The 144,179-nt window shown below is 41.8% G+C and overlaps 3 protein-coding genes across 7 annotated transcripts; all 3 read left to right on the top strand.

The window, feature by feature from the left end:
- The first annotated feature begins 27,294 nt into the window (after nucleotides 1–27,294).
- LOC139409321 (transcription factor Jun-like) lies at nucleotides 27,295–29,420 on the top strand. Its single transcript, XM_071154281.1, has one exon. The coding sequence runs from the start codon at nucleotides 27,728–27,730 to the stop codon at nucleotides 28,709–28,711; it is 984 nt and encodes a 327-aa protein (XP_071010382.1). The 5' UTR covers nucleotides 27,295–27,727; the 3' UTR covers nucleotides 28,712–29,420.
- A 4,678-nt stretch (nucleotides 29,421–34,098) lies between these two features.
- Nucleotides 34,099–59,229, top strand: LOC139409320 (uncharacterized). 5 transcript variants are annotated; one of them, XM_071154280.1, is made up of 6 exons: nucleotides 34,132–34,418; nucleotides 43,962–44,002; nucleotides 44,107–44,181; nucleotides 44,328–44,517; nucleotides 44,848–44,957; nucleotides 59,098–59,227. In XM_071154280.1, the coding sequence occupies exons 1-6, from the start codon at nucleotides 34,352–34,354 to the stop codon at nucleotides 59,161–59,163; spliced, it is 549 nt and encodes a 182-aa protein (XP_071010381.1). In that variant the 5' UTR covers nucleotides 34,132–34,351; the 3' UTR covers nucleotides 59,164–59,227. The 5 variants fall into 5 exon arrangements, with proteins under 5 accessions (XP_071010379.1, XP_071010377.1, XP_071010381.1 ...); XM_071154279.1 differs by having other exon boundaries at nucleotides 34,146–34,418; nucleotides 44,821–44,957; nucleotides 59,098–59,229; XM_071154278.1 differs by lacking the exon at nucleotides 59,098–59,227 and having other exon boundaries at nucleotides 34,099–34,418; nucleotides 44,848–45,573.
- Nucleotides 59,230–75,493: 16,264 nt separating this feature from the next.
- Nucleotides 75,494–77,686, top strand: LOC139410196 (Fas ligand (TNF superfamily, member 6)). Its single transcript, XM_071155660.1, has 3 exons — nucleotides 75,494–75,781; nucleotides 76,972–77,080; nucleotides 77,271–77,686. Exons 1-3 carry the CDS (start codon nucleotides 75,494–75,496, stop codon nucleotides 77,684–77,686), a joined length of 813 nt encoding a protein of 270 aa, XP_071011761.1.
- Nucleotides 77,687–144,179: the final 66,493 nt, after the last annotated feature.

Here is a 144,179-nt window from a genome sequence, read left to right as displayed (position 1 = left end):
TTGTCACTGTCACTAGCACAGCTATTTTCAGGTCTTTCCAGAGATGTTCGATCAGGTTCAAGTCCGTGCCCTGGCGAGGCCACTCAAGGACATTCAGAGACTTGACCCGAAGCCACTCCTGCGTCGTCTTGGATGTGTGCTTAGGGTCGTTGTCCTGTTGTAAGGTGAACCTTCACCCCAGTCTGAGGTCCTGAGTGCTCTGGAGCAGGATTTCATCAAGGATCTTTTTGTACTTTATTCTGTTCATCTTTGCCTCGATCCTGACTAGTCTCCCAGTACCTGTCGCTGAAAAAACCTCCCCACAGCATGATGCTGCCACCTCCATGCTTCACCTTAGGGATGGTGCCAGGTTTCCTCCAGACGTGACGCTTGGCATTCAGGCCAAAAAGTTCAATCTTGGTTTCATCCGAACAGAGAATCTTTGTTTTTCATGGTCTGAGAGTCTTTAGCTGCCTCATAGCAGGCTGTCATGTGCTTTTTACTGAGGAGTGGCTCCCATCTGGCCACTCTACCATAAATTAATAATAAAGTGCTGCAGAGATGGTTGACCTTCTGGGAGGTTATCCTATCTCCACAGAGGAGCTCTGTCAGAATGACCATTGGGTTCTTGGTCACCTCCCTGACCAAGACCCTTCTCCCCCGATTGCTCAGTTTGACAGGGCGGCCAGCTTTAGGAAGTCTTGGTGGTTCCAAATTTCTTTAATTTAAGAATGATGGAGGCCATGGATTCCTGAGTGGCACAGTGGTCTAAGGCACTGCATCGCAATGCTAGAGGCGTCACTACAGACCCGGGTTCGTTCCTGGGCTGTATCTCAACCGGCCATGATCGGGAGTCCCATAAGGCGGCACACAATTGGCCCAGCATCAACCGGGTTAGGGGGCTTTACTTGGCTCATCACGCTTTAGTGTCTCCTTGTGGTGGGCCAGGCGCCTGCAGGCTGACCTTGGTCGTCTGATGAACTGTGTTCCCTCGACACATTTGAGAGTTGCAGCGATGAGAAAATATCTAAATTAGGGGTAAAAAATGAAGTATGATGGAGGCCACTGTATTCTTGGGGACCTTCAATACTGTGGAAATGTTTTGGCATCCTTCCCCACAGATCTGTTCCTCGACACCATCCTGTCTCAGAGCTCTATGGAGAATTCTTTTGACCTCATGACTTGGTTTTTGCTCTGACATCCACTGTCAACTGTGGGACCTTATATAGTCAGGTGCAAATCATGTCCAATCAATTGAATTTACCACAGGTGGACTCCAATCAAGTTGTACAAGCATCTCAAGGATGATCAATGGAAACAGGATGCACCTGAGCTCCATTTCGAGTCTCATAACAAAGGGTCTGAATACTTGTGTAAATAAGGCATTTCTTATATTTTGTTCTTAATGAATTTGCAAACATTTACAAAAACCTGCTTTCACAATGTAATTTGGGGTATTGTGTGTAGATTTCTGAGTCAAGGGGTCTGAATACTTACCGAAGGCACTGTATATACTGTATATATTATTTTACTTTTAGATTTATGTGTATTTTTGAGTATTGTTAGATATTGCTGCACTGTTGGAGCAAGGAACACAAGTATTTCACCAAACCCACAATAACATCTGCTAAACATGTGTATGAGACCACCAAAATTTGATTTGATTTGATGTGGAGTTTCGTTGCATTGTGAAACACAGTCTTCCATACACAGCGACAGCTCTTCTCAGGCAGACACAGCTTAGAGATCAAACGACTGTCACTCAACTATGCTGATTCCTCTTCCTCTGCCTCGCCTCTCCACACACACACACACACAACCAGCACATGCACACACACGCATAAGCACAGCATGTGCACAAATAACAGGCTGTAATATCTGGTGTAGTACTGGCATGCTGTGTGTGAGTGGAGTGATCAGGCTGCTTTGGCTGATCTCTCTGGGTCCACACACACACACACACACACACACACACACAGGGCCAAGTATTAAACCCCCTAACCAACCCTACTCCCCCCTAAGACCTCTAAGCATTGATCTGTGGTCGGGTTTCATTGCTGCCATGCCGAGGGGGGATGGAGGGGAGGAGTGTTAAATCTTTATCTAGCTACACAGACCGAGCTACACAGTCTTTATTGCACACACCAACACAAGGCTCTAGGTACCAGCCAAACGAATGCTAGCTCACGCAAATAGCTTCATGAATAATTGACAAAATCAATAGAAGCCCCTCTCTCTCCGCTGAGGGCTAACAACTTAGACTAGTTCTGATCACTCAATAACTAATGCAGGGAGGTACATCTGAGTGCTCAAAGAGAGGCCTGATCACAAAGTATGATTCCTCTAAGATTGTATTGTACTGTTTTACTCTCTCCCAAATCACAGAGCCTTTGTAGTCCCTTACAGCTGTGGTAGGATGTCATATAGAATCCCTGTGATGCTCCACACACACCCTCTACCTCCATCCAGATAAAACAGCCTCAACTCTCCTTCTCTCCCCTCTTTCTTCCTCCCCCATCTCTCTATGCACACTCCCTCTCTCCTCACAGATGACAGAAAACAACTGGTCAGCTTAAAACAAGAGCCAAGTCCTGCTGTCACACTCTATTTCCCTCCCTCACTCCACCACCCCTCCTCTTCTCCCCTCGGCCTCCTCTTTTTACCCCCCCCCCCTTATCCCTCGTGTTTTATTGCCTCTGAAAAGTCAGTCTAGCATAACCACAGAATATAAACACTAGCAGACAACCCCAACCCTTGACAACCCTTGACAACTCCCTCTCCCCCTATCCGACACCAGAGGTAAATGGGGTGGATCAGGTTAGAGCGTCGGCCATCTTGTTTCCCACCTGTATAAACACAGAGCTCCATCTGGGTTCAGGAACCAGCGGTTTAATAGCTATAGATCATTATGCCCAGCAACACACACACACAAACATACACACGCCGGCTTGTTACTTGTTACATGTCAGGCAGTGTGCTGAGGCTTTCCATACCTACTACAGAGCATCAAGGAGGCCTTTCACACCTCAGGCAGGCCACCTGTTCACCTGCTGTATGAGTGTGTCAGAGGAAGCTGGTGGGAGGAGTTATAGGAGGACAGGCTCATTGTAATGGCTGGAATGGAATAAATGGAACAGTATTAAACACATCAAACATATGGAAACCACGTTTGACTCCATTACAATTAACCCATCCTCCGTTAGCGTCTCACAAAGACATGGCGGTTGGAACAAAACATTTCAAATTTCCACTGGTCTAATGTCCATTGCTCGTGTTTTTGGCCCAAGAAAGTCTCTTCTTATTATTGGTGTCACGACGACTGAGGAAGTCCCTCTCCTTGTACATGTGGCGTTCGGCGGTCAACGTCACCGGTCTTCTAGCCATCGCTGATCCATCTTTCATTTTCCATTGGTTTTGTCTTTATTTTCTACACACCTGGTTTTCATTATCCATTTACATGTTCATGTATTTAACCCTCTTTTTTGACAGGTGCTGTGTTCACCCGTGCGTTACATTTACAGTTGGGATTTTGGTCAAGTGTATTTGTTTACCTTGTGCTTTTATTTTTAGAGTAAAGTACGTTGCTCACTCATTTTGCTCTCCTGCGCTGGACTTCATGCACCAGCTACACTCACCTTCTGACAATTGGTGTCCTTTACTAGTGGTTTCTTTGCAGCAACTTGACCATGAAGGCCTGATTCACAGTCTCCTCTGAACAATTGATGTTGAGATGTGTCTGTTACTTGAACTCTGTGAAGCATTTATTAGGGGCTGCAATTTCTGAGGCTGGTAACTCTAATGAACTTATCCTCAGCAGCAGAGGTAACTCTGGGTCTTCTATTCCTGTGTGTTGGACATCATTAGATTCGGTTTCATCTTAGCGCTTGATGGGTTTGCTACTACAAAAGTTATTGAAATGTTCTGTATTGACTGACCTTCATGTCTTAGAGTAATGATGGACTGTCGTTTCTCGTTGCTTATTTGAGCTGTTCTTGCCATAATATGGGCTACCTTCTGTATACCCCTCTACCTTCTCACAACACAGCTGATTGGCTCAAATGCATTAAGAAGGAAAGAAATTCCACAAATTAACTTTTAAGAAGTCACACCTGTTAACTGAAATGCATTCCAGGTGACTACCTCATGAAGCTGGTTGAGAGAATGCCAAGAGTGTGCAAAGCTGTCATCAAGGAAAAGGGTGGCTATTTGAAGAATCTCAAATATATTATGTTTTTAACACTTTTTTGATTACTACATGATCCCATATGTTATTTCATAGTTTTGATGTCTTCACTATTATTCTACAATGTAGTAAAAATAAAGAAAAAAACTTAAATGGGTATGTGTTCTAAACCTTTTGACCGGTAGTGTACACTATATAAACAAAAGTGTGTGGACACCCCTTCAAATGAGTGGATTCTGCTATTTCAGCCACACCCATTGCTGACAGGTGTATAAAATCGAGCACACAGCCATGCAATCTCCAAGACAAATATTGTCTGTAAAATGGTCTTACTGAAGAGCATAGTGACTTTCAGCGTGGCACCGTCATAGGATGCCACCTTTCCAACAAATCAGTTCGTCAAATATCTGCCCTGCTAGAGCTGTCAGCTGGAGTTGTGTGAAGCTTGCCACCATTGGACAGTGGAAACACATTTTCTGAAGTGATAAATCACGCTTCACCATCTGGCAGTCCAACAGACGAATCTGGGTTTGGCGGATGCCAGGAGAACACTACCTTCCCAAATGCATAGTGCCAACTGTAAAGTTTGGTGGAGGAGGTATAATGGTCTGGGGCTGTTTTTCATAGTTCAGGCTAGGCCCCTTAGTTCCAGTGAAAGGAAATCTTAACATTACAGCATACAATGACATTCTAGATGATTGTGGCAACAGTTTGGGGAAGGCCCTTTCTTGTTTCAGCATGACAATTCTCCCGTGCACAAAGCAAGTTCTATACAGAAATGGTTTGTCGAGATCGGTGTGGAAGAACTTGACTGGACTGCACAGAGCCTTGACCTCAACCCCACTTAACACCTTTGAGATTAATTGGAACGCCGACTGCAAGCCAGGCCTAATCGCCCAACATCAGTGCCCAACCTCACTAATGCTCTTGTGGCTGAATGGAAACAAGTCCCCGCAACAATGTCTCAACATCTAGAGGGAAGCCTTCCCAGGAGAGAGGAGGCTGTTATAGCAGCAAAGGGGGGACCAACTCCAAATCAGGATGATCCACACTTCTTCGAAAACATTTATACCAATTTATTGAACTTACAGGCAACAAATGATCTAATCATTATGGTAGGAGACTATAACACAGTATTAAGTACCTCAATGGACCGTAAAGGTAATCACTCTACCAACTATCATCACTGTGCCCTTAAGGAAATCACAAATATTATGGACACATTAGAAATAGTGGATATTTGGAAACTAAAAAAACCTGACCTAGTGAGATATACATGGAGGAGACTTAATCAAGCTAGTCATCTTGACTATTTTCTTGTCTCTTTCTCTCTTGCATCAAAGGTTAAACAAGTTTTAATAGGAGACAGAATGCGATCGGATCATCATCTAATTGGCATTCATATAACTCTTATAGATTTTCCACGTGGACGGGGATATTGGAAATTTAATCAAAGTTTACTGGAGGGCAACTTATTTTTAACTAAGACAAAATAATTTATAACTGAATTTTTCCAGTATAATATAGGTTCAGCAAATCCCCTGATTGTTTGGGATACCTTTAAATGTACCTTCAGAGGTCATTCAATTCAATATTCATCAATAATAAAAAAGCAGTTTCTGGCTAAAGAAACAAGACTAACAAGGGAAATCCATGAACTAATAGTACAGGTAGATAGCAATAAAAACGATACTACAGAGATACAAAATAAGTTAGAGGAAAAACAAAAAAGAACTTGAGGAACTTATTCAAGAACGATCTAATGTAATCTATTGCAAAAATAAAGCAAACTGGATGGAGAAAAATGTACAACATCCTTCCTGAATCTCCGATACAGGAACACTAACAAAAATAATTTGCAGAAACTCGTTACTGAAGACGGAGGCATCTTTGATTCTCCGAATGATATTTTAAAAGAGGAAGCTAATTATTTTAGGCAGATGTTCTCTTTTCCGTCTCATCCTCTCCCACTGAATGAAGATTACGGAAAGGAATTCTTTCCAAATAATATAAAAAATGGAAAATGAACAAATGTACAGAAAGACCAGTGTGAAGGCCAAATTACAGAGGAACTTTTTGAGGCTGTTAAATCCTTTCATTCTGGAAAAACCCCAGAGCTTGATGGCATACCGGTAGAGGTATATCAAGTATTTTTTGATACACTAAAAGCTCCATTGTTATATTGTTTTAACTACTCCTATAGAAATGGTAGTCTGTCAGGAACTCAGCAGGAAGGTCTGATTTCTCTATTATTAAAACAAGACCCAGATGGCAAATATAAAGACCCGGTCTATCTAAAAAAAAACGCTATCACTTCAATGTTGTGATGCAAAAATACTAGCAAAATGCATAGCACTCAGAATTAAAAGGGTTTTACCAGGTATTGTTCATCCTGATCATACAGGTTTTTTTGGACGATACATTGGAGATAATATACGACAACTACTAGAAATAATAGAACATCATGAAACATATATCTAGCCAGGAATGGTATTTATAGCGAATTTTGAAAAGGCATTTGATAAAGTAAGACTGGATTTTATTTAAAAATGCCTGGATTTTTTAAATTTCGGTAATTCTCTTATAAAATGGGTAAAAATTATGTATAGCAACCCCAGGTGTAATATAGTAAATAACGGCTACTTCTGAGAGAGTTTGGAATTGTCAAGAGGAGTTAAACAAGGGTGTCCGCTGTCACCATATCTATTCGTTATGGCCATCGAAATGCTAGCTATTAAAATCAGATCCAATAACAACATTAGAGGATTAGAAATCCAAGGCTTAAAAACAAAGGTGTCCATGTATGCCGAGGACTCAAGTTTTATGTTAAGTACACAAGCTAGATCACTGCAATGTCTCATTAAGGATCTATATAACTTGTCTGTACTCTCTGGACTAAAACCTAATTATGATAAGTGTACAATATTACGTATTGGATCCTTAAAAAATAAAACTTTTACATTAGCTTTCAGCTTACCTATGAAATGGGCAGATGGTGAAGTAGACATACTCAGTATTCATATCACAAAATATATAAATAAGCTCTCCACAATGAATTTCAATAGAACATTTGTAAAAATAGACAAGACCCTGCAACCATGGAGAGGTAAATACCTGTCTATTTATGGAAAAATTGCCCTGATTAACTCCTTAGTCATATCTCGGTTTACTCACTTACTTATGGTGCTGCCTACTCCTGATGATTCGTTTTTAAAATCATATGAGCAAAAAATATTTTCCTTTATCTGGGAAGCTAAACCTGACAAAATAAAACGAGCCTATCCATATAATGAATATGAATTGGGTGGGTTGAGATTATTAAATATAAAAGCACTAAGCCTAAACCTAAAAGCTTCTCTCATTCAAAAGTTTTATTTGAACCCTAAATGGTTCTCAAGTAATCAAATCATATCAAATGTATTTGTCACATACACATGGTTAGCAGATGTTAATGCGAGTGTAGCAAAATGCTTGTGCTTCTAGTTCCGACAATGCAGTAATAACCAACGAGTAATCCAACCTAACAATTCCAAAACTACTACCTTATACACACAAGTGTAAAGGGATAAAGAATATGTACATAAAGATATATGAATGAGTGATGGTACAGAACGGCATAGGCAAGATGCAGTAGATGGTATCGAGTACAGTATATTCATATAAGATAAGTAATGTAAGGTATGTAAACAAAGTGGCATAGTTTAAAGTGGCTAGTGATACATGTATTACATAACGATGCAGTAGACGATATAGAGTACAGTATATACATATACATATGAGATGAATAATGTAGGGTATGTAAACATTATATTAAGTAGCATTGTTTAAAGTGGCTAGTGATATATTTTACATCAATTTCCATCAATTCCCATTATTAAAGTGGCTGGAGTTAAGTCAGTGTGTTGGCAACAGCCACTCAATGTTAGTGGTGGCTGTTTAACAGTCTGATGGCTTTGAGATAGAAGCTGTTTTTCAGTCTCTCGGTCCCTGCTTTGATGCACCTGTACTGACCTCGCCTTCTGGATGATAGCTGGGTGAACAGGCAGTGGCTCGGGTGGTTGTTGTCCTTGATGATCTTTATGGCCTTCCTGTGACATCGGGTGGTGTAGGTGTCCTTGAGGGCAGGTAGTTTGCACCCAGTTATGCGTTGTGCAGACCTCACTACCCTCTGGAGAGCCTTACGGTTGTGGGCGGAGCAGTTAACGTACCAGGCGGTGATACAGCCCGACAGGATGCTCTCGATTGTGCATCTGTAGAAGTTTGTGAGTGCTCTTGGTGACAAGCCGAATTTCTTTAGCCTCCTGAGGTTGAAGAGGCGCTGCTGCGCCTTCTTCACGATGCTGTCTGTGTGGGTGGACCAATTCAGTTTGTCTGTGATGTGTACGACGAGGAACTTAAAACTTACTACCCTCTCCACTACTGTCCCATCGATGTGGATAGGGGGGTGCTCCTTCTGCTGTTTCCTGAAGTCCACAATCATCTCCTTAGTTTTGTTGACGTTGAGTGTGAGGTTACTTTCCTGACACCACACTCCAAGGGCCCTCACCTCCTCCCTGTAGGCCGTCTCGTCGTTGTTGGTAATCAAGCCTACCACTGTAGTGTCGTCCGCAAACTTGATGATTGAGTTGGAGGCGTGCATTGCCACTCAGTCGTGGGTGAACAGGGAGTACAGGAGAGGGCTCAGAACGCACCCTTGTGGGGGCCCAGTGTTGAGGATCAGCGGGGTGGAGATGTTGTTACCTACCCTCACCACCTGGGGGCGGCCCATCAGGAAGTCCAGTACCCAGTTGCACAGGGCGGGGTCGAGACCCAGGGTCTCGAGCTTGATGACGAGTTTGGAGGGTATTATGGTGTTAAATGCTGAGCTGTAGTCGATGAACAGCATTCTCACATAGGTATTCCTCTTGTCCAGATGGGTTAGGGCAGTGTGCAGTGTGGTTGAGATTGCATCGTCTGTGGACCTATTTGGGCGGTAAGCAAATTGGAGTGGGTCTAGGGTGTCAGGTAGGGTGGAGGTGATATGGTCCTTGACTAGTCTCTCAAAGCACTTCATGATGACGGAAGTGAGTGCTAGGTGGGTCTACGGTTTCTGGGATAATTGTGTTGATATGGGCCATGACCAGCCTTTCAACACAGGTTTTCCCTTGAATACCTTCACACACATCACATGTGAGCAGGGCCATTCTCATATTCTGTAGGATAGTTACCTCTTAGTCGTTTACCTTAGTTACCTTAGCTTTCTTGGGAACAGGAACAATGGTGGCCCTCTTGAAGCATGTGGGAACAGCAGACTGGGATAAGGATTGATTGAATGTGTCCGTAAACACACCAGCCAGCTGGTCTGCGCATGCTGGCGCGGCTGGGGATGCCGTCTGGGCCTGCAGCCTTGCGAGGGTTAACACGTTTAAATTTTTTACTCACGTTGGCTGCAGTGAAGGAGAGTCCGCATGTTTTGGTTGCGGGCCATGTCAGTGGCACTGTATTGTCCTCAAAGCGGGCAAAAAAAGTTATTTAGTCTGCCTGGGAGCAAGACATCCTGGCCCGTGACGGGGCTGGTTTTCTTTTTGTAATCCGTGATTGACTGTAGACCCTGCCACATAACAGGGTCTACATAATAAGAAAAGCTCATCCATTGTTTAAAAATTGCCTTTTTGCCTTTATGCAGATTGCCATGTCTCATTTTCGATTAATTGAAAATTATATTTTTTTATAAGTATCTGTCTTTTTCAAACAAGCATTGCAGAGCTGGCTACAATTTCAATTTCATCCCCCTGAAAAGATAGGACAAATATTACAACAAATATTATGGCTGAACTCAAATGTGCTGGTTGATAAAATACCTGTATTTACGGGAAAGATGTTTGAAAAGGGTATTTTGTTCTTAAATTATATTGTAAATTGTAATGGTAGAGTTATGTCCTTCATGGAGTTATCAGAATTGTACGGGAAGGTCTGCTCAATCCAAGAGTACAACCAATTGATTACAGCATTGCCCCAAAAATGGAGGAGGCGGGTGGCAGCGGGAGGAGGTAGGGAACTGGTCTGTCTGCCCAATATAAAGGATCAAAACTGGTGGAGGAATAAAAATAGCATAAATAGGAAAGTATACCAGCTTCATTTGAGGACCAGGATGTTGACAACTGTGCCATACAGATTGCAAAATAGTTGGGAAGAGATTTTTGATGTACCAATTCCATGTTACAGGGTGCATGAGTTGATATATAAAACAACGCAAGATTCAAGACTTCGTGCTTTTCAGCTAAAATTATTATATAGAATTCTTGCCACCAACAAAATGTTGAATATTTGTGGCATAGAACCATCGAAGCTCTGCAGATTTTGTTGTGAGGATACAGAATCAATAGATCATTTATTTTGGTATTGCCTTCAAGTAGCCTGTTTCTGGTCTCAGGTTAAGGAATGGCTGAAAATGCATGGCATTGATCTAAAATTGACCCTAGAAATAGTACCGTTAGGAGATCTGGAGAGACCAGGTCAGTCAATTACTAATATACTAATACTCTTAGTAAAAGTATCTTCAACACGCAATCTGTAGATTCTGTTCGGTTAGATAGATTGAAATTGTTTGTTAAACATCATAGCATAGTTGAAGAGATGTGTTGCGTAGAAACACAAAGTGGGTGGCCAGCAGAGATAGATGGGATGGACTGAGGGAAGCTGGGGGTTGGTCTGTGGAATTGGAGACAAGTGGGAGTGGAGTTGCTGTGTGTGAGAGAATGATGGTCAAAAGATAAAGGGAAAAAAAGTCTAAATAAAACATAATAAAAGTACATTTGAATGTACTTGATATCCTTTGTTTTAAATGTATTATTATTATTAAAATGCATTGGTGTTTGCTGTCTTTTCCTTTTTTTATCTTTAGTTCATTCTCTTGGTTGTTGGTGCATTGGTGCGTTCTTGGGGGTGGGGAATGAAATTAATTTTATTTTAATTTTTTTTTATTCCGTGGTGGGGGGACTTTGGAAGGGGTCTCAAATGGTTGAGAGACAGCTATTGGGGAACTGTGGGGGGATCTTGGAGGGTTCGGGTGTGCGACTCAATCTACAGAGGAGTTTTTTCTCTCTAACAGCTGAAACAACAACTGCTGTCACAGTGTGTGTGTGTGTGTGTGTGTGTGTGTGTGTGTGTGTGTGTGTGTGTGTGTGTGTGTGTGTGTGTGTGTGTGTGTGTGTGTAATTGGTCATCATTTTGACTCTCAGCCAAAGAAAATAGATTGTTCAGTATGTCAGAAAGACGATCTCAAAACACAGAGTAAGCGCCCTCTCTCTCTCTCTCGCTCTCTCATACTTAAGATAAAAGTGAGGGTAAAGTAGTAGTTCTGCTTTCAGCTCAACAACCTCAGTGATTCTTAAGCATACCCAATATAAAGTGTTTGCAACTTCCCTAACAAAGAGAGAATAAATCAAATGTTATGTCACATGCGTTGAATGCAACAGGTGTAGGTAGACCTTACAGTTAAATGCTTACTTACAAGCCCTTAACCAACAATGCAGTTTTAAGTAGAAATAACAGTAGCGAGGCTATATACAGGGAGTACCGGTACAGAGTCAATGTGTGGGGGCACAGGTTAGTCGAAGTAATTGAGGTAATATGTACATGTAGGTAAAGTTAAAGTGACTATGCATAGGTAATAACCAGAGAGTAGCAGTAGAGTAAAAGGGGGGGTACAATACAAATAGTCTCGGTAACCATTTGATTAGCTGTTCAGGAGTCTTATGGCTTGGGGGTAGAAGCTGTTAAGAAGCCTTTTGGACCTAGACTTGATGATCCAGTTCTGCTTGCCGTGCGAGGAGCAGAGAAAACAGTCTATGACTGGGGTGGCTGGAGTCTTTGACAATTTATAGGGCCTTCCTCTGACACCGCCTGGTATAGAGGTCTCCAATGGCAGGAAGCTAGGCCCCAGTAATGTACTGGGCCGTACGCATTACCCTCTGTAATGCCTTGCGGTCGGAGGCCGAGCAGTTGGCATACCAGGCAGTGATGCAACCAGTGCTCTCGATGGTGCAGCTGTATAACTTTTTGAGGATCTGAGGACCCATGCCAAATCTTTTCAGTTGCCTGAGGGAGAATAAGCTTTGTTGTGCCTTCATCACGACTGCCTTGGTGTGTTTGGACCATGATAGTTTGTTGGTGGTGATGTGAACACTACAGAACTTGAAGCTCTCAACCTGCTCCACTATAGCCCTGTTGTTGAGAATGGGGGTGTGCTCGGTCCTCCTTTTCCTGTAGTCCACAATCATCTCCTTTGTCTTGGTCACGTTGAGGGAGAGAATGTTATCCTGGCACCACATGGCCAGGTCTCTGACTTCCTCCCTATAGACTGTCTCATCGTTGTCGGTGATCAGGCCTACCACTGTTGTGTCGTAATAATGGTGTTGGGGTCGTGCCTGGCAATGCAGTCATGGGTGAACAGGGAGTAGAGGAGGGTACTGAGCACACACCCCTGAAGGGCCCCCGTGTTCAGGATCAGCGTGGCAGATGTGTTGTTACCTACCTTTACCACCTGGGGGCGGCTAGTCAGGAAGTCCAGGATCCAGTAGCAGAGGGAATTGTTAAGTCCCAGGATCCTTAGCTTAGTGATGAGCTTTGAGGGCACTATGGTGTTGAACGTTGAGCTGTAGTCAATGGATAGCGTTCTCACGTAGGTGTTCCTTTTGTCCAGGTGGGAAAGGACAGTGTGCAATAGAGATTGCATCATCTGTGGATCTGTTGTATGCAAATTAGGTGGGTCTAGGGTTTCTGGGATAATTGTGTTGATATGGGCCATGACCAGCCTTTCAACACAGGTTTTCCCTTGAATACCTTCACACACATCACATGTGAGCAGGGCCATTCTCATATTCGGTAGGATAGTTACCTCTTAATCACATCCTGCTTCATATGTTATAGTATGTATAATGTGCAAGTGAGAAAGTGTGTGAATGTACTGTATGAGCGTTCACAGGTTTATGTATATTTCTTTCTGTTCCTCATTGTGTGTGTGCTCTCTGCCCCATGCAGCCTTTGAGCACAGGAAGAGAACTACTTAGCTCACGTGTGAGTGTGTGGAACAGAATTACCAACACAATAGAGTTTCCGTTGCAGAGGAAATCCTGCCTGCAGCGGCACTGATAGGAAGAAAGAGAGACAAAGAGAAGATAGAGAGACAAAGAAATGGAAGGAGCGTGACATGCTGACCACACCGCTTGCGTCACATGTGCGAGCGTTGCAAAATTAATGTACACATACATGTTATTCAATCATTGCACCCACACTGCTCGCGCACTAACTAGCATCTGGGTTGCCAAGTACTAAAATATAAGTCAGTTCTTTTTGTGACGCTCAATGTGCTGCAAGTCCTGCCTCTCCCATCTTCTCATTGGTTTATAGAAGCATATACCTACGTGCCATCTCCTCATTGGTTATACCCACGTGGGTGATTGAAAGATGAACTGAGGTCAGTCGGTCAGTTGTGGTAATACACCTTATTATGAAAATTAGATGCCAATCGCCATATAAAGTCCAAAGAAGAAAAAGTCTGGAAGGAGGAGAGATAACTAGAAACGATTCGGTTGAACGTTTGTGTGGATTAATTGTCGGAGAAGAGGACCTCAACGTTTAAATCCCAGGACAAATTAACTAGCAACAGCAAGCTAGCTAAATAGGACATATTAGCTAAATCAAATCAAATCAAATGTATTTATATAGCCCTTCGTACATCAGCTGATATCTCAAAGTGCTGTACAGAAACCCAGCCTAAAACCCCAAACAGCAAGCAATGCTAGCAACTACAAGCTAGCTAGCTAAATTGACATAAATGTTTAATGCTTTTCAACCTGTCCCCGTCCTAATATTATTGGTTCAGAATTTGTTTTTATACAGTGGAATCCAAAATTACTGGCACCCCTGACTGGCAATGCACAAACAATACTTAAAAAATATAAACAATATAATTAGAGAGACAAACTCAAAATACCAACGTGAAAAATACTGTTCTTTATTAATGTTTCAATGGAACCCACCAAAATAATTCAATGTCCTCCAAATCAAGGTTTCACAATTATTGGCACCCTTAAATGTTATTGTAAATAACATCTACCAAAATTAAACAATGAATTAAATTCCACTTATTTAAGTTTATCTAAGTGTTGAAGAACTATATTGAGCCAATACATCAGTTCCTTTTTCACTAGATTATAAAAATGAGGTAACACGCATGCAATATCCCTTTGTCATCTAACACCATGAAGAAAAGAAAAGAACTGGCAGTTCAAAAGGGACAGATGGTCGTAGACCTTCATAAATCTGGTAATGGCTACAAGAAGATCCATAAACGATTGACTATGCCACTGAGCACTGTCAGGGCAATTATTTTAAAAAATCAAAAGATACGGAACAGTCGAAAACCTCACAGGTAGAGGACGCAAATGCATTTTGCCCCCCAAGATAGAGAGGAGGATCGTGAGAGAAGCAACAAAATCCCCAAGAATCACTGTGAAATAATTGCAGGCCTTAGTGGCGTCTTGGGGTCACCAGGTTTAAAAAAGCACCATCAGACGCCACCTCCACAACCACAGGCTCTTTGGAAGGATTGCCAGAAGAAAGCCCTTTCTGACCCCAAGACACAGACGCAAGCACATCGAGTTTTCAAAACGTAATTTAAATTATGACTGGAAGAAGGTGCTCTGTTCAGATGAGACCAGAATTGAAAGTTTTGGTCAGATACAGCATCGGCAAGTTTTGCGTCGAAACAGAGATGCATACAAGGAGAGGCACCTCGTGCCCACGGTGAAATATGGTGGTGGGTCAGTGATGTTTTAATTCCAGAGGTCCAGGGGCACTGGTTAAGATTGATGGCATAATGAATTCCACCAAGTATCAGGAAATTATGGCTGACAATCTGGTTGCCTCTGCCAGAAGGCTGAGACTTGGCCGTATGTGGACTTTCCAACAAGACAATGACCCAAAACATACCTCAAGATCCACACAGAAATGGTTCTGGGACAACAAAATCAATGTTCTGCCATGGCCCTCTCAGTCGCCGGACCTCAATCCAATCGAAAACCTGTGGGCTGAGTGGAAGAGGGCAGTTGATAAGTGCAAACCCAAGAATGTGAAGGATCTTGAAAGGATCTGCATAGAGGAATGGTCCAAAATCCCTCCAAATGTGTTCTTTAACCTTGTCAAACATTACAGGAAAAGACTCCATGATGTTAGCCTTGCCAGAGGTGGTGGCACAAAGTACTAAATGAGGAGTACCAATAATTATGAAACCTTGATTTTGGTGAAATGTATTTTGTATTAAATAATTGTATTATTTTGGTGGGTTCCATTGAAACATTAATAAAGTACAGTATTTCTCACATGTTGGTATTTTGAGTTTATCTCCATAATTATAATTGTTTATATTTTTTTAAGTATTGTTTGTGCATTGCCAGTCAGGGGTGCCAGTAATTTTGGAGCCCACTGTATTTCAACCTGCGTGTCGTGATCGCGTTTGGTGTGGGGGAACAAAGAGGTGGAATGGGAGATGGAAAGGTGGATGCAATGAGAGACAGATGAAGGAAGAGGTGGAGGGAGAGCTGGAGGAAGGGAGAAATGCTAGGGGTAAGAGAGATTTGTTGTTTTGTACTTATTTGGTATTTATTATGATCCTCATTAGCTGCTGAAAAAGCTACTCCTCCTGGGGTCTGCATGAAACATGACAAAATACACAGAACAGAACATTATTAGTCAAGACTTAAATAGATAAATGTCAAATGTCACACACAGCCTACATATTAGTACATACACACAATAGCATGTTTTGTGTTGTACCTATGAGTGTCCGAACAGTGTGACAACTGTTTGAACAGACAGTTCGGTATCTTCAACACATCAATACCTCGTACAAAGACCATTAATGATGCAGTCAAGTTCTCCTCACTTTGAGCCAGGAGAGACTGACATGCATGTTATGGGTAATTTCCCTCCGTGTACATCTAAGTGCGATACGCGCTGCTTTGTTCTGGACCAACTGCAATTTACCTATGTCCTTCTTTGCCTCACACAGCTGTGCAGTAGTCCAGGTGAGACAAAACTAGGGGTCTGTAGGACCTATCTGGTCAACTGTGATGTCAAGAAGGCTAAGCAAAGCCCTATCATGGACAGACCTCTTCCCATTTTAGCAACCATTGAGTCTATATGTTTGACCATGACAGCTTGCTATTTAGGGTTACACCCATAAGTTTAGTCTCATCAACTTGCTCAATAGCCACATTATTCAAAAATAGAGTTAAGTGAAGTTAAGCGCTGAGCAAGTGATTTGCCCCAAAAATTATACTTGTATTTATTTTTTTATATTTAGCACCAGCCTATTGCTAGTTACCCATTCTAAAACTGACTGGAGCTCTATGTTAAGTTATCGATTTTACTGTTGCAGCCGACATGTATACTGTTCAGTTGTCCTCGTACATAGACACACAGACTTTATTCAAGGTCAGTGGAGGGTCATTTGTAAAAACAGAAAACAATAATGGCCCTAGTCGACTGCCCTGCGGTTCACCACTCAACTGAATTTGCATGAGAGAGGCTTCCATTAACGAAAACCCTCTGTGTTCTATTAGATAGGTAACTCTGAATCCATAATAAGGCAAAGGATGCAAATCCATAACACCTACGTTTTTTCAGCAATTTTGATCAATGACATCAAAAGCTGCACTGAAGTCTAACAAAACAGCTTTCACAATCTTCTTACTATCAATTTATTTCAGCCAATCATCCGTCATTTGTATCAGTGCTGAGTATGTTGAACGTCTGTTGTTAATTTGTTTTCTGTACAATAACTTTGTATTTGATCAAACATCACTTTTTCCAAAAGTTTGCTAAGCACTTGTAACAGGCTAATTGGTCGGCTGCTTGAACCATTAAAGGGTGCTCTGCATTTCTTGGGTAGTGGAATGACCTTTGCCTCCCTCAATGTTTGAGGTCACACCTGTCTTCTAGGCTTAAATTGAAGATGTGGCAAACAGGAGTCACAAAGTATTCCGCAACCAACGTCAGCATTTTACAATCCAGGTTGTCGATACCAGGTGGTTTGTCCTTATTTATTGATAGCAAAAAATAATGACCTCTTCCACAAAGTAGGTGTGGAACTCAAAACTACAGTGATTTTCTTTCATTATTTGGTCCATTATGCATGAATATGAAGACTCAGCATTTGTTGTTTGCATGTCATACCTAAATTAGCTAATCTTGTCAACAAAAATTACAATTACAATTGTTGGTAATATCAAAGGGTTTTGTTATTAACAAGACACCTGCCTCAATGAAGGCTGGAGCTGAGTTCGCTTTTTGCCTAGAATTTCATTTAAAGTATCCCAGAGATTTTTACAATCGTTCTTTATGTCATTTATCTTTGTTCCATAATATAGTTTCTTCTTTTTTTTGTTTAGTTTAGTTACGTTATTTCCCAATTTACTGTATGTTTGCTTGTCCGCTGTGTTGTCAGACCTATTTGCATTTCCCGTTGCCTCATCCCTCTCAGCCATACAGTTTTTCAATTCATCATCTATCCATGGGGATTTGGCAGTTTTAACAGTCAGTTTCTTGATTGGGGCATGCCTATCAGTAACTGGAAGAAGCAGTTTCATTAATGCAGCATCTGGATGTTTCTCATTACACACATCAGACACACAAATATGCTATGCGAACATACAGTTGAAGTCGGATGTTTACATACACCTTAGCCAAATACATTCAAACTCAGTTTTTCACAATTCCTGACATTTCATCCTAATCAAAATTCCCTGTCTTAGGTCAGTTAGGATCACGACTTTATTTTAAGAATGTGAAATGTCAGAATAATAGTAGAGAGAATGATTTATTTCAGCTTTTATTTCTTTCATCACATTCCCTGTGGGTCAGAAGTTTACATACACTCAATTAGTATTTGGTAGCATTGCCTTTAAATTGTTTAACTTGGGTCAAACGTTTCGGGTAGCCTTCCACAAGCTACCCACAATAAGTTGGATGAATTTTGGCCCATTCCTCCTGACAGAGCTGGTGTAACTGAGTTTTAGGCCTCCTTGCTCGCACACAATTTTACAGTTCTGCCCACAAATGTTCTATAGGATTGAAGTCAGGATTTCTTCAGATTTTCCCATGATGTCAAGCAAAGAGGCACAGAGTTTGAAGGTAGGCCTTGAAATACATCCACAGGTACACCTCCAATTGACTCAAAGGATGTCAATTAGCCTATCAGAAGCTTATAAAGCCATGACATACATTTTGGAAATTTTCCAAACTGTTTAAAGGCACAGTCAACTTAGTGTATGTAAACTTCTGCCCCACTGGAATTGTGATACAGTGAATTATAAGTGAAATAATCTGTCTGTAAACAATTGTTGGAAAAATGACTTGTGTCCTGCACAAAGTATATGTCCTAACTGACTTGCCAAAAGTATAGTTTGTTAACAAGAAATTTGTGGAGTAGTTAATACACTTAAGTCATTAAAACTAGTTTATGTAAACGTCCGACTTCTTTGAAACGTAGTTTTTTCGAGATATGGCTATTATATTATGATCACTGCATCCGATGGGTGTGGATACTGCTTTAGAGCAGATTTCTGCAACATTAGTAAAGCTGTGATGAATACACATGGATGAGTTAGTTCCTGTTCTGTTTGTAAATACCCTGGTATGTTGACTGATGACCTGAACCAGATTGTAGGCACTGGTTACAGCTTGGAACTTATTTTTGAGTGGAGGATGGAGGAAGGGTAAGTGAAGAGAGAAGGAGCAGAATTTCCAATACCTTCAGTCAGGAAAAAGCTGACATTGAGCAACACTGAATACAAACATCTAAAATGCACTTCATTGGGGAAATAGTCCTTAGAAAGAGGGGTTTTGTTCAAACATGAGTCTAGAGATAAAGAAAGACTTATGAAGCTTATAACCCAGTGCCTCCAGTCTATAGACGTGGGACAACCACGAGCCCTGAGCATTCTGAAACACCAAACATTACTTGAAGATGATATTTTCACTCAAAGCAAAACTGCTTTCATGGGATCAAAGACAATTGTATAATAAAACCAGAAAGATTAACGTGCAAACAGACACACACACTAGCTCCTCTACAAAGATAGCATGGCTAAATACAATACTTCAGAATGCTGAATCATAAACTGAATGCCCTGTGACTGTCTGTCTGTGGCCAGGGAGTTTATTGGACCAGAGGTGGTGCTAGGTTTGGCTGCTGATTTGGCTGATGCCAGCTCAGCTGTGGGTGTCCGTGAATCGTGGTACTGTGGTGTTGACTTAGTCTCTCATGAAGAAGGTTAATAAATACCCCCCCCCCCCCCCCCCCCCCACCCCACACACACACACACACACACACACACACACACACAAGGGGTGGCAGTTAGCCTAGCGGTTAAGAGCGTTGGGCCAGTAACCGAAAGAGCCAGTATTCGAATCCCCAAGCCAGCAAAGTGGAAAAATCTGCCGTTCTGCCATTGATCAAGGCACAACAACTGTTTCCTGGGCGCTGATTATGTCAAGGCAACCCCCTGCACCTCTCTGATTCAGAGGGGTCTGGTTAAATGAGGTCCGGAAGACACATTCCAGTTGAATGCATTCAGTTGTGCTACTGACTAGGTATCCTCTTTACACACACACACATGCTTTTCACCCGCTGGCTACCACATGTCTGACCATGAGGTTGTACATTTGTGTATTTTCTAAACAGACTCCCCTTTTCTAAACATCATCAGTTACTGCTACAGTATGAGGTCCAAGACAGGCTGTATAGGGAGAACGGGGACTAGACTCTATAACGTCACAGTCTGAGAGTGGGGACTAGAACCCAACCGGAGAATGGTGGATTGGGGATAGAACCCAACATCACAGTTTTTCACACATAGCCACTGCTCTCTCTCTCAAGCCATACTTTATTGCGTAAAGTTGTCCCCAGTCTCTGTTACGAGGACAAGGGAGTGACTGAGAATGCCTTGTTGTTTATGAATGAGGATGTGTACTGTAGTGTGCCCATTTGGACAACGTTATGATTATTTAATGTGATTTAATTCAAAAACAGCACAATTCTGAATGGAATGGATGTGTTTTAAGGACACAGTACACATGGATTATTGAGGATGCCTTGTTACATATTAAATTAATGGGAAGGTAGACAGTAGTTTGGCAATTGGACCTCCTTAAGAACCACCTTATCATTAATTAATGTGTTTTAAATCAGAAGAAAAGAAGCCATGAACAGATGAATGAAGGAAACAAGATACATTTTTCAGAGAATTTCAGTGAAGTATTTAAGTATTTCAAACACAAGCCTCTAAACAACATTGGGTTTGTCTCTGGTCTTTTCCTGGAGCAAGAGTTACAGTATGACCGATCAGAAAATGAATGGGAGAAAGACAGAGAGAGAAAGAAAGAGAGACCAGCCGAGCCCCCCTTCTCATGCATCTCAAAGACTTTGTCCATGGTTCAACATCATCACCGTCATCAAAAACACACTGAGACCAGGTGAAAGCATTGCACTGACCTCCAGTCAACTACTGATGACATCAAACAGTTTAATCACACTGATCAGACAGACCATTATCATTACCATCCCCAACAGACGCCACAGAGAAATAAAATGACAACACAAATCACTGAAACAGAGCTTTTATGGAGCATTAAACTAGTTGAGACCTCACTAACCTAAACCCTTGCCAGGAATACCACATGCCTTGGAAGGAAGGTGTTGGGACATGAATCAAACAAACTCCATCAACAATAGTTCCTCTCTTCCTCTTTCTCTCCATAAAGGAAGACAAAGATAGTATAAGATGATACTTTATTGATCCCTGCAGGGTGATGTTATTTCAGCAGACAGTATATCAGACACACTCAGTACATAAAGACAACATCAGGAGTTGTAAAGAGTCAGTCTTTCTTTTTTATGTCCCTGGTCATCCTTCTCAGGTCTAATGCTGGGGGACTGATTTAAATGTTGCACCGGGGGACTGATTTACTTTTGGCGCCAGGGACTGATTTAGGCTTGGCACGCTGGAGACAGTAGGTAGTAAAGATGGTGGGGTAGATAGTGACCCAGGCAGTGAGAGAGGTGTGTGTGTGTGTGTGTGTGTGTGTGTGTGTGTGTGTGTGTGTGTGTGTGTGTGTGTGTGTGTGTGTGTGTGTGTGTGTGTATTTGGTCATCAAGGAGCTACGTCATTAAAGCAGCAGTGATTTCTGTCCAGAGGTTAGGGGAAGATGTGGTCTAAACTCCACTAATTACTTACACGCACACAAACACACACACACACACACACACTGACACACACACACTGACACACAGAGCTAGAGGTACATTGGGACTTTATGAGAGATAGCAGTACAAGATGGTATAGTTATAAGGATAAAATACATTCTGTGTCATGTTTAATGCAATGACACTGGGCATACAAAAGGATTTTATGAGAATAGATAGACTCTAGTTTTATTGTTGCAGTATAGTTGAGTGGGATGGGTTACAGACAGTTATTTTAAAATACACTAACTATTTGGTCTGAAAGGGTGGTGCTGTTTATTGTGAATATGTAAACATTTTAACCCAAATCAGGAATAAGAAATCAAAGTTGTTCATCTTTCATCAGTTTAATCTAAATATAGACATAGCCAAGTGTCCCAGTGCCCCAGATACACAGTAAGACCACAACACTGTCCTCTGTGTGTGGCACCATTGAAGAGAAGACCACCCAGATGTAGTGTTTGAGCTCTTCTACCATGGGCATCTATGGCAGGTGGGTCGTGACTAATTATTTTGGGCTGCCTACTTTAGTCAGGCTAAAGACCCTGGCCGTCGCCACTTGGTGGGTCCTGAGAAAACTCCTAAATCTTTAGGTGGGCCATACGGTATAGTTCAAATCAAATCAAATCAAATTTATTTATATAGCCCTTCGTACATCAGCTGATATCTCAAAGTGCTGTACAGAAACCCAGCCTAAAACCCCAAACAGCAAGCAATGCAGGTGTAGAAGCACGGTGGCTAGGAAAAACTGCCTAGAAAGGCCAAAACCTAGGAAGAAACCTAGAGAGGAACCAGGCTATGTGGGGTGGCCAGTCCTCTTCTGGCTGTGCCGGGTGGAGATTATAACAAAACATGGTCAAGATGTTCAAATGTTCATAAATGACCAGCATGGTCGAATTATAATAAGGCAGAATAGTTGAAACTGGAGCAGCAGCACAGTCAGGTGGACTGGGGACAGCAAGGAGTCATCATGTCAGGTATTCCTGGGGCATGGTCCTATGGCTCAGGTCAGTTGAAACTGGAGCAGCAGCACAGCCAGGTGGACTGGGGACAGCAAGGAGTCATCATGTCAGGTAGTCCTGGGGCATGGTCCTAGGGCTCAGGTCCTCCGAGAGAGAGAAAGAGAGAAGGAGAGAATTAGAGAACGCACACTTAGATTCACACAGGACACCGAATAGGACAGGAGAAGTACTCCAGATATAACAAACTGACCCTAGCCCCCCGACACATAAACTACTGCAGCATAAATACTGGAGGCTGAGACAGGAGGGGTCAGGAGACACTGTGGCCCCATCCGAGGACACCCCCGGACAGGGCCAAACAGGAAGGATATAACCCCACCCACTTTGCCAAAGCACAGCCCCCACAACACTAGAGGGATATCTTCAACCACCAACTTACCATCCTGAGACAAGGCTGAGTATAGCCCACAAAGACCTCCGCCACGGCACAACCCAAGGGGGGGGGGGGGCGCCAACCCAGACAGGATGACCACATCAGTGACTCAACCCACTCAGGTGACGCACCCCCTCCAGGGACGGCATGAGAGAGCCCCAGTAAAGCCAGTGACTCAGCCCCTGTAATAGGGTTAGAGGCAGAGAATCCCAGTGGAAAGAGGGGAACCGGCCAGGCAGAGACAGCAAGGGCGGTTCGTTGCTCCAGAGCCTTTCCGTTCACCCTCCCACTCCTGGGCCAGACTACACTCAATCATATGACCCACTGAAGAGATGAGTCTTCAGTAGAGACTTAAAGGTTGAGACCGAGTTTGCGTCTCTGACATGGGTAGGCAGACCGTTCCATAAAAATGGAGCTCTATAGGAGAAAGCCCTGCCTCCAGCTGTTTGCTTAAAAATTCTAGGGACAATTAGGAGGCCTGCGTCTTGTGACCGTAGCGTACGTGTAGGTATGTACGGCAGGACCAAATCAGAGAGATAGGTAGGAGCAAGCCCATGTAATGCTTTGTAGGTTAGCAGTAAAACCTTGAAATCAGCCCTTGCTTTGACAGGAAGCCAGTGTAGAGAGGCTAGCACTGGAGTAATATGATCAAATTTTTTGGTTCTAGTCAGGATTCTAGCAGCCGTATTTAGCACTAACTGAAGTTTATTTAGTGCTTTATCCGGGTAGCCGGAAAGTAGAGCATTGCAGTAGTCTAACCTGGAAGTGACAAAAGCATGGATTAATTTTTCTGCATCATTTTTGGACAGAAAGTTTCTGATTTTTGCAATGTTACGTAGATGGAAAAAAGCTGTCCTTGAAATGGTCTTGATATGTTCTTCAAAAGAGAGATCAGGGTCCAGAGTAACGCCGAGGTCCTTCACAGTTTTATTTGAGACGACTGTACAACCATTAAGATTAATTGTCAGATTCAACAGAAGATCTCTTTGTTTCTTGGGACCTAGAACAAGCGTCTCTGTTTTGTCCGAGTTTAAAAGTAGAAAGTTTGCAGCCATCCACTTCCTTATGTCTGAAACACATTCTTCTAGCAAGGGCAATTTTGGGGCTTCACCATGTTTAATTGAAATGTACAGCTGTGTGTCATCCGCATAGCAGTGAAAGTTAACATTATGTTTTCGAATGACATCCCCAAGAGGTAAAATATATAGTGAAAACAATAGTGGTCCTAAAACAGAACCTTGAGGAACACCGAAATTTACAGTTGATTTGTCAGAGGACAAACCATTCACAGAGACAAACTGATATCTTTCCGACAGATAAGATCTAAACCAGGCCAGAACTTGTCCGTGTAGACCAATTTGGGTTTCCAATCTCTCCAAAAGAATGTGGTGATCGATGGTATCAAAAGCAGCACTAAGGTCTAGGAGCACGAGGACAGATGCAGAGCCTCGGTCCGATGCCATTAAAATGTCATTTACCACCTTCACAAGTGCCGTCTCAGTGCTATGATGGGGTCTAAAACCAGACTGAAGCATTTCGTATACATTGTTTGTCTTCAGGAAGGCAGTGAGTTGTTGCGCAACAGCCTTTTCTAAAATTTTTGAGAGGAATGGAAGATTCGATATAGGCCGATAGTTTTTTATATTTTCTGGGTCAAGGTTTGGCTTTTTCAAGAGAGGCTTTATTACTGCCACTTTTAGTGAGTTTGGTACACATCCGGTGGATAGAGAGCCGTTTATTATGTTCAACATAGGAGGGCCAAGCACAGGAAGCAGCTCTTTCAGTAGTTTAGTTGGAATAGGGTCCAGTATGCAGCTTGAAGGTTTAGAGGCCATGATTATTTTCATCATTGTGTCAAGAGATATAGTACTAAAACACTTGAGCGTCTCTCTTGATCCTAGGTCCTGGCAGAGTTGTGCAGACTCAGGACAACTGAGCTTTGAAGGAATACACAGATTTAAGGAGGAGTCCGTAATTTGCTTTCTAATAATCAAAATCTTTTCCTCAAAGAAGTTCATGAATTTATCACTGCTAAAGTGAAAGTCATCCTCTCTTGGGGAATGCTGCTTTTTAGTTAGCTTTGCGACAGTATCAAAAAGGAATTTCGGATTGTTCTTATTTTCCTCAATTAAGTTAGAAAAATAGGATGATCGAGCAGCAGTAAGGGCTCTTCGGTACTGCACAGTACTGTCTTTCCAAGCTAGTCGGAAGACTTCCAGTTTGGTGTGGCGCCATTTCCGTTCCAATTTTCTGGAAGCTTGCTTCAGAGCTCGGATATTTTCTGTGTACCAGGGAGCTAGTTTCTTATGAGAAATGTTTTTAGTTTTTAGGGGTGCAACTGCATCAAGGGTATTGCGCAAGGTTAAGTTGAGTTCCTCAGTTAGGTGGTTAACTGATTTTTGTCCTCTGGCGTCCTTGGGTAGACAGAGGGAATCTGGAAGGACATCAAGGAATCTTTGTGTTGTCTGTGAATTTATAGCACGACTTTTGATGATCCTTGGTTGGGGTCTGAGCAGATTATTTGTTGCAATTGCAAACGTAATAAAATGGTGGTCCGATAGTCCAGGATTATGAGGAAAAACATTAAGATCCACAACATTTATTCCATGGGACAAAACTAGGTCCAGCGTATGACTGTGACAGTGAGTGGGTCCAGTTAATTAGTTAGTTAGTTAAATTGTTTGGGAACCACAGGCTAATATAATCACAGTGTTTTACTGGGTGTCCAGGTAAATAAAAGTCTGTGTTTGTGGCCAACTACAAGAAACGTCTGACCTCTGTGATTGCCAACAAGGGTTTTGCCACCAAGTACTAAGTCATGTTTTGTAGAGGGGTCAAATACTTATTTCGCTCATTAAAATGCATTAAAATGTTTTTTTTTTTTGTTATTCTGTCTCTCACTGTTCAAATAAACCTAGCATTAAAATTATAGACTGATAATTTCTTTGTCAGTGGGCAAACATACAAAATCAGCAGAGGATCAAATACTTTTTTCCCCAAATACTTTTCCCTCACTGTAGATACTTTTGTACCGGTTTCCTCCAGTATCTTCACAGGGTCCTTTGCTGTTGTTCTGGGATTGATTTGCACTTTTGGCACCAAATTAAGTTCATCTCTAGGAGACAGAACACGTCTCCTTCCTGAGCGGTATGACGGCTGCGTGGTCCCATGGTGTTTATACTTGCATACTATTGTTTGTACAAATGAACATGGTACCTTCAGGCATTTGTAAATTGCTCCCAAGGATGAACCAGACTTGTGGAGGTCTACAAAAAAAAAAAAATCTTTTTTCCCCCCCGTGATGTCAAGCAAAGAGGCACTGAGTTTGAAGGTAGGCCTTGAAATACATCCACAGGTACACCTCCAATTAGCCTACCAGAAGCTTCTAAAGCCATGAAATCATTTTCAAGCTGTTTAAAGACACAGTCAACTTAGTGTATGTAAACTTCTGACCCACTGGAATTGTGATACAGTGAATTATAAGTGAAATACTCTGTCTGTAAACAACTGTTGGAAGAATTACTTGTGTCATGCACAAAGTAGATGTCCTAACCGACTTGCCAAAACTATAGCTTGTTAACATTACATTTGTGAAGTGGTTGAAAAACAAGTTTTAATGACTCCAACCTAAGTGTATGTAAACTTCCAACTTCAACCGTATCATGTCATCTGCAGGTTAATGTTTTCATGGATCCCAGGACTCCTTAAAAAACAGCGGTGCTTATTGCTGAATGGACTATCCTGGTTAAATAAAGGCCTGCCCTGGGCCAATACATAAACACAGTAGTGAATGGATATCATTTATCTCATTGTCCTCAAACAGACACACAGATACAGATAAAACGTCTAATAACTGATGTCCTGTATAACTTCATAAGCAAATGTTAGTCTATTATTCATTCAATCAAACAACGACATTCATCAAGACAATTATTCAAACACATCATTATTTGCATCATGGATAATAAAACAGTAACACATTACCTCAGGGCTGATCATGCAAAGTTTCTGGAAGCAGAGGAAGTCTGTCTGGCAGAAAATCATTTGAATCTCTATAAAAACGTATGGGGAGTATATTTTCTGTGGAATAATACATAATGCAGAATAGACCTATATATTGGATAACATACATCTATGAACTGTACATATCAAGGGAATTTTCCAAATACACACTGTCTATCCCGCTATTACTCTCTGTGAGCGCTAAGCCGCGGGTAACCAGATATTCAAAAACCACACGTCATTCCACAATGCACCGCGCCCCTTCACTTGCATTACCTCATCCCATCAGCCAACGCGAGACCGAGAATCTTCTGGGTGGTCGTCTAGGCAACGCGCCTTATCTGGCAACAGGGAACGCCCCGCAAACGCCTGCAGCCAATGGAAGACTCCAGAGGTGACATCATGTGTATTTTTAGAGAGGCAGTGGCTGCAGATAAGCTTTGCCTCCACGCTGGAAGAGTCAGTATACACACAGAGAGCTAGAAAGGCGCGCTTTGAGCAGGAATGCTGTTGAACTATAAGAACGTATAGCACTTACCGCGTCTCATTCGAAGACTGTCAAAAAACTGTGGACAGACGCGAAAGAACGAGTTTGAAGAATTTATACAGTGTTCTGAGTCAGACTATCAGTGAAGCTGAACAGAATACTTTTTCTCGGGACAAGGAGTGCGCTTACAAATTAGAAGTGTGTGTACGGGACACGATTTTATTCCAGACTCTTGGCTCGGCTTCGGAGGTTGAAAGCATTGTCTGACACAGTATGACACTTTTCTCCGAGTTTTACAACGGAAAGAACGAGAGAGAGTTAACCGAAACACACATATCTTATGTTTGAGTAGCCTACTAGAGACATTTCAAACTGAGTGTTTGGTTTATATTCTATGTCTACCAAGATGGAAACTACTTTCTACGACGACTCGCATAACGCTTTCTCCCAGCATCAGAACGCGGGCTACGGATACAACCCCAAAGCTCTGAAACACGGCATGACACTGAACCTGGCTGACCCAACCATCACACTCAAACCTCACCTCCAGGCTAAAGCCAGCGATATCCTCACCTCTCCGGATGTGCAGCTCCTCAAACTTGCCTCCCCAGAGTTGGAGCGACTCATCATTCAGTCCAGCAACGGCCTGATCACCACCACACCTACCCCGACGCAGTTCCTCTGTCCGAGGAACGTGACTGATGAGCAGGAGGGCTTTGCCGAGGGGTTCGTTAGAGCTCTGGCGGAGCTCCATCATCAACACGTCTTGCCCAACGCACCTGGGGTCCCAGTCACCTCCACCGGGCAGACAAGAATCAACAACTCGACCACACTCCCACCTGTTTGCTCCGTGGCTGGGAGCACTGTTTATAACAACGTAGCCATGCGCTCTGAGTCACCTGTCTACGAAAACTTGAACACTTTCACCCCGGCTGTCACCACCAACTCAGCCCCGGGTTACACCACCTCAGTGCCGACTATGAGCTTCCCCTCTGCCCCGCCTCAGCTCCCCATCTATGGGCAGCAGTCTCACCCCCACCCCAGGCTCACAGCCCTGAAAGAGGAGCCCCAGACGGTACCTGAGATGCTCGGGGAGACCCCTCCACTCTCTCCCATCGACATGGAGAATCAGGAGAGGATCAAAGCCGAGAGGAAGCGCATGAGGAACCGCGTCGCCGCTTCCAAGTGCAGGAAGCGGAAGCTAGAGCGCATCTCCCGGTTGGAGGACAAGGTGAAGAACCTGAAGACTCAGAACTCCGACCTGGCTTCCACAGCCAACATGCTGAGGGAACAGGTAGCCCAGCTCAAACAGAAGGTGATGAACCATGTTAACAGCGGCTGTCAACTCATGCTCACGCAGCAGCTCCAGACCTTCTGAAGAGGAGATGACACTTGGGGAAGAATAGAGAGTTTGAACGAAAAGGACAGATCGTTTATAAGTGACTGGATGGCTGTTCCGTGGCTCCGTGGCATTGTGACAGGTAGAATGGGACAGTAACAGCACGAGAATGGTGGGAGGGAACCGTGACTGGCTGGCTGCCCCTAACCGGGTGCTTCGCGCGCCACGGTTGCGCACAGGAGTTGGGGCTCCGGACAGAGCAGAGCGTGTGAAGGAAAAGAAACAGCAACAAACAGGACAAACTGATGTTTTGTTTCGTGTTGTTTTTATTGACTGGCCATTTGTTGGCGTTGACCAAGATGTGCTTTTATGAATGGACCTTCGTGATGATTCAGTATTATAAAAAACAAAGACAGTAGATTTGAAAACTTCCTGGCGCTTAAGGAGAAGGCGTGTAGCCTAGTCTAAACAGATGAAACCGTTTAACAAAAGCTGCCTAACTTTTGAGTTACAATGTATTGTTTATTCTTAATTGTATTGAATTAAGTTAGAAAAAAGCTTAGTTACTTGTTTTTTTCTGAAGTTGTTTAATGGGGTTCCACTCATTGTTATTAGTTGTATATAAGATCGACTTGGAGTACTTACATTTACAATTTGTAATAAGAAACAATATAATTTTGTATGTTCATTTTCTGAGCACTTCAGAAACAAATCAATATTTAAGAAATGTAATAAAACATATGTGAACTGAATACAATGCCTCTGTGTGTGTTGTGAAAGGGTGTGTATTGTGTGTGTACACTGAAACATGTTGCAACATGTTATGAGAGCAGCAAGTTATCTGTACCATGAATGCCTTATTGATCCTGAGGTTAGTGATGTTTCACAGTCAATGACCCTTTTATCTCTCTACAGCACACTAGTTAGACATTGCTGTGGGACTGAGTAATCTGGTCCTAGACCTGTGGTTATAGGTACAACCTCTACAGCAGGGATGTAGGCCAGGAATGCCTTATTGATCCTGAGGTTAGTGATTGAGTTTCAGTCAATGACCCTTCTATCTCTCTAGTGTAGATTCGAGTGCAACATGAGTGGACCACCTAACACCTCAGCTCCACTTGAGTCTCACCATCTAACAAGGTTTAAGGAACACAGATACTCTGTATGTTGTGAAGTGGTCTACATTCACAGGCCTCCAAGGCAAATGCTTCTGACACACTACTATGGTTGAGGGACCTATAAAGTAAATCATGATTATAACTTCAATTACTCAATCATAATACGTTTTCAATCATTTCTAAAGTTATTTTTAATGCATTGCAGCCAAAGTGTTTAGTAAATTCATAGCACAGCTGAATTGTGTGTAGTGTTGACATGTTCTGTCCCTATATTGTATCCTAAACTTAACTTCCTGTTGCCCTGGTCAACATGACTATAGGGTTGCTCACGCAGCATCACAAGCAGGATCACTGTAAACAACAATAACACCAGAGGAATAAGCGACAGGAAGAAACATGGTGGTAACTAATGTAAACAAACATATTTACAAACAAAACATTTGAGTATAGGCCTATGGTTACATTGTATCTAGTAGACATGTTATATTGAGGGGTGGGCACTGGGCAAAGTCATACAATTGTAATAAATAAGAGCATAATCATAACGTTTTAATAATAACTATCCAGCTAGATGGCAGATGAGCACCTGCTAATACAGAAACAGTAAAGAAAACATACATATATACTGTATGAGCAGAAAGTCTGATTTCCTGTAGGACTCTGAAATATTCACAGGAGGGCGACATTGCCGATGAGATGAGCACAGTTTTAAAAATTCTGGGTATTTTCTCCAGGGCCAAGGCAAAAGGTTAACTTTTAAATGATTGGAATGAATTATCCAAAGAGAGTATAAAGAAGTATAAATCATGTTTATATTACAACAGTACTCATAGAGGAAAATATTCTGATGTTCAAGAAACAAGTAGTTGTTCACTACACAAATACATTTTCCCTATAATTAAAAATAGGAATATCTAGAAGTATCTAGAAGACGTAATATCTACACAATGTACTACAAATATACAAACTACAAAGTAGGTCAAACTAAGATTTAAAATCCCATGAAAAAAATACATAGTCAGCCCAGAAGGAGCCTAACCAGAGAGCTCCTTTAAATATGTAACATGTAAATGTACAAATATTTGTAAGTGTTTTTAATTGAGTTTTTTTATCAGCTGTTTTGTTTTTGATGACATTGAGTTTATTGCATATTTCTGGTGGTTTTGACCCACAGATTTGCAGATGGACTGGCAGATCAACTATTTTGTCTATTTAGCTGGCTAATTGTTTTTGTTCAAATGATGGATCTGGATACTATACCAGCTTTTTTGTTTCACCTGGCTGCTAGCTCCTGATCTTTTGAAATCATATCATATCGACACAATATCTGTTAGCAAAGGTGTCAGCTAGAGATGACGTGCAGGAGCTTGCAAGGATTTGTAGTTTTGCATGATGTCTAGTTTGATGGAAATTAGCATTTTCGAATCAGAGAGAAAGTAGAGCCAAATATATTGATAAAAGTAACTTTGTCCAAGAGAGATTTACATTGTTATCAAAACATCACGCCAGGATAAACACACAAGAAACACAGCCCTTATTTGAAGTGTTTCTAAAATTCCCTATGGGAAAAATAAATGGTGGAAAAACGATTGGAACCATTTCCCTGTTTGACCGTAAGGTTTGTTGGGTATTATGACACCTCCACTGTGAGGCTCTATGGGAGATGCAGTACTAAGAGAGAGGGCTCATAGAGAGGATGACTGACTACTAGTCTGAACTGTGTGTGGTGTCCTTTATGGCACCCAAAGCTGCTGATGCATCACTCAAGTGGGTGTCATATTGTTAAGGAAGTCCAGTAGATGCACGACTCAGGCCTCTACATGATCGTCACCAGACTCTTCATCAACCATCTCCCTGACCACCTTCCTATGATAAAGCCATGAACTGTACCTCTCCATCTTTGGAAGATGCATGCACTCAAAGACTTGGCCTCTATTGGTTGATCTAACTATAGCTAGGCTACTCATGATGATGAATATTGCTTGTTTATTATTTGCTTTTGAAGCGCTTTGAGATTGTTATGAAAAGCGCTATAGAAATTATTATTACTGTTCAGGTTTTATTCTGTAGGCTACTTATAAGACCTAATTGAGAAAGTATAACTAATAACAGTCTTATAGAAGAACATTGAGCCTGTATTTTAAGTCCGACAAACAGACATAATAATTTACACAATATTCGAGTGGGTCAGAGTCTCAAACTGATTTTTATCAGTCTGCTCTAATTTGATTACCCTAACTTGGCGAAATATGACGTCATATTGGAACACATGGGGAATTTACCTGACCATGGGTGTGTTTGTAAATTCACTCTGGAGTGCCAGACTGCACTATGGGCTTTCGTAATTTCAGAGCATTTTCAAATTGTAGCTCTCAGAGCACACTGGACGCTCTGACAGGGGAGTAGGATTGATCTGAGCGTTCTGACCTCACAACAGCAGTCAAGCACCCTAGCTAACTGGCTAAAGTTGTCTAGCTTTAGCTTACATCTCATTCGGACCATTTTACTCCCATAGCAGAGTTGGTTTGGCTCTTTTAATGTTATCTAGCGCGTTGGTGCTTGTCACTGTGCTGTTGGCAACAACTGAATTACGATTTTTTTGCCGATGTGCTCACATTCAACGGGTGTTGCCTTTTCATAAATTAATCAGTTATTTTATGCTCTGGCAAACTCAGATGAGTGCTCTTAAATCGGATTAGATAGCCAGAGGGAATTTACGAACGCACCCCGTATGATATGACAGCGTACGGTCGGAAGACCTACGTCACCCCGCCAGATAAGCACACATGCCGCGTTCATGTCCTAGTCAGAACTAGGAAACTCGTACATTTCAGATTTGTTAAATTGTTGTAGTTATACACGTGCTGCGTTCAACTAGTTAGCAAGTCGAAACATTTTTAAACACAAGAGCTTCTAAACCCAGATGCGCAACATCGTGACAGTTCTGGGAAAGCTTGCGAAACAGACAAAGCAGACCAGGCCGGGTTTGAGATGTCAGTGAGAGAAGTGAACAATTCTTCCTTAGTTGTTAATTTTCTCGAAATCGAAAGACACAACCAATATCCGAGCCAATGTCTTAAGTAGTTGAACATGTTATTACTCCAACCTCGTGAAAGTGACAAACTGACACATTTTAATTATTGTAAAAAAAAAGTTATATTGGTGGAGTGGCTTTGATTTTAACGGCATGCACATGCGCAGTTTGGCGCAAGACGAACGTTAGACCCGATGACGTGTTTCTGAGCATGAGTTTAGATAGCCAAAGTCGCCATGACATCGCCTATAGGCGTTATCGGGTATTTCTATTGGAGAACCAGTTTCATCCCATCTTCATAGGAAGTATGCGTGTTTCACTGGAAGTGGAGATCACTCTCTAATCTTGGCGCGGGACAGACCAAAGCATCCTGCGTTGCACTTGAATGAGCGTTCACTGCACGTTGTTTTACAAGCAGGTTGTTTGTTTGTTCAAAGGCAAATAACTAAAGACATAACCTTTATTTAACCAAGCAAGTCAGTTAAGAACAAATTCTAATTAACAATGACGGCCTACACGGGCCAAACCCTAACCCAGACGATGCTAGGCCAATTGTGCGACTCCCAATCACGACCGGTTGTGATACAGCCTGGACGCCTCTAGCACTGAGATGCAGTGCCTTAGACCGCTGTGCCACTCGGGAGCCAAATACATGGTGAAATTATATAATCCAATGTTACGCAGAATAACATTTTTAAAAGTTAGTAATTTAAGAATAGGCCAATCAATTATTCTATTTCTAAATTAACCCTTGCAAAGATGAGGTTTATTAATTGGCCACAAAAGGTTGTTTAAAAAGGATGACATTTCTGATGTTTATGAAGCTTATAACAGCTTATAACAGTTTTCAGGATGGTCACAAACTGTAGCATAGTGTCGTCTATAAGTATGCATAGCAGCCATCTATTTTGTTTTTCAATTTCACAGACACTATGAGAGACAAATGTGGATTGTTCAATAACAAGGTGGGTTTCATAGCCTATATTAACCTTAAATTAATCTAACGTTTTCAGTACTGTATTCCTTAGCGTGCAAAGACGTTGAATATGAATATGAAGTTTACTATTACTGCTGCCTCCCCGATTTTTTAACTAATATATACATATATAGTTACATTTGTTTTATTTAAACAACAATACAATAAAATGCAAAGTCAATAAGAATGGCCGCTCCCACCAGGGAGTACTCTGGTTCGTGGTTGTTCATTTTTAACATCTGAGATGCACAGTGCGGCTAGAACACAGACAACCTGGAACGAGTCCGTCCATCGTGTCACATGACTTGGCTAGACAATTATGTGACATTTTGTTGATGTGTTGCTGGTAAGGTTTCGAATGACAGAGGAGTGGGAATATATATACTTATATATTTAGTAGTTTATGTTCCCTGTAGTGTAATTTACTTTCCTTTAGTTCATTGTTTAACCCCCACCCAATTGGTGACGACAATACACTTTTTTGTGTGTAACGTTCGCCAATATACCCAAAGAAGAAGAATGTCGCTGGTAAATTAGCGTGTCCCTCCCAAATGGCTAGAAACGAGGAGAAACAACTGGGGAAATTGAACAGATTATGGCTTCAAAAAGAAAGAGATGGCAAGTGGCAATCAATCGTCTTTCAGTAGATTAAGTATTCCGTTTGTATTTTTAGCTACACGTTAATTATGGCTCTTTGCAGTGCTAGCAAACATTGTTAGTATTATCTAGCTAACTAGTTAGACTTCCTATCAAGTTAATTTCGCTCTGGCAAGCTTGCTACTAGCCTATAGCTAGAAACACACTGCCTTAGCTATCAGCGAGCTAGCCTGTTCTTAACAAGCTAGCTAGTTACATTATATATCTGATCCACGATGATATGTTCGATTTGAGTCTTTTTCAACGCCATGCAGCTTTCCATTAATCGCTCCAAAAATTATATTCTCACCGATTTGATCAATAGTGTGCCACTGCAGCCCGCAATTCGAGCATTCCTGCCTTTGGGCAACTGCAGGAATGCCCCTCCACGTCATAAATTGACAGATTGAGGGAGTTTGCTAGTAGGAACTAGGAAACTAGGACATTTCCAACTTGCTAATTGGTTGTAGGTAATCACGTGCTGCGTTCAACAATTAGCACATTGGAACTGTATGAGTTTTCTAGTTCTAGCACAAGAACGTGGCATTATCTTGCCTGGCCTTGTTAGTGTCTGAAAGTTGATTACATTCGATTTAGAACCAGACTGACTCCCGGGCATGAGCCATGTGACGTAATTAAGCATGAGTGGTAATTAGTAGGATTCTGTGTTTTCCCATGCAAAAGTGATTGCTTTTGATAAAAACGCTTTATCTAGTTAAAAAATTCTAACATGTATGTAGGGAAATAAGTGGAATTAGAGTATGGGCATCTGTGGCAGGGAGAAGCGTCCATCCATGATTTATACAGGTAAAGTAGTCTAGCTAGCAACATTTTCAGATATGACACTTTTCTAATTTTGACAAAGTCGTTTTAATTTCAAGTTGAAGTGTACTGTTAGCTAGCTAATGTTACGTGTATGATCTTATTATTTGTATCTCAGAGCCATTTGCTTTGCTAGTTATAGCCTAATGTTAGCTAGCTAACATTGAACCTGGTTGGTTAGCTACCAGATTCATGCATGGTAGTAAAGTCATGAGTTGGGATTATGGTTCATTGTTTAGCTAGCTAGCTACCTACGTGTCTTAACAAAAGACTCCACTATGTAAGTATCCATTTCAAGAATGTCACTGTGACAACTGTTGACAGATGTAGCTGGTAAATTCTGTCTGGCTATCTACCCTGATTTCAGAGCACTCTCGTCTGTGCCAGAGCGCAGAACAAATGAGGAATTTAGGAACGCTCAACACCCGTTGAATATGGCCGGTGTCAGTAAACGTTGGCAGAAAAGCGTAAATTGTTTCCAACGCTCTGGAGTTGCAGTCACCAACACTCCGGATAACATAATAACAGCCTAACCAGCTCTGCTAGGATGAGTAAAATGGTCAGTGAGCTGTTCTCTCATATGTGTCTGGAAGTAGCCAGTTAGCTTGGGTACTTGAATGCCGTTGTTAGAACAGAACCCTCGGATCATCCCTTAAAGAGATGGGTGGGGCTAAAGCTTAAGAGGGTGTGAACAATGCTGAATGGGTGTAGACAAAGAGGAGCTCTCCAGTAGGTACCAAACCATTCAAAGGGCATTTTCTGAAAAGTGAGGTTACAAATGTATCAACTTTCAAAGCAAAATTACTTTTCCATTGTTCCTCAAATGCAGTACACGATATATCATTTTGTAGATCTGTCTCTCTGCTTTTATCCAATGTAAAACACACAATTTCAAAATGTGATGCATAAGACTGAATCAAGGCGGTCGGTCACCATTTTAAATGGTCATCCAAATCAGAATTCCAAGTCAGAAACTCAGGCATCTTTCTAGAACTCTGACTTTCCGACCTGAAGATCACCGACGTTATGATTTGACCTCATTATTTCCAGAGTTTGCAGTTGTTTTAAAAACACCATGACACACATTTTTACCACCAAACTAGCTCTGGTCCATGCATATGTGTTGTCAGCTCGTAGTACAGGTTAAAGGCCTTCACAGGTCCAAAACGTTGGACCTGTTCGGAAATGGATCTGTGGCTTTCCCATCCGTACCTGATATGCATGAATAACAATATAGAGACCCGTTCCGAACGGACCCCAGGACAACTAGACAGACCCATTCCATATAGACCTGGTCGGCGCAGAGTGAGAGAAGCAGCAGAAAAATCAAATTTTTAGCTACTTTTAAGAGTGAGGTAGACCGAAGTGGCGCTCTAGCAGCTTTGGGTTGTGTCTGTAGGCTACTGTGAGTTTGAGCGAGTGACACTGGCAACAGGGAGGAGGGAGGGAGAGACAGAAACCAACCAAGCTGACTCGCGTTATAGTAGTTATAGTAGACTGCCATAGCTTGCTTATGTATCATCCAATATGATTACCTAGAACCGGTCTTGACTACATCAAACCGGGAGAAGCTAGCTAGGCTAATGGAGGCATGCACTTACTCGTCCCACACAGTAAAAAAAAAATCTGCGCCGACTACAACAGGTTCACCTTACAGTGAAATGCTTACTTACAAGCCCTTAACCAACAATGCAGTTTTAAGAAAAAAGTGTTAAAGTATTTACTAAAATAAACTGAAGTAAAAAATATATTTTTAAAAATAACAAATAATTAAGGAGCAAACCATAAAATGACAGTAGAGAGGCTATATACAGGGGGTACCGGTACAGAGTCATTGTGCGGGGGTCACCGGTTTTTCGAGGTAATTGAGGTAATATGTACATGTAGGTAGAGGTAAAGTATACATGGAAGAAGACTATACATGGAAAGTAGCAGCAGCATAAAAATGGGGAGTGGGGTAGGAAGACCTAGATGGATGTATCTGCCATTAGAATGAATCTGATTTAAAAGGAATATTTTTCACCAGACTTTTCTATCCTCTCCAGATGGCCCCTTTGCATTCGGAAAGTATTCAGACCCCCTTCCATTTTTCCACATTTTGTGACTTTACAGACTTATTTAAACATATATTAAACGTTTGTTTTTTTAAATACTCACCAATCTACAGACAATACACCATAATAACGGAGCGAAAACAGTTTTTTCTTTTCTTTTTTTCTTCTTGCAAAAGTATATATATTTTTTACATACCTTATTTACAGAAGTATCCAGGCGCTTTGCTTTGAGACATGAAATTGAGATCAGGTGCATCCTGTTTCCGTTGATCATCCTTGATGTTTTAACAACTTGGGGCGGCAGGGTAGCCTAGTGGTTAGAGCGTTGGACTAGTAACCGGAAGGTTGCAAGTTCAAAACCCAGAGCTGACAAGGTACAAATCTGTCGTTCTGCCCCTGAACAGGCAGTTTTGGTCACCACCCTGACCAAGGCCCTTCTCCCCAGATTGCTCAGTTTGGCTGGGCGGTGGTTCCAAACTTCTTCCATTTAAGAATGATGGAGGCCACTGTGTTCTTGGGGACCTTCAATGCTGCAGAAATGATTTGGTACCGTTCCCCAGACATGTGCCTAGACACAATTCTGTCGCGGAGCTCTACAATTCCTTCGACCTCATGGCTTGCTTTTTGCTCTGACATGCACTGTCAACCTAAGGCAAGTCAGTTAAGAACAAATTCTTATTTGGCCGTTATTGAAAATAAGAATTTGTTCTTAACTGACTTGCCTAGTTAAATAAAGGTTAGGTTGACAGTGCATGTCAGCGCAAAAAGCAAGCCATGAGGTCGAAGGAATTGTAGAGCTCCGCGACAGGATTGTGTCTAGGCACATGTCTGGGGAACGGTACCAAATCATTTCTGCAGCATTGAAGGTCCCCAAGAACACAGTGGCCTCCATCATTCTTAAATGGAAGAAGTTTGGAACCACCGCCCAGCCAAACTGAGCAATCTGGGGAGAAGGGCCTTGGTCAGGGTGGTGACCAAAACCAGGTGGTCACTATGCACTCTGACAGAGAGGTCCTCTATGGAGATGGGAGCCTACAGACACAACCCGACATCCATCTCTGCAGCACTTAACCAGCCAGCCGGAAGCCACTCTTGGAGTTTGCCAAAAGGCACCTAAAGGGCTCTCAAACCATGAGAAACAAAATGATCTTGTCTGATGAAAGCAAGATTGAACTCTTTGGCCTGAATGCCAAGCATTACGTCTGGAGGAAAGCTGGCACAATCCCTACGGTGAAGCATGGTGGTGGCAGCATCATGCTGTGGGGATGTTTTTCAGCGGCAGGAACTGGGACACTAGTCAGGATCGAGGGAAAGATGAACGAATGTACACAGAAATCCTTGATGAAAACCTGCTCCATAGCGCTCAGGACCTCAGACTGGGGCGAAGGTTCACCTTCCAACAGGACAATGACATTATACACACAGCCAAGACAACGCAGGAGTTGCTTTGGGACAAGCCTCTGAATGTCCATGAGTGGCCCAGCCAGAGCACGGACTTTAACCCGATCTCTGGAGAGACCTGGAAATAGCTGTGCAGCAACGCTACCCATTTAACCTGGCAGAGTTTGAGAGTATCTGCAGAGAAGAATGGTAGAAACTCCCCAAATACAGGTGTGCCAAGCTTGTAGCGTCATACCCAAGAAGACGAGAGGCTATAATCGCTGCCGAAGGTGCTTCAACAAAGTACTGAGTAAAGGGTCTGAATACTTATGTAAATGTAATATTTCAGTATTTATATATATATAGATAGATATAGATATATAGAGATATAGATATATAGATATATATATAGATTTTGCACAAATATCAAAAAGTTTTCTCTTTGTCATTATGGGGTATTGTGTGTAGATTGAGGAACATTTGTAATTTAATACATTTTAGAATGAGGCTGTAACCTAACAAAATGTGGAAAAAGTCAAGGGGTCTGGCTACTTTCCAAATGCCATCCATGTATGTCCTATAAGAATGGACCCCATGGCTATTTGTACTCAGTGTCATCGGGAACAGGCCCTCACTTACTTTAATTGAGCACAGCTCAATCTTTGTGAAAAATTATCTTTGTGGCCTGCAAATGCATTCTCCTTCACTGGGTAAAAGACCAGCCAACAAAAATAAACCAGTGGTATTGTGAGATCTTTAATGTGTTAACACTGGAGAGAATGAGTGCTATATTCAGGAACAAGTAATGAGATTTCTATACAATATGAGACACCCTTTTGCCATCACTTCCCCCTAATCTTTCAGATAACCTAAGAAGTTTCAATATAACAATTATATGAATGTGTGTCAATTTGACGCTGGTCACGTTCTTGTATAGAATAATTATTTTGTCGCTACAGCCTCACATTTTGCGACAGTCAAATTAATTCAGGCATGTAAGGAAAATTATTAATATGAGAAATGAAAAATTAAGAGCAGGGAACTGAAAGGGAATGTATAATTCTATTGTTTTAGTATGCTTTTGTTTTGGTGTATGTTGGTTATGCAATGTTTTATGTTACCTTGTTTCATTTTGGAATTCAAATATATGTACAGTCAAAAGTCAAAATATATTTACCAGTCGAAAGTTTGGACACACCTACTCATTCCAGGGTTTCTCTTTATTTTACCTATTTTCTACATTATAGAATAATTGTGAAGACATCAAAACTATTAAATAACACATGGAATCATGTAGTAAACCAAGTGAGATTCTTCAAAGTAGCCATCCTTTGATGACAGCTTTGCACACTCTTGGCATTCTCTCAACCAACTCCATGAGGTAGTCACCTGGAATGCACTTCAATTAACAGGTGTGCCTTGTTAAAAGTTCACTTGTGGAATTTCTTTCCTTAATGCGTTTGAGCTAATCAGTTGTGTTGTGACAAGGCAGGGGTGGTATACAGAAGATAGCCCGATTTGGTAAAAGACCAAGTCCATATTATGGCAAGAACAGCTCAAATAAGCGAAGAGAAACGACAGTACATCATTACTTTAAGACATGAAGGTCAGTCAATATGGAACATTTAAAGAACTTTGAAAGTTTCAATTGCAGTCGCAACAACCATCAAGCGCTATGATGAAGCTGGTTCTCATGAGGATCTCCATAGGAAAGGAAGACCCAGAGTTACCTCTGCTGCAGAGGATAAGGTCATTGGAGTTAACTGCACCTCAGATTTCAGCCCAAATAAATGCTTCAGAGAGTAACAGCCATATCTCAACATCAACTGTTCAAAGGAGACTGCGTGAATCAGGCCTTCATGTTCAAATTGCTGCAAAGAAACCACTACTAAAGGACACCAATAAGAAGAAGAGACCTGCTTGGGCCAAGAAACACGAGCAATAGACATTAGACCGGTGGAAATCTGTCCTTTGGTCTGATGAGTCCAAATTAGAGATTTTTGGTTCCAACCGCCATGTCTTTGTGAGATGCAGAGTAGGTGAATGGATGATCTCTGCATGTGTGGTTCCCACCATGACTCATAGAGGAGGAGATGTGATGGTGTGGGGGTGCCTTCTGGTGACCCTGTCAGTGATTTATTAAACATTCAAGGCACACTTAACCTGCATGGCTACCACAGCATTCTGCAGCGATACACCATCCCATCTGGTTTGCGCTTAGTCCCACTATCATTTGTTTTTCAACAGGACAATGACCCAAAACACACTTCCAGGCTGTGTAAGGGCTATTTGACCAAGGATAGTGATGGAGTGCTGCATCAGATGACTTGGCCTCCACAATCACCCGACCTCAACCCAATTGAGATAGTTTGGGATGAGTTGGACCGCAGAGTGAAGGAAAAGCAGCCAACAAGTGCTCAGCATATGTGGGAACTCCTTCCAAACTGTTGGAAAAGCTTTCTTCATGAAGCTTGTTGAGAATGCCAAGAGTATACAAAGCTGTCATCAAGGCAAAGGGTGGCTACTTTGAATAATAACACTTTTTTGCTTACAACATGATTCCATTTGTGTTGTTTCATAGTTTTGATGTCTTCACTATTATTCTACAATGTAGAAAATAGTAAAAATAAAGAAACTCTTGAATGACGGGGTGCCCGAACTTTTGACTGCTACTGTATGTAAAATCTGTCCACAATGTTGACCTGAAATAAGGAAAATGATATAATAATAATAATAAATTATGTATCTAAAAATATACAATACTCAAAAAAATTAAGGGAACACTAAAATAACACATCCTAGATCTGAATGAATGAAATATTCTTATTAAATACTTTCTTTACATAGTTGAATGTGCTGACAACACAATCACACAAAAATTATCAATGGAAATCAAATTTATCAACCCATGGAGGTCTGGATTTGGAGTCACACTCAAAATTAAAGTGGAAAACCACACTACAGGCTGATCCAACTTTGATGTAATGTCCTTAAAACAAGTCAAAATGAGGCTCAGTAGTGTGGGTGGCCTCCACCTGCCTGTATGACTTCCCTACAACGCCTGGGCATGCTCCTGATGAGGTGGCAGATGGTCTCCTGAGGGATCTCCTCCCAGACCTGGACTAAAGCATCCGCCAAGTCCTGGACAGTTTGTGGTGCAACGTGGCGTTGGTGGATGGAGCGAGACATGATGTGCTCAATTGGATTCAGGTCTGGGAAACGGGCGGGCCAGTCCATAGCATCAATGCCTTCCTCTTGCAGGAACTGCTGACACACTCCAGCCACATGAGGTCTAGCATTGTCTTGCATTAAGGAACCCATTAATTGTCTTGCATTGAGGAACCCAGGGCCAACCGCACCAGCATATGGTCTCACAAGGGGTCTGAGGATCTCATCTCGGTACCTAATGGCAGTCAGGCTACCTCTGGCGAGCACATGGAGGGCTGTTCGGCCCCCCAAAGAAATGCCACCCCACACCATGACTCACCCACCGCCAAACCGGTCATGCTGGAGGATGTTGCAGGCAGCAGAACGTTCTCCACGGCGTCTCCAGACTGTCACGTCTGTCACATGTGCTCGGTGTGAACCTGCTTTCATGTGTGAAGAGCACAGGGCACCAGTGGCAAATTTGCCAATCTTTGTGTTCTCTGGCAAATGCCAAACCTCCTGCACGGTGTTGGGCTGTAAGCACAACCCCCACCTGTGGATGTCGGGCCCTCACCACCCTCATGGAGTCTGTTTCTGACCGTTTGAGCAGACACATGCACATTTGTGGCCTGCTGGAGGTCATTTTGCAGGGCTCTGGTAGTGCTCCTCCTGCTCCTCCTTGCACAAAGGCGGAGGTAGCGGTCCTGCTGCTGGGTTGTTGCCCTCCTACGGCCTCCTCCACGTCTCCTGATGTACTGGCCTGTCTCCTGGTAGTGCCTCCATGCTCTGGACACTACGCTGACAGACACAGCAAACCTTCTTGCCACAGCTCGCATTGATGTGCCATCCTGGATGAGCTGCACTACCTGAGCCACTTGTGTGGGTTGTAGACTCCATCTCATGCTACCACTGGAGTGAAAGCACCGCCAGCATTCAAAAGTGACCAAAACATCAGCCAGGAATCATAGGAACTGAGAAGTGGTCTGTGGTTATCACCTGCAGAACCACTCCTTTATTGGGGGTGTCTTGCTAATTGCCTATAATTTCCACCTGTTGTCTATTCCATTTGCACAACAGCATGTGAAATTTATTGTCAATCAGTGTTGCTTCCTAAGTGGACAGTTTGATTTCACAGAAGTGTGATTGACTTGGAGTTACATTGTGTTGTTTAAGTGTTCCCTTTTATTTTTTTGAGCATTGTATATTTGACCTTGAGCGAATCAATGTAGTCGGAACTGAATTCCACATAGCCTGGTCCCTGCTCAACTCCGTTGTTTGAGTTCATCAGACAATTCCTTCACCATGGAGTTTAGTCAGCTATATGAAGAGTTACATGTGAAGATGCAGCAGGGCGTTGAAGAAGGCTTAAGCTGCAAGTAACGCCTTGGACCAGAGCTAGCTACAGATCGATCTTGGGTGGAGAGACTTTTGTTACAGCTGTTCTGAACAAACAGAGTAAAAACTCACGGACAACTAGAAAAAGCTCAAACCAAGTTTGTTCACCCCACTGGGTCATACAGCTGTAAAAGACTAAGCATGATTACACAAGCACATATATTTATTACCTCCAACTATTCGGGGTCAACTCCTTATACATCTAGACAGCCAATACATCTCTGTTGTTAGGCAGGAACTTAATTAGATATTTTCACTGGTGTAGTCATGGCCCTGCCTGATGTTAGAACCTTTGTGGAAGTGTATGCGTATGAAATTGGACTGTTTCTTCTCACTTCATCTGACCTGACCTCGGGCCGAATTCCTCTCTCCTCCCTAATCCGCCACTGTCCTACCTTATCAGTGACGGAAACCAGACAGTTCTTCTTTTACCTCCCTTTTTTAGGAGCCTTGATCTTCAGCAATGTGACGTTCCATACACCACGTTCCTATACATCCTTCATTGACCCCAACCTATACCTTCCTTATACATGTAAAGTAATCTATAAGTTCTAGTATGGTAACATGAATAAGTATATTTAAAGCTAGAACCCAACACGTTTCAACTTATTCAGATCTGGGTGATCAGTTGAATCCAGTGTGTTATGCAGGGCTTGAATAAAAGCCAGTGTTGAACATTACTGTAATGTGTAGCTAAATGTAATTCCTTCTCTGTGCCCTGAAACAGAAGGCCGTATCAAAGATGTTCATGAACCTAGACCCAAACTGGTGAGTTCTACACATTTAATCTAATTGACAGTAATTCACACATGCTTTATTGGGGATAAATATGATTTGCACTTTCGAACTGTTATGTTCTTTTTCTTCCACAGTCAACACTCAATTCAGCCTCATCCATTAAAAAGTGGATCCCAAGCATCAAGACTGAAATCGAGTATTATCTGCAGGTAGGCTTGTGAAGTGATGAGAGACAGTAATAATGCTGTTGTTTATTGACTTGTGTGTGTTTATGGGTGTGAAGAAAGGATACCCACACTGAAGTTTCATGTTAAAATGAGTATGGCACACTTTATTTTTTTCTCCTCTCTCTCAGCAGTCCCAGTTGTCTCACTACCCTGAGAGGAAGATAGCAGAGTTCCAGCTGAGCATCCAGGGGCTGGAGAAAGAGTATAAACGCTTCATCTGTAAACTGCAAGCCCTGGACCCGACCTGTAAACACCAGCCCTGGTCACCTAGAGCATACACCAAGAGGAGTGCAGACACACACATCTCCCCCAACACCGGTCAGTTTAACAGGGTTTGGCTCTGTTGTCTAGTTCTGACCAGTTTTGTTGTCTTACCTCTAGCATAAACAATCAGCTTTCATATGCTATATGTGTTGTATTCTATTAAGAAGAGAGGTTCCCAATTTAGTTTTTTAATATGACCATAGTCATAACCAACGTAAAATACATTGTGGCCCATAAAAAATACCAAACCTATTTTATTCAGGTTCCCGTCTTTAGCCTTGATCCCAAATATATCAGGCATGACTAACATTTTGAGAAACTCTGGTCTAGAGAAAGGAAATACTTTTTTTTTTAAAGGTAATTCCTGGTTTCTCTCATCTGTAGCCAAGAAACCACGCGGTCTCCAGTCATGTGATCTGAGCAGGCCGGTGGGTGGAGCACAGAGTAACTGGGTCGTTAAAAGAAGTGATGCAACCTCAGCCTCTGAGAACAAGGTACACTTTCACCAATCAGGGACTTTCCTCAGCACATTTCCAGTTGACCTGACTAATCCCAGCCCAGAGTCCACCAATCCAGATCAGGACCAGCCCCTGAACTTTGATCGCACCCGTCTGGCGGTGGTTCTAGCTGGGTCCAGAGGCCCATTACAACCAGGGTCGTCTCACACTCAGAGCCTGGCCAGGGTGCTGCTCTCTGGGCTACCCAACCTCCACAGCTCCCCACTGGGAAGGGCCATTGCTGCACAGGACAGAGACAATACAGGGGGAGAGAGACGAGACAGCACAGGGGCAGGAGGAGCCCATAGCACCGTTAATGATGAAAAGAGCTCAGGGCATGTACTGGGACTAGGCTGCTACTCATCCTCAGACGATGAAGCCGACACATGACATGGCTCTGTTATTAACACTGGATCCCTGATCACTACTCAGAACTCAATCTGCCATTCATGGACATCCCATGCTTCAGTACTTGTCCAGTTTGCCCTGAACTCCAATCAGCTGTTGTGAACCACAGGTTCTTTCTTTTCCTATTGTACATTATGTAAATACACAATAAAAAGGGAAATGATACAAAATACTTCAAGGGCTTTTCTTTTTCTTGAGAAAAAAAATGTGACCCGACAGACAGACCCTTCTGAAATTGTGGTGCTGAATTCTACTTTAGAAGTAATATAAGAACCAATAATAATTAGTGGGACAGACATTCACTCCATTCTGATTGTTTGATTAGAACACGAAACAATAAGTGTAACAGATGACCTGCTAAGGCGATGACGAGAATAGGATGTCTATATTTCAGGGTAACATATTAGCTGGCACTCTCAGGTTGCAGCTCTGTCTCTGTTGCATAATCAGTCTCCTCCAATACCAGCCAGTTTAACAGGGTTTGGCTCTGTTGTCTAGTTCCAACCAGTTTTGGTGTCTTACCTCTAACATAAACAATCAGCTTTCATATGCTATATGTGTTGTCTTCTATTAAGAAGAGAGGTTCCCAATTAGTTTTGTAATATGACCATAGTCATAACCAAACTAAATGTATTGTGGCCCACAAAACCAAACCAATATTACAGCCAGGTTCCTGTCTTTAGCCTTGGCTCCAAAAATATCAGGCATGACTAACATTTTGTGAAACCCAGGTCTAGAGAAAGGGCAAATATACAATTCTTGGTTTCAGTCTTATGTCAGGGGAGTTTCTCACTTATGACGTGTACTGTATCTCTCGTCTGTATCCAAATAAACACGCAGTCTCCAGTCATGTGATCTGAGCAGTCCGTTGGGTAGAGTAGAGAGTAACTGGGTTGTTGAAAGAACAGGAAGTGATGCAACCTCAGCCTCTGAGAACTATGGACACCTTCACCAACCAGGGACCTTCAGCTCATTTCCAGTTGAGCTGACCAACCCCAGCCTAGCAGTCTCAGTCCACTAATCCGGATCAAGACCAGCCTCTGACCTTTAATCGTACACGTCTGGCAGTGGCTCTAGCTTGACCCAGAGGTCCAGTACAACCAGAGTCATCTCACACTCAGAGCCAGGGGCGTAGGCACAGGTGGGCCTGGGTGGGTGGATGCAGTCCCACCCACTGGGGAGCCAGGCCCACCCAATCAGATTGAGCAAACGGGACATTTTTAATTTTACCTAAGCACAGTACTTGATTTCTTTAGGAGCTAACTGGAAATGATTACTTTACTTTACTTTAGTTCCTGCACCTCCTGTAGAATATTTGCTCGGGAGTTCCTGCACTTCAATATAAACATACTGGCACCCAAAATGAGTACCAGAACCAATGTCAGTCCAAGCACAGCACTGTCAAGCACTGCAAAAATGTATACTGAACCAAAATATAAACGCAATGATTTTACTGAGTTACAGTTCATATAGGGAAGTCAGTGAATTGAAATAAACAAATTAGTCCCTAATCTATGGATTTCATTTGACTGGGCAATGGGACAGGCCTGGTAGGGCATAGGCCCACGCACTTGGGATCCAGGCCCACCCACTGAGGAACCAGGCCCAGCCAAACATAATTTGTTTTTCCCCACAAAGGGGCTTTTCTCCTCAGTTTCATCAGATGGTCGGTCTCAGACGATCATGCAGGTGAAGAAGCCGGATGTGGAGGTCCTGGGCTGGCGTGGTTACACATGGTCTGTGGTTGTGAGGCTGGTTGGGTATACATCCAAATTCTCGATGACGTTGGAGGCAGTTTATGGTAGAGAATTGAACATTAAATGATCTGGTAGCAGCTCTGGTGGACATTCCTGCAGTCAGCATGCCAAGTACACGCTCACTCAACTTGAGACATCTGTGGAGTTGTGTTGTGTGACAAAACTGCACAATTTAGTGGCCTTTTATTGTCCCCAGCACAAGATGCACCTGTGTAATGATCATGCTGTTTAATCAGATTCTTGATATGCCACACCTGTCAAGTGGATGGATTATCTTGGCAAAGGAGAAATGCTCTCTAACAGGGTGTAAACAAATTTGTGCACAACATTTGAGAGACATTTCTGGGATCTTTTATTTCAGCTCATGATTTATGCAAAGCTGTCATCAAGGCAAAGAGTGGCTACTTTGAAGAATCTAAAATATATTTTGATTTGTTTAACACTTTTTTTTTGGTTACTACATGATTCCATGTGTTATTTCATAGGTTTGATGTCTTCACTATTATTCTACAATGTAGAAAATAGTAAAAAAGAAAGAAAGAAAAACCCTTGAATGAGTAGGTGTTAACAAGCTTTTGACTGTTACTGTATATTTCAAATCAAATGTTATTGGTCACACATGGTTAGCAGATGTTAATGCGAGTGTAGCGAAATGCCTGTGCTTGTAGTTCCAACCGTGCAGTAATATCTAACAAGTAATCTAACAATTTCACAACAACTACCTTATATACACAAGTGTAAAGGAATGAATAGGAATATGTACATATAAATATATGGATGAGCGATGGCCGTGCAGCATAGGCAAGATGCAGTAGATGGTATAGAGTACAGTGTATACATATGAGACGAGTAGTGTAGGGTATGTAAACATGATATAAAGTGGCATTGTTTAAAGTGACAAGTGATACATTTATTACATCCAATTTTTAATTATTAAAGTAGCTAGAGATTTGAGTCAATATGTTGGCAGCAGCCACTCAATGTTAGTGATGGCTGGAAGGATATTGACCTCATCCCGTCAGTTGAGGATGACTGGTCATTCTTTAAAAGTAACTTCCTCACCATCTTAGATAAGCATGCTCCGTTCAAAATAATGCAGAAATAAGAACAGATATAGCCCCTGGTTCACCCCAGACCTGACTGCCCTCGACCAGCACAAAAACATTCTGTGGCGGACTGCAATAGCATCGAATAGTCCCCGCGATATGCAACTGTTCAGGAACCAATACACTCAGTCAGTCAGGAAAGCAAAGGCCAGCTTTTTCAAGCAGAAATTGCAGACTTATATCCATCCTGCCCTGCCTATCTAAGGTCTTCGAAAGCCAAGTCAACAAACAGATCACTGACCATCTCGAATCCCACCGTACCTTCTCCGCTGTGCAATCTGGTTTCCGAGCCGGTCACGGGTGCACCTCAGCCACGCTCAAGGTACTAAATGATATCATAACCGCCATCGATAAAAGACAGTACTGTGCAGCCGTCTTCATCGACCTGGCCAAGGCTTTCGACTCTGTCAATCACCATATTCTTATCGGCAGACTCAGTAGCCTCGGTTTTTCTAATGACTGGCTTGCCTGGTTCACCAACTACTTTGCAGACAGAGTTCAGTGTGTCAAATCGGAGGGCATGTTGTCCGGTCCTCTGGCAGTCTCTATGGGGGTGCCACAGGGTTCAATTCTCGGGCCGACTCATTTCTCTGTATATATCAGTGATGTTGCTCTTGCTGCAGGCGATTTCCATGATCCACCTCTACGCAGACGAAACCATTCCGTATACTTCTGGCCCTTCCTTGGACACTGTGCTATCTAACCTCCAAACGAGCTTCAATGCCATACAACACTCCTTCCGTGGCCTCCAACTGCTCTTAAACGCTAGTAAAACCAAATGCATGCTTTTCAACCGTTCGCTGCCTGCACCCGCATGCACGACTAGCATCACCACCCTGGATGGTTCCGACCTAGAATATGTGGACATCTATAAGTACCTAGGTGTCTGGCTAGACTGTAAACTCTCCTTCCAGACTCATATCAAACATCTCCAATCCAAAATCAAATCTAGAATCGGCTTTCTATTTCGCAACAAATCCTCCTTCACTCACGCTGCCAAACTTACCCTAGTAAAACTGACTATCCTACCGATCCTCGACTTCGGCGATGTCATCTACAAAATAGCTTCTAATACTCTACTCAGCAAACTGGATGCAGTTTATCACAGTGCCATCCACTTTGTTACTAAAGCACCTTATACCACCCACCACTGCGACCTGTATGCTCTAGTCGGCTGGCCCTCGCTACATATTCGTCGCCAGACCCACTGGCTCCAGGTCATCTACAAGTCCATGCTAGGTAAAGCTCTGCCTTATTTCAGTTCACTGGTCACGATGGCAACACCCACCCGTAGCACGCGCTCCAGCAGGTGTATCTCACTGATCTTCCCTAAAGCCAACACCTCATTTGGCCACCATCCAGTTCTCTGCTGCCTGTGACTGGAATGAATTGCAAAAATCGCTGAAGTTGGAGACTTATCTCCCTCACCAACTTTAAACATCTGCTATCTGAGCAGCTAACCGATCGCTGCAGCTGTACATAGTCCATCGGTAAATAGCCACCCAATTTACCTACCTCATCCCCATACTGTTTTTATTTATTTACTTTTCTGCTCTTTTGCACACCATTATCTCTATCTGCACATGACCATCTGATAATTTATCACTCCAGTGTTAATCTGCTAAATTGTAATTATTGGCCAGGTCGCAGTTGTAAATGAGAACTTGTTCTCAACTAGCCCACCTGGTTAAATAAAGGTGAAATAAAAATACAAAAATGGCTGTTTAACAGTCTGATGGCCTTGAGATAGAAGCTGTTTTTCAGTCTCTCGGTCCCAGCTTTGATGCACTTTGATTCACGGATTACAAAAAGAAAACAAGCCCCGTCGAGGGGAGGACAATACAGTGCCACTGACAAGGCCTGCTACCAAAACCTGCGGGCTCTCCTTCACCGCAGCCAACGTGAGTAAAACATTTAAATGTGTTAACCCTCGCAAGGCTGCCGGCCCAGACGGCATCCATAGCCGCGTCCTCAGAGCATGCATACCAGCTGGCTGGTGTGTTTACAGACATATTCAATCAATCCCTATCCCAGTAACTGAGGTAACTGAGCTAAACGACTATCACCCGTAGCACTCACTTCCGTCATCATGAAGTGCTTTGAGAGACTAGTCAAGGAACATATCACCTCCACTCTACCTGACACCCTAGACCCACTCCAATTTGCTTACCGCCCCAATAGGTCCACAGACGACGCAATCACACTGCACAGTCCCCTAACCCATCTGGACAAGAGGAATACCTACGTAAGAATGCTGTTCATCAATTACAGCTCAGCATTTAACACCATAGTACCTTCCAAAATCGTCATTAAGCTCGAGACCCTGGGTCTCGAACCCGCCCTGTGCAACTGGGTCCTAGACTTTCTGACTGGCCACCCCCAGGTGGTGTGGGTAGGAAACAACATCTCCACCCCGCTGATCCTAAACATTGGGGCCCCACAAGGGTGCGTTCTCAGCCCTCTCCTGTACTCCCTGTTCACCCATGACTGCGTGGCCATGCACGCCTCCAACTCAATCATCAAGTTTGCAGACGACACTCGTGGACTCATGATCGTGGACTTCAGGAAACAGCAGAGGGAGCACCCCCCTATCCACATCGACGGGACAGTTTGGAGAAGGTGGAACGTTTTAAGTTCCTCGGCGTACACATCACGGACAAACTGAAATGGTCCACCCACACAGACAGCTTGGTGAAGAAGGCGCAACAGCGCCTCTTCAACCTCAGGAGCCTGAAGAAATTTGTCTCGTCAACGAAAACACTCACAAACTTCTACAGATCGAGAGCATCTTGTCGGGCTGTATCACCGCCTGGTACGGCAACTGCTCCGCCCACAATTGTAAGGCTCTCCAGAGGATAGTGAGGTCTGCACAACGCATCACCGGGAGCAAACTACCTGCCCTCCAGGACACCTACACCACCCGATGTCACAGGAAGGCCAAAAAGATCATCAATGACAACAACCACCCGAGCTGGGCAATAAGGCACGAGGGTGTGTGATATATGGCCAATATACCACGGCTAAGGGCTGTTCTAATGCATGTTGCCTGGAGTGCCTGGACACATGTATATTGGCCATATACCACAAACCCCTGAGGTGCCTTATTGCTATTATAAACTAGTTACAAATATATGTTCCATTGCCATACTGACCGGCAACGTTCTTATCCGTTGCTTGCTAGCTTGCCAACTACAGCTAACTTATTGTCACGTCAAAAAGTGCAGCCAAATTAACAGCAAAGTAGACGCATTTGCATTTTTTAAAGCTGTTTTCTAGTTAAATTTATTTGGATACATCCATAACAATGAGCTAATGAGGCGCAATTTCACCTGGCATAGATCATTTGCTCACTCATTAGGGCACTGTTGTTCGGAGGAGCTATCCATCAACACAGCTAACACAATCACTTCAAACTAAAGCTGGAAAGACTGCAAACTATCTTCACTTCGTTTCGTTTGACCTTTTTTCAATTGTCCTGAATGCCAAGCATCACGTCTGGAGGAGACCCGAGCACCATCCCTACGTTGAAGCATGGTGGTGGCAGCGTCATGCTGTGGGGAGGTTTTTCAGAGGCAGGGACTGGGACACTAGTCAGGATCGAGGGAAAGATGAACGGAGCAAAGTACAGAGAGATCCTTGATCCTTGCTCTACTTTCCGGCTACCCGGATAAAGCACTAAATAAACTTCAGTTAGTGCTAAATATGACTGCTAGAATCCTGACTAGAACCAAAAAATGTGATCATATTACTCCAGTGCTAGCCTCCCTACACTGGCTTCCTGTCAAAGCAAGGGTTGATTTCAAGGTTTTACTGCTAACCTACAAAGCATTACATGGGCTTGCTCCTACCTATCTCTCTGATTGGTCCTGCCGTACATACCTACACGTACGCTACGGTCACAAGACGCAAGCCTCCTAATTGTCCCTAGAATTTCTAAGCAAACAGCTGGAGGCAGGGTTTTCTCCTATAGAGCTCCATTTTTATGGAACGGTCTGCCTACCCATGTCAGAGACGCAAACTCGGTCTCAACCTTTAAGTCTACTGAAGACTCATCTCTTCAGTGGGTCATATGATTGAGTGTAGTCTGGCCCAGGAGTGGGAAGGTGAACGGAAAGGCTCTGGAGCAACGAATTGCCCTTGCTGTCTCTGCCTGGCCGGTGCCCCTCTTTCCACTGGGATTCTCTGCCTCTAACCCTATTACAGGGGCTGAGTCACTGGCTTACTGGGGCTCTCTCATACCGTCCCTGGGAGGGATGCGTCACCTGAGTGGTTTGAGTCACTGATGTGATCATCCTGTCTGGGTTGGCGCCCCCCCCCCCTTGGGTTGTGCCGTTGCGGAGATCTTTGTGGGCTATACTCAGCCTTGTCTCAGGATGGTAAGTTGGTGGTTGAAGATATCCCTCTAGTGGTGTGTGGGCTGTGCTTTGGCAAAGTGGGTGGGGTTATATCCTTCCTGTTTGGCCCTGTCCGGGGTGTCCTCGGATGGGGCCACAGTGTCTCCTGACCCCTCCTGACTCAGCCTCCAGTATTTATGCTGCAGTAGTGTCGGGGAGCTAGGGTCAGTTTGTTATATCTGGAGTACTTCTCCTGTCCTATTCGGTGTCCTGTGTGAATTTAAGTGTGCTCTCTCTAATTCTCTCTTTCTTTCTCTCTCTCGGAGGACCTGAGCCCTAGGACCATGCCTCAGGACTACCTGACATGATGACTCCTTGCTGTCCCCAGTCCACCTGGCTGTGCTGCTGCTCCAGTTTCAACTGTTCTGCCTTATTATTATTGGACCATGCTGGTCATTTATGAACATTTGAACATCTTGGCCATGTTCTGTTATAATCTCCACCCGCACAGCCAGAAGTGGACTGGCCACCCCACATAGCCTGGTTCCTCTCTAGGTTTCTTCCTAGGTTTTGGCCTTTCTAGGGAGTTTTTCCTAGCCACTGTGCTTCTACACCTGCATTGCTTGCTGTTTGGGGTTATAGGCTGGGTTTCTGTACAGCACTTTGAGATATCAGCTGATGTACGAAGGGCTATATAAATAAATTTGATTTGATTAAAACCTGCTCCAGAGCGCTCAGGACCTCAGACTGGACATTTGTTTATACATTTGCAAAAATGTTTGTTTTTTTAAACTGATTTTGCTTTGTCACTATGAGGTATTGTGTGTTGATTGATGAAAAAATATATATGTTTAATCCATTTTAGAATAAGGCTGTAATGTAACAAAATGTGGAAAAGGTCATGGGGTCTGATTACTTTCTGAATGCATTGTATCGCCATAAAAATGGCGCCTGCCTGTCTGTCTTGTCTGTCTTGTCCTGACTCCTGACACGTTCATTACTATGGGACCGCTGGAGATCGAATTTGAATATTGAAACAATGTTGCAAATGCCCTAGACAGACAGCAAGGTTTATAAAAATCTCCACTGTTGAAAACTAAATGTTAGTCTAAAAGAAATGTGAGATAATGTCTAGATGCTTTTTATAGTGGAGATCAAGTTTATAAATTGCTTGGCTGGGCTGATGAGACACTGGATTGCGCAGTCAGATAGGCATTTTAACTTAATAGATTTAGCCAGTGGTAACTTGTGGAATAGACACCGTCTGGAATGCGTTTTTAACCAGTCCGAGTTCTGGATTAGACCCACTCTTTCTATAAATATATTTTTACCATGGCATTGTTGAATACTCCTTTCTGATTGGCTTGAAGGGCACTGTATAGTTGCACTGTAGAATTCAATGGCTATAGTACATTTTTACATGTTTTGTTTGAGCTGCTTTTGAAAGCAAAAGTCCAATTGATAACAGTATTGGTATTGTTGAATTAGATTTTCAGAATAGCAAGCTAGGACGTATGGTTTGGTTAGCTAAACTAGCAAGTCTGTTTGTTTGGTTAAAACAGCAACTACTGTAGATATCCTGTAAGATTACTATCTACTTCAGTGGCCGTTGAACACATTTCTACCAGCAAATAAACACATTTCTACTGGCAATGGTATAAAAGGGATAATCAACTCAAGGCTCTGTGTTCTCTGGAAAATAATGAAATTCTGTGAAAGGTCAGTTCCACTCCTCTAGCGCGTCGTGCAACACACCTTCCACGTCATTCATTATTTTCCATAGAACACATAGCCCCTTGTTGATTATCCCTTACATATACCCAGTGAAAGCAAATAACCTTGAGGGTTCTATCCCTACCCCAGAGTGTAATGGAGATTTTAGAAATCAATAGCTAACAAAAGTTAGCCCAGTCACATCAAACTCTAAAATGACAGCTAACATTCCCTTTTAATTTGTTTTAGCTGTTACATGTATATCCATATCATGCTGCTGCATGATTTCTCCTGTTCAGAAAAATGGCTAGCTGACGTCTGACACTGTTCGCTCTATGGCATGAGGAAGATCTAATTAATATTTTCCAACATTGTTGCAGAGGTCTGAGTGGCAAACAGCTAGGTTCATACAAACCTGTGCTGTTGCAAACTAAATGCTCCATGGAAGCAAGAGTAAAGAATGGCTTTAATAAAAGCATACACTTGGCATTCAGGCCAAAGAGTTCAATCTTGGTTTCATCAGACCAGAGAATTTTGTTTCTCATGGTCTGAGAGTCTTTAGGTGCCTTTTGGCAAATTCCAAGCGAGCTGTCATGTGCCTTTTACTGAGGAGTGTCTTGCATCTGACCACTCTACCATAAAGGCCTGATTGGTAGAGAACTGCAGAGATGGGACAACCTTCCAGAAGGACAACCATCTAAACAGGAATTATGGAGCTCTATCAGAGTCACCATTGGGTTCTTGGTCACCTCCCTAACCAAGGCCCTTCTCCCCCGATTTCTCAGTTTGGCCGGGAGGCCAGCTCTAGGAAGAGTCTTGGTGGTTCCTAACTTCTTCCATTTAAAAATGATTTGAGGCCACATCGTTCTTGGGGACCTTCAATGCCGCAGACATGTTTTGGTACCCTTCCCCAGATCTGTGCCTCGACAAAATCCTGTCTCGGAGCTCTACAGACAATTCCTTCGACCTCATGGCTAGTTTTTTTTCTTCTCTGACATGCACTGTCAACTGTGGGACCTTATATAGACAGGTGTGTGCCTTTCCAAATCATGTCCAAACAATTAAATGTACGACTGGAGGACTCAAATCAAGTAGTAGAAGGATGATCAATGGAAACAGGATGCACCCGATCTCAATTTCGAGTCTCAAAGCAAAGGGTCTAGGTATTTATGTTTTTTATTTTTAATACATTTGCAAATATTTCAAAAAATCTGTTTCCGCTTCGTCATTAGGGGGCATTGTGTGTAGATTGATGAGGAAAAACATGTATTTAATCCATTTTAGAATAAGGCTGTAAAGTAACAAAATGTGGAAAAAGTCAAGGGGACTGAATACTTTCCAAATTAACTGTATATAGAACCTTTTGGATCTCTCAATTCAAAATGATAACTGCCATTCCGATTCAAAAACCAACTGCCAATCCATTCCAGCATGACAACACGAGGAAGGTCAGTCAATCCAGAAAATGTCAAGAACCGCTACAATGAAACTGACTCATGAGGACCGCCACAGGAAAGGAAGACCCATAGTTTCCTCTGCTGCAGAGAATAAGTTCATTAGAGTTACAGTAATTACAGTAAGATTTCAGCCTAAATAAATGCTTCACAGAGTTCAAGTAACAGACACATCGCAACATCAACTGTTCAGAGGAGACTGCGTGAATCGGGCCTTCATGGTCGAATTGCTGCAAAGAAACCACTACTAGGACACCAATAATAAGAAGAGACTTGCTTGGGCCAAGAAACACGAGCAATAGACATTAGACCGGTGGAAATCTGTCCTTTGGTCTGATGAGTCCAAATTTGAGATTTTTGGTTCCAACCGCTGTGTCTTTGTGAGACGCAGTGTAGGTGAACGAATGGTCTCCGCATGTATAGTTCCCACCGTGAAGTATGGAAGCGGAGGTGGGATGGTGTGGGGATGCTTTGCTGGTGACACTGTCAGTGATTTATTTAGGCACACAACCAGCATGGCTACCACAGCATTTTGCAGCAATACACCATCCCATCTGGTTTGCGCTAAGTGGGACTATCATTTGCTTTTCAACAGGACAATGACCCAACACACCTCCAGGCTGTGGTAGCCATGCTCACTAGAAGGAGAGAGATGGTGCTGCATTAGATGACCTGGCTTCCACAATCAAATCAAATTTATTTATATAGCCCTTCGTACATCAGCTAATATCTCAAAGTGATGTATAGAAACCTGGCCCTAAAACCACAAACAGCAAGCAATGCAGGTGTAGAAGCACGGTGGCTAGGAAAAACTCCCTAGAAAGGCCAAAACCTAGGAAGAAACCTAGAGAGGAACCAGGCTATGAGGGGTGGCCAGTCCTCTTCTGGCTGTGCAGGGTGGAGATTATAACAGAACATGGCCAAGATGTTCAAATGTTCATAAATGACCAGCATGGTCAAATAATAATAATCACTGTAGTTGTCGAGGGTGCAGCAAGTCAGCACCTCAGGAGTAAATGTCAGTTGGCTTTTCATAGCCGATCATGAAGAGTTTCTCTACCACTCCTGCTGTCTCTAGAGAGTTGAAAACAGCAGGTCTGGGACAGGTAGCACGTCAGGATTCCATAGCCGTAGGCAGAACAGTTGAAACTGGAGCAGCAGCACGGCCAGTTGGACTGGGGACAGCAAGCAGTCCTCATGCCAGGTAGTCCTGAGGCATGGTCCTAGGGCTCAGCTCCTCCGAGAGAGAGAAAGAAAGAGAGAATTAGAGAGAGCATACTTAAATTCACACAGGACACCGGATAAGACAGGAGAAGTACCCCAGATATAACAAACTGACCCTAGCCCCCCGACACAAACTACTGCAGCATAAATACTGGAGGCTGAGTCAGGAGGGGTCAGGAGACACTGTGGCCCCATCCGATGATACCCCCAGACAGAGCCAAACAGGAAGGATATAACCCCACCCACTTTGCCAAAGCACAGCCCCCACAACCCCACGAGAGGGATATCTTCAACCACCAATTTACCATCCTGAGGCAAGGCCGAGTATAGCCCACAAAGATCTCCGCCACGGCACAACCCAAGGGAGGGGGGGGGGCGCCAACCCAGACAGGATGATCACATCAGTGACTCAACCCACTCAAGTGACACACCCCTCCTAGGGACGGCATGAAAGAGCACCAGTAAGCCAGTGACTCAGCCCCTGTAATAGGGTTAGAGGCAGAGAATCCCAGTGGAAAGAGGGGAACCGGCCAGGCAGAGACAGCAAGGGTGGTTCATTGCTCCAGAGCCTTTCCGTTCACCTTCACACTCCTGGGCCAGACTACACTCAATTATATGACCCACTGAAGAGATGAGTCTTCAGTAAAGACTTAAAGGTTGAGACCGAGTCTGCGTCTCTCACATGGGTAGGCAGACCATTCCATAAAAATTGAGCTCTATAGGAGAAAGCCCTGCCTCCAGCTGTTTGCTTAGAAATTCTAGGGACATTTAGGAGGCCTGCGTTTTGTGACCGTAGCGTACGTGTAGGTATGTACGGCAGGACCAAATCAGAGAGATAGGTAGGAGCAAGCCCATGTAATGCTTTGTAGGTTAGCAGTAAAACCTTGAAATCAGCCCTTGCTTTAACAGGATGCCAGTGTAGGGAGGCTAGGACTGGAGTAATATGATCACATTTTTTGGTTCTAGTCAGGATTCTAGCAGCCGTATTTAGCACTAACTGAAGATTATTTAGTGCTTTGTCCAGGTAGCCGGAAAGTAGAGCATTGCAGTAGTCTAACCTAGAAGTAACAAAAGCATGGATTAATTTTTTGCAACGTTACGTAGATGGAAAAAAGCTGTCCTTGAAACAGTCTTGATATGTTCGTCCAAAGAGAGATCAGGGTCCAGAGTAACGCCATGGTCCTTCACAGTTTTATTTGAGATGACAGGACAACCATTAAGATTAATTGTCAGATTCAACAGAAGATCTCTTTGTTTCTTGGTACCTAGAACAAGCATCTCTGTTTTGTCCGAGTTTAAAAGTAGAACGTTTGCAGCCATCCACTTCCTTCTAGCGAGGGCAATTTTGGGGCTTCACCAATTTTCATTGAAATGTACAGCTGTGTGTCATCCGCATAGCAGTGAAAGTTAACATTATCTTTTCGAATGACATCCCCAAGAGGTAAAATATATAGTGAAAACAATAGTGGTCCTAAAACGGAACCTTGAGGAACACCGAAATTTACAGTTGATTTGTCAGAGGACAAACCATTCACAGAGACAAACTGATATCTTTCCGACAGATAAGATCTAAGCCAGGCCAGTACTTGTAGACCAATTTGGGTTTCCAATCTCTCCAAAAGAATATGGTAATCGATGGTATCAAGAGCAGCACTAAGGTCTAGGAGCACGAGGACAGATGCAGAGCCTCGGTCTGATGCCATTAAAAGGTAATTTACCACCTTCACAAGTGCAGTCTCAGTGCTATGATGGGGTCTAAAACCAGACTGAAGCATTTCGTATACATTGTTTGTCTTCAGGAAGGCAGTGAGTTGCTGCGCAACAGCCTTTTCTAAATTTTTTGAGAGGAATGGAAGATTCAATATCGGCCGATAGTTTTTTATATTTTCTGGGTCAAGGTTTGACTTTTTCAAGAGAAGCTTTATTACTGCCACTTTTAGTGAGTTTGGTACACATCCGGTGGATAGAGAGACGTTAATTATGTTCAACATAGGAGGGCCAAGCACAGGAAGCAGCTCTTTCCGTAGTTTAGTTGGAATAGGGTCCAGTATGCAGCTTGAAGGTTTAGAGGCCATTATTATTTTCATTATTGTGTCAAGAGATATAGTACTAAAACACTTGAGTGTCTCTCTTGATCCTAGGTCCTGGCAGAGTTGTGCAGACTCAGGACAACGGAGCAGCCAACAAGTGCTCAGCATTCCAGGTGATGCTGGTTGAGAGAATGCCAAGAGTGTGCTAAGGTGTCAAGAAAAAGGGTGGCTACTTTGAAGAATCAAAAATATAAAATATATTTTGATTTGTTTAACACTTTTTTTGGTTACTATATGATTCCATATGTGTTATTTAATAGTTTTGATGTCTTCACTATTACTCTACAATGTAGAAAATAGTAAACAAATAAATAAAAACCCTTCAATGAGTACGTGTGTCCAAACTTGACTGGTACTGTAAATTACCGAAAATACACATCAAAATATAAGCAGAAAGAAAACACTGCCATGAAAAGCAAACACAGTAATAAGGTCCTCAATCAGCTTTCGGAATTACCCTAGAGGCACCACAACATCAAATTTAACATTTTGAACACCAAAAGCTGATTTACCTAAGTCAGTTCATGATTGTCCAGAGTTAGCCATCCTTGTGACTGGTGTGGTAACTCGTATGTCTAAAGTTTAGTAATGATGTTAGGTTCAGTGGGACTTTTTGTTAAAGGGCCTTATAAATGAAAACATAGCAATGTATCAACCTACTTGACATCAAAGAGGGCCAACCAACTTTCTGGTAGAGAATACAGTAATTACTAAAATTGTAGCCCGTAATAAAGTGCAGTGTGCTATGATAAACTGCATCTAATGGCTTTAATGAAGTGGCAGCTGTGTTCGTTTAGATGATGTCGCCATAGTCCGATAGGAACTTCGACAGAATAATCCGCTTTCTACTATTTAGCGAGAGTTTAATTAGGTTATTAAGTTAGTTTGAACCAACTTGCAAGTAGGCTACCAATAAGTACATTATTTTAAGTGTATTAAGGTAAGCAATGTTGATTATTTAATTCAAATATATGAAGCTAAAGTCATATGAAACTGTAGGCTAGATAAATCAAGTTTAAACGTTATTACAATTTTAGCTAGCTAACTCAACTATCTAAACAGAAAAATCTAGGCTAGCCAGCTAACTCTTTCAAATAAACATCATTGTTTTATTATGGGGTATGCCAAATAAAGCTAAAGACCCAGCCTGACATTTGCAATTCTAATTGTTTATTTTATTTCAGTGTGGAGTAAATTGAGGGGACTAGCTTGTGTTTCATGAAGCCATTCGAAGACTGTTGCGGACTGAGAGGAGGCATCTACTGTATAAATTATTTATAATAAATGATGTATAATAAGTATTGGTGATTCATAAGCCTAGTTAATCATTACATGACTTTAACACATTATGTTTTGCTCAACAGAGGATCTCTTTCAGCTGCTGCTGACAACACAACTGCATGTAAGTTGTTCTTCTACATCATAATAATTTATACAGTATGTCTTCATTTTGGCAGATTAACTCATGCTTTTTCTGAGGTTTAACTCGTGTTTTTCCTCCTTTTTTTCTTCTTATCTGGAACCAGTCAAGCAGGTAGCTCAGCGGCTAAGGAGTTGGACCTGTGGCCAAAAGATGGCCGGTTCGAATCTTGAGCTGGGCACTGGATGAAAAGCAAGGCCCTTAACCCCTCAACATGCTCTCCATCCAGGGGTACTGCATTCAGCTTGAACCTGTGCCTGCTGTTTGAGAACAAAGCAGAAGACATATTTTTATTGTTCACTGTAACTAATGGACAAAGTAAATTGTATTTTATTGTAAAGAAGTCAGAGTTGATGTGGGCCATCATTCAAACAAAAAGATGCCTCCCTGGCCACCAGTGCATATTTCCAAACTATGTTCGCATATGATGACAATCTATTTAACTTCTTTAGCATACTGGTTATTGTTCGGAATTTTGGATGACTGACGTGCCCAAAGTAAACTGCCTGTTACTCAGGCCCAGAAGCTAGGATATGCATATATGCATTGGTAGCATTAGATAGAAAACACTCTGAAGTTTCTAAAACTGTTAAACTAGTGTCTGTGAGTATAACAGAACTGATATGGCAGGCGAAAACCAGAGGAAAATCCATCTGGATATTTTTTTTTTTAGGTCACAGGCCATTTCAATGCTAGCCTACGGGATATACAAATACAGTGGTGCAAAAAAGTATTTAGTCAGCCACCAATTGTGCAAGTTCTCCCACTTAAAAAGATGAGAGAGACCTGTAATTTTCATCATAGGTACACTTCAGCTATGACAGACAAAATTAGAAAAAAAATCCAGAAAATCACATTGTAGGATTTTTAATGAATTTATTTGCAAATTATGGTGGAAAATAAGTATTTGGTCAATAACAAAAGTTTATCTCAATACTTTGTTATATACCCTTTGTTGGCAATGACAGAGGTCAAACGTTTTCTGTAAGTCTTCACAAGGTTTTCACACACTGTTGCTGGTATTTTGGCCCATTCCTCCATGCAGATCTTCTCTAGAGCAGTGATGTTTTGGGGCAGTTGCTGGGCAACACGGACTTTCAACTCCCTCCAAAGATTTTCTATGGGGTTGAGATCTGGAGACTGGCTAGGCCACTCCAGGACCTTGAAATGCTTCTTACGAAGCCACTCCTTTGTTGCCCGGGCGGTGTGTTTGGAATCATTATCATGCTGAAAGACCCAGCCACGTTTCATCTTCAATGCCCTTGCTGATGGTAGGCTTTGTTACTTTGGTCCCAGCTCTCTGCAGGTCATTCACTAGGTCCCCCCGTGTGGTTCTGGGATTTTTGCTCACCGTTCTTGTGATCATTTTGACCCTATGGGGTGAGATCTTGCGTGGAGCCCCAGATCGAGGGAGATTATCAGTGGTCTTGTATGTCTTCCATTTCCTAATAATTGCTCCCACAGTTGATTTCTTCAAACCAAGCTGCTTACCTATTGCAGATTCAGTCTTCCCAGCCTGATGCAGGTCTACAATTTTGTTTCTGGTGTCCTTTGACAGCTCTTTGGTCTTGGCCATAGTGGAGTTTGAAGTGTGACTGTTTGAGGTTGTGGACAGGTGTCTTTTATACTGATAACAAGTTCAAACAGGTGACATTAATACAGGTAACGAGTGGAGGACAGAGGAGCCTCTTAAAGAAGTTACAGGTCTGTGAGAGCCAGAAATCTTGCTTGTTTGTAGGTGACCAAATACTTATTTTCCACCTTAATTTGCAAATAAATTCATTAAAAATCCTACAATGTTATTTTCTGGATTTCTTTTCTTATTTTGTCTGTCATAGTTGAAGTGTACCTATGATGAAAATTACAGGCCTCTCTCATCTTTTTAAGTGGGAGAACTTGCACAATTGGTGGCTGACTAAATACTTTTTTGCCCCACTGTAGGTAGGACCCAGATTGCAGTTCTTATGGCTTCCACTAGATGTCAACAGTCTTTAGAAAAGTTTTCAGGCTTGTTTTTTGAAAAATAAGCAAGTAGTTGTAGTTTTTCCAAGGTGTCTTTCATTAGAAAAGTAGTCTTGTTGGCGCGTGAATGAGGTGCGCGCTTTTCGTTATTTATCTTCCCTATTGAACATACCATCTTAAATATGATCATTTATTTGGATATTAGCGTGTCTGAGGATTAATTAGAAACATCGTTTTACTTGTTTGGACAAACTTTACCAGTAACATTTTGCATTTGTTTGTATGCATGTTGAACGATTGGATTACTGAGATCATTGGCGCCAACTAAACAAACTTTTTGGGATATAAAGAAGGACTTTATAAAACAAAACGACCATTCAATGTGTAGCTGGGACCCTTGTGATTGCAAACAGAGGAAGATCTTCAAAGGTAAGTGATTTATTTCATCGCTATTTGTGATTTTATGATGCCTGTGCTGGTTGAAAAAGTATTTTGATGTGGGGTGCTGTCCTCAGATAATTGCATGGTATGCTTTCGCCGGAAAGCCTTTTTGAAATCTGACAACGCGGTTGGATTAACTAGAAGTTAAGCTTTTAAATGATGTATGACACTTGTATTTTCATGAATGTTTAACATTACGATTTTTGTATTTTGAATTTCGCGCTCTGCAATTTCACCGGATGTTGTCGTAGGTGTCCCGCAAGTAGTTCATGCGCCCAAACACGTCTATTTAAAAAAGAATGCTGATATTCTTTTGTCCATTATTTAATTGTTTAAAAAAATTATATTCTTACCTCAAAGTATTACTATTTAATAGTAGTAGCCATAATTCATGAATGGCACCATGCAGGGTTCCATATGGAACCATTTTGGTTCAGTTAAGAAGAACCTCTGAGATTCTGATCAAAGAGCCCTACAATTCTATATATAAAGAAAGCGATAGAACCCTTTTTTGGTCTATAAAGTACCTTTTTTTCTAACACGGAACCCAAACCGGATGTGCACCTGCGTCATCGTGCATTAGCTTGCACTTTCTAGCTAATTTGTCCTATTTAGCTAGCTTGCTGTTGCTAGCTAATTTGTCCTGGGATATAAACATTGAGTTGTTATTTTACCTGAAATGCACAAGGTCCTCTACTCAGCCAATTAATCCACACATAAAACGGTCTACCGAATCGTTTCTAGTCATCTCTCTTCCTTCCAGGCTTTTTCTTCTCTTGACTTTATATTGCGATAGGCAACTTTCATAAATTAGGTGTATTACTGCACTGACCTCATTCGTCTTTCCCACCCACGTGGGTATAACCAATGAGGAGATGGCACTTGTGTACCTGCTTCTATAAACCAATGAGGAGATGAGAGGCAGGACTTGCAGCGCGATCTGCGTCAGAAATAGAACTGATTTCTATTTTAGCCCGTGGCAACTCAGATGCAATAATTGAATAACATAGGTTTCTAAATGTATTTTGCAACACTCGCGCACACGACGCGAGCAGTGTAGTCAGCCTGTAAGAGTGAATGGCCTATGGTTTATTATGTGTGGGTCTATGTGAGTCGCATGTTAAATGCAAGAGTCATGGATTTATGTACTGTAGGCCTGAAAGATGATTTGGTCTGTAATGTGAAATCACATGTTAGATGGGTTGTTGTGTGTGATCGATTACAGTAGGGTATAGGGTAGGCTATGGTTTTATGATAATTTAATGATGATTTGAGTGCCCAAATTTTGGCCCAACTACATTTTTGCTGGCCCTGCCATCAACTTATTTCTGCCCACTGCTCAGAGCCTGGCCAGGGTGCTGCTCTCTGGGCAACCCAACCTTCACAAGACAAAGACAATACAGGGGGAGAGAGACAAGACAGCACAGGGGCAGGAGGAGCCCATAGCACCGTTAATGATGAAAAGAGCACAGGGCATGTACTGGGACTAGGCTGCTACTCCTCATCAGACGAAGAAGCCGACACATGATATGGCTCTGTTATTAGTGATCCCTGATCACTACTCAGAACTCAATCTGCCATTCCAGTACTTGTCCAGTTTGCCCTGAACTCCAATCAGCTGTTGTGAACCACAGGTTCTTTCTTTTCCTATTGTACATTATGTAAATACACAATAAAAAGGGAAATGATACAATGTACTTCAAGGGCTTTTCTTTTTCTAGAGAAAACAAATGTGACCTGACAGACCCTTCTGAGATTATGGTGCTGAATTCTACTTTGGAAATAATATAAGAACCACTAATAATTAGTAGGACAGACTTTCACTCCATTCTGATTGTTTGATTAGAACATGAAACAATAAGTGCAACAGATGACCTGCTAAGGCGATGATGAGAATAGGATGTCTATATTTCAGGGTGACATATTAGCTGTCACTCTCAGGTTGCAGCTTCTGTCTCTGTTGTTGCATAATCAGGCTCCACCACTTCCAGCAGCTTTATGCAACAGACACCTCGCTGTGAAGACATGCTGACTCAATGTTAGCCAGACTGCTTATTCATATAAAAACTCACAGCCCTGACGATGCAAAGCCCACGGCCGACCCTAACCCCCCCCCCCCCCCCCATTTCTGTGGGGACCTCTATCAGCATGGCACTTCTGGGAAACAGGCGTGTTATATACCCAGAGAGAGTAGGAACTAGGAAACCAGAACAGTGTCTCTGGTTGGGCTGACGTGGTGGTGGTGAGGTGCCCTTTTAGTCAGAGCACAGTTACTGCAGAACCTGTTACCTGCAGATTTGTGCTGTTATTATATGGGGGAGGGGGGGGGTAGTTTAGTGTTAGCACACAGTTACGCAACATACTCTACCAGGATAAACTTCCACACTTCATCCCGCAGCTGACACCACCAACCGGGTCAAGGACTGTCCCTGCCAGGAAGCCTTGATAACTACATCAGGTGCTGCCAAACTCAGTGAGGAAAATAGTGGAAGAGGATGTTATGTTGGAATCTGAAAGCGTGTTGAGTGGAGATGAGTGTGAGAAGAATTGGATTACAGTGGTGAATGCAAAAGGAAATGAGAAGTAAAGCGGTAGTGGAATTTCGTAAATCCAAGGCTAGTTTTGACAATATTTTGGTCGAAGTAAGGGTTTTGGAACTGGGAGATCCGTTTGAAGTGTCTATACAAATTGTGGATGCGCTGGATGAGGTAGTGTTGATGAGAGTAACAAGAAGTGGGCTTATTCTAATTTTTGTTGTGTATCTATGGAACAGGAGGAACATACTCTGCGCCTAAAGAAGATATCAGAGTGGAATGTGTGGTGTGTGGATCTTCGAAGCAGGGTGCACATCAAAGGTGTTATCTCTGGGGTGGCGGTAGAAGGAAATGCAAAGAATATACAGTACCAGTCAAAAGTTTGGACACACCTGCTCATTCAAGGGGTTTCATTTTTACTATTTTAGACATTGCAGAATAATCGTGAAGATGTCAAAACTATGAAATAACACATATGGAATCATGTAGTAACCAAAAAAGTGTTTTATATGTGAGATTCTTCAAAGTAGCCACCCTTTGCCTTGATGACAGCTTTGCACACTCTTGGCATTCTCTCAACCAGCTTCATGAGGAATGCTTTTCCAACAGTCTGGAATGTGATAGGTGGTATGGGATGAGAGTGGCTGAGGGTTGGAATTAAATAGCTTATGTTTTGTAATGTATTATTGTTATGTGATTGCTTTATATAAAAGTACCATGTTGCAAAATGTGTATAAAATGTACAGTTGCTTGTGAAAGTATTCAACACCCTTGGCATTTTTTGTTGCCTTACAACCTGGAATTAAAATAGATTTTTGGGGGGTTTGTATCATTTGATTTACACGACATGTCTACCAGATGCTAAATATTTCTTATTGTGAAACAAACATGCATAACTATTCCCCCCCCCCCCCAAAGTCAATACTTTGTAGAGCCACCTTTTGCAGCAATTACAGCTGCAAGTCTCTTGGGCTATGTCTCTATAAGCTTGACACATCTAGCCACTTGCATTTTAAACTGCTCCAGCTCCTTCAAGTTGGATAGGTTTCGCTGGTGTACCACAATCTTTAAGTCATACCACAGATTCTCAATTGGATTGAGGTCTAGGCTTTGAATAGGCCGTTCCAAGACAGGTACATTTCAGAAATGCTGGAGGTTGAAATAGCAGAGGAGTTTAACAAGTTAGACGTTGCAGTGATGTTTTGGGAGAAGTGGAGTGAGTTTTTGCCGCCGGTTCTGGTGTATAGCAGTCAGGAGGAAGAAGTCTTGTTGGAAAGGGTGTGGCTAGAACAGGAGATGGCACTGCTGAAACAGCAGAATAATTAAAGACTGCAAGACTGCATGTTGTGTTGCCAGTCAGTCAGACAGTCTTGTCACTAAACCAGTTTCCCGCCAGTGATCAGTGATGAGCTAGTTTCCTCAAATGATCTGGTTTGTGAAACGTCAGGTGTAATCGGGGCCCGGAGTCTCAAGGAGAGTTTTGAGGTGAGGTATCCCCAGTTTGTGAAATTACTCACATTCAGAAAAGTGCTGATGGCAAACCAGATGAGGAAGGAGGAGGATTTGTGTGGGAAACATTCCTTGGCCAAACTAGACAGTGGTTCCTAGGAAATGGTTCTCCCTTGTGAGGAAGGTGATTAATTGTGTGTCTCTAGCTGAGACCTGGGCAGAGTTATGATGTAGTGTGCCCTCTGCAGGTTGAGGATGAGGTTGATTCAGGTGTCAATTTGAGGACACGTTCTTTGCCATGGTAGAGGAGATTGGTTGTTGATCATTGCTGACCATGAGGTTGTTTGGGTGTCAGGTATTGATTTAGCTGACACGCTTCTTACTGAGCTGTGGAAAGGAGATACTTTCCAGTCATGTTGTGAGGATTTTCTGGAAGACGCAGTCTGTGTTTTGCAGGGTAACATGGCTGCCTAGCGATGAGAATCAGGAGCTTGAAGAATTGAGTTTGATGGAAAAGCCAGATCCACCAGTATTGTCACTCTCAGTAGGTTGTTTGATGAGTGAGGAGGATATGAGGAAAAAAACAGTTCCCCTCCAGTGAGTGCTCGGGGCTGGAGAAAAGGGTTGTTTGGGAAGATGGATGGTGTGAGTTGGCTGAAGTTGTAGTCGATGTTCACTTTTCCCTGGTGGTGTTTGCTCCAAGTCTTTTAACGCTGGCTACATATCAGATGGAGCTTGTTGCTTGTGACCATGGGCCTAGTGAAGGAAGTTGGTCTCTCAATTTAGAACCAGATGGGTCACAGCGGTCCCTTTGTTTGTTCAAGTTAGACTATTTGGCAGGAAGACATTTCCTGTGCAGAGCAGTGAATTTTATGGTTTGTCTGGTTTTCTAGAATGTCTATTTCAGACTTAAGGTTTTCTGTAGTCAGTTAGTTAGGCAACACTACCAGGATACACTTCCACACTCCATCCCTGAGGTGGCAACACCAACCGGGTCAAAGGCTGTGCTCTGCCAGGAAGCCTTGATAAGCACATCAGGTGCTGTCAATAAGGGTTCAGCATGGCGAGCCATGAGGCTGTTGGTTTGTTTGCTGACCATGTTTTGGTTTTGAAAATTTCATTTGGGCGTGCCTGTGTGTGGTTTCTTTTTTGAATATATTTATTTCCCACACCACCAACTGAACAACAGTAATCCATTTGTGCTGGCTGACCATGACGTCAAGAGAGCAAGAGCTGGCCCTGGACCAAGGTAAGGTTGCTATCTCCTGGGTACATACACTTACTTATAATATTAATACACACATCAAATCAGGTTACAGACCAGTTAACTAGACCTAAGACCCCTAGACTTAGCGATTGCAAAAATATTAGCAGGCTAGTTGTTGGTTTAGTAAGTGTCAGTGAGCAAAAAGTTGGTTTGGTTACTGGGAGATATGAGACATACTGTACTGCCTGTTTTATACTGAGATTTTCTTTGTATTGCAACACACAGTGTATACATTCACATTATCACAGTCAATACAATGTTGCCATGTTACTTAATCTACAGTGCCATCAGAACATTTTCCTCTCTGACTTATTCCACATTTTATGTTACAACGTGAATTCAACATGTCTACACATTATTATTTTCAACATTCTCCAAACTCTGTCAAATTGGTTGCCGATCATTGCTGAACATCCATTTTCAGGTCTTGCCGTAGATTTAAGTCAACTGTAACTCGGCCACTCGGGAATAGTCACGGTCTTCCTGTTTAGCAACTCCAGTGTAGATTTGGCCCTGTGTTTTAGGTTATTGTCCTGCTGAAAGGTGAATTCATCTCCCAGTGTCTGGTCAAAAGTAGACTGAACCAGGTTTCCCTCTAGGATTTGCCTGTGCTTATCGCCATCCCAGTTATTTTTCATCCCAGTCCTTAAAGATTACAAACGTACCCAAAACATGATGCAGCCACTACTATGCTTGAAAATATGGAGAGTGGTACTCAGAAATGTGTTGTATTAGATTTGCCCCAAACACACTTTTGTCCTGTATTCTTGCTTTGCCACAATTTTTGTTTTGGAATATATTTATTCTGTACAAGCTTCCAACATTTAACTACAATGTTGTTGGGCCATAATCAGTTTTCTCCTGTCACAGCCATTAAATGAACTGTTTTATTAAAGTCACCATTGGCCTCATGGTGAAATACTAGAATGGTTTCCTTCCTCTCCGGCAACAGTTAAGGACGCCTGTACATTTGTAGTGAATGGGTGTACTGATACACCATTCAATGTGTAATTAATAACTTCACCATGCTCAAAGGGATATTCAATGTCTGCTTTTTTTTATTTTTACCCATCTACCAATAGGTGCCCTTTGCGAGGCATTGGAAAATCTCCCTGTGTTTGAAATTTACTGTTCGACTGAGTGACCTTAGTCACTGGGTACAGAGATGAGGTAGGCATTCAAAATCATGTTAAACACACAGTCCATGCAACTTGTTAAGCACATCTTTACTCCTGAATTTATTTAGGCTTGCCATAACAAAGGGGTTGAATACTTATTGACTCAATACATTTTAGCTTTTAATTTTTTATTAATTTAATATTTTTTTGTATTTTCTTAAATTGTATTAATAATTCCACTTTTACGTTATGGGGTATTGTGTGTAGGCATTTGACAACAAAAAAAATCACAATTGAATCCATCTCCAATTCAGGCTGTAACAACTAAATGTGGAAAAAGTCAAGGGGTGTGAATACTTTCTGAAGGCATCGTGTGTGTGTGTGTGTGTGTGTGTGTGTGTGTGTGTGTGTGTGTGTGTGTGTGTGTGTGTGTGTGTGTGTGTGTGTGTGTGTGTGTGTGTGTGTGTGTGTGTGTGTGTGTGTGTGTGTGTGTGTGTGTGTGTGTTACTTTCCTGCCACTAACTGCACATTTACTGAGGTTCTCGCTTGCAGTTTTACTGGTGTGTAGGAGTGCCACCATCGTAACCATTTATCATAATTTCAGTTGATTTTAATCTGGTCAACCGAACTGTGAGGATTGTGATGCCCTTTCAGTTTAACCACTGCCTGACTGTTTCAGTGTAACCACTATTACTCATTCCTTCACTGGAATCAGGCCCTCCCTGAGATCTGACATTGATGTTCAGACCCTCCCTGAGCACTGACATGCAGTCTCAGGGAAACCTCCAGAACCACAGTAGAGAAGAGATTAGGGCATTGTTTTATCCAGAAGTTATAATGATCAAAGAGTTTGTGATGTCTAAGATTTATACTATGGATGTTGTTTTGAGTACCATCACAAACATGTGTACTATAAACCAATTCCATGTGCCGTGAAGGGGAACTGGAGAATGACCATTTAAATGAAAATTACTGAAAGGAATAAGTAATTTATCTTAGCTTCATATGCTAAATCTATATATTTGAACATTTTCAGTAAAGTTGCTTGATGCAGAACATGTCAGATAATCGTTTGATGGCAGGAATCACAGAGTAGAGATGAGATGAGGATTTTATTACATAAAGAGACATAACAATTGATAATTAATTAATTAATACTTACAAATGAATGTATTGCGCAGAGCCAGAAGTTTACATACACTTAGGTTGGAGTCATGAAAACTCGTTTTTCAACCACTCCACCAATTTCTTGTTAACAAACTATAGTTTTGGCAAGTCGGTTAGGACATCTACTTTGTGCATGACACAAGTAATTTTTCCAACAATTGTTTACAGACAGATTATTTCACTTTATCACAATTCCAGTGGGTCAGAAGTTTACATACACTAAGTTGACTGTGCCTTTAAACAGCTTGGAAAATTCCATAAAATGATGTCATGGCTTTAGAAGCTTCTGAAAGTCTAATTGACATCATTTGAGTCAGTTGGCGGTGTACCTGTGGATGTATTTCAAGGCCTACCTTCAAACTCAGTGCCTCTTTGCTTGACATCATGGGAAAATCAAAAGAAATCAGCCTAGACCTCAGTAAACAATTGTAGACCTTTTTTTTTAATAACCTGCCCAGGGACTGCGGTTGAAAGTTAGCCGGCTGGCTAAAACCGGCACTTTTACTGAAACGTTGATTAATGTGCACTGTCCCTGTAAAAATAAAAATAAACTCAAACTCAAACTCAAACCTCCACAAGTCTGGTTCATCCTTGGGAGCAATTTCCAAACTTCTGAAGGTACCACGTTCATCTGTACAAACAATAGTACGCAAGTATAAACACCATGGGACCATGCAGCCGTCATTCCGCTGTCACGACGTTGCCCTCTTTGGGTACAGCAAGCCCCATCCCCCTCTCCCTCTCTTCTACACCCAGGCTGCTGTGGTCAGAGAGAGGTCGTAAATTCCTGGAGGAGATTATCTCCTCATGGCCACAGTATAGAGACAGTGAATTTTCATAGAGAACAAAGGAATTTATTCCACCTCACAGAACTTGAGGTATGAACAGCATTTATGTTCTGGAGAAGGTATGAAAGATCGGTGAAGAATCCAGCTACGAACTGGTCCGTTTGGTACCATTTTGTGACACTCATGGGAGACAATATGACCACATTACCATAACGCTGTTTATATAATAGCCTCAGATATGAGGTTTACGTCTAATTGTTGTATAAGATGAATGAGTGAGGATGATACTGTTTGTAAAATTGTGTAATGTGATTTTGGACTGTTTAATGAAGGAAACTCCAATTCCCTTTTGAGTTTAACTAAATCAGAGGACCGCCCATGAGCCCAGTTAGGGTTGGGCATCTTGGGACAGGCCCTTTTCTGCAACTCCTGAATAAAACCCCCACTTTGAAAATTTCTCAACAGACCATGTTTCCCTCAATTACGAGAGGACAAAGGTTGCAGACCAGCTTACCTCGATAACGAGAGGGCCAAGGTTTGAGTAGATGGCTGAATCTTTTAACCATACCACGTGGTTAAACTCTTAGACTAACGATACCGACAGAATAAGAACAAGTCTTTGATATTAATTACTAGTCTGCAGCTAGGAATTCAGTATCATTGAACGGGAAGAAACATCTCTCCATAACGACATGAATGAATGTCACTCTGAACTATCCATTCTAACCACGACAGAGAGGACGGACAAACTCTCCAACAGAAACAAACTTTTCAACAGAGACCCCCACTTCCCTTTTGTCTAACAAGCTGCCATGCCGGTTTAGCCCACTAGGGCACATTCCCCTATCATTTCTTGTAACCATATTTACCTTGTTTGTGCACTTCTGTGATTTTTTAGTTAGTTAACTTGTTATGGCTGCAATCCCGCAAATGGGATCGATATGACAACTACCAGTGAAAATAGAGGGTGCCAAATTCCAACCACAGAAATCTCATAATTACAATTCCTAAAACATACATGTCTTATATCATTTTAAAGTTAATCTTGTTGTTAATCCCACCAAAGTGTCCGATTTCAAATATCCTTTTCAGCAAAAGCACTACAAACGATTATGTTAGGTCTCCACCAAACCACAGCCATTTTCCAGCGAAATATGGCATTCACAAAAAGCAGAAATAGAGAAAATTAATCACTAACCTTTAATTATCTTCATCAGATGACACTCATAAGACTTCATGTTACACAATACATGCATGTTTTGTTTGATACAGTTCATATTTATATAAAAAAATATTGAGTTTACATTGACGTATTAGATTCACTAGTTCCAAAAACATCAAGTGATTTTGCATAGCCACATCGTTTCAACAGAAATACTCATCATAAATGTAGATTATAATACAAGTTATACACATGGAATTATAGATATACCTCTCCTTAATACAACCGCTGTGTCAGATTTCAAAAAAGGTTTACGGAAAAAGAAACCCATGCAATAATCTGAGACGGAGCTCAGAACAGTAGCCAAATTAGCCTCCATGTTGAAGTCAACAGAAACCAGAAAATACATGATACATTTTTCCTTACCTTTGATGAACTTCATCAGAATGCAGTCCTGGAATCCCAGGTCCACAATAAATGCTTGATTTGTTCGAAAATGTCCGTTATTTATGTACAATTAGCTACTTTGGTTAGCGCGTTTGGTAAACAATTCCAAAGTCACAAAGCGCGTCCACTATAACGTGATGAAATGTCCAAAAGTTCCGTAACAGTCAGTAGAAACATGTCAAACGATGTACTGAATCAATCTTTAGAATGTTGTTTACATAACATTCCAACTGGGGAATTAGAATGACTTCAGACAACGCAGGTCCATCCCCTGTGAACGTGCATGGTCAACTCGTGGCAGTGGTGACTATTTCCTGTCTCATTCGACCCCCCCCCCCCCCCCCTTCACATTAGTGTCATCAGACAAAGTTCTATTGACTGTTGACATTAGTGGAAGGCGTAGGAAGTGAAAACTCATCCATATCTCGCTGTAATTTCAATTAGTTATGTTATACTCATAGACATAATTCAAACAGTTTTAGAAACTTCAGAGTGTTTTCTATCCAATACTAATAATAATATGCATATATTAGCAACTGAGACTGAGGAGCTGGCCATTTACAACGGGCACCTTTTCATCCAAGCTACTCAATACTGCCCCTGCAGCCATTAAAAGTTAATAAATAAATGATTTAAGACAATTGATGTATGGATGGCTCATAGTGAAGACTGGGTTCGTGCAGATAACCAACAATTTACAACGTTTGGAATGAGTCTAACGTGAGGTAAAATAAATCATTAATTCAGAAGACTATTGATCAGATGTGAAAATATCTGAAAAGTTATATTAGGAAAATTATAACTTTGTAATCTGAATATTTTCCTTGCTGCCCCGACTTCCTAGTTAATTACAGTTACATGATTAATCAGTTTAATCGCGTAATACTAATTACAGAGAATCTTTGATAAAAACTGAAAGTCTTCATTTAATGATAGTAAAGACACGACACCGCTCAGGAAGGAGACGCGTTCTGTCTCCTAGAGATGAACGTACTCTGGTGCAAAAAGTGCAAATCAATCCCAAAACAACAGCAAAGGACCTCGTGAAGATGCTGGAGGGAAAAGGTACTAAAGTATCTATATCCACAGTAAAACAAGTCTTACATCGACATAACCTGAAAGGCCACTCAGCAAGGAAGAAGCCACTGCTCCAAAACCGTCATATAAAAGCCAGACTACGGTTTACAACTGCACATGTGGACAAAGATCATACTTTTTGGAGAAATGTTCTCTGGTCTGATGAAACAAAAATACAACTGTTTGGCCATAATGACCATCATTATGTTTCGAGGAAAAAGGGGGATGCTTGCAAGTCGAAGAACACCATCCCAACCGTGATGCACGGGGGTGGCAGCATCATGTTGTGGGGGTGCTTTGCTGCAGTCAGGAAGTTAAAGCTTGGTCGCAGATCTTCCAAACAGACAATGACCCCAAGCATACTTCCAAAGTTGTGGCAAAATGGCTTAAGGACAGCAGTCAAGGTATCGGAGTGGCCATCACAAAGCCCTGACCTCAATCCTATAGAAAATGTGTGGGCAGAACTGAAAAAGCACGTGCGAGCAAGGAGGCCTACAAACCTGACTCAGTTACACCAGTTCTGTCAGGAAGAATTGGCCAAAATTCACCTAACTTATTGTGAGAAGCTTGTGGAAGGCTACCCGAAACATTCGACCCAGTGAAACAATTTAAAGGGCAATGCTAGCAAATACTAATTGAGTCTATGTAAACTTCTGACCCACTGGGAATGTGATGAAAGAAATGAAAGCTGAAATAAATCATTCTCTCTACTATTATGACATTTCACATTCTTAAAATAAAGTGGTGATCCTAACTGACCTAAAACAGGGAATTTGTATGTGTAGAATTGCATTTTTTCTCTAACCCCCAACCATATCTTGCTACGGGCCTCCAAAAGGCTGTCCAGAGCTAAGGGACAATAGACACTACTGGATCCCATTCTTTGAGTGCAGAGAGGAGGTGCAAGAGTGTCACTTTCCTGTAAACCCAGGTTAGTTAACGTTAGGGGGTTCTGAGTCGATATGACGTCTTCCTTCGCCTGGTTAGACCGCACAAACACCATACACACTAACACCGTTCTCAGTTCTCACGAAGCGCAGCAGACTCTTGATGAAAGCAGGCTGAGTAGCTGTAAGCTTTTTCATGTGGCAGTTCCTACTTCCCACTGAGAAGTGTGTGTGCTTCTGAAACTATCATTTTCTGCTGCATCACTATTTACAAATAAAAAAATATACATGCACAATCCTTTCTAACTTTTATTTTTAATTATATAGGTGCAGCAGTCCCCCTACTCTACCCAAAGGTAGTAAATTATCACTGCGTGTTTAACTTCCATTTTCTAAGTCTGTGAGCGCATGTGCACATGCATGTATGAAAGTCTGTGCGAAAAGTGTAAATTAGTTTCTCTACTCTGAGGTCATTATCTACCTGCCCTGCAACAGCACCAGTCACCTGTCTTAAGTTTCATTTTGACAGGAGAGAGGATGGCAAGAGAGTGCGAGGTGGTGTGGGCTTGTCACACACCCACCCAGCGTAGGGGTGGAAGCTGTGGGTTCCAGTCGCCTTGATACATTTTTTTTTTATATATATTTTTTTTAAGACCATGGCTCAGATATAGAACCACACACCTCCTGCACACAGAGGCAACACACACTCCTCTCACACACACTGCACCATGAGCGGTACCCAGGGCTATACATACCCCCAGATGTTTCTAGTGGACTACAGTGGAGGTTCACAGCCGTCGGTCCAACCGTCGGTACCAGGCCTGGTACCTTGCTGGTCCTTCCCTCCTGCCCAGGAGAGGGTAAGGGAGCAGGGCAGGGCCAGAGGCTGCAGGGGGGTTGGCTCCTGGAGCCTGGTTGTGGCTTTGCTGTTTCTGCTGCTGCTGGTGTTTGGGGCTCTGGGGCTGGGAGCCTACCAGATACACAAGTTACAGACTCAACTGGATGGGATACAACAGGTGAGGGGTTTTGCTCAGTGTTTGTGTGGGGTTCTCCTGGAGCAAGTCTGCTCTCTGATTTCTATTTGTATCAAAGTATCTCGTCACTTCTGTCTCAATGCTCTTTCTGTAGGATATTATAAGAGCATCTCTCTTTGCAATGACACTGCACTGCTCCTCTGCAAAAAAAAATATCAATGAAATGGATGCAGGGAGGAATCTGTGGTAGTTCATATTTAGCATCTTGTTGCATTTCATTGTTTTGTTATTGGGAACATCTTAACTTACTGATGAGGAAAACAGGTATATAGAAAGCAATAGAAATGGCGACCTTTTGTAGGCACTAACTCCACTATGGCTCGCTGGGCAAAAATGTTCCTATGGGGAAATTAATGGGGTTTTTGTATGAACACTGAAAATAGTCTGTGGTAAACACATGCTTAGGAGATCTTATGTTTTGTTTTTTTGATCATCTTCATCAGCTAACGTCACTTTTTGAGTTTAAGCATTTATGTGCTGAAAACGAGCACAAAAAAGGCTTCATAATTCATAAAGGTCATGTTAACTGACTGATATTATCTAGAACAAAATGCATAATATCCCCTAAGACTGTGATAACCTCAGATCTCATTTTTGGCATTTATCCCAAATCCTATTTTTAATTTCCCCCATAGGGGCAACATTAATTTCCCCCATAGGAATAGCTGGACGAAACAGACATAATTCACTTCTGGCTTTTAGTACTACAAGCTGGCGAGCTCTGTAGTCTGTTTCCCCCCCTCCCCTAAAATGCAATACAACGTGCAACAACGGTTGAAAACTCTGAACCTAAAAAGAGATGATTGTGACCACTGGAAATTGAGTGGGAGACTGGTGAGAGGTAGGTGGTACAAACAGACTGAGGTAAAGGGTAGATGAAAAAAGGTTTGACTTTGACTTTCATGCAGGTTTTATTGCTGCCTCTGCATCTCAGACTATTAAGTAGCAATGACATTTAAAGACCGGAATCTGTTCAGAATTGTGGTCACCAGTCCAGCGCTGCTACAGGATATCCTTGACTCATATCAAAGAACACGTTCAGAAAGGAGCTGATGTTCAACGCACATTAGCGCAACATTTCTCTATACCCTTAACCCCAAAATGTAATTTAAAATAACCTGTGTGCATGTTAACGTGATGTGACATTGTCTTTTTTTCTTCTTATTTCACAGGTTAACATTGAGAGCCAAGGTTGTGCGCCTGAGAAGCTAGTGGGTGACCTTCCAGAGTCTGATCCAGACACAGGGAAGAAGGCCAGCAGACCTGCAGCACACGTCATAGGTAAGTAATGGGGTGTGCAGGCTTTTGCTCCAGCCCTTCTCAAACACCTGATTCTAGTAATCGGCTGCTAATCAGGACCATGATTAACTGAATCAGGTGTGCACCCCTGATGTAGAGTAGGGACTGTACAATCCAGTGAAGTCTCATATCTAACCCCACTCTCCCTGCTGTCTCCCTTTGTTTCCTTCAGGCCGGATCGAGAAGGATGTTTCCCAGAATACCTTGCGTTGGGAGCCCAAGGCAGGGCGGGCCTTCACTGAGGGAGGCGTGGTCTATCGGGATGGTGGTCTGCAGGTCAACGAGACTGGGCTCTACCACATCTACTCCCGGGTGCAGTTTGAGGCCAATCACTGCACCCCTACAGATGCCTTGATTCACTCTGTGTTTGTGAGGAGGCCCTGGAGCTCCAAGCCTCTCACCTTGATAGAGGCGCACAGGGAGGGCTACTGCAGCTCGGGCTCTAATGGGCGTGTCTGGACCTCTGGGAGTTACCTGGGCTCCACATTGCAGCTGGAGAAGCAGGACTGGGTCTATGTGAACGTCTCCCACCCAGCCATGCTCAGCCACACTCATCATGCCAACTTCTTTGGACTCCACAAGATCTAGCGAAAAAGGATGAAATCTGGAGTTGGTTTCAACTGATATTTCACTCAGAGAACCTTAACACTAAAATGGTGGAGAAAAAAGTAGTATTTATTATGATAAAGATCTGACACTGATTCCAACTGCAGGTGCATGTTTGGGATTTTATATCCGTCAACAGGGATCCAATTGTTTATATTCTAATAAATGTATTTTAAAAAAATTAAAGTTCAGGCTGAGATCTTTGTCAGAAGTGATTGTATAACAGGAGGATGATTAGTGTTCTTTTATTGTGTTTGTGTTTTTTGTTATGTCCCTTACATTTTGTTCTCTCAATCTGTTACTCCCTTGCTTCATTAAAATTGTATTTTTTTAAATGTAACCTTTATTTAACTAGGCAAGTCAGTTAAGAACAAATTCTTATTACAATGACAGCCTAAATATTTCATCACAGTTTGCAGACCTCCAAGTTTATGGTTGAGCCGGTGCGGACATGAAACTAAGATTAGGGTAGGGTTGAGATATGAAAAGGGCTAACTGATTTCCAGTGATTATACAGAACTGTGGGGAATTGTTTCTATCGCTGAGCACCTTGGAGTCTGGCCCTGAATGACATGAAATGCAATGCTCACTTTACTCTAAAGGGGGTCAGGGTCATTTTACCCACAAACGCAAGCAGACTTTCCCCTGTAATTGTCAGGTTGTGCGCTACTGGTGTAGAAGTCAGGTTCCGTAGAGCAGAGAGTTGTGATCAGGCGCACACTTTATTTGGCAGAAGCAAACAGACAGACGCAACTGTATCAAACAAACGTCCAGCAAAAGCGCAACAAAGTCACCAAGATGCAAAATGTTTAACAATTAAACATACTGTGTGTTGAACATGGTACCCGGAGAAAAACCAGCCTGGCGCATCACACAAAACACGTAACAAAAACAATTCCACACAAAGACATGGGGGGGAACAGAGGGAATATACAGTGCCTTGCGAAAGTATTCGGCCCCCTTGAACTTTGCGACCTTTTGCCACATTTCAGGCTTCAAACATAAAGATATAAAACTGTATTTTTTTGTGAAGAATCAACAACAAGTGAGACACAATCATGAAGTGGAACGACATTTATTGGATATTTCAAACTTTTTTAACAAATCAAAAACTGAAATTGGGCGTGCAAAATTATTCAGCCCCTTTACTTTCAGTGCAGCAGAATTTAACTTTTCTAATAAGACACTTTAGTCATCGACTTTGAACACAAAACATCCATTAAAATTCCGCAAATAATTATCGCTGGGGCAGATATTTTTTTACCACTCACAGCCGAAGATAATAACATTTTATATTCTGCAATATAGGGGTGGCAGATAGCCTAGTGGTTAGAGCATTGGGCCAGTAACTGCAAGATTGCTGGATCAAATCCCTGAGCTGACAATGTGAAAGTCTGTTGCTCTGAACAAGGTAGTTAACACCCTGTTCCTTGGTAGGCTGTAAATAAGAATGTGTTCTTAACTGACTTGCCTGGTTAAATAATTTTTTTAAATCAATGTCTGCCATGTTTTTGGATGAGGTGACGAGGTAGTCTCTGCTCTCGCTGCGCCCTGTGCACACATACTGCTGGTACGCATGTGATGTTGGTCCATATAAACCGAGAAGGGGGTAGCTGCCTCCCAATTATGGCAACCAGAATATGGGCAAGTGGGTATGTAGAAAGGAAAGTAGTGAGCATGTGGAAAGGAGTGGGTGTGTGGACAGGAGTGGCTGTGTCGAAAGCACTCTGTTATTGGTTAGACTGTTGAGATTGAGCTGTGTTGTTTTTCTTCCATTACCAGGTGACTGCTGTACAATGAGTTACCATACCGTGAGAGTTTTGACTTTTGCTTTTAAACCAGATGATGAGTCTGAGTTGTATTTCACTGTTAGTTTTGTATCAAGGTGACATCTAGATGGTTATCAATATAAGTTATTTCTTGTGTAGGCTGCTGTCCTATTTGGAGAAAAAAATTGTGTGAGAGAAGAAAATGGCCAAGTTAGCTACCACCGGCAACAAGACCGTGATACCCATTAGGAAGCACTGGTGCACTGGTCGCTGGCTTATCTCATCATGCAGTCCAATCAGACACGCCAAACAGTCTTGAGTGGCAACAAATCTGCCCAATTAGCTGATTCGATTTCTATACACCCACACTTTTCAACACACCCACTTGCCCATACTCCGGTTGCCATATTAGGCTGCAGCTATCCATACTGGAAGCAACCCGGATATATGTATCGGGGTATGTAAACCTCAGTAGATTCCCTTGGACCCAGTCTCCAGTTATTTTTATACCTCAGTGCTCCATATCCCTGAGTGTGCATATTTTTGCAGGATCTGAAACCAGATTAAATACATACAGTTGAAGTTGGAAGTTTACATACACTTAGGTTGGAGTCATTAAAACTTGTTTTTCAACCACTCCACAAATTTCATGTTAACAAACTATAGTTTTCGCAAGTCGGTTAGGACATCTACTTTGTGCATGGCACAAGTCATTTTTCCAACAATTATTTACAGACAGATTTTTTCACTTATAATTAATTGTATCACAAGTTACATACACTAAGTTGACTGTGCCTTTAAACAGCTTGGAAAATTCCAGAAAATGATGGCATGGCATTAGAAGCTTCTGATAGGCGAAATTACATAATTTGAGTCAATTGGAGGTGTACCTACCTGTGGATGTATTTCAAGGCCTACCTTCAAACTCTGCTTGACATCATGGGAAAATCAAAAGAAATCAGCCAAGACCTCAGAAACATTTTTGTAGACCTCCACAAGTCTGGTTCATCCTTGGGAGCAATTTCCAAATGCCTGAAGGTACCACGTTCCTCTGTACAAACAATAGCATTCAAGTATAAACACCATGGGACCACACAGCCGTCATACCGCTCAGGAAGGAGACGAGTTCTGTCATCTAGAGACGAACGTACTTTGGTGCGAAAAGTGCAATTAAATTCCAGAACAACAGCAAAGGACCTTGTGAAGATGCTGGAGGAAAAAGGTACAAAAGTATCTATATCCACAGTAAAACAAGTCCTATATCAACATAACCTGAAAGGCCGCTCAGCAAGGAAGAAGCCACTGCTCCAAAATCGCCCAAAAAAAGGCAGACTACGGTTTGCAACTGCACATGGGGACAAAGATTGTACTTTTTAGAGAAATGTCCTCTGGTCTGATGAAATAAAAATAGAACTGTTTGGCCACAATGACCATTGTTATGTTTGGAAGAAAAAGGGGATGCTTGCAAGCTGAAGAACACCATCCCAAACGTGAAGCACAAGGGTGGCAGCATCATGTTGTGGGGGTGCTTTGCTGCAGGAGGGACTGGTGCACTTCACAAAATAGATGCCATCATGAGGCAGGAACATTTTGTGGATATATTGTTGCAACATCTCAAGACATCAATCAGGAAGTTAAAGCTTGGTCGCAAATGGGTCTTCCAAATGGACAATGACCCCAAGCATACTTCCAAAGTTGTTGCAAAATGTCTTAAGGACAACAAAATCAAGGTGTTGGAGTGACCATCACAAAGCCCTGACCTCAATCCTATAGAAAATCTGTGGGCAGAACTGAAAAAGCGTGTGCAAGCAAGGAGGCCTACAAACCTGACTCAGTTACACCAGCTCTGTCAGGAGGAACGGGCCAAAGTTCATCCAACTTATTGTGGGAATCTTGTGGAAGGCTACACGAAACATTTGACCCAAGTTAAACAATTTAAAGGCAATGCTACCAAATACTAATTGAGTGTACAGTGCCTTGCGAAAGTATTCGGCCCCCTTGAACTTTGCGACCTTTTGCCACATTTCAGGCTTCAAACATAAAGATATAAAACTGTATTTTTTTGTGAAGAATCAACAACAAGTGGGACACAATCATGAAGTGGAACAACATTTATTGGATATTTCAAACTTTTTTAACAAATCAAAAACTGAAAAATTGGGCGTGCAAAATTATTCAGCCCCTTTACTTTCAGTGCAGCAAACTCTCTCCAGAAGTTCAGTGAAGATCTCTGAATGATCCAATGTTGACCTAAATGACTAATGATGATAAATACAATCCACCTGTGTGTAATCAAGTCTCCGTATAAATGCACCTGCACTGTGATAGTCTCAGAGGTCCGTTAAAAGCACAGAGAGCATCATGAAGAACAAGGAACACACCAGACAGGTCCGAGATACTGTTGTGAAGAAGTTTAAAGCCGGATTTGGATACAAAAATATTTCCCAAGCTTTAAACGTCCCAAGGAGCACTGTGCAAGCGATAATATTGAAATGGAAGGAGTATCAGACCACTGCAAATCTTCCAAGACCTGGCCGTTCCTCTAAACTTTCAGCTCATACAAGGAGAAGACTGATCAGAGATGCAGCCAAGAGGCCCATGATCACTCTGGATGATCTGCAGAGATCTACAGCTGAGGTGGGAGACTCTGTCCATAGGACAACAATCAGTCGTATATTGCACAAATCTGGCCTTTATGGAAGAGTGGCAAGAAGAAAGCCATTTCTTAAAGATATCCATAAAAAGTGTTGTTTAAAGTTTGCCACAAGCCACCTGGGAGACACACCAAACATGTGGAAGAAGGTGCTCTGGTCAGATGAATCCAAAATTGAACTTTTTGGCAACAATGCAAAACGTTATGTTTGGCGTAAAAGCAACACAGCTGAACACACCATCCCCACTGTCAAACATGGTGGTGGCAGCATCATGGTTTGGGCCTGCTTTTCTTCAGCAGGGAAAGGGAAGATGGTTAAAATTGATGGGAAGATGGATGGAGCCAAATACAGGACCATTCTGGAAGAAAACCTGATGGAGTCTGCAAAAGACCTGAGACTGGGACGGAGATTTGTCTTCCAACAAGACAATGATCCAAAACATAAAGCAAAATCTACAATGGAATGGTTCAAAAATAAACATATCCAGGTGTTAGAATGGCCAAGTCAAAGTCCAGACCTGAATCCAATCGAGAATCTGTGGAAAGAACTGAAAACTGCTGTTCACAAATGCTCTCCATCCAACCTCACTGAGCTCGAGCTGTTTTGCAAGGAGGAATGGGAAAAAATGTCAGTCTCTCGATGTGCAAAACTGATAGAGACATAGCCCAAGCGACTTACAGCTGTAATCGCAGCAAAAGGTGGCGCTACAAAGTATTAACTTAAGCGGGCTGAATAATTTTGCACGCCCAATTTTTCAGTTTTTGATTTGTTAAAAAAGTTTGAAATATCCAATAAATGTCGTTCCACTTCATGATTGTGTCCCACTTGTTGTTGATTCTTCACAAAAAAATACAGTTTTATATCTTTATGTTTGAAGCCTGAAATGTGGCAAAAGGTCGCAAAGTTCAAGGGGGGCGAATACTTTCGCAAGGCACTGTATGTAAACGTCTGACCCACAAGGAATGTGATGAAATAAATAAAAGCTGAAATAAATCAATCTCTCTACTAAAATAAAGTAGTGATCCTAACTGACCTAAGACAGTGAATTTTTACTGATTAAATGTCAGGAAACTGAGTTGAAATGTATTTGGCTAAGGTGTATGTAAACTTCCGACTTCAACTGTAGCTAGTTAAATCAGAGTTAAATGCCAACAAGATAATATTCGCAATTACACTAAGCAAGAAACAAACAACCAAAATATGATTTTGTCATGAATTTAGTAGACCTACCATTTACCATTTACATTTTGCGGACCCACACCAATTGTCATTAGCTAGCCACTCTAGCTAGCTAGCAAGCTCTAGTCTAGTCCATGTGGCTAGCTAGATCACCAGCGGTGACAGTGAGGTCCATATGAGATTCAAGGCTCTAATAAGTAAAGATAATACAGTTTGATGAGCTAGTTAAGTTAACTAGCAATGTACAGTACCAGTCCAAAGTTTGGACACATCTACTCATTCAAGAGTTTTTCTTTATTTTTACTATTTTCTACAAAAAGAATACTAGTGAAGACATCAAAACTATGAAATAACACATATGGGATCATGTTGTAACAAAAAAGTGTTTAGAGATATTTCAAAGTAGCCACACTCTTGGCATTCCCTCAACCAGGTTCACCTGTAATGCTTTTCCAACAGTCTTGAAGGAGTTCCCACATATGCTGAGCACTTGTTGGCTGCTTTTCCATCGCCTCTCCCGAGTCCATACCGAGTTGCAGCGATAGGACAAGACTTTAACAACCAATTGGATATCACAAAATTGGGCAGAAAAGGTGGTAAAAAGTAAAAAATAAGATGGCACAATCGATCATGTTTTTAAATTTACGGATAGCCAGGGGCACACTCCGACACTCAGACATCATTCAGAAACAAGGCATTTGTGTTTAGTTAGTCCCACAGATCAGAGGTAGTAGAGATGACCAGGGATGTTCTTTGATAAGTTTGTGAATTGGACCGTTTCTGTCCTGCATAGCATTCAAAATGTAACGAGTCATTTTCTCTGTCAGGGAAAATTAATGGAGTAGAATGTACATCGTTTTCTTTAGGAATGTATTGAAGTAAAAGTGATCCAAAATATAAATAATGAAGTAAAGTACAGATACCCCAAAAAACTACTTTGGTAGTACTTTAAAGTATTTTTACTTTATGAGGATTTTCAATTTTCACCTAAAATTATATACCCATATCTAACTGCCTGTAGCTCAGGACCTGAAGCAAGGATATGCATATTCTTGATAGCATTTGAAAGGAAACACTTTGACATTTGTGGAATTGTGAAATAAATTTAGGAGAATATAACACATTAGATCTGGTAAAAGATAATACAAAGAAAAAAACATGCGTTTTTTTTGTTTCTTTTTTGTTCCATCTTTGAAATGCAAGAGAAAGGCCCATATATGACTTAGGAATCGAGGCGCAGTTTTGATTTTGACCACTAGACAGCAGCAGTGTACGTGCAAAGTTTTAGACTGATTCAATGAACCATTGTATTTCTGTTCAAAATGTTTTATCAAGACTGCCCAAACATTTTCAAGTTCATAACTGTGCACTCTCCTCAAACAATCGCATGGTATTATTTCACAGTAATAGCTACTGTAAATTGGACAGTGCAGTTAGATTAACAAGAATTTAAGCTTTTTGCCCATATCAGATATGTCTTTGTCCTGTGAAATTTTCTTGTTACTTACATCCTCATGCTAATCACATTAGCCTGCGTTAGCTCAACCGTCCCGCGGGGGGACACAGATCCTGTAGAGGTTTTAACTACTTTACACCACTAGTAAAATATCACTATTGTATATGAATTGTATATTATTAAGATACAGTACCTTGAACATTTATGGATCTGTTAGACACTTACATCAAGTTATTTTCTCTGTAAACTGATTTGACAACTGATTTGCATTTCTGGGGTGAGAAGGGACAAAGTAAATGAGAAATGGCAATCCAGAAAAAATGGAAATACAGCCTAATTTAAGATATCAAATGCCATCGTACACTTTAAGATGGGGGATGCAACCAAGCTCACATGAAACCATTCATGAATAAAACTGATCTGAAGTACGTAGGCACCTACCTGCCTACCTTAACAATTATAAATACCCAAAAATAGATTGAATGAGCTTGTCATTCACAATACTGATGAAAAATCTAGTGCATTGATTTAAATATGGGTATTACGAGGACATCTAGTGGGCACCGGGTTTTTCATCCTCGTCACTAGCTATCATAAATGTGTATCCCCCCTCACAAGCTTGATGTTGGGTGAGTCCCCTTTCATATGCAAAAAAACAACTAGAGATATTATGCACTTACATACAATTATATATATTTGATGCAGGTATTTACTTTGCAACATATATTGTCAATAACTAGAACAAAATATAATTGCAGGAGCTATGCATCTGTATACCGGCATTTTTATATACCTCTACTAGCCAGCTAGATGGATCAGTCCAGTCCCAGAGAGGCAGTTTGTTCTGCATGCCTTCTTAACTTCAATACAATGTGTCATCATGCATTTGTGCATGTACACTGGTAACTATCAAAGCCATACAAAAATATAATGGCCATCATGCTAGCTAATTTTGCTACCTCATCAATTAGTATTTTCTGAGCTATTTCTGCACAATGGCAATTATTAAAGCCTTGAATCTGGTCATCTAGCTAGCCGGAAGCCAGCAGGGTTGCATCAGTTTCCATTGGACTAGAGCTTGGTAGGCTGGCTAGCTCGGTAGCAGCCTATGCTGACTCGCTTATCTAGCATGTTAACGTTAGCCAGCTAGCTAATGTCGATACACTAGTTGTGGGGACGCAAAATAAAGCAAATGGTACTGAACTCATGACAAGATTATGTTTCGACATTGTAGTGGCTATTGCTGGTTTGTTTGTTTTTTGCTTAGTGACATTGGTAATACCATCCTTTGGCATGTAACTTTCATTTCACTACCGGTATGTATACTCCGGTTTCAGCATGAGAGATTGAGTCCCAAAGTCCCAAATTCCATTGAGATACTGTGAGAATTTGCTCACTCACGAATAAGGAGACTCAGAAATAAAAGATCCAGTCACGGATTAGAGCCACTCCAAAAGTTTAAGTATGCAGTTTAAGTATGTAGCATGCTATTATTGATATTCGGACACGACCAGTGACTGTGTTGTTCGCAATCTTAACCTGTGCCATAAAGCTTCAGCCTTCTTGGCATAGTTCCTAGCAGTGGAGATTTTACCATGTACGGTGGGGCAAAAAAGTATTTAGTCAGCCACCAATTGTGCAAGTTCTCCCACTTAAAAATATGAGAGAGGACTGTAATTTTCATCATAGGTACACTTCAACTATGACAGACAAAATGAGAAAAAAAATCCAGAAAATCACATTGCAGGATTTTTTATGAATTTATTTGCAAATTATGGTGGAAAATAAGTATTTGGTCACCTACAAACAAGTAAGATTTCTGGCTCTCACAGACCTGTAACTTCTTCTTTAAGAGGCTCCTCTGTCCTCCACTCATTACATGTATTAATGGCACCTGTTTGAACTTGTTATCAGTATAAAAGACACCTGTCCACAACCTCAAACAGTCACACTGTTTATTTTTATTTTTTATGCAACACTAAACAATACATTAATTGCACTATTAGGGTGAAAAACGATGTCCCTAAACTGTTGGGGCCTACTTAAAGCTGTCCCAACAGTAGAGCTTTCTTTTCAGCACCATAGAGTGAATCCTTACCATCACTACACCTGGCTATCAGCAGAGCCTTGTCTGGCAGCGAAACAGTTCATTCAGTCTCATTTACTGCCTTTTTAGAAAACATAGCTGATATGGCTGACTTGCCTAAACAATGTGGTTTTTACTGACAATTGAGATGTACAAACTATGGCATAAGGGAATGATGAGCGGAATGTACAGCGACCATAAAGGGCTAATTGGTGGAGTCCTGCAGAGATGGTTGTCCTTCTGGAAGGTTCCTCCATCTCCATAGAGGAACTCTGGAGCTCTGTCAGAGTGACCATCGGTTCTTGGTCACCTCCCTGACCAGGGTCCTTCTCCCTCGATTGCTCAGTTTGACCAGACGGACACCTCTAGGAAGAGTCTTGGTGGTTCCAAACTTCTTCCATTTAAGAATGATGGAGGCCACTGTGTTCTTGGGTACCTTCAATCCTGCAGAAATATTTTGTTACCCTTCCCCAGAACTGTGACTCGACACAGTCCTGTCTAGGAGCTCTACGGGCAATTCCTTTGACCTCATTTGTTTTTGCTCTGACATGCACTGTCAACTGTGGGACATTATATGGACAGGCGTGTGCTTTTCCAAATCATGTCCAATCAACTGAATTTACCACAGGTGGACTCCAATCAAGTTGTACAGTCGTGGCCAAAGGTTTTGAGAATGACACAAATATAAATGTTCACACAGATGTTACTATGGAATACTGAAGTATAATTACAAGCAGGTCAAAGGCTTTTATTGACAAATACATGAAGTTGATGCAAAGAGTCATTATTTGCAGTGTTGACCCTTCTTTTTCAAGACCTCTGCAATCCGCCCTGGCATGCTGTCAATTAACTTCTGGGCCACATCCTGACTGATGGCAGCCCATTCTTACATATTCAATGCTTGGAGTTTGTCGGAATTTGTGTGTTTTTGTTTGTCCACCCGCCTCTTCAGGATTGACCACAAGTTCTCAATGGGATTAAGGTCTGGGGAGATTCCTGGCCATGGACCCAAAATATCAATGTTTTGTTCCCCGAGCCACGTAGTTATCACTTTTGTCTTATGGCAAGGTGCCCCATAATGCTGGAAAAGGCATTGTTCATCACCAAACTGTTCCTGGATGGTTGGGAGAAGTTGCTCTCGGAGGATGTGTTGGTACCGTTCTATATTCATGAGTGTGTTCTTAGGCAAAATTGTGAGTGAGCCCACTCCCTTGGCTGAGAAGCAACAGCACACATGAATGGTCTCAGGATGCTTTACTGTTGGCATGACACAGGACTGATGGTAAAGCTCACCTTGTCTTCACCGGACTAGCTTTTTTCCAGACGCCCCAAACAATCGGAAAGGGGATTCATCAGAGAAAATGACTTTACCTCAGTCCTCAGCAGTCCAATCCCTCTTCCTTTTGCAGAATATCAGTCTGACCCTGATGTTTTTCTTGGAGAGAAGTGGCTTCATTGCTGCCCTTCTTGACACCAGGCCATCCTCCAAAAGTCTTTGCCTCATTGTGCGTGCAGATGCACTCACACCTGCCTGCTGCCATTCCTGAGCAAGCTCCGTACTGGTGGTGCCCCTATCCCGCAGCTGAATCAACTAGGAGACAGTCCTGGCGCTTGCTAGACATTCTTGGGCGCCCTGAATCCGTCTTCACAACAATTGAACAGCTCTCCTTGAAGTTCTTGATGATCCGATAAATAGTTGATTTAGGTGTAATCTTACTGGCAGCAATATCCTTGCCTGTGAAGCCCTTTTTGTGCAAAGCAATGATGACGGCACGTGTTTTTTTGCAGGTAACAATGTTTGACAGAGGAAGAACAATGATTCCAAGCACCACCCTCCTATTGAAGCTTCCAGTCTGTTATTCGAACTCAATCAGCATGACAGAGTGATCTCCAGCCTCGTCCTCGTCAACACTCACACCTGTGTTAACGAGAGAATCGCTGACATGATGTCAGCTGGTCCTTTTGTGGCAGGGCTGAAATGCAGTGGAAATGTTTTGGGGGGATTCAGTTCATTTGCATGGCAAAGAGGGACTTTGCATTTAATTGCAATTCATCTGATCACTCTTCATAACATTCTGGAGTATATGCAAATTGCCATCATACAAACTGAGGCAGCAGACTTTGTGAAAATGTATATTTGTGTCATTCTCAAAACCTTTGGCCACGACTGTAGAAACATCTCAAGGATGACCAATGGAAACAGGATGCACCTGATTTCGAGTCTCATAGCAAAGGGTAAATAAGGTATTTCTGTTTTTTATGTTGAATACATTTGCAAACTTTTCTAAAAACGTTTTTGCTTTGTCATTGTGGGGTATTCTGTGTAGATTGAATGGAGAAAAAAAATTAAAATCAATTTTAGAACAAGACTGTAACATAATAAAATGTGGAAAAAGTCAAGGGGTCTGAATTCTTTCCGAATGCACTGTAGTTTTGACTATAGGGTGAAATTTCTGTCTAAATAGAAAGAGGCAACAATATCTGAATGCGAACTGAGAGACAGTTTAGTTGCAGCTGCCAGACCACATGTCTCTCAGGTGTTAGGTTGATGAAAACACTTGTCTGTCGGTGCTGAATAATATCCCCATGCCTCTCATCACCTGCACCTCTCAATGTGTGAAACTAACCCTGACACTCACTTGAGTTTGAGTCCAAGTGGAGTCTCAACTTCTCATGTAAAGAGGGGAAAGAAGTTAGTGTAGGTATAAAAATAAATAAAATCCAGAAGTGTGTGAACTAATGAGCATGTGTGCAACTGTCCGTGTGCTTGTGTGTTTAAATATGTGTTTGGATCTGCATGTGTGGGTGCTCATGTGTGTCAATGCATGCAAGTGTGTGTGTGTGGGGGAATTGAATCTGCATCAGGGACCGACAGGCCCACCTAGTCTCCTCTCCCCCCTCTCTTCCCCCATAAATCACACTCCATCCCCCGTGACAGTCACACAGGAAGTTAGAGCAGCGTCAGAGGAACGCTCTGTTCTTCTCTGAGGTCTGGCTGTGCCCATCATGCACCCCTCAGTGTTTTTGTACATGCATGCATGCGCGCAGTGCAGGAGAGGCAGACGTTAAAGCTGCAATGTGTGACTTTTCGGGTGACCCCTCAGAATTCACATACAAATGTGCAAGTCTAAGAAGCGGTCGATTGCTATATTTCTATGCTTCCCGTTCTTAAGTTACGTTTTTTGCATCTTTTACTTTCGGTTTTGTACACTAGCTTCAAACAGCTGAAAATATTATATTTTTGGTCATTGAAAATATATTGCACAGCGGTTTAGATGGTACAATGATTTCAAACACGTATTTTGTCAAATAAACTGAAATTAGGCAAACTATTTGAATTTTAGCAACCAGGAAATGGCGGAGCATTTCTGGATATTGCACCTTTAAATGTTGCAGCACTGCCTCCGCATTCATCTCACTGCAGTTGCAAAGGGGCCAAGCTTTTACAGTAAAACACATTGTAAGGGATTTCCTCCTCTTCTTCCGAAGAGGAGAGGCGAAAAGGATCGGAGGACCAATATGCGGCGTGGTAAGTGTCCATGGTTCTTTTAATACGTAAAGGTAAACATGAACAACTGACTACAAAAAACAAGAAACGTGAAAACCTAAACAGTCCTATCTGGTGCAAACACAGAGACAGGAACAATCACCCACAAACACACAGTGAAACCCAGGCTACCTAAGTATGATTCTCAATCAGAGACAACTAATGACACCTGCCTCTGATTGAGAACCATACTAGGCCGAAACATAGAAATACCCCAAAACATAGAAAAACAAACATAGACTGCCCACCCAACTCACGCCCTGACCATACTAAATAAATACAAAACAAAGGAAATAAAGGTCAGAACGTGACACACATATACAGTAGCATACATCATACTCAGGATACTACAAAGGCATAGGAGAGAGAGCATGTTGCTATTCATGATGGAATTCAGTGCAATTGATTATATTGGAAAACTTCGTATTAGGTCAAGGATAACCCTAACCCTAGCTTCATGTCCAGACCCCAGTTCAATTCTAACCCTAGCCATAATCCTAACCTTAACCCTAACCTTAGCTTCATGTCCACACACCCATTCAACACCTCATTACAGTGCACCTCACCTAGGTAAATACCTAACCGGGATGGGCCCACCTAGATAGGCCTCTTATTTTTTGTCTATAAATGATGAAGCCTGAACATTTTTATATATCAAGGATAACCACAGTGGAGGATAACCACAATGGAAAATTACCACAGTGGAGGATAACCACAGGCTCATACAGTACTCTAACATCAGCTGTAAGACAGGCAGAGACTCACACAATCTATCTGACAACATTCAATTCTGATCCTGTGGTATCAACCAGCTTGTTGAATAGACTCTTTTATCCAATGTAACTAGTATTATTACATTAACACACACATTACATACACAGAGTATAAGTTGCCAATGCAGGAATCAATACCAGAAACACCACTGTACTGTAGATGAGCCTGGGTACCAGTTTGTTTGTGCCATCATGCCACACCTTGACATGGTCAGGAGTTGACATGATGGCACAGACAGATCTGGGACCAGGCTAGCTGAAGATGTGACCAAACAGGTTAATAATTCAGGTTGTCTGCATGCCTAAAGAGCATGGTAGCTCTCTGAGCTAAAGCCTAGGCATTAACTCTGTGAGCTAACACATGTTTTCAGATCTATAGCTAGCACCAAACAGCTGAAAGAATTCACTTTTATATGCCATGCTGCCATTGACATAGGGGAGGGTGGGGTAAGTTGAGCCAAAGGAGTAAGTTGACCCTCCATTGTTTCTAGGAAATCATACACAAAATGAATAATTTGACAAATATTTAGGAAGAGGTCATAATTTCATGGTTTTCACCAAAACTGATTTTCACTAAGTCAAATTAATTTATTGTGTTAGAGGTTTCATGATACTTGTATCTAAACCAAAGTAGATACTTTTAAGATTGTTTAGAACATCCGTTAGGATCTCTATAAGCTTCAATATGAGGTCCTAAACCTAGCATGAAAGTGCATCCTTGTAGCTGTGTGGGCTGATATATGTTTGCTTTTGGGTAAGTTGAGCCAATGGTTGTGCCAATGGCAAGTTAGGCAAATGTAAGTGTTTTCTTCCCAGGTGTAATGCAAAGCATTATCGCTGGGATATGTAGTAACAACAAAGTTTTTTTAGGTGTTAAACCTGTGTTACAAGATGCTTAAAATTATTAAAAGATAAAAAAGCGATTGTGATTGTGTTGAATTGTGTTTGTGAAATAAATATTAACATGGTTTTAAAAAGGTAGTGGTAATATTTCATTCAATACAACATTTGTAGTCTGCTTAACTTACCCTGTCCTGTGGCTCAATTTACCCCATACCATGTTGTTGTTTTTTTACTGTAATGTTTACATGAATTCTGATTATTTCCAGGGATACACAACATCCTGAAATAAACTACTGTTCAAAAGTTTGGAGTCACTTAGAAATGTCCTTGCTTTTGAAAGAAAACAAAAAAATGTGTCCATTAAAATAACATAAAATTGATCAGAAATACTCCTCTTTCTATTCTGGTCAGATCCAGTTTGCGCTGTTCTGTGAAGGGAGTAGTGCACAGCGTTGTACGAGATCTTTAGTTTCTTGGCAATTTCTCGCATGGAATAGCCTTCATTTGTCAGAACAAGAATAGACTGATGAGTTTCAGAAGAAAGTTCTTTGTTTCTGGTCATTTTGACCCTGTAATCGAACCCACACATGCTGATGCTCCAGATACTCAACTAGTCTAAAGAAGGCCAGTTGTATTGCTATTTTAACCAGCACAACAGTTTTCAGCAGTGCTAACATAATTGCAAAATTATTTTCTAACGATCAATTAGCCTTTTAAATTATAAACTTGGATTAGCTAACACAACATGCTATTGGAACACAGGAGTGATGGTTTCTGATAATGAGCCTCTGTACGCCTATGTAGATATTCCATTAAAAAATCTGCCGTTTACAGCTACAATAGTCATTTATAACATTAACAAAATCAACACTGTATTTCTGGTGAGTTTTATGTTATTTTAATGGACAAAAATTTGTTTTTCTTTCAAAAACAAGGACATTTCTAAGTGACCCCAAACTTTTGAATGGTAGTGTATATGTAGATGTCTTTGTTAGAAAGAGTACTATATTTCCCTTGACAGAGTGATGCTGAATGTAAAAAATGGCTCAATTTACCCCACTCTCCCCTGCAAGTCTGCGATTGAAATCAATGCACAATTATGGACCTAATTTACTCATGGAATTGAGATTGGTATATATAAGCTATAGCTCCATCTAGTGTCCACTGTATTACCTTCACCCAGTCCTGTCAGATCTGTGAAGGAAGTAGGGAGGGAACAAACAGCACAGTAATTAAATCATCAACATGTATTGATCACATCTTTACTAATGCTGCAGAAATTTGCTTTATAGCTGTATCCAAATCCATCGGATGTATTGATCACAATATAGTAACCACATCTAGGCTGGGCCTAATATAGTGTAAAAGAGGCCATACAATAAGTTTTGTAGTGATTCGTATGTTGATGATGTAAATAATAAACTGTTCAATCCCCTTGGATTGATGAGGAATCAATCAAATGTATGGATGAGAGGGATGAGGCAAATAAGTCTGGAAGTACAACCGATTGGCAAACGTACTACAAATTGAGAAATCATGTGACTAAACTGAAAAAAAGAAGAAGAAACTATACTATGAAACAAAGATACATGATATAAAGAATGATAGTAAAAAGCTTGTGCTGTTGCCTACCCTTAGCACCTGGGTGCGGCCTGTCAGGAAATCCAGGATCCAGTTACAGAGGGGAGTGTTTAGTCCCAGGATCCTTAACTTAGTGATGAGCTCTGTGGGTACTATGGTGTTGAACGCTGAGCTGTAGTCAATGAACAGCATTCTCACATAGGTGTTCCTTTTGTCCAGTTGGGATAGGGCAGTGTGGAGTGCAATTGAGATTGGGCATCTGTGAATCTAATAGGGTGGTATGCGAATTAGAGTGGGTCTAGGGTTTTTGGCATGATGGTGTTGATGTGACCCATGACCAGCCTTTCAAAACACTTCATGGCTACCGATGTGAGTGCTACGGGGCAGTAATCATTTAGGCAGGTTACTTTCACTTTCTTGGGAGCAGGGACTATGGTGGTCTGTTTGACATATGTAGATATTACAGACTCGGTCAGGGAGAGGTTGAAAATGTCAGTGAAGACACTTGCCAGTTGGTCAGCGCATGCTTTGAGTACACATCCTGGAAATCTGTCTGGCCCCGTGGCTTTGTGAATGTTGACCTGTTTAAAGTTCTTGCTCACATCGGCTATGGAGAGCGTGATCACACATTTGTCCGGAACAGCTGGTGCTCTCATTCATGCTTCAGTGCTGCTTGCCTCTAAGCAAGGTAAGGTAGAAGTGATATGATCCTTGACTAGTTTCTCAAAGCACGTCATAATGACAGAAGTGAGTGCTACGGGGCGATAGTCATTTAGACTTTATAACTTTGCTTAACTTTACTTTCTTGGGTATAGGAACAATGGTGGACATCTTGAAGCATGTGGGGACAGTAGACTGGGATAGGGAGAGATTGTATGTTAAAATAATTGTATTGCTTCAAATGGTTGTTTTATGAAACAGAATAAAGGGTTCTTATAACTCTATTGTGTCTATGTGAACTGAAAGTGGGCCTCTGGGAGATAACACTGACAGGAGATTTATGATGTCTTTGGGGTACCGCATTCCAGAGCATGACTTAATGTTTCTGTTCTATACGGTACCAGGGAGCGCAAAATGGAGTCATGATCAGGTCGACTGTTTTAGCAGCGCAAGTACTACAGTCAATGTGTTGGTCGAACTTCGGTAATGTTTTCCTCAAATTTGCTTTATTAAAATCCCCAGCTACAACATGCGTCCTCAGGATATGTGATTTCGAGTTTTGATAAAGTTCAGTGAAGTTCTTTCAGGGTCGTTGTGGTATCGGCTTGAGGGGGAATATACGCGGCTTTGACTATAACCGAAGAGAATTCTCTTGGGAGGTTACACGGTCTGCATTTGATTGTGTGGTATTCTAGGTCGGGTGAACAAAAGGGTTTGAGGTGATTGTTATCACAATCCCACCATGAGTTGTTAATCATGAAACATACACCCCCGCTCTTCTTCCCGGAGAGATATTTATTCCTGAATGAGCGATGAACTGAGAACCCAACTGGCTGGACAGACTCAGACAGTATATCCCGAGAGAGCCATGTTTCCATGAAACAGAGTACAGTGGTTCCTCCTTTTAAAAGTTGCGTCATACTGCGGCACACCTTACGTGCTGCTGCAGCATTCGGTGGCACGTCATTTAATTCTCAGACATTATTTCTATTACTGCAAGTTATTGCTAGTTTGACCACCAGAGGGCATATTTGAGAAGCATTTGATAGTATTCCATATTGGCATTACCAGAGAATTTAAAACCTTTTTTGTAATGACATAGTATATGTTTGGGGTTTTAGGCTGGGTTTCTGTACAGCACTTTGATATATCAGCTGATGTAAGAAGGGCTATATAAATACATTTGATTTGATTTGATATATGGGATTGATTTTAAGAAATGTGGCTTAATTAATTTGTGATGTCTTCACTACTTCACTACCTTGGGACCCAAATGCATAATGAGTGCTATAACTCCCCCTTGTGGTGGTCTGGAGCAATGAAGCCGAGACGCTGGGTAGCTCTAAGTCCCATGGTGCAAGCTCGCAACTTTTAAAGGAGGAACCACTGCATGTTACAATCACTGATGTCTCTCTGGAAAGAAATCCTTACCCTGAGCTCGGTAGTTTTATTATCCAGAGACTAAACATTAGCAAGTAATATACTCGGAAGCGGTGGGTGGTGTGCGCGCCTCCTAAGTTGGACTAGAAGACCTCTCCGAGTACCTCTCCTTTTCCGGCGTGGTTTTGGTTTGGCCTCTGGAATAAGTTCAATTTTCCTGGGGGGTATGAACAAAATATCAGATTCTGGAAACTCGTATTCCTGGTCGTAATGCTGGTAGTGCTGGTGAGTTACCGCCACTCTGATATCCAATAGTTCTTCCCGGCTGTATGTAATAACACCAAAACATTTCTGGGCTAATAATGTAAGAAATAACACATCAAAAAATAAAATACTGCAAAGTTTCCTAAGAGCTAGAAGCAAGGCAGCCCTCTCTATTGGTGCCATTTTCTTCATATAGCGCCGTCCCCTACGGTGCCATTATATTTTACAGTAAACAAATTGACAACAGACTTTCAGCACGCTTATAGGGAAGGACATTCAACAAGCACAGCACTTACACAAATGACTGATGATTGTCTGAGAGAAATTGGTAACAAAAAGATAGTGGGGCGGCAGGGTAGCGGGTTGCAAGTTCAAATCCCCGAGCTGACAAGATACAAATCTGTCGTTCTGCCCCTGAACAGGCAGTTAACCCACTGTTCCTAGGCCATCATTGAAAATAAGAATTTGTTCTTAACTGACTTGCCTAGTTAAATAAAGGTAAAAAAATAGTGGGGGCTGTTTTGTTAGACTTCAGTGTGGCTTTTGACATTATCGATCAATCATAGTCTGCTGCTGGAAAACATATTTGTTATGGCTTTACACCCCCTGCTATATTGTGGATAAATAGTTATCTTTCTAACAGAACAAAGAGGGTGTTCTTTAATGGAAGCCTCACCAACATAATCCAGGTAGAATCAGGAATTCCCCAGGGCAGCTGTCTAGGCCCCTTACTTTTTTCAACATTTACTAACGACATGCCACTGGCTTTGAGTAAAGTTAGTGTTTCTATGTATGCAGATAAATCAACACTATACATGTCAGTTACTACAGTGAGTGAAATGACTGCAACACTTAACAAAGGGCTGCAGTTAGTCTCAGAATGTTTGGCAAGGAATAAATATTTAAAAAACTAAAAGCACTGTATTTCTGAGAAATCATTCAAAAAATTAAATATTGTAATGAATAATGTGTAAATTGAGCAAGTTGGGGTGACTAAACTACTTAGAGTATCCCTGGATTGTAAACTGTCATGGTCAAAACATATTGATACAACTGTAGCTAAGATTGGGAGAAGTCTATCCATAATAAAGCGCTGCTTTATTAACAGCAATATCAAAAAGGCATGTCCTACAAGTCCTAGTTTTGTCGCACCTGGACTAATATTCAGTCGTGTTGTCAGATGCCACAAGGAGGGGCATGTTGAATGCACAAGCTGTCTGTTTGAACTACTGGCACACAGCTCGGACACCCATCCAAACCCCACAAGACAGGCCACTTGTGGTCTCTTGACAGTCCCAAAGTCCAGAACAGACTATGGGAGGTGCACAGTACCACATAGATCCATGACTCAGATAAAAATACATCTTATGGAACAGCGGGGACTGTGAAGAGACACAACACAGATACAGAGACACACACGATAACATACACACTATACACACACGTACACATGGATTTTGTGTTGTAGATAAGTGGTAGTAGAGTAGTGGCCTGAGGGCACACCCTTAATGTATTGTTCAATTTGTAATGTAATTTGCTGGACTCCAGGAAGAGTAGCTGCTTCCTTATCGGCAGCTAATGGGGATCCATAATAATTACAAATACAAATACAAACTAAATATCATAATGAAATGCAGCATGTTTCCTCGGGCTCTCAGTCTCTGGCGCCATATGCCTGTCAGACATGAAACTGCAGCCAGCTTAGGTGAAGATAGAAAATGACAGCTAAAGGATCGACATGAAATGACAGCCAAATAATAAAGGACCCTCAACGTGACTAGGCCCTTGTGCTAACAAACAGTACCATGGACTTGTAGGGAAAGAGAGAGAGGGAAAGAAAGAATTTGATTGAATTTGAATGCTGTTTGTTTGTTAGAGCTGGGGTCAACCAGTGAATCACCACACTGGCTCATCTCCACCTACCTGCCTCTCTCTCGCTCTCTCTCTCATTCTCTCTCTCTCTCCCCCTCCCACCCCCTCTCCTTTAAAATACCCTACTCCTACAGTTTCACTCACCCTGCTGCAGGCTCAGGTCCAAGGCACCCTCAGCTTCAGAAAGAACACCCTTCTGCTGTGCTTTCTCAATAATGATCTACAGGTCAGTACAGTTTTACTGTAATGTCTGGAATTCCCCTGTATGTAGGATGCCCAGACCCAGAGCCTTATCTCTCCCCTTATCTGCCCTCCCCCTCACTTGACATTTCACTGAAACTATCTGCTTTGATAATAACATTGTAAATGTAAGGTTAATATATTGTGACTTTAGGTGACCTTTGAAACTGACCAGGATTCCAGTAGTCCCACTGTTCCACTCTCACACTGTAAGTTATCACAGTCATATTAACCCTGGGTCTGTTGCTGGGCTGAGAGATGAGGTAAGATCTGAGGAGAGATGAGGTATTTGTTTTGTGTTCTGTTTTTTCCTTCTTGATTCTTCTCTTTATTTATTCTTTATTTTATGTTTTATATTGCTCCCCCTGTGTAGGCTACTGCTTGTATATTGCCTTATACAGAATATAATAATACAAATAATTGTTCACAAAAAAAGGAGAGGGAGAAATTGGGTGGAGGGAATGATATGATTTGCAGAAGAGATAGAGAGAAGAGAGAAAGAAAAGGTGAGATATAGGGGGAGAGAAAGTGAGATGGGGGGGAAAGGCACCTGTTTCAGATTTCCTCATCAAGTCCTAATCTTAGTCAAGGAGTTTCGCCAGAGAGAGAGAGAGAGAGAGAGAGAGAGAGAGAGAGAGAGAGTATATATATATATATGGTTCTGGTTCTGACATTGGTTACCTTTATGGGATATACATATAAAATATTAGAGGTAGGTATCCAACCCTCCATCAGTGTTTTCCTGACATAGATGTGGGCGCAGGGCAGGAGTATCAGTTTCCTAGCTAATCTCTCCGTTTGCTCGAACTTTCACACACGCGCAAACACACACACACATAAGCCCGTATTGGTCATTTTAGGAGCTGAAACTGTCACCAGTGATCAGCCCAATTTTAGAAACTGAAAACATGAAACAGATGAGAAGAGTTGATGTGTTGTTTTTTTAGTCTGTGGGGGATGTTTTCCAGTCACTTCTCTTGTGCCCACTCGCCGGTATATAAAACACAGAACCGAGACGCGCAATGAGCATTCTGACAGCCGCGCCATGATGATCACTATTGTATATAGAATAAATATAGGCTACATAAAATGCGATGTAATATATTAGTTTAGACTGGAAAATAGAGGTAAAAGAAGACACATTAAAACTTAATATTATACAGTGTATCAAGACATTACAAACCAGTAATGGATGGAGAGGTTCACGTTCGGGCGCATAGGTCCGGGAGAGGCTGGAGGCTCGCGGTGGTCCTGTCTGTTCAGAGCGCGCTCGTGGCAGTTTGTTTGACTCTAAGCTTCTACTGCCTCTATCTCGAGCATCGACGTGTGAGTATAGCTATAAGCCAACAGTGATTTTATTTATGCAGGCTTATATCTGGGATCTTTTTTAATAACCAAAAAGTGCCAGAGACCTCGGCACACAGACATCAAATCAAAGTTTATTAGTCACGTTTAGCCTACACCAGGTGTTCCCAAAGTGGTGCCCAAAGTGGGGTCCGTGGAGATTTCAAAATATTTTTTACAATTAAATGTTTTTATTAATATTGCTAGCAACAACACATTCAACGAATTTTGGACAAGGGTTAAGCCTATGTGGAAAAAGTTTAGAGGGTGCAAAACAAAACAACTTAAATATTATTAATCCACAATGTATGTTCTTAACCCTTAGATGCACAACATGGGCATCTAACAGTTATCCATCAATTATATATTTTTTCAACTCAACTTCTTGTATTCCCCAAAAATGTTGTTTTGAAGATAAATGCACTGTAATTTAAGCTTTAAAACTGCAAATGGTACACTGACACATGGCAAGAATTAGCTATAAAATTGTAACATTTTCTCTCTGATGCCAGGAGGGGAGCCTTAAACATTTTCTTTCCCAGGGCCCAAGACTTGATTAGTCTGGCCATAAACTGCAGAAGTCATAGTAAAACTGCTTGTACACTATTTTTATCACACTTTAAAGTAGGAGTTATTCTGATATTATGAGAGGTCCCTGATGAATTTGTTATAAAAAATGTGTTCCTCCACAAAAACGTTTGGGAACCCCCTGGTCTACCAACCTGGTCTCAGAGCAGTTCATATTATTCTGTTGTAATCCCACACTCCATTTAGTAGGATATGTTACTTTTCGTATGGTAAGTATACATTTGTGGATGTCCATCACCGATTTCATATGAAATGTTACAAATTACAATTTGAGTTATATGTTACGAATTTGCAAAACGTACAATATGTTAAGAATTTGCTAAGCGTGTGATATGTTATGAATTCTAGTTAGGTGGCTAACGTTAGCTAGGATATTGGTTACATATCATACCAATTTGTGTGTCCTGGATTTACGTTTACTATGTTTTGTCTAGTTTATGTGACCAGGATGGACCTACAGGACACAGCAGGTGTAAGGTGAAATGCTTAGGCTACACCTGAAATTGACCTGCAGATTAATGTTGTTTTTTTGACACAATGGGAAAATAAAAAGCACTTCTCTTTATCTCACATAACCAACAAATAGAACATTCTATTGATAAGCTACTGTTAGTGTTGAACTAAGCCAGTAGCCTATTTACTTAACTTTTCAAGTTAGGGAGAATAGAATTTCCACAAACTATGCTTGCTCATTTGTGATTAGTTTGTGTGCTCTGCTGTGGTAGGGGTTATAATGACATCTAGCAATATAATGACACCGCTAGATGTCGTTATAACCACTACCACAGACGAGAGCACAAACTAATCACAAACGAGCAAGCATAGCAAGTTAAACATATCTTATCTGTCAGTGTATATATATATATATGTGAATATAAGGAGTATACATCTATGTGGACTGTTGTGGTTAGAAGGATGGTATCATAATCATCATTAACCGCCAAGAGTTTAACTGGTTTGTCCAACAATCTAGATAATAGTTGCCCTTATGCACAGATCTAGGATCAACTTACCCGCCCCCAATCCTAACCATAACCATTAAAGGGTGAAACTCTAAGCTGACCTTAGATCAGTGCGTTGAGGCAGCTTTCTCCCACCATACAGACCATCGGACTCCCCAGTGCTCTGTGACCTTTCTGACAGGATGTCAGGGAGACATAAAGGATGTCCCTTACTAACACACTGCCTCACTAAACACTAATAACAGGACAGCAGGACGGACAACCACGTGCGTGTGGGTGTGTGCGCGTGTGTGTTTTTTTTTCTAACGATGTGTGTTCTGCAGTTCCAGGGGTCTGAGAGGCCGGAAAAGAGTGAGAGTGAGATCTATATCTTTGCCTCTATTGCGAGTGAGTTGTGAGTTATCTCCTGTTCATCACACTGTATCTCATTGCACTAGGCCTTATAACAGGATATCATCTATACACACATTTATAACAGTAGGAGGAGGTGTTATAACAGTTGAATAATGCATTATAGCAGCTGAAAAATGTGTTATAACATGAAAGTTGTGCAAGAGGTTAGTTATCCTGAATACGCCTTATGATTGCTCACTCTCTCTCCCCTCTCTCACTTCCTCTCAGACTCTCCAGTCATGCCAAAAAGTGAACCAGTGAATTTTATGGCCAACGACGTTGGCCATAATATGAGTCTCAGCGAGAAGAGTGAGATCCAAGTCGGCTGTATTGGTCCTTACATGCTGTACATAGACGTCAGCTGTGAGGGTCTGGATGGGAAGGCAGGCAACGGGACACTTGAGCTGAGGATGGGGAGAAGGGAGCTGGCCAGCTTCAGCCTACAAGCCACAGAGGAGAACTGTAGGGAGTCTCTCCTCCTCCACCAGACGGTGTACCTCAGGAATGGAGAGAAGGCCACTCTACACTTCACCTCGAAAGGCAAGGAGAAGAACTTGGTGGTGAAGAAGCTGACCCTGGGACTACACTACATGCTGGGGATGCAATGTCAACACTGAGGGGCTGGGGACAACAAGCACACACACACACACACACACACACACACACACACACACACACACACACACACACACACACACACACACACACACACACACACACACACACACACACACACACACACACACACACATATGCTTGAACAAGAAAGTGTAAGAATTGTTTTAAAGATGATATTCAGGGAATGATGATGAATGTATAAATGATGCAAATCTTTATTTTCGTTGATATGATATCAACTGACATGTCATGAACTTTCATGAAAATTATGATTCCATTGGTCTTTATAGTAGATACTATAGTAGTAGATAAGTTGCATGGGTTTTCAGTTTTATGCAACTTTTATGGTAATAATTTATTTTATTTAATGCCAATAAATCATAGTTTATGTATAGTGTGTGGTGGAAATGTAGATAGTGATATTGTTATGCATTTGTTATCTTTATTGTCATACTGTGTAAATTGTGAGGATAAGAATTGTTGTATGTCTTCAGAATGTGTGTCACATCAGAGTACTACTGTATTTCCTGTACCTGATCACTGACTGGTAAATTAGTATCAGTTTACATTCTTGCCTTATTGTTTACTTTAAACTCTTTCTCCCTCTCTCTCTGTTGGGTTTCGTCACCATTGCTCTCACCAGTCAGTGTACAGACAGGTAGTATTGCATATGACTGCTGTGAAATTGAAAGCAACTATAATGTTTTTATTGGTTTTGGCTGCCAGTGGAGTCTGACTGTGGAACAGAGACCATACTGGTCTAACCTGTACTGTGCTGTTACTCTATTAAGATTGTTGTTGTTGTGAGCTTAATGCACTTCTCCTCTTTTTATGGGAAACCTTTGTGTACCTTTTTTGTTTCATAAATAAAATGAGGAGATGGAACCTCTGTTTCACTGATGTCTCAGCTGAGTGTTCTACAGTGTGCGCACACACACACACACACACACACACACACACACACACACACACACACACACACACACACACACACACACACACACACACACACACACACACACACACACACACACGAGAAGGTCAGCCTGGACAGCTGTAGTTGCACAATTTCCATGGCACAATGCAAGTGGGTGTCACATATGATATGCTACATTCTGCCAGACCTTTTCATACTGGACCTGAGAATTGAACTGACAACCCTCTGGTTACTTTCCTGCGGCTCTAACCTCTAGATAAGGGAGATATGCCTACCATGACTGATAAGACAGTTTTCCAGGGAATATCAAATATGTCCTGTGATATTCATAGAGCCCACTCATTACAGTTTTTTTCGATTGCTAAGCGACAGTGGGCACAACTGGAGTCCAATGTGCAAAACTCTAACTACAGTCTGCACTACCAACAGTCACCTGAGCTAAACAGTTCACATCACCTGCAAAACTCATTCCAAGCAACACAACTCTTAACACATGGCTCAAAACACTCTCAGTGCAGCCAAACACTATGCACAACCCTCACTGAGATAACACACACTGTCACTCAGAACACACTGAGAGTAAAAACACTAGCATCAAACACCAATACAGAAAATACAAACTTTTCATCTTTACAGTTTGAACAATTTCAGTGACTTCATACAAAGTAATGTTTTCTTCAAAGAAAAGAGTGACATTCTTTCACATGATTTATATTTTTTTTTAGAACATAACAATTCTTTAAGGTAAATGAAAATTAGCAGTTTCCTTCAATAGTCTGTAGTAATTTACGGAATTACAGTAATGAGAAAAAAAAGGTAGAAACTAAAAGTACATACTGTAATTCGAACAAATAATTGAGGGGCTAATCCTGCCTCTCTCTAGCATCAAGCCACAGGTTTTCTTCAACATCACATCTAATGTTTTCTCTTGCCATGCACCTGGGGAAGAACCTTCTGGAGTGCCTTATCCATCCCTGGCAGTCCTCTGGACTCGTGTCCTCACATCCGGCACGCATGGCTTCCAAAAGAGACATTTGGTCATGTGGGTGGTGACCAAACACTTTCCACCTCCAGGCAGAGAAAAACTCCTCTATTGGGTTGAGGAAGGGTGAATATGCAGGCAGGTACAAAACCATAAATCTGTGATGTGCTGCAAACCAATCTGTGACAGCTGCAGAGTGGTGAAAAGCAACGTTATCGCAAACTATGACAAAAACTTGGGGGTTTCTTACTGGCTCCCCCTGTTCTGCTGGCACTAGCTGAGCATAGAGCTGTTCTAGGAAAGCTATAAGCCTTTCTGTGTTGTATGGGCCAATGAGTGGTGTGTTGAGAAGCAAACCATCATTGGCCATTGCAGCACACATGGTGATATTTCCCCCCCTTTGGCCTGGAACCTCCACAGTGGCCCTTTGACCTATAACATTCCTTCCTCTGCGCCGTGTTTTGGCAAGGTTAAATCCAGCTTCATCGATAAATACAAATGAATGTGGTCTTTCCAGTGCTTCCACCTCCATTACTCTCTGAAAAGCAGTAAGTGCACAGTTTTACTGTAGAAATGCTAGTGTTTTTTTTTACTGTAAATATTTTGTATAGCTGTGTACGTAACCTCAGACGTCTTACCTGGACATATTGGTATCTTTGCTCTTTTACCCGTTCACTGTTTCTCTCGAACGGTACAGTGTATAACTGTTTCATTGTAACTTGGTGTTTCTTTAGGACTCAAGCAATAGTTGTTGTGCTGACAGAATTAACATTTTCAAATATATCATTATCAGCCAGCACTCTATCTTGAATCTCCCGCAGTTTTATTGCATTGTTGACAACAACCATGTCAACAATAGCATTTTCCTGCGCATCTGAAAATATTTTTCCTCTTCCCCCTGTTGGGGGCAGCCTTTGGGTCCTGTTGTAAAAATATATTTTACAGTCAAACTTTCTGTAATATATATCTGTGTAAATATTCTATAATTGCAATACAAAATAGATTCCTGTAATGTTTTCATTTACTGTAAGGATGTAACTCTCACCTGTTTGCATGATGGAAAATTCGCATTACAGATGCCACTGTGGATCTTTGCAGATTGGGTTGCACCCTCAACACTGCCTCTCTCAATGAGAGACCATGGTTCACGACATGGTCTATAAGTGTAGCCCTTATTTCATCTGAAATAACAGCTCTTTGTCTTCTTTGTCTTCCTCCACGCATCCGCCCTCTCCCTGCCACCCTTCTCCCTCCACGAACCCATCTTCCTTGTTCCATTTCCAAAATGAGCTCTACCTATATATACTGTAATATGTGTGTGTGTTCACTAACAAGTCTAAAACAAGACACCTGCTTAGCCTTTCAGCTGAAATTGCAATCAGCAGTGTTTGAAAGGCACAAGGCTGAAATCTATTCCGTTTTGAATGTGTGGTTCACAGTTTTGACAGCAGTGTGTTAGCATTTGAACAAAGTGCTGTAAATCCACAGTGTTGTGCAGGTTGTGGTTAAAGTCATGGGATAAGTGTGTAGAGTTTTGAAAACTGTGTTTAAGCAAAGAAAAACGAACTAGAGTTTGGTCCACATGAACTGCTGCTGTGCAGACTGTAGTTAGAGTTTTGCACATGTGACTCCAGTTGTGTCCACTGTCGTTTAGCAATCGAAAAAAACTGTAATGGCCACCGGACTATTAGATTGAGCCCCCCTCAATTTGTTTGTACACTGCTGCTACTCGCTGTTTATTATCTATGCATAGTCACTTCACCCCAACCTACATGTACAAATTACCTTAACTAACCTGTGCCCCCGCACACTGACTCGGTACCGGGTACCCCCTGTATATTACCTCATCATTGTTACGTTATTGTGTTACTTTTTATAAAACATTTTATTATTATTATTTATTTTTTTACTTTAGTTTATTCTGTAAATGTTTTCTTAACTCTTCTTGAACTGCACTGTTGGTTACGGGCTTGTAAGTAAGCATTTCACTGTAAGGTCTACACTTGTTGTTTTCGGCACATGTGACAAATAAAGTTTGATTTGATTTGATGTCCCATGCTCCAGTACAATCAATGTTTATCTACCACCTTACAGCTTCTCCTCATGATCCCTCAGATCCTTAATTCTGACTCAAACTCTCCTATCATCTCACCCTATGGACATAGACATTACACAATATAATTAGAATCAAATAAAATCCCACAAGCTTGGGTGGTAGGCTTCCATGGCAATGTAAAGCGAGCGACTCAGTCGGCAATACACCAGCACGAACCTAAAACATGAGTGGTCTCCTTGAATTATTAAAGTGATATTAATCATTGAGTTGGAACATTATATATGAGTGGGCTTTGTGAGGTTCTGATATTTGCTATTCTCAAGAAAACCATGTTTCAGAATTCCTCATCATCATAGGTCTTATCCTTTCACATCGACATGGCATCAGTTAATGTTCGGCACACAAATGGATTACCTTTAAACAGAACAGAGGATCCTCAGAGGGCCAGGAGTTTTACCTGGGCTGGTCACATGGCCAAGAACAAGTCTTGGTTCTACTCATCTTCACTTCCTAGTGGGTCAGTAACTGACTCTGGAGATACACACAGGAAACTGTATTTTCAGTGTTTGCGTGGGATTCTCCTGCCTAAGGGCAAAATGGAACACTAGCATGGACCTGTCAGCTTTTCAAATGAAGCAGGTTTGTAGGCATGTGTGTTAATAGCATCGAGGGTGTGTTTTTCCAGGGTTCCCTACCTGTTTCCTCTGTCTGCAGGTAATCAAGCATGTGTCAGAAGGAATTTCCAAACAGTTCTTGTTTTGTGGTTTTCCATTTTCCAGGTGTGGCTTCTCACAATTGGTTCTCACTATCATTCATCATTTGACACTTTTGCCATCATGGCTAGGTTTTATCCTGGCTGTTCCATGGTAGTACATGATGAAATGGTACCGATGTAGGATCATAATTTGATCACCCTCTATTTTGGTTAGGCCAGGGTGTGACTAGGGTGGGCGTTTTAGGTTCCTTTTTCTATGTTTTTGTATTTCTTTGTTTTTGCCCGGGTATGGTTCTCAATCAGGGACAGCTGTCTATCGTTGTCTCTGATTGAGAACCATACTTAGGTAGCTCTTGCCCACATGGGTTTTGTGGGTAGTTAATTTCTGTTTAGTGTGTGTTGCACCTGACAGAGCTGTTTCGGTTGACTTTTTGTTGTTTTGCATTTTAGTGTTCAGTTTCAAATTAACATGATGAACACGTACCACGCTGCGCTTTGGTCCTCACCTTCTTCCACCAACGGCCGTTACACCTTGTTGCAAGAGAGCTTTCCTGAAATGATGGGAATTAAAACTTGTAGTCTATTTGAGGTTTAAAAAGGCTTCTGAAGTTTGTCATTTCAAAGTGGAAATGACAGTCTTAATTTTTGTTACGAAACATTTGTTAATTAACCCCTCCAATAATTACAATCCACATAATTAACAGTTCCCGTTGCTGCAGTCTTATTTTTCCTGCTGTAGCAAACTGGCTCAAATTAAGATCCTACATCTGTATGTGCAGCTTAAGCACACATATTGCCTCATATGATTGCAAGATGGTGGAAAATGTGAAGAAAAACAAATCCCCCAAAAAACCATTTGTTTGAACTCCACTGTTAGATTTGCTATAGCTCAAAAGTCAATCTGTTAAATATTGTAAATGTAATCTATCTGCGGATGATACTATTATGTACAGTGGGGAGAACAAGTATTTGATACACTGACGATTTTTCAGGTTTTCCTACTTACAAAGCCTGTAGAGGTCTGTAATTTTCAGCATAGGTACACTTCAACTGTCAGAGACGGAATCTAAAACAAAGATCCAGAAAATCACATTGTATGATTTAAGTAATTAATTTGCATTTTATTACATGACATAAGTATTTGATACATCAGAAAAGCAGAACTTAATATTTGGTACAGAAACCTTTGTTCGCAATTACAGAGATCATACGTTTCCTGTAGTTCTTGACCAGGTTTGCACACACTGCAGAAGGGATTTTGGCCCACTCCTCCATACAGACCTTCTCCAGATCCTTCAGGTTTCGGGGCTGTCGCTGGGCAATACGGACTTTCAGCTTCCTCCAAAGATTTTCTATTGGGTTCAGGTCTGGAGACTGGCTAGGCCACTCCAGGACCTTGAGATGCTTCTTACGGAGCCACTCCTTAGTTGCCCTGGCTGTGTGTTTCGTGTGGTTGTCATGCTGGATGACCCACCCACGACCCATCTTCAATGCTCTTACTGAGGGAAGGAGGTTGTTGGACAAGATCTCGCGATACATGGCCCCATCCATCCTCCCCTCAATAAGGTGCAGTCTTCCTGTCCCCTTTGCAGAAAAGCATCCCCAAAGAATGATGTTTCCACCTCCATGCTTCACGGTTGGGATGGTGTTCTTGGGGTTGTACTCATCCTTCTTCCTCCAAACACGGCGAGTGGAGTTTAAACCAAAAAGCTCTATTTTTGTCTCATCAGACCACATGACCTTCTCCCATTCCTCCTCTGGATCATCCAGATGGTCATTGGCAAACTTCAGACGGGCCTGGACATGCGCTGGCTTGAGCAGGGGGACCTTGCGTGCGCTGCAGGATTTTAATCCATGACGGCGTAGTGTGTTACTAATGGTTTTCTTTGAGACTGTGGTCCCAGCTCTCTTCAGGTCATTGACCAGGTCCTGCTGTGTAGTTCTGGGCTGATCCCTCACCTTCCTCATGATCATTGATGCCCCACGAGATGAGATCTTGCATGGAGCCCCAGACCGAGGGTGATTGACCGTCATCTTGAACTTCTTCCATTTTCTAATAATTGCGCCAACAGTTGTTGCCTTCTCACCAAGCTGCTTGCCTATTGTCCTGTAGCCCATCCCAGCTTTGTGCAGGTCTACAATTTTATCCCTGATGTCCTTACACAGCTCTCTGGTCTTGGCCATTGTGGAAAGGTTGGAGTCTATTTGATTGAGTGTGTGGACAGTTGTCTTTTATACAGGTAACGAGTTCAAACAGGTGCAGTTAATACAGGTAATGGGTGGAGAACTGGTGGGCTTCTTAAAGAAAAACTAACAGGTCTGTGAGAGCCGGAATTCTTACTGGTTGGTAGGTGATCAAATACTTATGTCATGCAATAAAATGCAAATTAATTACTTAAACATTTTGATTTTTGTTTTAGATTCCGTCTCTCACAGTTGAAGTGTACCTATGATAAATATTACAGACCTCTACATGCTTTGTAAGTAGGAAAACCTGCAAAATCGGCAGTGTATCAAATACTTGTTCTCCCCACTGTATGCTATTGCCCCGGCTGTTGATCTGGCTGTGTTAAAACTACAGTCAGATTTCATAGTTATACATGAATCCCTTGCTGATTTAAAAACGTGTGCTTAATACGGGCAAAATGAAATGCATGCTGCTTTTAAAATCTTGTAAGAATGTTTCAGATGAACTACAGTCGTGGCCAAAAGTTTTGATAATGACACAAATATTAATTTTCACAAGTCTGCTGCCTCAGTTTGTTTGAAGAATGATCAGATGAATTGCAATTAATTCCAAAGTCCCTCTTTGCCATGCAAATGAACTGGATCCCAGAAAACATTTCCACTGCATTTCAGCCCTGCCATAAAAGGACCAGCTGACATTATGTCAGTGATTCTCTCGTTAACACAGGTGTGAGTGTTGACGAGGACAAGGCTGGAGATCACTCTGTCATGCTGATTGAGTTCAAATAACAGACTGGAAGCTTCAAAAGGAGGGTGGTGCTTGGGATCATTGTTCTTCCTCTGTCAACCATGGTTACCTGCAAGGAAACACGTGCCGTCATCATTGCTTTGCACAAAAAGGCCTTCACAGGCAAGGATATTGCTGCCAGTAAGATTGCACCTAAATCAACCATTTATCGGATCATCAAGAACTTCAAGGAGAGCAGTTCAATTGTTGTGAAGAAGACTTCAGGTCGCCCAAGAAAGTCCAGCAAGCGCCAAGACTGTCTCCTAAAGTTGATTAGGCTGCGAGATCGGGGCACCACCAGGTCAGAGCTTGCTCAGGAATGGCAGCAGGCAGGTGTGAGTGCATCTGCACGCACAGTGAGGCGAAGACTTTTGGAAGATGGCCTGGTGTCAAGAAGGGCAGCAAAGAAGCCACTTCTCTCCAGGAAAAACATCAGGGACAGACAGATATTCTGCAAAAGGTACAGGAATTGGACTGTTGAGGACTGGGGTAAAGTCATTTTCTCTGATGAATCCCCTTTCCGATTGTTTGGGGCATCCGGAAAAAGCATGTCATGCCAACAGTAAAGCATCCTGAGACCATTCATGTGTGGGGTTGCTTCTACCCCAATCACAATTTTGCCTAAGAACACAGCCTTGAATAAAGAATGGTACCAACACATCCTCCAGGAGCAACTTCTCCCAACCATCCAGGAACAGTTTGGTGACAAACAATGCAATTTCCAGCATGATGGAGCACCTTGCCATAAGGCAAAAGTGATAACTAAGTGGTATACATTGATATTTTGGGTCCATAGCAAGGAAACTCCCCAGACATTAATCCCATTGAGAGCGTGTGGTCAATCCTCAAGAGGACTTTTGGCCACGACTGTACATGTTAACTCTTTAGATGGTTCTCCAATCGCATATGTTACCGCATATAAATATTTAGGCATTTGGATTGATATCAATTTGACGTTTAAAAAACATACATATGAGCTGGTTAAGAAGCTAAGACTTAAATTTAGCTTTTTCTACAGAAGCAGATCATGCCTTCCTCTCAGCAGTAGAAAGCAGATTATTCAGTCAACCTTTTTATCTGCTCTTTATTATGGTGATTTTATTTATCAAAGTACAGCTGACGAGGACGAGGCTGGAGATCACTCTGTCATGCTGATTGAGTTCGAATAACAGACTGGAAGCTTCAATAGGAGGGTGGTGCTTGGAATCATTGTTCTTCCTCTGTCAAACATTGTTACCTGCAAAAAAACACGTGCCGTCATCATTGCTTTGCACAAAAAGGGCTTCACAGGCAAGGATATTGCTGCCAGTAAGATTACACCTAAATCAACTATTTATCGGATCATCAAGAACTTCAAGGAGAGCTGTTCAATTGTTGTGAAGACGGATTCAGGGCGCCCAAGAATGTCTAGCAAGCGCCAGGACTGTCTCCTAGTTGATTCAGCTGCGGGATAGGGGCACCACCAGTACGGAGCTTGCTCAGGAATGGCAGCAGGCAGGTGTGAGTGCATCTGCACGCACAATGAGGCGAAGACTTTTGGAGGATGGCCTGGTGTCAAGAAGGGCAGCAATGAAGCCACTTCTCTCCAAGAAAAACATCAGGGTCAGACTGATATTCTGCAAAAGGAAGAGGGATTGGACTGCTGAGGACTGAGGTAAAGTCATTTTCTCTGATGAATCCCCTTTCCGATTGTTTGGGGCGTCTGGAAAAAAGCTAGTCCGGTGAAGACAAGGTGAGCTTTACCATCAGTCCTGTGTCATGCCAACAGTAAAGCATCCTGAGACCATTCATGTGTGCTGTTGCTTCTCAGCCAAGGGAGTGGGCTCACTCACAATTTTGCCTAAGAACACACTCATGAATATAGAACGGTACCAACACATCCTCCGAGAGCAACTTCTCCCAACCATCCAGGAACAGTTTGGTGATGAACAATGCCTGCACCTGCTGTCCTTTAAATTAAATAATTAATTTGGGCAGTTAGGTAACAGCAAGAACCCCCAAGAACTAAAGAGGTTCCTCAATCCCACCTCCTATGGGGTTCCTTGTTGACCCCCTAATTTGATTTGCCTAACCCATTCACAGTATTGGTTAACTCTTGAGGTTCCTAGGCTCTCCACTGAGCTAGGTAAACCTGATTTTAGTTTTAGTGAACCGTATTGCTGGAACAAAATTCAAAATACATTTAATCTTAATGTTCTGGTGCCATTTGGACAATTTAATGTATTGATGGGGACTTATTTGTGGAGGAATGTAACTATTGTCATGGGTGATTTGTAATGTTTGATTTGTGCTTCCAGTGACTGTATTTTTGTATTTTAATGTGTGTGTATATACAGTGCCTTGCGAAAGTATTCGGCCCCCTTGAACTTTGCGACCTTTTGCCACATTTCAGGCTTCAAACATAAAGATATAAAACTGTATTTTTTTGTGAATAATCAACAACAAGTGGGACACAATCATGAAGTGGAACGACATTTATTGGATATTTCAAACGTTTTTAACAAATCAAAAACTGAAAAATTGGGCGTGCAAAATTATTCAGCCCCCTTAAGTTAATATTTTGTAGCGCCACCTTTTTCTGCGATTACAGCTGTAAGTCGCTTGGGGTATGTCTCTATCAGTTTTGCACATCGAGAGACTGAAATTTTTTCCCATTCCTCCTTGCAAAACAGCTCGAGCTCAGTGAGGTTGGATGGAGAGCATTTGTGAACAGCAGTTTTCAGTTCTTTCCACAGATTCTCGATTGGATTCAGGTCTGGACTTTGACTTGGCCATTCTAACACCTGGATATGTTTATTTTTGAACCATTCCATTGTAGATTTTGCTTTATGTTTTGGATCATTGTCTTGTTGGAAGACAAATCTCCGTCCCAGTCTCAGGTCTTTTGCAGACTCCATCAGGTTTTCTTCCAGAATGGTCCTTTATTTGGCTCCATCCATCTTCCCATCAATTTTAACCATCTTCCCTGTCCCTGCTGAAGAAAAGCAGGCCCAAACCATGATGCTGCCACCACCATGTTTGACAGTGGGGATGGTGTGTTCAGCTGTGTTGCTTTTACGCCAAACATAACGTTTTGCATTGTTGCCAAAAAGTTCAATTTTGGTTTCATCTGACCAGAGCACCTTCTTCCACATGTTTGGTGTGTCTCCCAGGTGGCTTGTGGCAAACTTTAAACAACACTTTTTATGGATATCTTTAAGAAATGGCTTTCTTCTTGCCACTCTTCCATAAAGGCCAGATTTGTGCAATATACGACTGATTGTTGTCCTATGGACAGAGTCTCCCACCTCAGCTGTAGATCTCTGCAGTTCATCCAGAGTGATCATGGGCCTCTTGGCTGCATCTCTGATCAGTCTTCTCCTTGTATGAGCTGAACGTTTAGAGGGACGGCCAGGTCTTGGTAGATTTGCAGTGGTCTGATACTCCTTCCATTTCAATATTATCGCTTGCACAGTGCTCCTTGGGATGTTTAAAGCTTGGGAAATATTTTTGTATCCAAATCCGGCTTTAAACTTCTTCACAACAGTATCTCGGACCTGCCTGGTGTGTTCCTTGTTCTTCATGATGCTCTCTGCGCTTTTGACGGACCTCTGAGACTATCACAGTGCAGGTGCATTTATACGGAGACTTGATTACACACAGGTGGATTGTATTTATCATCATTAGTCATTTAGGTCAACATTGGATCATTCAGAGATCCTCACTGAACTTCTGGAGAGAGTTTGCTGCACTGAAAGTAAAGGGGCTGAATAATTTTGCACGCCCAATTTTTCAGTTTTTGATTTGTTAAAAAAGTTTGAAATATCCAATAAATGTCGTTCCACTTCATGATTGTGTCCCACTTGTTGTTGATTCTTCACAAAAAAATACAGTTTTATATCTTTATGTTTGAAGCCTGAAATGTTGGAAAAGGTCGCAAAGTTCAAGGGGGCCGAATACTTTCGCAAGGCATTGTATATATATATATATATATATATATATATATACATATACTGACTGTACAAAACATTAGGAACACCTTTCTAAAATTGAGTTGCATCCATTTTGTCCTTAGAACAGCCTCATTCGTCAGGGAATGGACTATACAAGGTGTCAAAGCATTTTACAGAGGTGCTGGCCCAGGTTGACTCCAACGCTTCCCGCAGTTGTGTCAAGATGGCTGGATTTCCGTTTGGTGGTGGACCATTCCTGATAAACACGGGAAACTGTTGAGCGTAAAAACCCAGCAGCATTACAGTTCTTGACAAGCTCAAACCGGTGCGCCTGTCACCTACTACCATACCCTGTTCAAAGGCACTTCAATATTTTGTCTTGTACATTCAACATCTGAAATGGCACACACACACAATCCATTTCTCAAGGCTTAAAAATCCGTCTTTAACCTGTCTCCTCCCCTTCATCTACACTGATTGAAGTGGATTTAACAGGTGACATCAATAAGGGATCATAGCTTTCACTTGGATTCACCTGGTCAGTCTATGTCATGGAAAGAGCAGGTGTTCCTAATGTTTTGTACATTCAGTGTATATGTTGTGTATAATGTGTATATTTCTGTTGTTTTATACAAGGCACATCTGAAAAAGAGACCTAGGTTGCATTATGTCCTCACTGTTAAAATGAAAGTTTAAATAAAAATCAATAAAATACTTGTAAAAACCTGGCTCCTTCCCTAAGGCCTTACCCCTTTGTAGATCTGAAGGAATTGGATAGGTGCAAACAATATCATGGAAGCACTGAAAAGCTATCCAGTCCCCCTGCTGCACAGACAGACAAACAGACAGTCAGACACAGCTAGAGAGAGTAATTCCCACACTCTCTCCTCTCATTGAGACAAACCCATGGGTCGGGATACAAGGGCGGAAAAAGAACAATAGAGAGATGAGCAGGACCAGGGCCAACTCTTTTCACTGTGTGTGTGTGAGTGTGTGTGTAATAATTTGGTGTGTGCTTATATTGGTCCTAATTGGTCCTAATTCACACATGTAAAAGTGTCTATTAATATTGAATTGAAAACAAATGTTTTGCATATCTGAACTCTCTCTGAGACACCCTCAAGCGACCCTCAAGCTAATAGGGTGCTCAAGGGTACATTGACTGATATTTCACCTTTTCTGCTCAGAGACTTAAACTAGCGACCTTTCAGTTACTAGCCCAATTCAGTTACTAGCCCAAGTGTCCAGCTGTACTAACCCCCAATGAAAACAAAGCCTATGAAGTCACCACAACTATTTAAATCAAGACAAGGTTGGGTTTCGACAAGACAAGGTTGGGTTGCGACCAAGACAAGGGTGGGTTTGGACATGTGTGGGAGTGCTTGGTATCATTCCAACTTATGCTGAATAGGTGCAGGGATGAATTACTCAGATGAATGAGTCAGTATAGAATTTACACTACTGATCTCTTTCCTGTCATCACAAGGAAAGTCCTACTACTACATTCTGTGTCAATTAAATTAGTGAAGGCCTCCCGGGTGGTGCAGTGGTCTAAGGCACTGCATCGCGATGCTAGCTGTGCCACCAGAGATTCTGGGTTCGAGCCCAGGCTCTGTCACAGCCAGCCGTGACCGGAAGGTCCATGGGGCAACGCACAATTGGCCCAGCGTTATCCAGGTTAGAGAGGGTTTGGCCGGCAGGGATAAGGGATATCCTTGTCTCATCGCACACTTGTAACTCCTGTGGCAGGCTGGGTGCAGTGCACGCTGACCAGGTGTACTGGTGCGGCTGGCTTCTGGTTTGGATGTGCATTGTGTCAAGAAGCAGTGTGGCTAGGTTGGGTTGTGTTTCAGAGTGACTCTTGACCTTCGCCTCTCCTGAGTCCATACGGGAGTTGTAGTGATGAGACAAGACTGTAACTATTACAAAATGGATACCATGAAATTGGGGAGAAAAAAAGTGGTAAAAATAAATAAATTAGTAAAACACAAAATCACTAAAATAACTGGTGCCAATCACTGAATCAATGAAATCACGGGTGACAAACAATGAATCACTGAAATGTGCCAAACACTTGCAACAAATATTATGAACCATTAAGTCATGTAATATCAATACAGTAAGCAGTCCTTCTCACAAAATCGTCTGAACAGTTTGGCCTACAAACTATTATGACCCCCTCAACGGTATTTTGTACGAACAGGTGTGGTATATGGCCAATATAGCATAGCTAGGGGCTGTTCTTAGCACAACGCAACGCAGAGTGCCTGGACACAGACCTTGGCCATGGTATATTGGCCATATATCACAAACCCGCGAGGTGCCTTATTGCTATTACAAACTGGTTACCAATGTAATTAGAGCAGTAAAACTAAATGTTTTGTCATACCCATGGTATACCATGACTGTCAGCCAATCAACATTCAGGGCTCGAACCATTTCTGAAACTTTGAACATTCCATGGAGCACCATTAAACACATTATTAAAAAATGGAAAGAATATGGCACTACAACTAACCTGCCAAGAGTGGGCCGCCCACCAAAACTCACAGACCATGCAAGGAGGGCATTAATCAGAGAGGCAACACAGAGACCAAAGATAACCCTGAAGGAGCTGCAAAGCTCCACAGCTGAGATTGGAGAATCTGTCCATAGGCCCACTTTAAGCCTTCCACTCTAGGCTTTACAGAAGAGTAGCCAGAAAAAAAGCCATTGCTTAAAGAAATAAATAAGCAAACACGTTTGGTGTTCGCCAAAAGGCATGTGAGAGACTCCCCAAACATATGGAAGGAGGTACTTTGGTCAGACGAGACAAAAATGTGGCTTTTTGGCCATCAAAGTAAACGCTATGTCTCATCACCCCAAGAATACCATCCCCACCGTGAAGCATGGTGGTGACAGCGTCATGCTGTGGGGATGTTTTTCATCGGCAGGGACTGGGAAACTGGTCAGAATTGAAGGAATGATGGATGGCGCTTAATACAGGGAAATTCTTGAGGGAAACCTGTTTCAGTCTTCCAGAGATTTGAGACTGGGTCGGAGGTTCACCTTCCAGCAGGACAATGACCCCAAGCATACTGCTACAACAACACTCACGTGGTTTAAGGAGAAACATTTAAATGTCTTGGAACGACCTAGTCAAAGCCCAGACCTCAATCCAATTGAGAATCTGTAGTATGACTTAAAGATTGCGGTATACCAGCGGAACCCATCCGACTTGAAGGAGCTGGAGCAATTTTACCTAAGAATGGGCAGAAATTCCAGTGGCTAGATGTGTCAAGCTTATAGGGGGGGTAGTTATGCACGCTCAAGTTTTCAGTTTTTTTGTTTTATTTCTTGTTTGTTTCATAATAAAAAATATTTTGCATCCTCTAAGTGGTATTGTAACGGTTTTTGTCGTCTGAAGAAGAGGAATCGGAACAAAGCGCAGCGTGGTAAGTGTTCATTACTTTTTATTTAAACTGAACACTAAACAAAAATAACAAAGTGAATAACCGAAAGCGAAACAGTCTTGTCAGGTGCAAAACACTAAACAGAAAACAACTACCCACAAAAACCATGTGGGAAAAAGCTACCTAAGTATGGTTCTCAATCAGAGACAACAAAAGACAGCTGTCCCTGATTGAGAACCATACCCGGCCAAAACAAAGAAATACAAAAACATAGAAAAATGAATATAGAATGCCCACCCAAATCACACCCTGACCAAACCAGGGCGTGACAGGTATGCATGTCGTATAAATCAAATGATACAAACCCCCAAATAATCCATTTTAATTCCAGGTTGTAAGGTAACAAAATAGGAAAAATGCCAAGGAGGTAAATACTTTCGCAAGCCACTGTACCACACCTACTCGGGCCTTATTGCTTAAATATACCATGGATGTCAGCCAATCGGCATTCAGGGCTCGACCACCCAGTTTATGTTGCATAATCACCTTCCTATGTAGAAACCATGGGCATTAAAAACAAAAAACAACGTTTAATTGAGAAGTAGGCATTGGTCGGAAATTCACATGAGCATCACAATGCCTACTCCACTCATGCTCTACCAAGTTTTTCGAGCACACAGCTTTGATCGACTACAGTAGCTATGTTGGTCTTTTGTGCGTCAAACAATGTGTATGCAGGTTGCTTCGAATTCAAACCTTCTCAAACAGCCTAATTCATACTCTTAGAGGAGGTGCTCCCACAATAATGTGATTTGTACCACATACAAGTTAAAGTATTGGATTCTTCACACACCACACTAATCCCATTACACTGACCTCTCAAGCTTTTTAAAAATTATATCAAAACAAGTGTTGCTTTTATACAGGTGAGTGTGTGTGTGTATGTGTGTATGTGTGTATGTGTGTGTGTGTGTGTGTGTGTGTGTGTGTGTGTGTGTGTGTGTGTGTGTGTGTGTGTGTGTGTGTGTGTGTGTGTGTGTGTGTGTGTGTGTGTGTGTGTGTGTGTGTGTGTGTGTGTGTGTGAAAAACTGCAGCTTCATTTATTGATAGTGAATATTGCCATACAGTTTTCAGGATATTAGTGTTGGAAAAGTAGAAAACAGATGTTCTCTTAATGAGTTTATTAACATCACTGCAGTAAAAATATGCTTTCATGGATTTGTCACCACCTGTGACATTAAGCTCCCTGGCTGTCAGTATCAGTTTCATTTCTTCCTTCCTCTTTGTTTGTGCATGTGCCAGTCATGCCAGTTTGCAGGCGGGCCAAAGAGAAGAGTATAAAGTGTAGTGCGTGGGCGGGCGGGAGGGAGGGAGGGAGAATTGTAGTGTAGTTCGTGGGTGGAAGGGAGAATTCCCGGGTTCCCTACGTTCTCTCCTCCAGTCTCTATGACCATGCTGTCTGGCTGGGGGACGGCCCAAAACCATGTTGCTGGGGGCCGGACTCGGGATCCCTGCTTTATCCCTGTGTGTGGGAGAAATTGGTTATAAATATAGAGCTCCCTCGATCAATAAGGAACACAGTCAAAACTGCCAGTCAGACAAATAGACACACAACTCACACATAACATAATGGTGATACAGGTAGACTCACAGGTAAACTTACAGATGGAAAAACAGAGAGACAGACAGATGGAAGCCCTTGTGTTCATTCCAGGGCCCCCCTCACCTACAGCCATCCGCCCCTGGTCCAGGTGTGTAGCAGTGATGGGGCTCGTGATCATGGTTCTATTCGTGGGGTTATTGTGTTTCTGCATTGGGTTCTACATCCAGAGAGTCACACAGGTAAGGACCAGTGTATGTGTGTGTATAAGTATGTGTATATGTGTGTACAACCTTTACAAAGTCTCATCTCTCTCTCTCTTTATCTCATTCTCTCTCTCTGCCTCTTTAGGGAACTGGACAATCACATTGCACAGAGAAATTCAAGCAGAACTTCACACTTCAAGGTGAATGTTTCTGTCTTTATTCTTCTACGGTCTTTAGATCACACAGTAATCTCAACCTCAGTATTTATGTACATCCTTTATGCAAGTGTATGTTAACAGTCTCTCAATGCAATAAAAATAAGTAGTCACAGCAATAGACGCAATGTTCTGGTTATGACAAGAACAACTGAGTATCCAATACACATATTCCAATATGAATTTGCACTGTGAGGATCAAAAAAATGAAGAGGCCTTGAATCAGAGCTGGTCATTATCTTTCCTAGTGTGCAGCTTGGTAAATGTAAGTGTATTTCCTCTGTCTGCAGAGGGCAGAAAGTCAGAAGAAAAACCAGACGAAGTACAGTACGACATCTTCACCGCACCGAAGGACGCCATCTATTTTATCCATGGCCAGGTGAACAGAGCAGACGGCAAGGGGAAAGTCTACCTGTTTTGGAAACACATTAGAAGGCATAATTTCAACACCATCAACGGAACCTGCCCTGAGGTCACCTTCGCTACTGAGGTCAAGTTAATCAAAGGTGATCAAGTCTACCTCGTCTTCAACGAGGGCAAACCCAACCTGAAAAGGAGCACTTTCACAGTCTACGAGCTTGTCGAGCAATGACCAGACTGAAAAGCGTACAGTCTAGATGTGTTGAGCCACACTGTAAGATAGCATTAAAGATTTCATTCCACAAGTTATCTGTAGTGCTCAATGAATGACATTCCATGAGAGCAACACCTGTGAACAAATGTTTAACTCCTTTATACTGCGGCTGTATAGACTAGTACAGTACAGTACAGTTTACATCTGGATGAAAGTTATGACCCTTGTTATAACACATAAGCTGGGTCAGGTGGTTAGTGTGCTGTCTATACCAGTGTTTCCCAACTCCAGTCCTCGAGTACCCCCAACAGCACACATTTTGTTGTAGCCCCGGACAAGCACCACGGATTCAACTTGTCAACTTATCAAGCCCTCAATGAGTTGAATCAGGTGAGTTTGTCCAGGGCAACAACAATAATATGTACTGTTGTGGGTTCTCGAGGAGTTGGGAAACTGAAGCCCAATGTCTACGTCCAATATAAACAGTAAAACTCAGTAGAGTGAGATCCAGTCCTCAAAAGTTTGTTAAAATTGTAACGTTTGCTTGAAAGTACCAGGCAGTAAAGTATGCTGGTACATTACATGCATAGTTTTTCATTTTTCTGTCAATAGATGTAGCATCTCCTGTTCGTGGACAGGTATAGAGGCAACTGATTGTTTTCTATAATATTTTGTTTGTAAGATGCATTGATCAACCATAAAGTTACAAAGATATTGAATGTAATAAAGAGATGGTGGAAAAGGATTGTATGTCAATATGTTGTGTATAAGATGATCATTTTAACCCAGTGCTTTTCCTGTCAAAGGGAATGTTCCGAATATTTCCAATGCTCTTAAGATCAAATGTAATCAAATTGAATGTAATCAAATATTTTGTGAATAAGATGGTTATTTTTGTATCTAATATTTCCATTGCCTTCAAGATCAAATAAAGTATTTAATATGAAAACTCTGCACAGCCTCACATCAAATACCCTGTCATCAGTACTGAGTTTTCACGTTTTCCATGGCCCTGGTCTTTCTGTCAGCCAAAGGCCGGGTGTTTGTTCTGTGATACTTTGTCCTGAGACAATTGCATAACTGTCTGTTTCACTGCAGGGGCGGTTCAGAAAGTGAAAGTTCAAATGCAGCAGGGATGTGATGCAATGTGTGTGTGTCGTCATCATTGTCATGAAGCAATGTTTCATTGCTGGCTACACATGGCTGCCTGCCCAGGGCCTGACGTGTGCCACACCTATGCAAGGTCTAAGCAGCCAAGCCTTCACAAAAACTACACTCTATTTTTATAGTACAGCCATTTAACCAGTGACATGATGATGGAACACCAGGCTGATTGTTTATCAGCTTTGTACTGTAATGAGTGGGTGTCTAGGACAGTACGCACACTCATTCATTCGTTGTAGTGATACTACTATATAAACAACCCTTTATAGTTGTCAGTCAGGTAAAGGCAAGTGTTTGGCAATCAGGGCAGGCAGGGCAGGTCAGGTCAGGGAGTGATAATAATAGCTGCTGTGATTTTCTCACTAGATGAAAGAAAAGTCTTGTTCGCTACACTTAGAATCTAAATTAGAAGGAACAGATATAGAATTATTAAGCTCTGTGGGATGACAGCAGGGGAAGTACAGAGACTGAACTGCACGTTCCCTCATGATAATAAAATCTTTCTTGAAAGTCGACACTAGACTCTATCCAGGTGCGATCCACAATATAAAATGAGTATTTGACAGGTAACTTCCACAAAGCTGTGAACGATCTGAGAGACAAGGCAAGAAGGGCATTCTATGCCATCAAAAGGAACATACATTTCAACATACCAATTATGCCCTTTATGGTTGTGAGGTCTGGGGTCCGCTCATCAACCAAGACTTCACAAAATGGGACAAACACCAAATTGAGACTCTGCACGCAGAATTTTGCAAAAATATCCTCCGTGTACAACGTAGAACACCAAATAATGCATGCAGAGCAGAATAAGGCCGATACCCACTAATTATCAAAATCCAGAAAAGAGCCGTTAAATTCTATAACCACCTAAAAGGAAGCGATTCCCAAACCTTCCATAACAAAGCCATCACCTACAGAGAGATGAACCTGGAGAAGAGTCCCATAAGCCAGCTGGTCCTGGGGCTCTGTTCACAAACACAAACACAACCTACAGAGCCCCAGGACAGCAGCACAATTAGACCCAACCAAATCATGAGGAAACAAAAAGATAATGACTTAACACATTGGAAAGAATTAACAAAAAAACAGAGCAAACTAGAATGCTATTTGGCCCTACACAGAGAGTACACAGCGGCAGAATACCTGACCACTGTGACTGACCCAAAATTAAGGAAAGCTTTGACTATGTACAGACTCAGTGAGCATAGCCTTGCTATTGAGAAAGGCCGCCGTAGGCAGACATGGCTCTCAAGAGAAGACAGGCTATGTGCTCACTGCCCACAAAATGAGTTGGAAACTGAGCTGCACTTCCTAACCTCCTGCCCAATGTATGACCATATTAGAGAGACATATTTCCCTCAGATTACACAGATCCACAAAGAATTCAAAAACAAATCCAATTTTGATAAACTCCCATATCTACTGGGTGAAATTCCACAGTGTGCCATCACAGCAGCAAGATTTGTGACCTGTTGCCACGAGAAAAGGGCAACCAGTGAAGAACAAACACCATTGTAAATACAACCCATATTTATGCTTATTTATTTTATCTTGTGTCCTTTAACCATTTGTACATTGTTAAAACACTGTAAATATATAATATGACATTTGTAATGTCTTTATTGTTTTGAAACTTCTGTATGTGTAATGTTTAATGTTAATTTTTATTGTTTATTTCACTTTATATATTCACTTTATATATTATCTACCTCACTTGCTTTGGCAATGTTAACACATGTTTCCCATGCCAATAAAGCCCTTGAATTGAATTGAGAAGGGAGGGAGAGGTTTCAGCTCAGTCATTTATAGTGACGTGAGTTTAATCTGTTTTTCTTGTTCTTGGGAAAGAAAAAAAAAGAAAAAATGTAAGGGTTTGCTGTAATCCTGGAAATGCAGGTTTGTCACTCAAGAATAATCGTATGTAAGGTGATATACTTATTGAGCCATGAAAGAGGAGGACATCACAAAAACAGTTCTGAGATCTGGGACTCATCTCAAAACGATATATGTTGAAGACATTCACAAGCCCTTAATTATTCATATTATAGGTTCTGGTCTTCTTTTTCAATTACTTAGATTTTTTCCCACCACTTTTTCAGAATAATGGAATAACGTAAACTCTTTATGGTAAAAACAAATAAGTACAGATGCCTTAGAGCATGTTTTAAGCCCTTGGGAGATTTATTGCTGTTTTTGTCTTGTTCTATATCAATATCAATCAATTAAAATGTAGGTTTACTGACTTTGGGTGTCAGAGACCAGAAAGACATATCAGTTTACTCATCCAGAGCTAAGCTTTAGCAATGTTTCTAGTTCTCCATAGGATATAGCCTTGTTATTGTGTTACTTTGTATTTGTTTTTTTACTTTAGTTTACTGAGTAAATATTTTCTTAACTCTATTTCTTGAGCTGTATTGTTGGTTAAGGGCTCGTAAGTAAGCATTTCATAGTAAGGTCTACAACTGTTGTATTCGGCACATGTGACAAATAACATTTGATTTGATTTGATACAGTGTATACAGTATGTCATTTTAGGGAACTATCACTTTAACAAATGTGTGATGAACATGAATTAATATATTTGATGATGTGATTAGAAAGAAGGAAGGGTATTCTCTTTATTTCATCATAAAATGTCTGTTATTTTCTATTAAAATGTAAATAATTCTGTGTCAGATAAAACCTTATGGTTGAACCCAGATGGACATTTCAGAGCCATAAGGTTCTATCTGTGATTGCACCCCCCTAAAAAAACTGATTTACAAATGTCTTAGGATTTTGATACTCCTTCCTCTTTGTTTGTGCATGTGCCAGTCATGTGCCAGTTTGTAGGCAGGCCAAAGAGAAGAGTATAAAGTGTAGTGCGTGGGCGGGCGGGAGGGAGGGAGGGAGAATTATAGCGTAGTTTGTGGGCGATAGGGAGAATTCCCAGGTTCCCTCTGTTCTCTCCTCCAGTCTCTATGACCATGCTGTCTGGCTGGCTGGGGGCCGGACCAAACCCATGCCCCTGGTGTACTGGAGTCCGGACTCGGGATCCCTGGCTTATCCCTGTGTGTGGGAGAAATTGGTCACAAATATGGAGCTCCCTTTATCAATAAGGAACACAGTCAAAACTGCCAGTCAGACAAATAGACACACAACTCACACACAACATAATAGATATACAGGTAGACTAACAGGTAAACTTACAGATGGACGCACAGACAGACAGATGGAAGCCCTTGTGTTCATTCCAGGGCCCCCCTCACCTACAGCCATCCGTCCCTGGTCCAGGGATGTAACAGTGATGGGGCTTGTAATCATGGTTTTATTCATGGGGTTGTCATGTTTCTGCATTGGGTTCTACATCCAGAGAGTCACACAGGTAAGGACCAGTGTATGTGTGTGTATTTGTAAATGTGTGTACAACTTTTACAATGTCTCTCTCTCTCTCTTTATCTCGTTCTCTCTATCTGACTCTTTAAGGAACTGGACAATCACATTGCACAGAGAAATTCAAGCAGAACTTCAAACTTCAAGGTGAATGTTTCTGTCTTTATTCTTCTATGGTCTTTAGATCACACAGTAATCTCAACCTCAGTATTTATGTACATCCTTTATGCAAGTGTATGTTAACAGTCTCTCAATGCAATAAAAATAAGTAGTCACAGCAATAGACGCAATGTTCTGGTTATGACAAGAACAACTGAGTATCCAATACACATGGACACTTATTCCAATATGAATTTGCACTATGAGGATAAAAAAAATTAAGAGGCCTTGAATCAGAGCAGGTCCTTAACTTTCCCAGTGTCCAGCTTGGTAAATGTAAGTGTATTTCCTCTGTCTATTTCCTCTGAGGGAAGAAGTTGGTCAAAGGTGGTGAAGTTTACCTCGTCTTCAACGAGGGCAAACCCAACCTGAAAGAGAGCACTTTCACAGTCTACGAACCCCAACAGCACACATTTTGTTGTAGCCCCGGACAAGCACCACGGATTCAACTTGTCAACTTATCAAGCCCTCAATGAGTTGAATCAGGTGAGTTTGTCCAGGGCAACAACAATAATATGTACTGTTGTGGGTTCTCGAGGAGTTGGGAAACACTGGTATAGACAGCACACTAACCACCTGACACAGCTTATGTGTTATAACAAGGGTCATAACCTTTATGTTCAGGGTCCAGTCCACATATTCATTCTGTGTTGTAACATTCCCTCAGCCTAAGAGACATGCACTAAGTGAGGGGGTCATTTTGGAGCTGGGCTGGAGGACAAACCAAAGCCGTTATGGTGGCTGATTCTTTGTATTATAGGTTAAATAGGGAAACTGAAACCCAATGTCTACGTCCAATATAAACAGTAAAACTCAGTAGAGTGAGATCCAGTCCTCAAAAGTTTGTTAAAATTGTAACGTTTGCTTGAAAGTACCATGCAGTAAAGTATGCTGGTACATTACATGCATAGTTTTTCATTTTTCTGTCAATAGATGTAGCATCTCCTGTTCGTGGACAGGTATAGAGGCAACTGATTGTTTTCTATAATATTTTGTTTGTAAGATGCATTGATCAACCATAAAGTTACAAAGATATTGAATGTAATAAAGAGATGGTGGAAAAGGATTGTATGTCAATATGTTGTGTATAAGATGATCATTTTAACCCAGTGCTTTTCCTGTCAAAGGGAATGTTCCGAATATTTCCAATGCTCTTAAGATCAAATGTAATCAAATTGAATGTAATCAAATATTTTGTGAATAAGATGGTTATTTTTGTATCTAATATTTCCATTGCCTTCAAGATCAAATAAAGTATTTAATATGAAAACTCTGCACAGCCTCACATCAAATACCCTGTCATCAGTACTGAGTTTTCACGTTTTCCATGGCCCTGGTCTTTCTGTCAGCCAAAGGCCGGGTGTTTGTTCTGTGATACTTTGTCCTGAGACAATTGCATAACTGTCTGTTTCACTGCAGGGGCGGTTCAGAAAGTGAAAGTTCAAATGCAGCAGGGATGTGATGCAATGTGTGTGTGTCGTCATCATTGTCATGAAGCAATGTTTCATTGCTGGCTACACATGGCTGCCTGCCCAGGGCCTGACGTGTGCCACACCTATGCAAGGTCTAAGCAGCCAAGCCTTCACAAAAACTACACTCTATTTTTATAGTACAGCCATTTAACCAGTGACATGATGATGGAACACCAGGCTGATTGTTTATCAGCTTTGTACTGTAATGAGTGGGTGTCTAGGACAGTACGCACACTCATTCATTCGTTGTAGTGATACTACTATATAAACAACCCTTTATAGTTGTCAGTCAGGTAAAGGCAAGTGTTTGGCAATCAGGGCAGGCAGGGCAGGTCAGGTCAGGGAGTGATAATAATAGCTGCTGTGATTTTCTCACTAGATGAAAGAAAAGTCTTGTTCGCTACACTTAGAATCTAAATTAGAAGGAACAGATATAGAATTATTAAGCTCTGTGGGATGACAGCAGGGGAAGTACAGAGACTGAACTGCGCGTTCCCTCATGATAATAAAATCTTTCTTGAAAGTCGACACTAGACTCTATCCAGGTGCGATCCACAATATAAAATGATTATTTGGCTGTCCCCATAGGATAATCCTTTTGGTTCCAAATAGAACTGTTTTGGGGTCCATGTAGAACCCTTTTCACAGAGAATTCTACAAGGAATCCAAAAAGTTTCTACCTGGAACCTAAAAGGATTCTCCTATGGGGACAGACAAAGAACCCTTTTGAAACCCTTTTTCTAAGACCGTAGCGTGTCAAGCTGTCTAACCTTAGCACGACACTGGAGCATTAACTAGTAGCATAGATACAGTGCCTTCGGAAAGTATTCAGACCCTTTGACTTTTTCCACATTTTGTTACGTTACAGCATTACTCTAAAATGGATGTAAATAAATAAAAAATCATCAGCAATCTACACACAATACCCCATAATGACAAAGTGAAAACAAGTTTGTAGAATTTAAAAAAAAAAAGTATTCAGACCCTAAGCTAAGAGATTCAAAATTGAGCTCAGGTGCATCCTGTTTCCATTGATCATCCTTGAGATGTTTCTACAACATGATTGTAGTCCACCTGTAGTAAATTCAATTGATTGGACATGATTTAGAAAGGCACACACCTGTCTATATAAGATCCCACAGTTGACAGTGAATGTCAGAGCAAAAACAAAGCCATGAGGTTGAAGGAATTGTCCGTAAAGCTCTTAGACAGCATTGAAGTTCCCCAAGAACACAGTGGCCTCCATCATTCTTAAATGGAAGAAGTTTGGAAACGCAAAGACTCTTCCTAGTGCTGGCCATCCGGCCAAGCTGAGCAATCCGGGGAGAAGGGCCTTGGTCAGGGAGGAGACCAAGACCATGATGATCACTCTGACAGAGCTCTAGAGTTCCTCTGTGGAGATGGGGGAACTTTCCAGAAGGACAAACATCTCTGCAGCACTCCACCAATCAGCCCTTTATGGTAGAGTGGCCAGACAGAAGGCACATGACAGCCCACTTGGAGACTGCCAAAAGGCACCAAAGACTCTCAAGACCATGAGGAACAAGATTCTCTGGTCTGATGAAAGCAAAATGTAACTATTTGGCCTGAATACCAAGTGTCACGTCTGGAGGAAACCTGGTACCATCCCTACAGTGAAGCATGGTGGTGGTAGCATCATGCTGTGGGGTTGTTTTTCAGCGGTATGGACTGGGAAAATCGTCAGGAATGAGGCAAAAATGAACGAAGCAAAGTACAGAGAGATCCTTGTTGAAAACCTGCTCCAGAGCGCACAGGTCCTCAGACTGGGGTGAAGATTCATTCACTGTCCAACAGGAGAACGACCCTAAGCACACAGCCAAGACAACGCAGGAGTGGCTTCGGGACAAGTCTCTGAATGTCCTTGAGTGGCCCAGGCAGAGCACAGACTTGAACCCAATCGAACATCTCTGGATAGACCTGAAAATAGCTGTGTAGCGACACTCCCATCCAACCTGACAGAGCTTGGGGAGATCTGCAGAGAAGAAAGGGAGAAACTCCCCAAATACAGGTGTGCCACGAATAATCTATGCTGTAATCACTGAAAAGGTGTTTCAACAAGTAAAGAGTCTGAATACTTATGTAAATGTCATATTTCAGTTTTTTAAATTTATTATAAATTAGCAAGAATTTCGAAAGACCTGTTTTTTCATTGTCATCATGAGTTATTGTGTGTAGATTGACGAGAGAAATAATCTATTTAATACATTTTAGAATAAGGGTGTAACGTAACAAAATGTGGAAAAAGTAAAGTTGTCTGAATACTTTCCGAAAGCACTGTTTATATATAGATATTAGCAATGGAGGCCATTGTTACCTTAATATCTGCCTGGCTCAAAACTTTTGTAGCTTGTGTGTTTCACTCTTTTCTCTTCAACGATTTAAGTAAACACCTGAATTCAAAGGAGGTGAACAATTTTCAAATGTTGCAATTTTCCAGAAAAATAATCTGGCTTGATGTTGTAATGACCATGGTGAGGCCTATGCATGAAACTAGCAAGCCCATAGGGGGTTTTGGTGGGGAAGTGTTATGCATGCTGTAGATTACAGTAGGAGGGGTAACGTAGGAGAGAGAGAAGAGAGGGAGAGGTTTCAGCTCAGTCATTTATAGTGACATGTGAGTTTTATCTGTTTTTCTTGTTCTTGGGAATATTTTTTGTGTGTTTTTTTATGGGTTTGCTGTAATTCTGGAAATGCAGGTTTGTCACTCAAGAATCATTGTATGTAGTATGGTGATATACTTATTGAGCCATGAAAGAGGAGGACATCACAAAAAAGTTCTGAGATCTGGGACTCATCTCAAAACGATATATGTTGAAGACATTCACAAGCCCTTAATTATTCATATTATAGGTTCTGGTCTTCTTTTTCAATTACTTAGATTTTTTCCCACCACTTTTTCAGAATAATGGAATAACGTAAACTCTTTATGGTAAAAACAAATAAGTACAGATGCCTTAGAGCATGTTTTAAGCCCTTGGGAGATTTATTGCTGTTTTTGTCTTGTTCTATATCAATACGAAAACCTACATTTTATTGATTCAAATGTAGGTTTACTGACTTTGGGTGTCAGAGACCAGAAAGACATATCAGTTTACTCATCCAGAGCTAAGCTTTAGCAATGTTTCTAGTTCTCCATAGGATATAGCCTTGTTATTGTGTTACTTTGTATTTGTTTTTTTACTTTAGTTTACTGAGTAAATATTTTCTTAACTCTATTTCTTGAGATGTATTGTTGGTTAAGGGCTCGTAAGTAAGCATTTCATAGTAAGCTCTACAACTGTTGTATTCGGCACATGTGACAAATAACATTTGATTTGATTTGATACAGTGTATACAGTATGTCATTTTAGGGAACTATCACTTCAACAAATGTGTGATGAACATGAATTAATATATTTGATGATGTGATTAGAAAGAAGGAAGGGTATTCTCTTTATTTCATCATAAAATGTCTGTTATTTTCTATTCAAATTTAAATAATTCTGTGCCAGATAAAACCTTATGGTTGAACCCAGATGGACATTTCAGAGCCATAAGGTTCTATCTGTGATTGCACCCCCCTAAAAAAACTGCTCAGGTGATAGAAATTTGGTTAAAATGGATTTAAGTTTCCTTGCATTAAAGTCCCCGGCTAATAGGAGCGCCGCCTCCGGGTGAGCGTTTTCTTGTTTGCTTTGGCCGAATACAGCTCATTCAATGCTGTCTTAGTGCCAGCCTCAGTCTGTGGTGGTATGTAAACAGCTATGAAAAATACAGATGAAAACTCTCTAGGTGGATACTGTGGTCTACAGCTTATCATGAGATACTCTTCCTCAGGCGAGCAATAGCTCGATACTTCCTTAGATATTGTGCACCAGCTGTTATTTACAAAAATAACATTGTCCGCCGCCCCTTGTCTTACCAGATGCCGCTTTTCTGTCCTGCCGGTACAGCGTATAACCAGCCAGCTGTATGTTGATAGTGTCATCATTCAGCCACGACTCCGTGAAGCATAAGATATTATAGTTTTGAATGTCCCGCTGGTAGTTTAATCTTCCGTGTAGGTCATCGATTTTATTCTCCAAAGATTGCACGTTTGCTAGCAGAATGGAAGGAAGTGGAGGTTTATTCGATCACCTATGAATTCTCAGAAGGCAGCCCGCCCTCTGGCCCCTTTCTCTCTGCCTCCTCTTCACACAAATCACGGGGATCTGAGCCTTTTCCCGAGAAAGTAGTATATCAATCATGTCGCGCTCGTCAGACTCGTTAAAGGAAAAACAGGATTCTGCTAGTCCGTGGTGAGTAATCGCAGTCCTGATATCCAAAAGTTATTTTCGGTCATAAGAGATGGTAGCGGTAACATTATGTACAAAATAAGTTACAAAATAAGTTACAAACAATGCAAATAAACGAACAAAAAAACACAATCGGTTGGGGACACGTAAAACGTCAGCCTTCTTCTCCGGCGCCATTTCATCATAGAAATGTATAGAATGTTGTGTGTGCTGAATTTGCACGTGCAAGCCAAGTGCCACCATTACGATCATTGTCAAAGCTGTACAATAGCATGTTGGTAATAAGGCAATTAGATCAGGATCAAACGAGCAGGATCAAAAATGTTTGCAAATATCTTTGATACAGAGGTTATCAGCAACTTCTGGGGTAACTAGCTAGCTTTAGCCACTACTGTGGGTAATCATTATTGTGGTTAACTTCACATAGGTGGGTTCGATCACCATTAATCAAATAAGAACTGTCTTATAAATTAGGGGCATTTTAGATGACTATAGCTACTGAAACAGATTATGTCGTTTTGCTATGTTTTTGGGGAAGAACATTGTTTGCATCCATCAGCTAGCTAGCTTTTTTACAATCAGCGCTGTCCAGAGCTCGGGGAAGTGTGTCTGCGCACGTGCAGCAGCAGCACGGGCGCCAGACAAAACTTTACCACCATCATAGCATACGTATCGGTGAATCATTGTGACATGAAATACGAGTGATAGTGTAATCAATGTGTAATAACTACGTCAAAAATGTATAAATGTGTTAAATTATTATGTGACATGCAGTCATATTCAAGTCCTGATTGGTCAACAAGATTATTTGATTAGTCAAATAGTGTTATTTTACATATCAGATAGTGTTCTTTGACGTATATCTTTTTTGACACGCAAAGACCCAAACGGCGTTTCATAGGCTTGAGATAAAGATACAAAATAAAATACAAAATAGAAATAGTGACACTAGGAATAAATACACAGTGATTAACGAATTACAATAACTACTAAAAGTAACATGAGAATAACATGGCTGTTTTAGCAGCAAAGCAGGGACCAACACCATATTAATGCCCATGATTTTGGAATGAGATGCTCGACGAGCAGGTGTACACATACTTTTGGTCATGTAGTGTACATTAGTTCATATGGGCAGAATATTGTATATATAGCCTACAGAAATTGGTTAAGTTATAAATGTGTTCATATGGGAAGGATGTTGGAGCCTAGGCCTATGGAAATGTGTTAATATGGACTGAATATTGTATATAAATTAGTTCATATGTTTATATAAAGGCTGAAAGCTAAAAACAGACTATCCTATATCTGTATAGTTTCTACAATGTATTCTCGTTTTAAAGAATGTATTTTTGTTTTATCTAGTTTTTATGCCATCTATTAACACCAATCATTCACTATGAAACATTTATTTATCAACAAAAAAGTTTAGGCCGAAAACATTTACTTCAAATAAACATTTTTACACCATCCATTAACACCAACCATTAACTATAAAACATTTATTTATTATCCAAAAAGTTTAGGCCGAAAACATTTACTTAAAAAAAAAAGAAATACACCATCCATTAACACCAATCATTCACTATAAAACATTTATCATCAAAAATAAGTAAGCCTAAAACATTTATTTCAAATTAAAAAAGTAAAAAAATAAGAGTAGACTAAATGACAATGCAGTGCCATTGTCACGCCCTGGCCTTAGTATTCTTTGTTTTCTTTATTATTTTGGTTAGGTCAGGGTGTGGCATGGGGGATTTCTGTGTTTTGGCTGGCCTAGGGGTTTTGTATGTTTATGGGGTGTTTTCTGGTCTAGGTGTTTATGTAAGTCTATGGTTGCCTAGATTGGTTCTCAATTAGAGGCAGGTGTTTATCGTTGGCTCTGATTGGGAACCATATTTAGGCAGCCATGTTCTTTGGGTATTTTGTGGGTGATTGTTTCCTGTGTCTGTGCCACATGGGACTGTTTCATTGCCAGTTCACGGTGTTAGTTTGTATTTGTGGTCATGTTGAGTTTTCTTATTAAATAATATGGACACAGCATATTGGTCCGATCCTACACCTCCTCTTCAGAGGAAGAGGAGGAAATCTGTCATGAAAAAAAACTTTACAAACAAATCCTCCAATAATGTGCTTTTTGTTCTAGTCTCATATGGATTTTGGAGTCATTGAAAGGGTAGAAATGGATGTGTCACGAAGAAGTGTCCAAGTAGACTAGGTGCTCATTTCTCTCAGATGGATTTTGGAGTATTCAAAACTTCAACTTGAAAGTGTAGGCAAATCTCTTCAGGTAAGTCTCCGGCCATTGAGTGGTGTACTTCTCAACCAGTGACTTCAGATCCTTCTGTTGCTTGTGGTAGCGGGGTCGTTGCCATGGCGGTGGAGCAGTAGCAAGTCGCTACTCCATTCTCATTTTACCTCTGCTGCTGTCGTTGCAATGCCTCAATGAAATTCCAAATGGTGGGGTGGGTAGCGCCAATATTTGCCAAAAATATTTGATTCCAGCTCTCCACTCCGATGTTGGTCTTTGCCAAGTCTTTCAGGACAGTGTAGTAGCCGTTCTATAATCCTGAAAATAAAAAACAAATACATGATATGACCACCTTCTGAGCTGCGCTTCAGTAGGTTGGTGGTAGATGGAAGACCGTGTTGCCAAACTGAGTCCTTTGTCCTTTGAAGAATGTCTCTGGTGGTCACTTGGATAAGTTGTAGTAACGTCGTTGTGTGGTAGATGGGATACTCTGTCTGTTCCTTCCTAACCTGCGTTTGCAGCTGCGGTCACTAACTCAACGGCTAGGAGGTATCACTTCTGTCGTGAATAAGAGTTCAAGGTTCATACCATTCACAACCGACGCTCATGCTGATGTTGGCTTCATTCTGTAGTTTTTATCTGGACCATTCTGACATGGGATCGTCATCTCACATCCGCGGAACAGAAAGTTATGTCGTCAAGAGCTTATATAGGAAGGAAGAGGGGTGTGGGTGAAACGTTTTATAGCCCTTGTCCCTTCAGAGGCGGGCCACTGAGTGAGCAGCCCTAACTTATGAAAATCCAAATCTCACATTTTAGAAGCTAAAATCACTTTTCATCCCATCACAAATCCTTTCATATTCAAACATTTAAATTGAACAATTCCATGTGAATCTGATAACTCTGATGTATAGACTTTCCACTGTGGAGTTTGTCATCTTATCATTGATGAGAATTCATTAAGTACCACTGCATATGTTCAATTGTTCGGATTACCAAAATATACAGTGCCTTGCGAAAGTATTCGGCCCCCTTTGAACTTTGCGACCTTTTGCCACATTTCAGGCTTCAAACATAAAGATATAAAACTGTATTTTTTTGTGAAGAATCAACAAGTGGGACACAATCATGAAGTGGAACGACATTTATTGGATATTTTAAACTTTTTTAACAAATCAAAAACTGAAATTGGGCGTGCAAAATTATTCAGCCCCCTTAAGTTAATACTTTGTAGCGCCACCTTTTGCTGCGATTACAGCTGTAAGTCGCTTGGGGTATGTCTCTATCAGTTTTGCACATCGAGAGACTGAATTTTTTTCCCATTCCTCCTTGCAAAACAGCTCGAGCTCAGTGAGGTTGGATGGAGAGCATTTGTGAACAGCAGTTTTCAGTTCTTTCCACAGATTCTCGATTGGATTCAGGTCTGGACTTTGACTTATTTTTGAACCATTCCATTGTAGATTTTGCTTTATGTTTTGGATCATTGTCTTGTTGGAAGACAAATCTCCGTCCCAGTCTCAGGTCTTTTGCAGACTCCATCAGGTTTTCTTCCAGAATGGTCCTGTATTTGGCTCCATCCATCTTCCCATCAATTTTAACCATCTTCCCTGTCCCTGCTGAAGAAAATAAGGCCCAAACCATGATGCTGCCACCACCATGTTTGACAGTGGGGATGGTGTGTTCAGGGTGATGAGCTGTGTTGCTTTTACGCCAAACATAACGTTTTGCATTGTTGCCAAAAAGTTCAATTTTGGTTTCATCTTACCAGAGCACCTTCTTCCACATGTTTGGTGTGTCTCCCAGGTGGCTTGTGGCAAACTTTAAACAACACTTTTTATGGATATCTTTAAGAAATGGCTTTCTTCTTGCCACTCTTCCATAAAGGCCAGATTTGTGCAATATACGACTGATTGTTGTCCTATGGACAGAGTCTCCCACCTCAGCTGTAGATCTCTGCAGTTCATCCAGAGTGATCATGGGCCTCTTGGCTGCATCTCTGATCAGTCTTCTCCTTGTATGAGCTGAAAGTTTAGAGGGACGGCCAGGTCTTGGTAGATTTGCAGTGGTCTGATACTCCTTCCATTTCAATATTATCGCTTGCACAGTGCTCCTTGGGATGTTTAAAGCTTGGGAAATCTTTTTGTATCCAAATCCGGCTTTAAACTTCTTCACAACAGTATCTCGGACCTGCCTGGTGTGTTCCTTGTTCTTCATGATGCTCTCTGCGCTTTTAACGGACCTCTGAGACTATCACAGTGCAGGTGCATATCTACGGAGACTTGATTACACACAGGTGGATTGTATTTATAATCATTAGTCATTTAGGTCAACATTGGATCATTCAGAGATCCTCACTGAACTTCTGGAGAGAGTTTGCTGCACTGAAAGTAAAGGGGCTGAATAATTTTACACGCCCAATTTTTCAGTTTTTGATTTGTTAAAAAAGTTTTAAATATCCAATAAATGTCGTTCCACTTCATGATTGTGTCCCACTTGTTGTTGATTCTTCACAAAAAAATACAGTTTTATATCTTTATGTTTGAAGCCTGAAATGTGGCAAAAGGTCGCAAAGTTCAAGGGGGCCGAATACTTTCGCAAGGCACTGTAGTTCATTTCCCCCCACATTCTGACGTTCCCAGAATCTATGTTAACCAAGGGGTTTTGCAAATGTAACCTTAGTAGGGTAGAGAGAGGAAAAAGGGGGGAAGAGGTATTTATGACTGTCATAAACCAACCACCCAGGCCAACGTCATGACAATATGAACAACTTGTAATTAGATTGCTGCACTATCGAATCAATCCATCCAACCCATTTATTCAGATCTGGCAGTTTAAAGAGGATCATTCCAAAGGTAATTCATTGGGCCTAGTTGCTGCTACCAGCTCTCAGTCTCATGTCAGAATTAGACGTTCATCCATTTTTCTCAAACGTTCCAACCGTCAAATCTCTAAGTGTTTAAGGTTAAGTATATGCATTAACTCAACATTTTTAAGGTAAGTGTCAAGTTCAGGCATTAATCCCAAATTCTTAAGGTTAGCCATTAACTCTGAATGGTTAAGGTAAGGGTTAAGGTTTGGGATAGGTTTAAAACAAAAATATAAAAAACAACAAACAATGTTATATTGCCAGATTCGAACTTGCAACCTTTGGGAAGGTGACCTACAAACGCAATGGTCAGAAGACTTTGAAGCTCCTGCTGATATTTCCTCATTCTATATTTGATTCAGGTTATCTACTTCTACTTTTACTTAATTTATACTTAATGTATACTTTCTAGTTTTAAACGTCAGTGGAAATGTCTGGGGTCAAGAAACATATGGCTCCAAACCGGGAGAGAGGTGATGCAATTGCATTCCTGCAAGATATCCTTCCCAAATGGATTCTGTCCGATTCAAATGGAAAGGGCCCACAGGGTCTACAACCAAAATGAAAAGAACGACAACCCCCAGACCATGGTCTTCAAGGTTTTCAGATACCAGGACCGCAACGCTATTCTACAAGGAGCACGTGAAGCAAGGAAGAATGCGCCCGTCCAAGATGCCGGGAAAACCATACATTTTTATGCGGACTACAGTGCCTTCACAATTCAGTGAAGGAAACATTCTCAGATGCCCAGGGGGAATTGTACTCGCAGTGCATACCCTATTTTCTGATCTATCCCACCACCCTGCGACTTATATGTCAATGGTGAGCAGCTCTCCTTCACCTCGGCAACTGTTGAATTGTAATTATTTTTGCCTCTATGGCCTATTTATTGCCTACCTCCCTACTCTTCTACATTTGCACACACTGTACATAGATTTTTCTATTGTGTTATTGACTGTACGTTTGTTTGTGTAACTCTGTGTTGTTATTTTTGTCGCACTGCTTTGCTTTATCTTGGCCAGGTCGCAGTGGCCTACCTGGTTAAATAAGTGAAATATATATATATTTTTTAATAATTAGAAAATTAACAAGGACTCTGTAGAGGACCCAAAGTTTACATGGATGGCTACTAACCACATCATATTTTTCACCTCAATAAAACCAGGAATCACAGAATAAAGTTATTGGAGAAAAATGTTTTATCACTTGAACATAACCTGAAAAGGAATTACTAAAATAATGTCAGCAATGATTTGAGGCTGGTTAAACTGGAACTGAATTATTTATTAAGGAGGAGAGCTGAGTTCATCATGCATAGAGTGAGGCAAACCAAGCAAGCTTCTAGCCTTAACATTTAAACAAAGGGGATCTTGTACTTCTATAGAATATATTCAACCCACTTCTAAAGGCTTACTTTCTGATCCACAGGATATTAATGGAACATTTCAGTATTTTTACCAAGAGTTAAAGAAATCTTCTATCCAGTTTGAGCCAGACAAATGCAAACAGTTTTGAGATAATCTTGATTTGCCCGTTTTGGATGAGAAGCGATCTGCGGATGTAGGCCGACCCATCTCATTAGAGGACCTGGAGTCAGCACTGAAAGGTGATAAAAAGGGTAAATCACCTGGCCCGGATGGCATTCCACCTCAACTGTTACTACATTTTTGGGGCATTTTAGGACCAGTATTATTGGAGTCAATTCATTCGGCCACCAACCAGGTTTTTTTTCATGAGCACACTAACTCTGCATTGATCTCCAGAGGGTAGTGAGGTCTGCACAACGCATCACCGGGGGCAAACTACCTGCCCTCCAGGACACCTACACCACCCGATGTCACAGGAAGGCCATAAAGATCATCAAGGACATCAACCACCCGAGCCACTGCCTGTTCACCCCGCTATCATCCAGAAGGCGAGGTCAGTACAGGTGCATCAAAGCTGGGACCGAGAGACTGAAAAACAGCTTCTATCTCAAGGCCATCAGACTGTTAAACAGCCACCACTAACACTGAGTGGCTGCTGCCAACACACTGACACTGACTCAACTCCAGCCACTTTAATAATGGGAATTGATGGGAAATGATGTAAATATATCACTAGCCACTTTAAACAATGCTACCTTATATAATGTTACTTACCCTACATTATTCATCTCATATGCATACGTATATACTGTACTCTATATCATCGACTGTATCCTTATGTAATACATGTATCACTAGCCACTTTAAACTATGCCACTTTGTTTACATACTCATCTCATTTGTACATACTGTACTCGATACCATCTACTGTATCTTGCCTATGCTGCTCTGTACCATCACTCATTCATATATCCTTATGTACATATTCCTTATCCCCTTACACTGTGTACAAGACAGTAGTTTTGGAATTGTTAGTTAGATTACTTGTTATTACTGCATTGTCGGAACTAGAAGCACAAGCATTTCGCTACACTCGCATTAACATCTGCTAACCATGTGTATGTGACAAATAAGATTTGATTTGATTTGATTTGATCTCTCTACTGCCAAAGAAAGGGAAAGATCAAAAGTGTTGGCGTTACAGATGGAAAAGTAGTTGGATAAGTTCACATGTACCAGTCAGGTTTTATGAAAGGTCACCTTGCAGCTGACAATGTTCATTGATCAATGCATGTAATACATGAAGCACAACAGCTGGACACACCGTGTGCTGTGCTGTCTCTAGATGCTGAGAAAGCTTTTGACAGGTTTGAAAGGCAGTACTTTTGAGCTGTCTCTGAGAGATTTCTTTTGGTAAATAATTTTATCAATAAGGTTTGTGTGTTATATGCTAACCCTGTTGCTATGGTTTCTACTAATGGTATACACTCAAGTTCATTCGCTATTTTTCGGGGATGTAGACAAGGAGACGGCCTATCCCCAACGTTATTAATTTTGTCGCTAGAGCCTTCTGCACAACATCTAAGACAGAATGTAGTTGCTTCTCCTATACTGATGAAATCTTCCTCTCATATCATATCACACTATATGAGGATGATATTTCCTATATATGAAAGATATTCAGAATTGAATCTCATCTTTATTATCCACATTTGAAGAATTCAAATTGCTGTCCTGGTATAAGATAAATTGGACAAAATCAGTATTAATGTTTCTGAAGGAAGCGGCCAAGAAAGTTTCACTTCCCTCAACAATATCTATAAACAAAGTTCACTTATTTGGGTATTAGTATACAAACATCTCTGCATGGTCTGGTGAAGTTTAATTCTGAGAAAATGTACAAGGTTGAATGAGATTTAACCGTTTGGGAGAAGTTGCCTTCTTCTTTACAAACTAGTGTTGATTCCAAAAAGATGAATGTGTTGGCATTAGTTTCCTGAGCATGATGATCCCACTCCCTCCACCAGCAGGCTATTGGGGAATGATTGATAAACGTATACATGAATACCTTTGGAATGGCAAACATGCAAAGATTAGGTTTGAGGTGTTAATGACAGAAGTGTAATGGTGGACTTGGTGGTTTTGGAGTGTATTACATTCTCTCAGACATGATTGATGAAACTGTACCCCTTGAACCAATTACGCTGTTGCTTAATTAATGATGATACAGGTATGCTGCTGAATGACACATGACCTTCATATAAGTAAATGGCTAGCATACTTTATTTTTATTTAATAAAACCCTTTTTTTATTAAAAGGGGTGGGCTTTGTGTCTCTAAAATCCCAATGTGACAGTCTGTTTGAACCAAAATGTCCAAATGTCGGCGTTTTACCAGATCATTTTTTCCTACATAAAATGTTTTATTTTCATAACAGCAAAAAATGTGGTATGCTATAGCCTAAAGATATAATTGTGCCCATGTGAACACATTTATTTCAGACCATATAAAGAAAAGCTATTCTTGATTTTTTTTTTAAACTCCGAAACAAAAACAGGTAATAGACTGTACAGCTGGCTTTACATTTTCCTGCCAAATAGGCCTATAAGGAAACTCAACGTATCGCAAGAAAGTTGATTGCACGAGTGGGTCTGCGCCCTGCTTAGTACCTTCCACAAAAAGGTTTTGCTTGACAAAAAGACCAATAAGCACCATTGGCCTCAACGTGAAATCTCAGAGTGGTTTCCTTCTTCATTGGCAACTGAGTTAAGAAGGACACCTGTATCTTTGTAGTGACTGGGTGTATTGATACACCATCCACAGTGTAATTAATAACTTCACAATGCTCAAAGAGATATGCAATGTCTGCTCTTTTAAAATCTTTTACCCATCTACCAATTGCGGACCTTCGCAAGGCATTGGAAAACCTCCCTGGTCTTTGTGGTTGAAATTCATTGCTCGACTGAGGGACCTTACAATTATCTGTATGTGTGGATAATGTTAAACACTATTATTGCACACAGAGTGAGTCCATGCAACTTATTTTGTGACTATTTTTACTCCTGAACTTAACTAGGCTTGCCCTAACAAAGGAGTTGTACTAATTAATTTGGTCTTTTTTTTTTTTTTTTAAACATAATACCCCATAATGTGAAAGTGTAATTGAGTGTAGGCCAGTGACAAACAATCTAATTTTAATCCATTTTAAATTCAGGCTGTAACAGAACAAAATGTGAAAAAAGTCAAGGGGAGTGAACACTTTCTGAAGCCACTGTAGGACAATGGGTTGAGTCTTGCAATGCGAACCAATCGCCGATGGCCCATCCAAATCGTGTCCAGATACATGTGGGATGTATCCTCCAGTCTGAACAAAGAGGGCCTTGTTTGGAGAGAAGGTCTGCTGCCTGATTCTCCACCCCTGGCAGGTGTGTTGCTCCGAGGGATGTAAAGGTGTCTGTTTGCCCAAAGCAGTAGCTCCCTTGCTACCTGGTGCAGTGCCATTGACCTCAGTCCGCCCTGGCGGTTGATGTGTGCAACCATGGTTGTGTTGTCAGACCATGTTGTACTCTCAGTACTGGGAGGAGGTGCCGTAGTGCAAGGTGAACCACCTTGAGCTCCAGAATATTAATGTGAGCTATTAACAATGGTGCGGACCATACACCATAAACCACTGGTTCAAAAATGTTCCCCATCCCTGTAGGGAGGCATCTGTGGTCAAAGTCACCCGGTTGTGAACTGGTGAAGAAGAAACTGAAGCAGCGGATCGGACAGTGAGGAGACAGACAGGATGTTCTGAGGATGGTCACCTCTCTTAGAGGCTTTTATTTACAATATTAACAGGTGCAGGACTAATTGGCCCATAAACTTTGCACAGAAAATCACTAACAGGTCGCTGACAAAGACAGACAAATCAAACATATTCTCAGTATAAACTATTCTGGCAACAACTCTCTGCCTATAACAAAACTCAGGTATAACTCTACTCTAGCCAACCTGTTACCTGTCTAGCCTGCTCTCTCCCAGGTATAACTCTACTCTAGCCAACCTGTTACCTACAACAAAGCCAACTAGCCAACCTGTTCAGGTATAACTCTACTCTAGCCAACCTGTTACCTGTCTAGCCTGCTCTCTCCCAGGTATAACTCTACTCTAGCCAACCTGTTACCTGTCCAGCCTGCTCTCTCCCAGGTATAACTCTACTCTAGCCAACCTGTTACCTGTCCAGCCTGCTCTCTCCCAGGTATAACTCTACTGTAGCCAACCTGTTACCTGTCCAGCCTGCTGCTCTCTCCCAGGTATAACTCTACTCTAGCCAACCTGTTACCTGTCCAGCCTGCTCTCTCCCAGGTATAACTCTACTCTAGCTGTTAAGCCTGTGTTACCTGTTACCTCCAGCCTGCTCTCTCCCAGGTATAACTCTACTCTAGCCAACCTGTTACCTGTCCAGCCTGCTCTCTCCCAGGTATAACTCTACTCTAGCCAACCTGTTACCTGTCCAGCCTGCTCTCTCCCAGGTATAACTCTACTCTAGCCAACCTGTTACCTGCCCTGCCTGCTCTCTCCCAGGTATAACTCTACTCTAGCCAAACCTGTTACCTGCCAACCTGTTACCTGCCCTGCCTGCTCTCTCCCAGGTATAACTCTACTCTAGCCAATCTGTTACCTGTCCAGCCTGCTCTCTCCCAGGTATAACTCTACTCTAGCCAACCTGTTACCTGTCCAGCCTGCTCTCTCCCAGGTATAACTCTACTCTAGCCAACCTGTTACCTGCCCAGCCTGCTCTCTCCCAGGTATAACTCTACTCTAGCCAACCTGTTACCTGTCCAGCCTGCTCTCTCCCAGGTATAACTCTACTCTAGCCAATCTGTTACCTGTCCGGCCTGCTCTCCCCCAGGTATAACTACTCTAGCTAATCTGTTACCTGCCTAAAGCTAGGAATGTTCCATCATGATAGCCCCAAAAAAACATTTCTACCATAAATGTGTGATTTCCCATGAACATATATATATATATATATATTTTTTTTTATTAAATATTTGTTTAACTAGGCAAGTCAGTTCAGAACAACTTCTTATTTACAATGACGGCCTACACTGGCCAAACCCAGATGACACTCAGCCAATTGTGCGCCGCCCTATGGGACTTGGCCAGTTGTGATACTATCTGTAGTGACGCCTCTAGCACTGAGATGCAGTGCCTTAGACCCATACGCCACTCGTGAGCCCTAGAATAATAAACAACAGTTTTACATAAACACACTTCAATAACTTGTGCCATAACTTCAACTTTAAGTCACACAATACACATTCATCAAGTATTTCACCCCCGCGATAATTCATCACTTTGGTTATTCCCGTCAACCAATAAATGTTCCTCGATGACTCGTAAACTAATTTGCCTCCTGCACTTCAAGTAAACAAAGGTTACGCGGTGGAGGGATACATCCGAGGGGAGGATTTGCAGATGTACACCTGTGTCACGGCTGGGTTACGTCCCTATATATAGACCCCATGGCCGCGACACACGTTCTCTTTCATTTTCTCAGCGGATGTCTGTATGGTTTAAGGTACAAACTTTCTGAAATTCGCTTGGTAAGTAAGACACTGGTAAGTGTAATGTCTTGAGTGGAAGTATACTCACTGGCTGTTTGCAGCCTGGAGCAGCTGGCTAAATGGCCAGCCCCTCCTCTTGAGTACTCCAATCGCTGCTCATGGTTGATCTGTATCTTCCGCCCGTGTTTTGTCCTACTTGTGTTTCGTTAGCGTTACACTACGACTCCGTGTGCATCCATTAGTATGGTGGCTCTTGCTGCCACAAACTGTAATTTACCTTAGAACAAGCCAGTCGGCAAGTTGTGCATGTGTATTGTGAATTTCTATAACATGCTGTTCCCCGCGCGAAAGGCGCGGGTTCTCTGCTAATTACCCTGCAGGGTTTTTCTCTTGTTCTTTCCCCTGCAGACTATTGTGGTGGGCTTTCCACTACATTGAGACATTAACTTCAGAGTTCTTTAACGGAGTTACTCCATCATATGGTGCTGTTTTTACTGCTTGGATATTACACCTGCTAGATAATATAGCAGTAGGTCTGGGAGAGCTCAGATGGAGGCCTCCGCCCTTTTTTTGGTACCAAAAAATTGATTGAGTAGATCCAGAGAGTCAGTTCCATCAGGGCTGAAGCTCTGAGTGCTGTGGTGCAGACGGGACACGGCCTGCATATGGTGCGCTTCTGCTTCTTGGGCGATGCTGTGCTCCACCTCTTTGGTAGGTCTGAGAGTGTCTGTTCCTCCACTCCTGAGCAGGGGCTGCGTGAGTCTGAGCCTGGTTTCTTGGCATTCCAGTTGGGGCCCTGGGACGGGAGTAATGGTTTGCTGGCTGGTGTGATCTAGGCTTTGGAATGAGGCACTGAAGCGCCATCTGTGTTTCTCTTTCTTCCTTAGACACTTGGAGGAGGAGGGCCACTGCTGGGCCAAATGTCCGGCCATTTGCTATGGGTACACCAAGGAGTGGAACCTTCTCTTTGTCAGGGTGCTTGAACTGCGCCAACCATAAGTGGCACCGAGCAACACTGTGTTGCCAAACATTTTCCAACCATCTGAGCATTGCCCTGAAAGCTTTGGATGAGCAGGTCTGTAACTGTAGACAGTTCTTTCATGGTCTCAGCATCAGAGGCGTTTCTGCAGCTCCTTCTGATAGAAGGCCAGTATCGCACCTGAATTGCTAAGCCTAGCGGCTGAAACAGTGCTTTCATGTGTCCTGCGTAGGAAGCGATCAGATGCTCTGCACCGTTTGTTAGGCTGCTCTTGGTCTGAACTGTGATCGAGAGAAGCAGGCAGAACAAGCAAAGCAAATGATTTGTCCATACAGGGTAAATGCTCAAAACCATTCTCATCTGCACCATGAACTGTAGCTAAGCAAGTGCATATGCTTGACATGGCAGGGGTTCTGTAATTTGGCTTGCTCCAGGTGCATTGGAGCTCACGCACAAAGTCTTTGAACAACGGGATGGTTGTCTCAGTCTTTGAAGAACTGAAGTGTGTTCTTACCTGAAGCTGGGAATTGTTTTTCCAACTGTTTACATGGGTGGAATGACATCCTGTGTACAACACTTCACTTGAGAGATGTGTGTTCTAAGAAAATAGTATAAAAAAAATGTTTTTTGTTTCGTGGTGTCTCGGTGTAAGCTTCGATTCCCCCGGTATCGGCTTCAGATGCTTCGAGGAAAGGTTGTACTTACCGTTGACTTTAACCCGTCATACTTCGGGGTCGAGACTCGCGCCTAATTAGGTATCACGGACCGGGCTGGAAACTCCCGCCTATATGAAGCTATCTGACTGGCACAGTCAAGGGTGGACTGTCTCGGCTTTGGTGGACTCAGTCAAGCGAGGACCGATAGCCTACAGCACTGCTGAGCTCTGTGATCATAGCTACGATAGTTATGTCTGGCTAACTTAGCTAGCTAGCTACAAGATAACTTCTGAAGTAACGGGAAAGACCCGAAGCTAACTAGCTAGCTAGCTAACACAAAGATGGAAATGCCCGACAAAAAGCTATAAAAGTTAGCTAGTAGGGCAGGCACAATAACGAGAGGGGAAGTAAATTAGATTAGATTGTAGAGCAAAACGTAAAACACCATTGTGTTTGTGAGAGTCTCATCTTTTCATAGAGTGGTCATAACCGTTCGGACGATACAGACATTTTTGTGAGAAGACCGATTTTCGGGATGTCTCATGGT

This window comes from Oncorhynchus clarkii, chromosome 5 (genome assembly GCF_045791955.1).
Source record: "Oncorhynchus clarkii lewisi isolate Uvic-CL-2024 chromosome 5, UVic_Ocla_1.0, whole genome shotgun sequence".
NCBI lineage: Eukaryota > Metazoa > Chordata > Actinopteri > Salmoniformes > Salmonidae > Oncorhynchus > Oncorhynchus clarkii.
The sequence above is the reverse complement of the archived record's forward strand: the minus strand, read 5'-3'. Positions and strand labels throughout refer to the sequence as shown.

Excerpts from the sequence above, each read along its gene's own strand:
- LOC139409321 (XM_071154281.1), top strand. The coding sequence starts at position 27,728 with ATGTCTACCAAGATGGAAACTACTTTCTACGACGACTCGCATAACGCT.
- LOC139409320 (XM_071154276.1), top strand. The coding sequence starts at position 34,352 with ATGGCTAGAAACGAGGAGAAACAACTGGGGAAATTGAACAGATTATGG. Across the intron at positions 44,182-44,327 it reads AAATCGAGTATTATCTGCAG|CAGTCCCAGTTGTCTCACTA; the intron begins GTAGGCTTGTGA and ends CCTCTCTCTCAG. Across the intron at positions 44,518-44,820 it reads ACACATCTCCCCCAACACCG|GTAATTCCTGGTTTCTCTCA; the intron begins GTCAGTTTAACA and ends TTTTTTTTAAAG.
- LOC139410196 (XM_071155660.1), top strand. The coding sequence starts at position 75,494 with ATGAGCGGTACCCAGGGCTATACATACCCCCAGATGTTTCTAGTGGAC. Across the intron at positions 75,782-76,971 it reads AACTGGATGGGATACAACAG|GTTAACATTGAGAGCCAAGG; the intron begins GTGAGGGGTTTT and ends CTTATTTCACAG. Across the intron at positions 77,081-77,270 it reads ACCTGCAGCACACGTCATAG|GCCGGATCGAGAAGGATGTT; the intron begins GTAAGTAATGGG and ends TGTTTCCTTCAG.